The sequence below is a fragment of the Lytechinus pictus genome, chromosome 5 (genome assembly GCF_037042905.1).
Source record: "Lytechinus pictus isolate F3 Inbred chromosome 5, Lp3.0, whole genome shotgun sequence".
In the NCBI taxonomy this organism is placed as follows: domain Eukaryota; kingdom Metazoa; phylum Echinodermata; class Echinoidea; order Temnopleuroida; family Toxopneustidae; genus Lytechinus; species Lytechinus pictus.
Window position 1 is genome coordinate 16,783,761 of NC_087249.1, and position 121,896 is coordinate 16,905,656.

Genomic DNA, 121,896 nt, shown 5'->3' on the forward strand with positions numbered 1-121,896 from the left:
ATATGTTTCAATTGATTTTTCGTTCAAGTGAAACATTTGTTATACTTGAGTACTTGAATGCATAATTGCATGTTACATTAGATGACATTAAAATAATGTACAGCAACAGTTCATCATGGCCATCGTGCAGCATTATTAAAAAAAGTAGACAATAGACATCTGAATTAAAATTTGCATAAAATCTGAACTAAAAGAGAAAAAACAAAGAACAAAATAAATGAAGTTTGTATTATTGTGATGCATGTTCTTCATAAGAACATACATGTGTATGCAGCTCTGCACATTAAAAATAATATATTTCCTGAACTAATTTTAGCAAACTAATTGCTTGTGAACCCACACTGAATTGCAGAATATATTCCGATATAAAACATATCAACAATACTGAACATTTAATTCAATGCATAGAAACAAACCCTTCAAGAGCTCTTGGTATATTTCCAGAGAAGGGAATCTTGTTCTGAACAATGCACCTTGCAGCTAAACACTGCAGCTTGGTGTAGTTGATGGGTGCAAGATCACAAGAAACTTTCAGCAAGTCCAGTGGGGTCTGACCCTCCAAGTTTCGGAAATCACAATGTGCCCCATGATCAAGGAGCAACTTCATGATCTCATTGTTGTCCATCTTGCTACCATTTGTTGTGATGGTTGAAGAACCTGGAGCAACAGTGTTTGTGGCAGCAATGTGAAGAGGCGAGTTGCCGCTGATGTCTAACACATTAGGGTCGGCACCGCATTCCAGCAAGAACTGCACAACTCTCTTGTCCGGAAAAGTACAGACGGGGTAACGCCCAACGGATGAGGTGGCCTTGTCAACGGCAAGATGCAGGACAGTGAATCCCTTGCTGCCACGCAGTCGAAGTTTCACAAGTTGGTACGTTGACCGCTTGACCTCTTCCAACTGTTGAGGTGTCGCGCCTTCTCGCTTTGCTATAAGACACATGAGGTGCATGAGAATAAGGAGGGTACGATTGAAGTTTGTGGTCTCCTTTTCTGGTTGTGGACCAAGAGGAAGTTGTTCAGCACCACGCTTCATCTCGGTGATTCCTTTCATGTATACGACTGCGACATCACTGAAGGGGACAAGCTGGTACACGCGTTCACTGTTTCTTTCTGATAACATATATGCAAAGAGTTCTGCAAACGACAATAAACTGCTTTGCGTCATAGGATTCAGAGGTTCCAATGCCTCCTGTTGCATTTCTAGCGCATACATCCATAGCATAATACACCTTTCAAAGTTGCCTGAATCTGCGTACACTGCACCACGGTATCGGATGTAGTAGGTCGTGTCAGGATGTGCTGGTCCGAGGATTCTCTCTCGTATCAGTAAAGCTTGCATCCGCATTTCATCTGGATCTCCAACCATATTCTCAAGGTCCTGCCTGTTTTGAGCCTCCACGGTGTACTCGTATGCGGCAACTGGTTTTGCACATTTGTGTTTATGAACCAAATGAACTTTATAAGTGTAACGCAGCTCCATTGCACGTTCCCAGAAACCAATCGCTTGATGCATATCCCTTTTCTTGTCCACAAATGTTGCTCCTACAAGCTCAAGAGCATCAACCTTTTCTGTCCTTGGTAGGTCTTCTGCAGCGAGGTAGTCGACAATGTTCACGTGGCCTGCCACTGCGGCGGCTTTGATCGGTGTAATCCCGTATGCATCAGTGTCCATCTTCGCCCTGTGCTTTAACAAGAGTCGCATGATATCCAGACTTCCTGATTCTGCACAGTCATGCAATGCTGTGTTTCCTCTCACACTCTTTCTATTAACATCTGCGCCTAGATGAAGCAAATACTCAGCAATTTTGTAGTGTCCCTTGTAACAGGAAATCATTAGACAAGTGTGTCCGTGTCTGTTGGCCAACTCGATATCTGCTCCATGTTGTATAAGATATTTGACAATGTCATAATGACCATCAAAGCAAGCCGCACGAAGAGGGGTTGAGTTTGAGAAGGTGGTGTGATTTACTTTGGCACCATGTTTGACGAGTGTTGAAACAGTTTGATAATGGCCTGCGGCAGCGGCGCACCAGAGTGGCGGTGCCCCGTCAATTGTTTCTCCATCAAACGTTACAGAACCAACTTGTTCTACATCTGCCTTACATTGTTCAATGAAATATGTTACCACATCTATGTGACCGTGTCTGCAAGCAACAATAAGCGGTGTCGTGCTGTCCACAATTTGTGACACAATCCATTTGATCTCTTCCTTGTTGAAGTTCTGAAACCATTTTTTGATGCGGCACAACTTCCCATCCCGAGCAGCGGTAAAGACACTCACTAAATAGAATTTAGGATCACGCGAAGTCGGCGTTTGTTTCTTTGACATTTCTACTCACTCTCAAGAATGCCTCACATCAAAGTTTACTGCAAAAAAACGAGTGGAACATGATATTTATATGGTTCATACTTGCGGTTTTCGAGTCAAGATTTGTGTGATAGCAATGACATGGCTGCCGGTGTCAAAATAAAGAGCGCCATCCCACGTCTTCGATCGAATTAATCCACAATCCAAACTCGAACTGTCATCGCCAGCTCGGATTTGGCACTCATACTCCGAACTGTCACCCGGGATAAAAATGAGGGGGGGGGGGGCTGAAGTGCCGGGATGATATGCGGGTGTGCCTCATTAATTTCTTCGCTTTTTACTCACGTTTCTTACTTTTATTTTCTTAATTTTTCTTTCAGTGAAATTAAATAAGGCCCCCGGAGTAGGTCTACTGGAAAAAAAAGAAAAAAAAAATGATGGGCCCTATTTATCATTCCGTCACTATTTTGTGGAGAGTTTGAATATTCCATTGACAATTTCATCAAAGAAATTGACTTATCTTGCCAAGAGTGAAGAGATCATAGCCCATCCCTCACTTCTTAAAAAAAAAACTCACAGCAACGCGGATCCAGGGGAGCCAAGGCCCCCCCCCCCCCGGCCCCCCCCCCCCCCCCCCCCTATTGAGGAGGGGAAAAAGAAAAAAGAGGGAAAGAAAGAAAAAGAAGGGAAAGAGAGAAATAAAAGGAAGAGGAAAAATAAGAGGAGAAAGACGAGTGAAAAAATAAGACGAGGGGAAGACTTGGAAAAAAAATTATGTCAATATAAAATTTTCGCGCTCGCATTGCCTATTAGGTGATTAACATATCTTGCTCAATATGGAGCTTAAAATATCAAGTTTTGAAGTCAATATATACAAAACATGTTTCAGCTCGATAATAGAACTTTCATTATATTTTGTTTGATTTACAAACTGATTTTTAAAAAGTGCTTTATTTGTAAAAATGTAAGTAGTATATGGTCTGAATATTGATATTTTCTGCTATCGCTGCGCACTCGGAAAATTTGTATGTCAGATACCTATTATTTTCGTGTATTCCATAAAGTTCTCGAAATATCCCTATTCAGGTATGATAGTCAAAAAGTGTCAGCTATAGCGCTGCAAGCTCGCATTTTTATTGGTGAGTTATGTATATCTCAATATTAATTCTTTAGCAAACCTAAAATTCCCATTTCATGACAGTTATTAAAAATTTCGGCTCGAGATTTGTGCTCGCATTAATTGTTAAAAACATACACTGCAAAAACTCCGGTGTTGATTTAACACCAGCCCGGAATCTAATTATGTCCACACCAGAGAAACGTTAAACAACACCGATTTTGGTATTAGTCTAACACCAGATAGGTGTTTATACAACACCAATTAATATTAAAACAGCATCGGTTTGATTCCAAACTGGTGTTGTTTCAATACATCTCTGGTGTGGACATAAATTCCGAGCTGGTGTTAAATCAACACCGGAGTTTTTGCAGTCTATCAATTCATGCATCCTATTCATAATTACAAAAGTGCTTAAAATGTCAAGTTTTCAGGCCATAAAAAACAGATTTTGCGCTCTCATAGGTTTATTAAATAATTGAATAATATATTAATGCAATAATTAAATTGTCCTTTCTTCAGAATGGAATATCAACAAGTTTCATCTTAGGAAGAGGAATAGGAAGATAATAATCATTTCCATATATGATGATGTCCTTACACTGCAAAATCTCCGGTTTTGATTTAACACCAGCCCGGACTTTATATATGTCCACACCAGTTTAGAATCAAACCGATGCTGTTTTAATACTAATTGGTGTTGTATATAAACACCTATCTGGTGTTAGACCATAACGAAACTGGTGTTGTTTAACACTTCTCTGGTGTGGACATGTATAGATTCCGGGCTGGTGTTAAATCGACACCAGAGTTTTTGCAGTGTAGAATGTCCCGGTCCTATGTAAAAACACAAAGCAATAATAATGAAAAATATCAGCTCTTTGTTATAAAAAAAATTAGTGCGATCCATATCCCCTCATAATTTTCCTATAAAGTGCTTGAAATATAGAGCTTAAATTAACCCCTTTTCAGATCGGAATATCAAATATTTTAAGCTCGCTCTTCGCACTCGCTTTATTTATTTTCATGATAAAAAAAATGCATTCAGAATGCCCAGATTCTAAGTCCGAAATCTGAAACACACGCGCGCATGTTTATTAAGATAAGCAGCTTGTTCTCTATTTTAATCATTATACAGTTTCAAATCAGAATATCAAAAATTTTCGGCTCGCGCTTTGCGCTCGCATTAATAATGTAGAAAGATCTCCAACTACTCACCCTTTTCATGATTTACAAAACATGAATAGGATTTGTAAGTCTAAATCTCGGATTCTTATTTATATACCTATGTCCTGTTCACGATAACAAAAAGTGCTTGGAATTTCCATTCTTTTGGTAGAAATGTCAAAAATTTTCAGCTCGCGCTTTGCGCTCGCATTATTTGATTGTTGAAATATGTAACGTCTTCATGTCTAACTGCAAACAGTTATAACAAAGTCACTTTTAGATCAGATCAAAGCGTACATTAAATTAACGATTTCTGCTCAAATACATGAAATTAAAAAAAAAATATTCTAGCACGCGCTTCGTGCACGCACTATACTTAAATAATGCTTATGAGATTATAATATATTTATGTTGATTTTAAATATTAAAGCTAAGAAGTGACTACCCCTTCAAAGAAACAAACAAAATCAACTTCGAGTGGCCGACTGGGGAAAATATGGCTGAAAAAATTCCGCCCCCCCCTATTGGCGAAGGCTGGATCCGCCCCTGCATAGCTCATCATTTCATCAACTTGAACAATTATTATCTTACTATTAAATTCGCCGTTTCATGCATATTTAATTTATTTTCATTTTCCAGCATTGAAGTCCTGCTCTTATATATTGTCTTTCTTTATTTCTTGTCCTCTTTGTTTTTATATCCCTCGTATGTATTTCAGTCCCTGTTTATTTTTGTTTTCTTCTTGTTCTTTATGCTGTTGTATGTTCTGCCCCGTTGCCTCTGTGTCCGTCTTCTTAGGCAATTCTATTTTACAATGATAATTAGAGGGGTCCACACAGAGACACACTTATAGCATGAAGCATGTGGTTTTTTTTAGTGGATCCTCCATTTTCTCTGGTCTTTATAATGTTAATAATTAAATTTACTTGGATATTACTTTGATTTACTCATGAAAAATACCGTACTACCTCAATTTATGTGTATAATTTACATTTCAAAGTCATCGTTATTATAAATTATACAACCATTATGATATTAAATTTTTTTTCTGTTGAAAATGAAATAAAATAATTTGAATTTGAATTATATGGGGCCCAATTATTATTGGTAGGATAATTATGTTCAAGTCCATGCATATTGGACCCATGCATGTGCCGGCCCATGTGGGATAATTGGGCATGGGTGTCGATCGCTTTTCATGGTGGGGGGGGGGGGGTTATGACACAAATATTGTTCTCTGTGATGATTTATTTTTTCTTTCAGTTTAAGGGGGTCAGTGGATTTATGAGCGAGCAAAAATTTTGGCAGTTTTGATATAAAATCTAATTTTGTGATAGATTTTGAAATGATATTTTTGTTTCAGAATATAATTTATTATACCCCTTTTCTTTTCCTAAATTTCTTTTCTTTTCTCCTTTCTTGACCGTGAAACCTTTTTTGGGGCCCAGGCCCCACGTCTGTCACAAGTGGGGAGGGGGGGGGGGGGTGTAGTCCATAATACCGAAGTTTTAGTGTAGGCCTAACTTATTATACATGCACTCTTTTAGATTTTATTCTGATTTATTTTGTATGTTTTCTATTTATTTTTCATACTGAACCTGAATGAAGAAAACTAACAAAAATAAAGTGATATCCAAAAGGCTGGACAGTAAGGGTAAAATAAACGGGATACAATCCATGCGCTTGACTGTGGGGAGGGGTTAATTTCCAAAAGATAACGTCATATATTTACAAACATATAACATGGACATGTTCTTCTCATACAGGGGACCGTTTCACCGACAAGTTGTCTGGGGGGCTTTTCATGAAAGGACTTGTCGGACGTTTTATCCGACAAGTCCCATTTTATCCGACAGTTACCATAGGAACAGTGCCTCTCAGCCAATCAAAATCATGGAAAGATGTCAGATCTGACAACTTGTCGGATGAAAATATTGATGAAACGCTCCCCAGGTCTGATATCTTTCCTTGATTCTGATTGGCTGAGAGGCACTGTTACTATGGTAACTGTCGGATAAAACGTCCGACAAGTCCTTTCATGAAACACTCCCCAGGATTTGTTTTCCAGTGGCGCGTATCTAGGGGGGGGGGGGGGCAACCGGGGCACGTGCCCATGTCACGTTCAGGTGGCGCAAAAAGGGGAAAGGGCCCAGGGGACCAAAATAAAGAAAAAGAAAACGAAAAATGAAGAGAAAGGGCATCAGAATAGAGACGCAGAAAAGGAGTACCTCTGAAGGTGATTAATACCCCCGTCCTATTAACACATTTACATGATTTATAAAATGAATATTGCATGTCTTTAGGGACAAATATTCGTGCCAATTTTTGACTAATGATATTCTTATTCTCTTTAAGAATTCCAGCAAACAGTCCTTGAAATATTCATTTTTCAAACGCAAATATCATATCTTTTCATCTCTAGCTGATTTTATAAGGGAGATACAAATCCTCTTCATTAATTTCTTACAAACAATCACCAAAATGTCCCTTTTTAGGTGAGGATAATTTTTTTAAAAGTTAGCTCCCGCTTCGCGCATGCATAACGCCGATGAGAACCTCCTTTTCATGATAGTCCTTCAAATTTTCCCCTTTCAGATCAGTATATAGTCAGCTCATGCACCCTTAGTGATTGCATTATTGCTTATAGTAGATACGAATCGTGTGATTATACTTCTCCTGTCCCAATTTCAGGTCTTTTTCAGCTCGCGCTTCGCTCTCGCATCAATGGTTTAGATATGCATAATTTAGTCCTTAGAATATTTAGTCATAAGATTTTAATACTGAAAAAATTTGCCATTGAATTTTGCATGCGCATTGAGTGGTAGGCCTATACATGCAAAATTCAATGGCATGCATGCGAAAGTTATAGCAGTAGTATAAATTATCTGTACCGTAACCATTGTCATTATTGATCATGAAGAATTATTATTTGTATAATTTGTTTATCACAATATATTAGGCCTATTCTGTTTTTATATTGAATCATTTTGCATCTTGTAATAACATTGTGTAATAAAAGATGATGTATGTCAAACAGATTAATGATAATGTATCGAACACTGCATGAGGAAGTTATAGACCATTTGTGATAAGCGTGTGTTTTGTCGGTGCCCCTTTAAAGTGCCCTGTTTTCCTTTGCCCCCCCCCCCAATTAAAACAGGTTCCACCGCCCCTGGTATGGATAGTTTCTATATAATTGACAAACCCGTTCTCCAGTAAGCTATATATTAAGCCCTTCTTTTAATGCTTTAGTTTTGAAGACCCACGTACATTTCTAGCATCCTTATATTTTGCAGATAAGGGCCATCATTATTTTAATAAACTCTCAGATTGTCACACAGCCTCCGGGGCACAGATGCCGGTATACCCCCGCCCCCGGGCCTCCCGTTTTAGAACCAATCAATGCGTTTAATAAATTACAATATAGTAATTTTCCCCTTTCATTCATTAACCATTGATTTTTTTTTCTTTAAAAGTCAGCTTAAATAAAACCGAAGAGCATGCTCAGAAAAGATACCACAAAAAGTCCCGTCGGTGCAGAATTGCATATACGGGGATGTGCCGCTCCAGTGGGTCGTTTTTTGCAAAAAAAAGTCCTATATACATGGGTCTTGCTATTGCAAAAAATCCTTAGCAACGGGTCCTATTTTTCAAATGCATAATCCTTAGACATGGGTTCGTTTCTGAAAAAAAAAGAATCCTCAGGAAAAGCCCCCTGAAATCCGGGCCTGAAACGTCAAGTTCAAGTTCAACTTTTTATTTTCATTTTCATCAATAACATTACAAATACAAATCAGATATACAGTACATCATAATGAACAAATACAAATGAAATATGGTTACAGTGATTACAAATCAACTACAAATTCCAAAACATTTGCAAAATAACTTTAACAAAATCTTGTATGGAAATGAGGGGATCCACTAAAAAGCATTGCTAATAGAGCGAGGATCCCCTAAGATAACTGAGGACTCATTCGCATGTGTACGTAGGCGCAAAGAAGAGAGAGACTGACACAACCGCGTAGCCAGGATTTAATTTTGGAGGGGGCGGTAAGTGCACGCGAAGCGCGCTCCCTTTAGGGGAAGTTTTCGATATCTCATCAAATTCAAATCAAAAGAAGGCATTTCTTGCGTCTCTAGTACCCTTATCAACTCGAATATTGACTTGCTATGATTAAAACAAAATTGTTTTTGAAAGAAATTATGAGCGCCCCAAAAATGTGAAAAGATTGAAGAATTTGAAATAATTCCTTTTACCGCGCGAAGCGTGGAAGCAGTAGCGGACCGTGACCCGGAGAAGACAAAGCGTTGGAGGGGCACAGCATTGTTCACAAACAATACAGTGCCCCTCCAATGCTTTGTCTCCTCCGGGTTACGGTCCGCCACTGCGTGGAAGCTTAAAAAGTTTTATAAAAATAGAGAACATAATGATTATGCCTACCTTGGTCACATCAGATTTGATTGTAAAAAGTGTATCCCGTTAGATTTCTTTAACTCAAGTCGCAAAACAGAGTAGAAGACGGGTATATACAGGAAGGAAACAGGCGCTTTATTCCTTCCTGTTAATATTAAAAAAATTATCTGAAACTTAATTTAACCTGTTCTAAATTTGATATTTTTTAGATTATATATACTCGATTAGAAGAAAAACGAGCTCAAAATGTGAAATGGATGATGCAAGCTAGAAGAGGGGGTTTTAATTCCTTTCCCATGCTCGCGAAGCGCGGAAACCTCTGTGATTTATTTTGGGAAAAAAATTGTGTAATTTCGCTCACATTAAGCGCTTTAAAAAAAAAAGAAACTTCAGTGATATTCAAAATTTCAAATCAATGGCGCAAAACAACATGGATGTGCAGCGATATAGAATAAAGTGTAATATCGTACATACCTTTGCATAGGGTACGGAACGAATTTAATGCCTCCCCCTTTTAACAGATACTTTGCCAAAAATTACTTGCTGAAAAGCGGAAGAAATAGCATTTGGGGACTCGGGGAGTGACGGTAATGTTTACCCGCTCCGAACAGAAGAGCCAAACTTTTGTACGTGTCAATGCAATATTCGAAAAAATACTAGTCATTCTCTTTACACCCATGTATACTTTATAATTTCTGGCAAGAATATATACGATTCCCATGGCCGGCCGGCGAGGGGAAAAACTTAGTAAAAATAAGGTGTGGGAAACACAAGGGAATGGCTATATTGATATTTTTTCCCGCGCGGAGCGCGGAAGCAAAATTTTGTATGAAGAGAGAAGAACATCTCGTTTAGGTTTTTATTCTTTTAACCCCCAAAAGAAGGGAAAAGACAACAAAGCTATACCTTTCTTCCCTTTCCTCCTTTCGCTTTTTCTTTTTCTCCTTCTTTTTGGGAGCGTTTTTTTTTTTTTTTTTTGGGGGGGGGGGGCGACCGCCCCCTGGCTACGCGCCTGGACTGACAGAGGGGGGGGGGAGAAGACACACACACAGATGGATGTGTAGAGAGAGAGGGAGAGAGAAGGGGAGAACACGGAGAGTGCAAACGTGGATCAAAGAGAGTGTGCTTACATAGGCAAGTCTTAAAATATACAAACTAATTAATTACTTTAATTGGTAAGACATTAACAGAAGTATTTTTTAGCTTTCTCTTAAAGGAGTGGATGGAGGGGGCCTGTTGAATATCTTTATGGAGGGAATTCCAAAATTTTAGGCCGGTGAAAATAAAAGTATTTTGATCAAAACAATTTCTTAGCATAGGTAGATGAAAGTTATCGGCGTGCCTGGTAGGATAAATTGTTATTTTGAGAAATATGTTGGAATACAAAAGGAGCCATACACATGTACATAAACTGTCCTAGCTAAGATAAATTTTGGTGGGTATTATACCCCCACTGACAATGATCGCATATAGTTGATATATGGTAATAAGAGAAGAATATAAGTAGAGAAGTATAACAGGAATAAATGTTTTTAACCTATTTATGATGCCTATATTACGAGATATTGTTTTACAAATATCATCAATAAGGCATTTCCAGGAGAGTTTGTTATCTACATGAACACCCAAAAATTGACGAGACACTTTCCAACTGAAAATCTTCAATCCCGGTCTTGCATGAATACAATTTTTTTTGTATTAAGTAGTTTTTATTGACAACTTCAATTTATATACCGTACATAATAAAATACATATAACAAATAGAAGTTTGGTGTCTTTACAAATTGATAAATACCTTGACAACTCATAAATTTAACAAATGTTAATAGGCAACGATATGTTACAGTATTACTAAATAAAATGTATTTAGTTTTTTTTAAAGGTTAATTGATAATTATTTCGTTAGCTCGATCTGATCCAATTCAAAAGTTTAGTTAATTCAGAGTTTATTATTAAAAAAAAAATAAGTGTAAGCGGATCATTGTAAGAGAAAAATAGATTTGAGTCTTCAGCAAAAATAATGAAAGATAAAATATGAGATGCTCTCAGTGCTTCCACTTTTCAAAACGGAACTTCCTGGAATTTACTCTGAAAGTTCTTAGAATTTTACAAAATATCCTGGAATTTTCTGAACGGTTCTCCGGTTTTCCATTAGTTATAATTCTCTTCTATACACACACACAAAAAGAAACATATGGCCATGTGCCGTAATTGAGCCAAAAATTTTGTGGAGGCGAATCATATGGCGTAACGGGCAAATTTATAAAGAGTTGCGAGCGAGCGAAGCGAGCGAGCAAAAATTTGACATTTTAATCAAAATGATCAAATTTTGTGATAGATTTTGACATAATATTCGGATAATATAATATATCTTTCTCGAAAATGATATACTTCCTGGAAAACTTCCTGGAATTTCTCACTTCCTGGAATGATCCTGGAAAATAGCAAAACTTCCTGGAATTTCCTGGATTCCAGGAAGAGTGGAAGCACTGGATGCTCTGATAAAATCATTTGTATAAAATAAGCAACCGGTTGCTCAAAATGTTCTGCTCGCACGACGGTTGAAGCGCAAGCGCAAGCGCAGCTAGCTAGCTCGCATGATCGATCATATCGACGACAGTTAGTTCAATTCGGACTACTACGGTACTAGCGCCCGGTAAATACAAAATCGAAAAATAAACATGAAAAGTCAACCTGTTGCTGAGTGAACTTAGGTATTTGAGGTAAGTTGGTGAAATGAAACGGTTTATGTAATTAATCAGTCGTATTTTTGATGTAGACCTATTACGTATAAGTAAATAACAGATTGAATTTATGTTATGGGTTTGTGAAATTCGTATTTTATTTGCCTAGTCCCACACGTTAATAATGATGTCATCCGATTCGGGCTACTTCAATCATAGACCAAAATCTTCGGTCTCTGTTATGTTGGTTGTTCTGCTGAACTACTAGTACGTTGGCTCCACTCACCAAATACAGAGACCGAAGGACTCAATGGCCATATGTTTATGTACTTAAGCTTGGATAAAAAGGGGAAGTGAAGTTGCGCGACGGCCGAAGTAAGTCACTGTTTTTCCCCTTTTAACTTAATTTAAGTTTATTTTTCGCCGTTTTTGGTGCATTTCGGGCCAAAACGGAATAATTATCTCTATTTTGGTTCAATTCTTTTTCAATATTTTTATGAAATAAAGAAAAAAATCGATGTGCCCTGTCGGGGGGATTTTGCATTGTTCACCCCCTAATGGTGGCTGCACGATAGCGAGCCGTCTGTGTACGAGGAGAAATAAAAAAAAAAAAATGTTGAAAAACTCCTCGAAACAGACGGCTGCCAGCTGTCTACTTCAATCATAGACAGCTGGCAGCTGTCACTCACACTAATACGAGGTTAGTATATATAGTAAATACTAACCTCATACAAGGGACCGTGTTTGACCCTGGATTTCGAAGTAGTCGGCAAACATCGCTTCATTGCTGAAGTAATATTTGCCGAAACTCCTTCTCGCTACGCACCGGGGCTCTTTCCGGTAAGTACTAAGTAGCAATAGGCCCTACATAAAAAAATTATATACATATGATTATGAAGTAAATTCATTACAAAAAGAGCAAATTTCGCTTACCTCGGCCTAGCAAGTGACTTCGTTTGTCTATTCTACGGAAATACAAAGAAGCCCGTTGGTGGCGCTAATAAATTTCACAACCTTGATTCAGCTCCTCGGTAATTTTATAACTGTGTCTAAATTCTTTGAATGCGCAATTCTTATGATTAATTTACTAATTATGGGCACCAATAAATGAAATACCTTCAAAAACATAATTCAAGATTACTATTGGCGATGATAACACTTTTTTGCAATTAATTTAAAACGATGACTAATAAAAAAAAAAGAAAAAAAAAATACACATGCCTGGAACGAAACCAGCAGTACAAGCTTCAACGAACGTCAAATAATACGGCACTATACCAAAGTCTATACATTAAAAAGATTGGACACTTCACGAACTTCACGTAATGCCTTGCGTCGATTTGCGTGTAAAATAGTGTAGGTGCCTAGTCTTTCCCTTGTCGTGTCTTTGATATGAATATAAATCGCGCGCCCTCTTCAGGCGAAAATTGATATCCACGCTGACCAATTTTTATCTCCGTGAAATCTTCACTAAAGATCAAGAAAATATACATATTTTTTAAAAGAAACTTCAAGGAGAAGTCACGGAAGGATCTAAATGATTCGGTAAGTGTCATAGCAGAATGTGAAATACCAGATTATGCGTGATATTTTATGTGGGCAAAAGCCCAGTATATTTTGGATGTGTCGTGTGTGTCGCGTGCATATGACTGATATTCCTTCGCACACGAGACGATATGAACCCATGGGTGGGCAGCCGTCTGTTTCGAGGAGTTTTTTAACTTTTTTTTTTTTTATTTCTCCTCATACACAGACGGCTCGCTATCGTGCAGCCACCATTAGGGGGCTTACAATGCAAAATCCCCCCGTCGGGGCTCTTCAATTTTTGTTTTTAAATTAAAGACAAAAATTTAATGTTGTAGGTATGTGACAAAAAAAATGAAAATCATCAAATATGAATAAATTTGGTATCACTTGAAAGCTCTTAAAAAGACCTTTAAAATGATACCAAGAACTTTAATTTTCATCAAGAAATTATAAAGTTATTCCAGTTTAAGTCGCGCATATTCATCCAAATTTGTGGTCATTGTCTTAATGTAAAGTCAATGGAGTACAGAACCCATTTTTGTGACCATTTTGTGACCATTTTGAACCCAAGTCTTCAACAGGTTCTAACTTCTTTGTTTTTGAGCCCTATGAAGTAATTTAGGTATCAATGGAAAGGTGAGAGAAGGCTCAATTGATGTGTATCAATTCATATTGTGATTTTTCTTATTATGTGTAAAATAATTTCTTCTGATTAATTATGCAAATAACACAAAATCACAATTACTCGCCTCTTTTTTTGCCAAATGAAGGTGATTATGATAGATAATTCATATAATTTAGTTGGCATCAAGACAGCATCATGTAGATAATTTCCTAAATGAATTTGTCTAAAGTATTGTTTTTGTAATTTCTAATGTATTTCTTTGTTTTTCTGATATAAATTACAAGCTCTTTTTCAACTTAGTATTGTAATTTTGTATATGTGTATGTACGGGGGCCCTTTTTTACATATAAAACATTTTCTTTTGTACTTTGTATGACCAAATAAAATGTGTGCTTTTTCTGATGTATTTGATTGTTTCACCAATTCCTTATGTATTCTATTGTTTCAACAATTTGTTATACATGTATAATATGTAGCTTTTGATTTGAGAGACAATGGACATGTGATTACATTTTTTTAGAAGGAATGAGCAGCTGAGTGTAAAATATGTATGTAGAATTGTATGCAATTTATTTCAAGTATCAAGAAGGACGAAAATTAAGTTTTAATATATTCTATCAGTTGTAAATTTCTTATATTTGTATACATACATTGTATTACAAAGGCCCTGTTTGAGCTCTCTTTTTAAAGAAAAATGAATAAATTCAAATTATTAGTCGAAGCCAAAAGAAAAGGAAAAGAGTAGTCTACTTCTTTCAAAACAAAACAAAAAACAACCAGGAAAAATATATAACAAAGCTCTAAACAACAACAAAACAGACATCAAAGCTCCAAACAAGCACTAAAAACAAGAGAAACAAAAGTGACACAAAAACTTGTACCAATCCCATCCCCATTTTCCAATTCAAAACACAACCCCCACCTGCACCCCTAAAAAAAAGAAAAGTGAATAAAAAAATAAATAGTACAAGTAGTAATAAAGAAAACATAAATACATGACTTAGACCCATCTGGAAATGAAATATTCTTTCCTCTGAGTTTTCATGTATTTTCTTACAATAGTGAAAAAAATTACAACAACAAAAAAATAAACAACATCTAGTTCGTGCATTTTAATAAAAAAATCAACATTTAAGATATTCTCCTTTCAAAAGCAAATCCAGTCTCCAAATAATGAAATATGACCAAAAAATGAAAAAATAAACAATACAATAATTAAAAAAAGAAACTTAAGAAAATATATAAAAAAAGAAACTAAAAAATAAACATAGATTTTGCATTTTAATTAAAAAGTCAACATTTATGATATTCCCCTTTCAAAAGCAAATCCAGTCTCAAAATAATGAAACATGATTGAAAAGTTTCAAAATATATTTTTTTTCTACAAAAGAAAAAAAAGAAACACTATACTGACTATAGATCTTGCATTTTAATTGAATAAGTCAACATTAATATTCCACTTCCAAAAGAATCCAGTTTCCAAGTGATAAAACATGATTGAACAATCAAAGTAAAACATGTTGACTCTTTAACCTTAGGAGGAAAGAATGTTTTTGTGACAAAATGTATATATTTAAATCAATATCAGAATAACAATCTACGGTATAATGACAGACATTTTCAGAAAAAGGCACAATATTATCAAGTAAACAATTTAGATCCAGTTTAATCCAGCATGAACGACTCACTATCGACCGCTCCCGTCACCAAGCCCTCCGCATCGGGTACCGGTAGCTCGACTGCCGAAAGACCGACGGGAGCCCACCGCATCGGGCAGCTCGACTGCCGAGAGACCGGCTGTGACAAGGGTAGCTCGCTCTTATATCTGGACTGCTCCACGAGAGAATCTTTTAATTTTACTTTTTTTGTCAATTTGAATATATTCTATAATAACAATTCATATACATAATTGGATTGTACTTTTACTTACCATAAAAAAATTTCGATCATTTGCGCATCCAAAAATTTGATGAACTTTCAAGCTCCGATATCCACACTTTACAGGCGAGTATCCACATTGAAACTTATGTGTACAGAAAGAGCACATTTTCAACTGTCTGGATAAAGGCACGAGATTGCATTAACTATGTGCGCATGCGCATGAAACCCCATTTTCGATGAGCCGCCCAGACAGAGGCGATGCCACTTGCAGCAAAACCCATGCGAAAACCGTGCAGCCAAAACCAGCGCTCGCGATGCGCCCGTATTCGCACATACCTATTTAATGAATCAAACTTTTGAAAATTAACGCGACCGAAATGCAAATTAATATTCCCTCTTGGCATTAATTGCCAAAAGACGGGGAAAATCAAGTTAAAAGGAACAAAAACAGTGACTTACCTCGGCTGTCGCGCAACTTCACTGCCCTGTTTTATCCGAACTTAATACACATAAACGTATCTTTTCAAGCATCATTTCAAAGACACTATTAGTGAAGAAAAGTCTCATGAAATACTTCCTGATTGTACAGGAATAACGTTAAGGTGTCATACTCAGTAAACATATAAATTTTCTTCATTTTTATGTCAACGTTTGGGGTTAATTTACCTAGAAATATTGGTGAAATCAACGCCGCGGAAATAAAATAGCCCCTGCCCTCTTTTAAGTTTATTTTATTTTTTCTTCAAAGTAACACGGGCGCAAGCACATCATCCGCGTTGCAATGGTCAGATACGCGATAGATATGTCTACGCAAGCATTGTTCTGTTGCGTAACATCTATAGATACGCAAGATAAAATTTATACGCAAGATGAAATTTAAAATTTTATCTGAGAGATAAAATGTCATCTCAGAATACCAATCTCATTTTAAGAGATAAAATAAAATATTTTAAAGATAAAATGGCCTCAGAATACCGCCCATGGCCATTGAGTCCCCTGTACAGATCGCGCTAGAACTTCGGTCTCTGTATTTGGTGAGTGAAGCCAACGGAGTTAGGCTGAACAACCAACATAACAGAGACCGAAGCTTTTGGTCTACTTCAATCATAGACCAAAACAAAACTAACTTTAGTCTTGAGGACGCAATGATGATGACTTTTAAAATAATGAAATATACTTCTTCATCATTGACGTCTTGACACTCTTCCCTTAGTCGCAGAAGAGAAGAGCCAAAACAAAGATGGATATCCCTCAGAAATCCATCTTTTGAAACAAAAATCACTTGAATTTTATGAATTTCAATTGATTTTTACACCTTCCTACGCCTAATGCGTAGGAAGGTTAAAAAAATTATAATGTAAAAATGTGAAAAAATTAAGGTTTCTTACCTAACTGATGCCGAGTAGACCCCTCGATCCACATGTAAACAACGTAAGTACAATAGCGTCGACCCTTGAACCGCTTATGTATGAGGTACTTCCGGCTAGCGATGCCGTTCTGATGAATAATTTATAGAAAAAAAATATTATTTCGCAAATGTTAAAATTTATCACGTAATTATAAATAATAAGTATAATACTAATAATTAATAATAGTCTATGTCCTGAGGGGTAAGTGAAAAAAAAAAACTATCCCATAAACAAGGACAATCTCAATTTATCAAGACATGATTTGTCTTGGTTTATGACTGAGGATATCGGAAAGAGTTCCTCTTGCGACAGCCACCCAAAACAAAGCCAAAATAACAAAAGATTGTGAAAATGTTGAGATTTCCGGTTCATTCGTATCCTGTCTCTTTCGTTTTTTTTTTAGTGTTTCTTACCTTAGTTGGGACTTGAACTCACGTCGTTGTAATTGCAGTTAAGATTCTTCCCGTTATGCTAGGGAGAAGAGCTGATACTGGAAAGGGTTTTCTAGCGATCATAAGCCGATACTTCAACTACAAGTCTAGGCTTCCAGACCCTTTACTGACTAAATAAACTGATGTCTATGGACAATTACGGGCACTCGATTCTGCTCGAAAATTTGACGGAAAAAGCCATATTTTGGGATGTATTTCCACTCTCCTCTCTATGTTCTATATTAGGGCTAGATATATTATAACTCTATTTTGAACCTTCTCCATATTTCTATTTTCAATTTTGGGTGGCTGTTGCAAAATGAACTCTTGCCAGGATATCCTTATTTTCTGGGACAATCCCAATTTTTTGACCAGCTCCTCTACTGTCTTTTCTGTATTGATTGTATTAAGCCTAAGCCCTGGCATGTGTGCCTTGACTTGAGTAAAAAAACTCATCAAAATTAGAAATTCTACATTTGCTGAAATATCAAGATTTGACTGCTTAACTCATTTTCACTAGCCAGCAGCAGTAGCACATTCCTTTACCACAACACAAACCAAAAACATTTTCACACAAAGGAACTATCACTCACCACAAGAAAGTCCAGATTTCCACATCAAATTTCCCTTTGAATTTGATATTAAAGTCAAATTTTGCCTTTAAAAGTGTGGAAACTGTGCCACCTGGTAGTAAATTTTTCCCTCTGATATTTTACCAATCGAGTTAGAGATGGGAATGTGTGTTATATATATAGCTAAGCTTAGTTATAGCATCAGGGGCCCGTAACACAAAGCTTAGCAATGATCGTAGAACATTTTTCTATGATTTATTGCATTGACTACAATGTACAATCAATCGTGAAAATCAAGTGTATGATCAATCGCTAACCTTTGTGTTACGGGACCCTGGTCTTAAATTTTTATATTTTGAAGCATGTCCACTTCTTACAGATACAGGGCACGTCTTTATAAACAACGAATTGGCAAAAAAAAAATGGAATATCCAAGACAAGGCCATTGAAAGGTATGGGCATCAAGGCCAATCTAAAGAGCATTCAATTACATTTGTGTGTGTGTGTGTGTGTGTGTAATTGTGTTTTTTTCAGATGTAACTATCAATCAACCATGGCCTTGATGGCCTTAGATTGATTTTAAGATGGAGACCACAATTTATCATTTTGTAAATTGCCTATTCAATGATTTTTGGTGTTTGAAACGTCACATCCCTTGTTCTTTGTTCCTTGTTCTTGTACAAAATACATTAAAAATAGAGAAAATCTTAGACAAATGTAAATTTCCATGCAGATAAAACTTGGGCAAACACATGCATAACAGTAATGTATTAACACTATGAACGTATGTGATGGGCGGATTTTTCACACTTGATATGCTTTTGATTTTCATGACTTTGTATTTTTTGTGATTTATTTTTTTTGGCATTAAAAATTGCATTTTGCATGAAATCATGTGGTTTCCTAAATTCTGGCCCCCCCCCCATTTTCCATATTGTAGAAAACTGTGGACTGACTTGACTCTAATTTAAGCCCTGTAGCATTAGGTTCAGCCAGCATCAAATGGGTTAAACAATTTTAACCTGTCACTGTGATTCTAGTAAAGATTATTATTTTTTTCATGCAGCTGAAGAATCGAGTCATTGACACCTTGACTGGGCGCAATGGCATCCCCTTCATCCTCCATCAACTTCTTGCCGTCTGAGGTATCACCGACACTGGAGCCAAGACGAAGCTCCTCCCCCTTCAGCAGGGCTAGGAGCCCACTCAGGTATAGAGAGTCTGGTTATGGCCACCTGTCCTCTCTTGGCGCACTGCCCCTCTCTACCAGTGATCCCGCCCAGCTGCAGCAGGTGGTGGTACAGCTCAGCGCTCAGGTTAAGGGTCTTCAGCAGGAACGTGATGAGGAGATGGGTAAGCAGAAAGATATTCATTAACATTTCAAAGGTCTTTTTTTTTATCCAGATCTTTGATGTGTATTGTATATTATGTTTATATGGATGAGAAAAAAACAAGAACCAGGGAGAGCAAAAAGTCAGTACTGTATGTGCAGACATTTTTAAGATATCATTATCATATCTGTGACTGAAAAATCATTTAATTCACAATTCATAGATACTATTGCATCAGTGATTAAACTTATGATTGATGGAAAGTTTGCCATCAAATGAAACCAAGGAACCTTGTGTTTGATTGGTTGTCATGCTGTGTTAACTTGGTAATTTCCATTGATAACAGAATCATTACAATAGGTTTTGTGCTACTGCTTCCTTGTGCAAAATTAGACAAGTTTTTGAGAATCGTCGGTGACTACCTTTAGGAGCAACCTAAAAACATACCTGTTTAAGAGTGCTTTTTGACAGACATCGATTTATCATTTTCATTGTTAAATTTGAACATGTATTAAATTTTTTTTTTCTCTCTCTCTCTAATTCTTTGAAGTGACTCGTGCATCTTATTAAGAAAGAAAGTGCACTATACAATTTTTATGGATTATTATTATTTGGTTTTTTGTTTGAATATCTTTCAGATAATATTGCACAGCTCAGAAGAAGGCTGAATGATTCGGAGAGAGAAAAATTGGAACTTACCACAGCTTTCAATTCAGAGGTATGGTATCCTATAGATGAAAAAAATCAGTATTTCATGCCATTGCCTGTTTAGCAATTAAAGTGTGCACATGATCACTGAAGTTGCGATACATGATAGAACTGGAATTCTAAGAAGAGTAAACATAAAAATAGATTATTTTCTAAATGAAATGAATGCAAATTGGCCTATATAATTGTTAGTGGCTTGATCATGGTCTACCTCACACTGTTGTCATGTATGACAGAATTATCATATATTAATGTGGGTATTAAGCTTTCTCTATGTCTCAATAATAATAATAATAATGATAATAATAACCAGCATTTAGTACAATCTCCATAGTAAAACTATATCACAGCATTTACAAACATTAAATATCATTATACATAATTACAATACAAATGCATGTACAAAGGAGATGGAAGGAAATGACTACTTGGAAAAGAGGTACTAGTATGTTTTTAATGATTTCTGAAATTTCTAGATGTCTTGTCTGATTTCTTCCAATCTTTCTTCATCCCATTTTCTTATTTTTTTGCTGTCATCCAAATTATTCCATTACCAACTTTAGATTGTACTTGAATTTAGAACAATTTTGCATTGAAATCTGTTCATGCGTAGTCCAATCTCCCTTTTGCTGTAGAAAGAGTGATCTTGCCTTATTTAAGAAATCAGGATTACCTGTTTTCTGCCACTTTTAGAACTCTGACCTGCAGGCCCAAATAGCCAAACTGAGAGCCCAGCTTGAGAAAGGAGAAGCTGATAAGCAGAATGTTGAATACGAGCTTGCAGTGGCTCGGCAGTCCGTTAGTAGAGAGAAGATGGGGGCATCTGAGAAAGAACAACAGTTAAAAGGGATCATCTCTTCACAAAGTGGTAATGTTAATTTCATCAGTATTCCCCTTTTTATATAGCACTTATGATACTGGAACAACGTATTTAAGTGCTTAACAGACATTATTAGGGAGTTTTTGCAATTGCGACGGGGGCGGATTCTACAACATAAAAAAATCTATTGTCAAAAGGCTTTTGACAATAAAGCCCTTCATGACAAAGCAGTTTTTGCCAGAAATTGGTGAATCAAAACAGCAGTTTTGTCCTGGATTCTGGACAAACAACTTACATGTATTTGCAATTTTTTGTCAGCTCAGATTCTTACTATGATAAGGTGTCCTGGGTTCACTTATGTAGATCTTGATGGAAGTAACGAATATAATGGAACTAACAGTAACTGTTAGGGGGTCAAAATATGTAACTGTTCTGAATTTGAGGATGGAAAAATGTGTATAGGTTACACATCAATAATGCTACTGATTTATTATGTTCTTTCAGAGAAACTATCCACATTGAGTGCTCAGGTGCAGGAGCTTCAGATCCAGGCTAGTCAATATGAAAGGGAGATGGTTAACATTAAGAGTAAACATCACAGAGAACTGGATGAGCAGGTATGTGTATATGGGGGGCACATTGACACCTTTGATATGAAAGGGTGATGGTTGACGTTAAGAGTGAACATCACAGAGAACTGGATGAGCAGGTATGTGTTTATGGGGGGGGGGGGGCACATTGACACCTTTGATATGAAAGGGTGATGGTTGACGTTGAGAGTGAACATCACAGAGAACTGGATGAGCAGGTATGTGTTTATGGGGGGGGGGGGGGCACATTGACACCTTTGATATGAAAGGGTGATGGTTGACGTTGAGAGTGAACATCACAGAGAACTGGATGAGCAGGTATGTGTTTATGGGGGGGGGGGCACATTGACACCTTTGATATGAAAGGGAGATGGTTGACGTTGAGAGTGAACATCACAGAGAACTGGATGAACAGGTATGTGTATATGGAGGGGGGGGGGGTGGGCACATTGACACCTTTGATATGAAAGGGTGATGGTTGACGTTAAGAGTAAACATCACAGAGAACTGGATGAGCAGGTATGTGTATGGGTGGGGGGGCACATTGACACCTTTGATATGAAAGGGAGATGGTTGAAATTAAGAGTGAACATCACAGAGAACTGGATGATCAGGTATGTGTATGGGGGGGGGGGGGCACATTGACTACTTTGATATGAAAGGGAGATGGTTGACGTTTAGAGTGAACATCACAGGGGGGGGGGAGGGGCACATTGACACCTTTGATATGAAAGGGAGATGGTTGACGTTAAGAGTGAACATCACAGAGAACTGGATGAACAGGTATGTGTATATGGAGGGGGGGGGGTGGGCACATTGACACCTTTGATATGAAAGGGTGATGGTTGACGTTAAGAGTAAACATCACAGAGAACTGGATGAGCAGGTATGTGTATGGGTGGGGGGGCACATTGACACCTTTGACATGAAAGGGAGATGGTTGAAATTAAGAGTGAACATCACAGAGAACTGGATGAGCAGGTATGTGTTTATGGGGGGGGGGGGCACATTGACACCTTTGATATGAAAGGGTGATGGTTGACGTTGAGAGTGAACATCACAGAGAACTGGATGAGCAGGTATGTGTTTATGGGGGGGGGGGGCACATTGACACCTTTGATATGAAAGGGTGATGGTTGACGTTGAGAGTGAACATCACAGAGAACTGGATGAGCAGGTATGTGTTTATGGGGGGGGGGCACATTGACACCTTTGATATGAAAGGGAGATGGTTGACGTTGAGAGTGAACATCACAGAGAACTGGATGAACAGGTATGTGTATATGGAGGGGGGGGGGGGTGGTGGGCACATTGACACCTTTGATATGAAAGGGTGATGGTTGACGTTAAGAGTAAACATCACAGAGAACTGGATGAGCAGGTATGTGTATGGGTGGGGGGGCACATTGACACCTTTGATATGAAAGGGAGATGGTTGAAATTAAGAGTGAACATCACAGAGAACTGGATGATCAGGTATGTGTATGGGAGCGTTGAGCGTGGAGCGTTGTGGCCCAGTGGATTAGTCTTCGGACTTTGAAACAGAGGGTCGTGGGTTCGAATCCCAGCCATGGCGTAATTTCCTTCAGCAAGAAATTTATCCACACTGTGCTGCACTCAACCCAGGTGAGATGAATGGGTACCCGGTAGGAAGAAATTCCTTCAATGCTTTGAGCGCCTAGGTAGCCCAGCTAAAGCCGGGGTAATAATAATAGCAGGGCCCGCTGGGAGAACAGTTTTCGGAACTGAAGCGGCTTCCCTGGGTAAATATACCTGTATTATTATTATTATTATTATTATGGGGGGGGGCACATTGACTACTTTGATATGAAAGGGAGATGGTTGACGTTTAGAGTGAACATCACGGGGGGGAGGGGCACATTGACACCTTTGATATGAAAGGGAGATGGTTGACGTTAAGAGTAAACATCACAGAGAACTGGATGAGCAGGTATGTGTATATGGGGGGGGGGCACATTGACACCTTTGATATGAAAGGGAGATGTTTGACATTAAGAGTAAACATCACAGAGAACTGGATGAGCAGGTATGTGTATATGGGGGAGGGGCACATTGACACCTTTGATATGAAAGGGTGATGGTTGACGTTGAGAGTGAACATCACAGAGAACTGGATGAACAGGTATGTGTTTATGGGGGGGGGGGGCACATTGACACTCTCCATATGGAAGGGAGATGGTTAACACTTAAAGAGTATTGGTAAACATCACAGAGAACTGGATGAGCAGGTACGTGTATGAAGGAGGGAGGGGTCAGTCGGCTTTAAACAGGCTTAAAGGTGCACGTTCCCGGGATTCAAGAAGACACTGTTGGAATATATGCAGCTGCCCATTGACACCAACATTATACAACACTTACACAATGCCATGTTCTCAATGCCAAAACTCTGACGATTCTCAGTTTACGTATGTTTTGACTGCAGGTCTTGGCAGGTTGGCTCCACCCCCTTCTGCTGTGTAAAGTGACATCAGCAGACGCTTGGGCCAGCGTTGATGTAGCCAAAAGCAGCGCAGCGTATATGTACCTTGCGTGACTGGCTGATGATTGACATGCTGCGTGCAAATCAAGCCAACGATCTTGGTAATGAAGATGGCGGCGAGTACAGCAGCGTCCAACAGCGCCCTCTTGAATCCATGGAACATACACCTTTTTAGGATAATTGGGGTGGAGCCTAAGACTAATATCTAAACCAGATAAAATTCATGCTCCTCATACTTAACCACTATGTACTACATTTATTCCTCTATGTTTTCTATTATAGTATGAAATTTAAGAGCACATGAATGATAGATAAACAACTGATGTTATTAACTCCACAAACACAATGTCACGGTATTGCAGGTATATAATGCAAATAGAGCAAGCAAGAGATATGAAGGGAGGATGAGAGCCCTATCACACCGCCTGTTGAAAATCATAATGTCATTTCAGCTCAAACATTACTAATAACGACAACTTGCACACCTAAACATACTAAAATTGAACCTGAAGTTAAACATTAAATTTCTTTATTATTTTACAAGTTTCAGCTGACTCAATCCTTCACTTTACATATGATTCCAGGGTTTTAATGAGAAAGGTTGCATTTTCAGGTTTTTGCGTGATATTATCAATTAGTCACCTATTTGAGTCAAATTGTCTCTGAATTTCAGATGTAAATTTCTTCGTCATTGCATGTCTTCTTTGATTAGAATAGTTCAAATATATTATGTATATTCCCAGAGAAAAGGGCACTGTGCAGACACCGGACACTACCCCATACATTACAGAAATAAACAGGGAGATCCATAAAAACTGAACATTATTAGGTTTTCACTTTTTAGATAATTGCAGTTTATATGCTCTCTTCATGCTCAAAGAGAAGGCAGGGTTGGAATTTCACCTTTTTTGCATGTAACTTTGTAAAAGTGAATGCTACATTTTATGTTACATGTAAAATACCCCAATTTAGAGCCAAAAGCTAATGAAGCAGAAATTTACAAGTGTTCAAACAAGCTTGAAACAATGCCAATTATTCTCCCCTGAATGCCTGAGTGACTGAAAACAACATGGATTTATGTTTGTAAAACTGTCATTGTGCCAAAATTTCTTTGGCACAAATTAGTGTTTATAACACAGGTAAGTTTTACCTAAAATGTACAAAAAGATTTTTTTTTTAAATTAGTTTATTATAGATTTTATTTTATGTTGTTTGCTCTTTATTTAATTTGTTTTTTCTTTTGCCATGTTTTTGTTGATGTTTGAAAGCTATCTAAAGTTTTTATCAGCTAGTCATATCCCCAGGACCTGTGGTGCATTATTCATTCCAAATATAGAAATCAATCCAATAACATGTTCATGAAATGCCTCTTCTTCGGTAGAGATATGTCTATTTAGGCCCATGTTTGCATAGAGTTCATGGTTGCTCTATCAGGAAAGTCTGAATTTTTTTTTACACATCTCGAAAATGACAAAAATTCACACCTATAAGAAGAGACTTAAGATTTCCAGGTTCTGCAATCTGCACTGATAGTTATGATAATGGACAATATCTCAATTCTGCTGATTATTTATTTATGTATGAAATGTTTTCTATTTATTTGAATGATTTCATCATCATCCATGAAAGTACAATCCAACAGGTCGGTGTTAAGTAAGATTTGTATTAAGTAATATTATATTTTAATTTATATTTGTAATTCTTTTTTCTTATGTAATTTCTAAAATTGCATAAATAGTGTTTTGAACCATAAGTCTAAAGCACTAGAAATAGTGATACTACTATAATTATGAATAATTTGAAAAAACCTTGAAAATTCAGAATTGTTTTCACTATTCCCTCAACATGAGTTCCTGTTAACTGTAATCTCTGTACTGTAGCCAAGTTTTTAGTGTATGCACAAAGGCAATATGCCATGTGACATCAAACAAGAAAACAATGTGCATTAAAATGGCAGTTTAAAATGAAAGTTCAGAATGTGATGACAACGACTTGTCAAAAAGATAAAATACTTGGCAGGGAATACTGTTTATGATTATCTTGTCAACAGTGGGGGGAAATTGTTCATGTAGCTGTAGAGTTCATAGTCTTGACCCAGTTGTGGTTGAACTCTTTCCCAGATTAATCATTGTCAAAGTCAAAGTTCTTAGATGTCAATATTGACGATGATCCGTTCTCATGGTGAAACATGAATAATTTGAACTCAAAACTTGGCTCATGTGTGCACCTGGTTTCAAATTAATGATGATCTGTCCAGGACCCTGTCTTACAAAGAATTACGATTGGTCCGATCAACCACAACTATGGAAAGCCAGCAACGTCAAAATCTAAACTACATGTTTGTTTCTAATTATTTTCTAAATATGTATAAATTCATATTTTTCTTGAAAATTCAGTGTGCTTTCCTTTGTTTACAAAGGACATTGTACAAAATTCCTGAAGAAAAAAATTATAACATTGATGGGATCAATCGTAACTCTTTGTAAGATGGGGCACAGGTTTGGGTCACATGGTAATGTACTGTCATTAAGGGCAATCAAAGAAATGGCTTGGTCATGTAGTAACTTCATAGATTGAATTAAAATATTGAATTCAATTTGAGTTTATACCTGGGAATGACAGACTAATTAGGTTATGAAGTATTTGACAAGTTCAAAGTTCAATGTTTATGTCACAAAGAGTTACGATTGATCCAATCAATCGTAACTCTATGGAAATCCATCAGTGTCATAATTTTTTCTGCAGGATATTTGCAAAATGTCCTTGTAAACAAAGGAGAACACACCAAATTGTCAAGAAATTAATAAATTTATGGATCACATCTAGAAATCTTTTTTGAACAATCATGCGTTTTATGTTGACTTTGCTGGCTTTCCATAGTTGCGATTGATCAGATCAATTGCAACTCTTTGTAAGACGGGCCCCAGGAGATGGCGAAGGCATACATTAAATGTTGACTGTGTTTAGCTGAGAATCTATCTAGTTTGTCACGAACTTGATTCACTACAGTGGATTATGGACAATATATTGTAAATTAAAAATAGTATATATCCTCATGTATCATTGATATGATTTGATATGTTATCAATCAGGAGAAGCGTCTGGCCAGTGTCATTGCTGAGAGGGATGTCCTACAGACGGCCAAAGATGAAATCGAACAGGTCTTCCATGAGCAAGAAAGGTATGAGAACTGCATCTTGTTTGCATTCTTGGTGTAATTTTACAGTAAAGACTGTTTGGACCTGATGATGATGACGAGGAGGAAGGGGGGGGGGGTGTCATAAAGATTCAACATTTATTTTTATTTCTTAAGTTCTCGGGGGGGGGGGGATGATGAGTGGTAAGAAAAAGGGGAGGTTGATGAGTGATGGGAGTATCCCAGAATTATCCTATGTAATTTACATTATGTTGATTCTGTTCTTAATATCCTACTAATAAAAGCCCATTTTGATTTCCTCCTGTTTCTTAGTCTATACTCAGATGCTCAGGAGAAGATCACAGAACTGCGAATTGAGAGGAATACCCAGAGCCAGACAGTGAGGCAGCAGCTTCATGATCTTCAGCTTGCGGCTGAGAGAGATGAATCTACTAAGAGTGAATTAATGGTCAGTATAAATACGATGATGGTGATGGTCCTGGTGATGATGATGATAATGATGATGATGGTGATGAGGATGAGGATGATGATGATAATGATGACAATGATGGTGATGATGATGGTGATGATGATGATTGATGATGATGATTGATGATGAAGATGGTGATGATGATGGTGATGATGATGGTGATGATGATGATGATGATGATAATTGATGATGAAGATGGTGGTGGTGATGATGATTATGATGATGATGGTGATGTGGGGATGAGAAGGATGATGATGATGACGATGATGTTGATTGATGATGATGATGTGATGATGATAGTGTTGATGTTGATTGATAATGATGACAATTATGATGATGACGATGATGTGGTGATGATGATAATGGGGATGATGATGGAGATGATAATATTTAGTTCAGGTCTTTGAAGGAGAAAGAATCAGTGAATTAAATGCTAAGATATTCATGTTTAATTTCTTGTTTTCAATGTAGGCTGCAAAAGAAGAACTGAAAGAAATGCAGGAGAGAATAGAAAAGGAGAGAGCAGCACACACAGAATCCAAGTTTAATTTTGAAATAGTCCAGGTAATTCCTTAGATGAATGTCAATCTGCAATTACTTGAATGCTTGATTATTCCGCTGAGATTATGATGAAAAATAATTTTCAGTAGAATTGAGTTTTTAGTTCAGGGAACATGTGTTACGATCTCTTCATGAATATGTTTAAAGTTACCAAAGTGTATCGCTTCTGGTTGATATATTTTATTCGGCACCGAACAACACATGATATCAATCACATGTACATGTATATTTTGCACATTTCCTTAAATGAATCATTCATTAGTTACCCCAGATCTGTTGAAGTCCCATATACTGCAATCTGTGATGTTTTGTTTTTGGTTATCAGTTCTCTTGCCTCGCTTGCATTTGTAGTGTCAGAAACGGGATCTGGAGGGAGCCCTCAGTGTTGAGAAGTCTGCCAGGGAACAAGCTATTTACAACATGGATGCCATGAGCAAACAAATCAGGTCAGAAATCAATCCAGAGAATTAAACCTGTTTCTTTTCAGTTTCCTTGAGCAGCCCTGGATATTGTGTGCGCTCAATGGCCCATATTCTACGAGGTTTTAATTCCGGGGGTGGGGGGGGGGTACTCACATATATTGGGGGTACGGGCCGCTTTGATGACCCCTTTTTTCAAACCTAATTTTCAGTTCTCTAGATACTCCGAATGACAAAAGTTCAGAAGCCGCCCAGCCCCACTCGCAAGACCCCCGTTACGAGACATCTCAGTTCCCCAGCCCTGCCAAAATTGTAAAGCACGAGCATTGCATGTGAGAGATGCACGTACGGCTTTTTAACTCCCTACATATAACGAGTAGCCGCTCCATGCATGGCTAGCGCATGCACAGCGCTATGGTGCAACGTACCTAGAGTGCCGCGATCCCGTTCCGTAGACCCTGTTTTTCACATCGCGCTGTATATATTTAGTTCCCAAGACCCTGTACTTTACCCTTTTAGTCAGTTCCTTAGACCCCCATTTCAGATTTTCGTGAGGCACATCCCCATCAAAAAATAATTTGAGTGCCCCCCCCCCTTGGTTTTAATTGTACCGTGATTATGGTACGAAACCATGGACAGGGCAGATTTGTTATATTATTGCGCTTCAGTAAGGCACCCTTTGCCAAAACTGCGCATTTGTAATGTGACTTTTTGCGTAATTATACTCACAAATCTACATAGGACAAGATTTTGTTCCATGGTACAATTCAAACCTCTTCTGAGAAAACAGGCCGATAAGTCTGCACTATTATTGTCATTGCATATGTTCTTTGCTTATGCCATTGCACAAGTCATGTACTTGGTAATCTTTGCAATGTGTTTAGATCACTGAAATTTTTTTTTCTAATCGGTGTGATGACATGAGAAAATATTCTTTTTCCATAATCATGAAATTTGTCCGGGGGGGGGGGGGGGGGGGCTTGTTTCACAAAGAGTGTAACTTAGAAAATGTAACTTAGAGTCGCACTTAAATTTCAGATGCGTGCGGTATATAACGCACCACCCCATTGGTCAAATCATGTAGAGGGGACGCGCATTACAACGTATCCATCAATCAGATTACGTGTTGAATAACATGTGTGCACGCTTATAGCATTATAGCATGACTCTTAAGTCACATTCAACTCTTTATGAAACAACACCCCCCCCCCCTTGTTTGTGAAGCTTTTACTTGCATGGCTGCAAGCTTCATCAGACCTATAGCTGTGCATTCAAGAAATCAATCCTGCTTGGTATCACCTTACCTGGGTTGAGTGCAGCACAATGTGGGTAAATTTCTCGTTGGGGGAAACAAGCCATGGCTGGGATTCAAACCCATGGCCCTCTGATTGCGTGACAGTCAGAACCACTAGACCAAGACACCTTCACTTTCTTTTATTTGCGTGTATTTATTGAATAGTACATGTTTCGTATGTTAATACTTTTGAAAACAGAGAACTCGAAGCAGCTTACCAGGAAGAAAGAAGGGAATGTGCATACAACAAAGAACAGGTTCAAAGGTGAGTAATACACTGGGCTGGAGGTATCCATAAACAAAGGCCAGACATCACAAAGAAGGATTTAAAAACCATTGGTTGAACCCATGTTTAGCACAGATTTCCTGTATAAATTACGTTTAATTTACCACATATATTAAAATATCCAATATAAATTACGCTTAATTTACCACATACATTAAAATATCCAATGCTGGTGCACGCTTTTGCGACAGTGCATTATATTGATGTCAGTTACTGTGGTTGAGCACACAATTTTATTCATGAGACCATTGTTTTTTATTTGTGGATTCATTCATTCAAAAAAATGTTTTATGTTATCTCTCCTCAGCATATGAGGTAAATAATTTGTAATTCAGTTTGGGAATTGTGAGTCAGTGAATAACTGTATTAAGGTGTATTTAACCCCAGAGCATGCACATTATATATGTGTTCCTGCATGTGACCTGTCACCACAAAACCATCAATAAGTGGCCCAAAAGATTCTGAAATACTTTAAAAGATATTTACCATTTTATCATTGATCGACAATAATCCTCACATTGGCAAGAACTTGATTGAATGTAGAAGGAATTCATTGAGAGCTTCATAGAATAAAGGAGAATACAATATTTGAAATTCAGGGTTCGCTCAAGCATGAGATGTGGACACTGTACAATCTCAGAGAAAACTTTCAAGCATGTGGGAAAAATGATGTCAAAGAAATTCTTAGACTTTGTCTTTGAAAATGGTAATTTACAGAGAACCTTCACTATTGACTTATTGGATTTTTCTTTTGGCTGGTCACAAATAATACTACCCATGATGATTTTTTTTGATGAATAATCTTTTGATAGACTCACTGCTGAGTACGAAACGACTAAGTACGCTCTTACAGCTGAGGTAGATCAGAAGAGAGAGGTGTTATCGGGAACATCAAAACAGATCGACCTCTATCAGAAGAACTTCAATGGTTTGAAAGATGAACTCACAAGGGTAAGTATTTAGTCCGAAAGATACCAATGCAATTGCAAATCTTTTGATCCAAAACATGCAGATTTGGGCTTAAATCCTCATCTTAAAACTACCACCCTTCTATCCAGACACCAATTGCCATCATTTGTTATCAGTTTTTACTATCAAATTCATAGTGAAAATGTTTTCATAATTTATGATTTTCCAATATTTTGTAAAATTTTAAGATTGCCAACTTTGAACCCATTTGACATGACATGATAAGTACCCTCTCCAAAATCGTGTCCAAGTATTTGAATATTACATGATCTTGTTTTTGCCAGGCCAAGAAGAGGCAGATCTATTTGGAGGAGACCTATGGGGGATGCATGCGAGAGCTGGAGCTACTCCTTACAAACTTCCATGTGATGGGGGAGGGCAACCTCCGACCCAAGAGGAAGACGGTGAAAGGGAAGGGGAAGAAGAGTGGGGGTGAGGGGACTGGGGTGGGGTCACAGCAGGAGCTTTCCCCCTCCCTGGTGCTAGAGACCCTCAGACACACCCTGACAAACTACCAGCAGAGGTTGGATGAGACGACGCAAGAGGTAGGTGTGGATTTTGAAAAAAAATGTAAAAAAAATTATGTGTCTTCTGTTATTATTTTACTGTGAGCAGTGCGGCCAACCCTCTTGCTTATTTTGAGACCCTGAGTTAGACCTACATTAGTAAAATGTGAAATATTGACAAACGTTTGGTAATTGACCATTGTTTTGGTACATTCTGGTACATCTCAATGGCGCTTGCACTAGCAAACTACCATCTGTAATGGGGATGGTAGACAAATGTCAGAAATTAGTTAATGAATACCCAGAAAAGATAGTTATTCATGTCTAGTAAATATATTACTATACCTACAAAATGTCATGCTAAATTACAAAATTTTCTGCAGGAGGGGAAACACCCATCTCATACACCTTACCCCCGGAGGTTCGTTTACTGTAATTTCTTCACAAGCAGCAGTTTGCCACTTGAAAATTTTTCTCTGAAGAAGAAGTAGATAAGACTGACAAGTGTAAGATTGATTACATGCTGTTTGTAAGAGGGATAGTGGTTATGAGGATAGTGTGATGTTTAACTGATGATGATGATGATGATGATGATGATGATGATGGTGATGATGATGATGATGATGATGATGGTGGTGATGATGATGGTGGTGGTGGTGATGGTGGTGATGATGATGATGATGATGATGGTGATGTTGATGGTGATGATAATGATGGTGGTGATAGTGATGGTGATGATGATGATGGTGGAGGTGGTGGTGGTGGTGATGATGATGATGATGGTGGTGGTGGTGATGTTGATGATGGTGGTGATGATGATGATGGTAGTGGTGGTGGTGGTGGTGGTGTTGATGATGATGATGGTGGTGATGCTGATCATAATGATAGTATAGAGAGGAATGTAGAAACAAAGTTGAAATATTCAACTTTGCACCATGATAGAGATCGATTCTCATTTATGCATATTGAACCAGATATATACTCAACTGAATTTATAAACTCAAACACTTCCTCTGATAATAATATTTCTTCTACCCTCTTGCAGTTAAAACGTATGAAGGTTATCCATGAAAAACTTGCCAATGAGTGTGAACACTATAAGGAAGTCACATACTCGAGAGACCACATGGTCAAGGTGAGTTCATTTGCAATTTTTAACCATTTTGCTGGGCTACTGGTTTACCTTGATTATGAATTAATATATTTCAAGGTATGATAAAATAATAACACTGAGATGCTGGTCTTCAGGCTTTTATCTTGCTTCAGGCTTTGACATCTTCCCCTTCAAGCTTTTAAGTGTTTATAATGTACAGCACATCTGGGGCTTTAAGATTAAAACTAACTGGCATCCCTGATAATGACATGCAACGTTTTATAGCACTCAGTGCAATGTTTCATACTATTATCCTGGCTTTAGCATGGCTCCTCTGATCGAGCTCTCGAGCATTCAAGGAATATTCCTTTCAGCGATTATTTCCTACACTTAGTATTAAGCGAGTAGCAGTTGTAGATGAGTGCCTTTACTGCACGTCGTTGGAGAGTGGGAATTAAAGATAAAAGCCTTGTGATACATCTGGGTGGAGAGTGGCAAATGTACAAGATAAATGCCTTGCCAGAGGATGTGAGTGCTGCAGTGGGATTTGAATGAGAAAAGAAATGACAAAAATAATAGTCTTTTACCCTTTCCCCTCTCAGGACCTGCAAACCAAGCTATCATCAACCGTCAAAGAACTGGAGAAGGTCAAAGGTCAGTACAGCGAGCAGGAAACGACCTTGTCTCGCCTGAAGGTCAAGCTACAGAGGGCACAGCAGGGTCATGAGAATGAACAGACAAAGGCATACAACATGGCTGACGAATTTGTTAGGCAACTGACTAATTTGGAGAATGAGCAGGAGGTACATGAATTCAGATTATTTTTATAATAAATAGATAATAAAAGATGCCTGTAATTTGTGCATAAATTATATTGCACGATTTCTGTGATTTATGCTCAAATGCACATTGGTAAAAATGATGATGATGATGATAGTGATAGTAATAATAATATGGAGGTTATTTACGTGGCGCACATATCCACCTTGTTAGGGCGCTCCTATATTACCCCAGCTACTAAAGCTATAATAATAATAATAATAATAATGGTAATGCTCAATATTCATAAAGTGCTTTCTCCACATGGCCCAAAGCTCTCCCAATTTCAGTTTAATTAATTTATACAAACAAAAAGATCAGAATGACATATTAAATGAAGGCAGTTTTCCTAGAACAAAAAAGTTTTAAGGGACTTCTTAAATGACTGAATTGTTGGGGATTGTCTTAATGTGAGAGGGAGTTATGTTCCATTCCATTGAGGATGCAACAGTGAATGTTCTATCTCTGTACTGTTTTTGTTTAGTTTGATATGTTAATTTCTTCTCAGATGTGCTTGTTATTGAACTTCATACATTATTGTGTCTATCCTCTCCTCTATTTTCTCTTTCTTTCCTGTCTGCTTATCCGCCTTCCTACGGGTTATTTGTCCACGGCATCAATCACATTTTTCGTGCTTTCCAGGTTATTTTTTATATTTTTTCTCCTTTTATACACATCATTGAATCCAGTTTGCTTGAGTCCACGATGGCATATGTTCTACCTACGTTCAGCAGCACCCATCCATCTTCTCAGGGCATTCTCCCCTTTTTCTTCTCTTTTTCTGGGGGGGGGGGGTGTGGGGTGGGGAAGGGTGGATATATTTTAGGACGGGTTGTTATGTCCTATATCAAACTATATTTTTTGATAACTTCGTATTTATTTTGTGAGTATTATTTCTCTCATTTTTTTTTTCTCATTTGATTACATATATCTGTATTTGTACTTTGTTATTTGTTGTGTTATCTATTTTTTGAGGGGCCCACACTGTACAAGCATTGCTTTTTAGTGGGTCCCTCCATTTCCATCTTAATAGTATACATATTTTAGACCTACAATGTGTTGCCCAAATTGTTTAAGTGTTTTTTTCACAACATATGTATTATTAATTATTATTATTTTTTTTTGCAACGGATACAAATATTTATGTTTATATATGGTATACAATTTGTTTTTGTTTGATGGAAGTGAAATAAATAAATTTGAATTTGAATTTGAATTTAGTGGGTCCTCAGAGGATCTAGTTCTTCTATCTGGGACATAAATTTCTAAACAATCAGACAAGTATTTTGGGGCTAGCTTATAGAGTGATTTGTATACAAAAAGAAGTAACTTAAAAATAATCCGTTGTCTAATAGGGAGCCAGTGTAAATTATGTACCAGGGGTTCAGGAGGTGTGTCAAAGCTATGCTACATACAGTATATGGTGCTTACAGCTTTTTAAGTAATTCTTGTTCATGCCGACACCCATTTACCTCACCTTGGGTGAGTGCAGCACAGTGTATAGTTAAATAGTTAAATGCTCCCACTATTACGTAATGAAGGGTGTGATGTTTGATTTAGACTGATTTGACTGATTTAAAGGTGTTAACGAATGGAATAATCAAGATTCATGGGCCCTGTCTTACAAAGAAATGCAATAGATTCAAACCAAACTAAAATTGCAATCTTAATTTGAATTTGATGTGAATCTATAAAAAATCTTTGTAAGTTGGGGCCTTGTAAAGCACTTAGATATGTTTCTCCAATGTGATAAGTGCCATTTAAAAGCAGATTCGTATTTGCATTATTAAATTCTGACAATTTTAGAATAGGAAGCTGTACCTTCACAGTATCTACCAGCGCCTCCTGGCTGGTCGGGTGGTGATGCAGGAAGATTTGGCCAAGAATGGCGCCCAAGGCCTGGGCTGGCCTGAGCTTAGTGCAGGGGTGCAGGAAGAGGTTGTACAACTCATGTCCAATGTCAGCAAGGCTAATGAAAAAGTGAGTTGGTCTCATTTGTATAAAATGGCAGTCACACCAGATGGGTGTTTCATAAAGCAGTTTGTAAAGTTACCTGTGACTTTATGAATGACTGGAACATGTTCTTGGGAGCTACGTCAGCTACTTAAGGATATAACAGTTGTCACAAGAAAGGGATCACCACTCCTGTGTAAGGTCATTCGTAACTTACAAACAGCTTTATGAAACATCCACCTGGGCCCCGTCCTACAGAGTTACGATTAATCCAATCAACTACATGTATGGAAAGCCAGAAACGTCAACATCTCAAATACATGTTCAAAATATTATCTAAATATGATGTATAATCATACATTCACTTATTTCTTGGCAGTTCAGTATGCTTATCTTTGTTTTCGAAGAACATTGTGCAAAATTTAAGAAGAAAAAGTTATGACCTTGATGGATTTCCATATACTTGATTTTGATCAGATCAATCGTAACTCTTAGTAAGACGGGGCCCTGGATATTTTACTCAGCCTATACCGATATACTGCATGTGTGGCAAGTCAATGTCTCCATTATTCTTATTTCTTGATATCAAGTATTCAATTATTAATATCAAGAATTGCATTTTGTCAACAATACAAAATATCAAGAACTCAATTCTTTTCATGAAGAATCATTTGTGTTGCAAATAATAGTATTAAAGGGGAATCCAACCCAAATGAAAACTTGTTTTTATAAGGAAAAGAAAAATCGGACAAGTTGATAGGTGAAAGTTTGATCAATATTGGACAAACAACAAGAAAGTTGTGAATTTTTAAAAGTTGTAAATATTGGTAATCACTATACCCATGGAGACTTCAAATGGGCTGCATTTGGGATGTCACAGTGATGTAAGGCAAGGACTACTCTTTCATGTACTCCAATACATATTATGGCTAAAATGTCATTTTTCCTGAAAGTTTTATTTCAAATTATATTTTTCTTTCATGAGGACATAACACAATATACTACCTGGGTTATATTTAGATTACTGCCCCAGGGGAATGGGTACTTAGGAGAAAACCACAAATCCCTGATAATAAAGTACATGGCCTATGGGAAAGTTGTCCTTGCCTGTTGTCATAATTTACTTCCCCAGTTGCCAATTTGAAATCTACATAATATTAGTGATCTCAATTTTAGAACAGCTGTAACTTTCTTATTGCTTGTCCGATTTCTTTCAAACTTTCACCTTTCCCTTTAATTTATTTTTCTCCTTCCCAACACAACATTTTATGGCCAAAGCTGGATTCTCCTTTAAGAAATAGGATTATGAAATGGCTTGCCATAGCCTACATGTATGGAATCTGAAGGCTTGAAGGAATCTGAAGTTTGATATTGAAAATTTCTAATTTCTGGCTGGCACCCAGTAGATAAGATCATATACTATATTTATGTTTGTCGGCATATGTTGACTATTAAAATCATGGAGATGTGACAGCCCTTTGACATAATCTTGAATTTTTAATATATTTCAAGTAAAATATACTATGATGCTGCCTTCAGAATGAGCCAGTGATAGAGTCCCTTTTTCTTGAATCCTCTTACAGTATTATTATTATGATTTGCTAGAGATCTAGTACCATTTGCTCTTTGCCAAATGAATATCACTAATACAGTACCTTTTAACACATTTTATGGGATATGTCCCAGGGGTCTGTATATGAAAGAAAGTGATTTTATTTAAATAAAAAAATGTACAAATGCGATTTTCCAATTATGATTGCTATATAATTGGGATTATATCAATGATCTTCAATTATATTCTTTTCTTTACATAAATTTTCATGTATTTTGATCTGAGTTGAACTGATTTCAGTGGTCCCCATTGATATGACTTTGGCAGCTACCTGTATACAGTCAATGTTATACTACATGTATTTTGATAAACGTTGTACTATTTCAATTGTTATTTATTAATCGATAGGTTGTTCTTCTAGAGAGTGAGTTACGGACCAAAAAAGAGCAGTTCATGCGCCTTGAAGACAATCATAAGGATGCACTGGATAGACTGGCACAATCGGCTCAACAAAGGGAGACAAACTGGGTCAGAGAGAAAGAAGAACTGGAGCATAGATACCAGAAGAAAATAGAAGAATTGAAGATCAAAACACAGGTACAGAGAGTTTCTTATCAATTTCTTGGACAAGAAAACATGCAGAATGCTAATACAAAATATCACAGAAATGGTTCTCTCTGATTGGTGTAATGACAGAAAGTAGAAGAGGTGTGGTTTAGTACTTCTGACTATTACCTTGTAATCAGAGGGTGGTGTGTTCAAATCCTACGGTTGCCTCGTTTCCTTTGTCAAGGCATCAATCCACACTTAGTCACTCTCCACCCAGGTGACCTACTGGTAGGATGGTACCTGGTAAGATGATAAAATAATTATAGCTTTTCCAGTATTGTGTGCACCTCAATGTGGACTGGTTTGACTACTTCCAAGGGAGTGGAGGCGTTGCATTCATACGTGCAGCAATAACTGATTGAATCCAATGACAGGGTAATGATAAATCTGTAAGCACTTAGATATGTACAATGTATGTCTGAGCATATTATAAATAGCTAGATTATTATGAATATTCTTTTCAAACTCATGAAATATGACTATTTTTGGTAAGCTGTAAATTCACTTTCAAGGCTGCAAGCTTCATCTGACCTTTGTCTATATGCTATATACGCTGATGCAGCAAGACAAGGCATTAGATGGGATCGTATTTAGAGGACAGAACGTATTTTCCTGTTAGTGATCGTGTTGCATTAATTGGAAGGGAAGTTCTGTACTCTCTTGAGAAAATCTGAAGTCTACCAAATAGACTAGGGAGGCTAATCACATTTTTTTGCAGAATGGAGCCCCCTACATAGGGACCTAGGAAAATATGTTATACAAATAATAAATGTTTATGAGTGCAATGGACAGAATACTTCATGAGGTGAAAGATGAAATGATCCATTCAACGAAGCATAGCAGAGTTTAATGGATCATACATTTAGTATTTCACAGAATGAAGTATTCTGTCCATTGCACAATGATAAGAACATTCATTATTTGGTTTATATGACACCTAAAAATATATTATTTTTCATATGAAAATTTATTAATTTCGATGCAAAATATGCTCCGTCAAGTTGATTGTTGCGTACATACAAAATGCGCGCTGCAAACACCTTACTTGTAAGTTGTAGTGCCTGCAGCGATGCTCGCGTGCAATGGACAAAATCGTATGGATCCAAAATTGCATGATGAATGGATAAAAAATTGCACGGTAGATGACGTCATTGTAAAATGGTCCGAATGATCGATAGCAAACAACCAATCAAATGACAAGGTTCTAACTAGGTGTCATATAATATCTTTGAGCACTCTGAGTGGATTTGGTGCATTACAAATCCCATCTGTTGTTGTTATTATTATTATTATTATTATCATACAATCCCATTTTAATGCCTCGTAATGCTGCATCAGCAACTATGCCATATACAACAAAGGTGACTCAATGCAGCCGCGCAAGTGAAAGCTTCCCAAAATTATTTAACATTATATGGTTCTGAACTAGATTATTTTTTCTCATCTTCAAAATATCATGTGAAAGAGATATTGAATATTAGGAAATGAAAATAAAAGGACCTAAGCCAATCCAATCCTATCCTGGGATTTTTTTTATTATTTCATATTTAAAATTTTGATATAGCAAATATCTATTTGCTAAATGAATTATGCTCAGGAAGTTGGAAAATAAAAAGAAACCACTATACCTGGTCATGATTCTAACTAGGATCGATGAAGATAATTACAAAAAAGGCAATCTAATAAAAGATGTGTCAAGTTTTGAGGTGTGTAAGATATATGTGATCGGATGTTTTCAGATAACTAGCAGTTGTATTTTCTATGGGGTCCTCAAATAGAAATCAAAGAACCTTGCAAGTGATGCCCTCAGCAAAGCAAGGCACGACGGCTCAGCCAAGCAGGAGCTTGAATCCCAGATGTCACAACTCAGCGCCACACTCGCCACCCTTCGAACCGAGAATTCCTCCCTTCTGGCCGCCTGCGCCCTTCTCGGGGGCGCCCTCCTCCCAGTGTACACCCGGCTCGGACAGCTAGCGGCTCAGAGACGCATCCTTGAGCAGCAAATTGGCAATGTTGATGCGTTCAAGCGCCAGGCGAGGGAGCTCGCACAGATGCTGGCAATGGAGCCTGGGAAGGGGGAATCGTTACCAGGAGCCAACAGAGATCCATCTCGTACTAAGAGGAGGAGAAGCAGTCGATGTTTGCTGATGAGGTTTAGGGTTGCTGCCATAGCTGTCATGGCTGCACATAGGTGAGTGGAGTCTAACTTTTCCAATTCAAACAGACATACATGTATAAATTGATTGATGAAAACAAATAATAAAAAAATGATGATGATGATAATGTATAGTATACAGACCATCCCAAGGGGGAACATTGAAATTGGTTCCTTCAATACATGTTTCAATGGGGAAAACTATCCAAGGAAAACCAAACTTGTAGTATTTCTCGATAGGTGGTCCTTATATATTAACTAGGTTTGACTGCATTGCTTCTCTTATGACACTCCATTAAAAAAAGAAGCTAACTTAACTTGATTCTTGGAATCGTGTTGTCTTTTTCCTCAGATTATTGTATTTGGCTGGTCAAACTGATCTACTGTTCACCACAAGTGAGAACACCAGTGGATCTTATGCAGTACCGCTATGCCTTGGCAATGCACATATGCCTCAAAGAAGCTTTTCAGGTACATTTTTTGTCCTTCAAATATCATATTCTTATTTATTCTGTGCCCCCCCCCTTCCCCCTAAAAATGAAACGTCCACCAGTATTTTAAAAAATATTTTATAATATTAAAAACAAATTTATTTATAAATGTAAATTCCCCTGAAAGCAGTTTTACATTAGTGTCAACAGGCAAGGGATGGGGGAGGGGATGATATATCATTTGTCCCCCATGGATGCCAACCTCCCCCCCCCCCAAAAAAAAAAAAAATAATAATAATAATAAATAAATAAATAAAATAAAATAATAATGATAATAATATTATGTCAAAATCTATCACAAAAGCAATGGATCAAGACAATAGACCCTGTAATATGCACCAAATTGCAATATTTTTAACAAGATATGTAAAAAAATACCTACCTTGGGAGGGAGACACACCCCTTCCACTCCCCCTGGCTCATCTCTTGATCTCAGGCTTTGTTTCACTAACCCCCCCCTCCCCGCCCACTTTTAGAACTGGTTGACACCCTTGGCTTGGTACTCTAATAATATTTCAGTTTTACTTGTTAAATTTCACCCTGTCTGGGCAAAACAATTTATTAGCAGGTGATTATGCAACTTACAGGAATTTTGTTTTGTTTCTCATTAAGAAATTGTGTTGGTGTTGATTTATCCATGCTATTAGGTATGAACAGTATCGCAAGCACGAGGTCTCTTCTAGAGGCTCAGACAGCTGGTTGGTTGACTAGTCCTGATCTTCAGGCCAGGGTTATAGCTTCTGTAGCTGATCTGCAACAGCTGATAGGACAATCTGGTAAGATATTCCTTTACTTGATACTTTATTAAATAATCTCTCCTTGAAGCTCAGAAAGCTAGTTTGTTGACAAGTCCTGATCTTCAGGCCAGGGTTATAGCTTCTGTATCTGACCTTCAATAGCTGATAGGACAATCTGGTAAGATATTCCTTTACTTGGTACTTGATTAGATAATCTCTCCTTGAAGCTCAGAAAGCTAGTTTGTTGACCAGTCCTGATCTTCAGGCCAGGGTTATAGCTTCTGTAGCTGACCTTCAATAGCTGATAGGACAATCTGGTAAGATATTCCTTTACTTGGTACTTTATTAGATAATCTATTCTTGAAGCTCAGAAAACTAGTTGGTTGACTGTTTTCCCGATTTTCAGTCCAGAGTGATAATCTGTTACTTTTAAAGTTTGTGCAAGGGAGGCGGTATATGAAACTATTAAGTTATTTATTAATCAAACAGTACCCTTTAATGCAGGCTTCTGATGGCTGTAAAACCTGTTTTGGTATTTGATATTTTAAAGTGATATTAAAGAAAAAAATTGTTTTCTTTATTTAGTTTTCTTTTCTTTACTCAGGTCCATTTTAAAATATCTTCATATATGTAGATAAAATTATTTTGAATGTTTGTACCATAATAAACACTAAAAAATTGCAACATAGGCTATTTTCAGAATTGCATTTGAATGCAAATAAGAAATTGAATTTGACATTTATGATGTTGACTTTATAAGTATGATATCTCCTAAAGGTACCGGCAATGGCCCAAGCAATCACTCCATCATCCAAGCTTCCATGTCAGCTTTCGAGAGCCTGGTATCCCGGCTGGCCCCCTGCTTCACCACCGTCTCAACCCTTGCTCCCACTGCACCCACTTCTTACCCCCCTTACCGTCAGCCAACCTACATGGTGAGGGGACCCCTGGTGCGGTGCCTGGGGCATGGTCTGAATAGACTCCTAGCGCATACATCGCTGGCAGGGGTCAAGAACCAGTATGTCACTATTGAGGTATGTAGGTTTGTGTGCTTATTTGTCCTCTCTTTCTCTATCCAAGTATTTCAACATCATTTAGAGAGTTGCATGGTTTACTGCCTAGCTATTCATTTTATTATATTCAAATAATCTTTTTGAGTGCAATGGACAGAATATTTCACGTGTGAGATGAGATGCATTCATCTCGGCTACGCCTCGTTAAATTGGATCTTTTCATCTTTCACCGAATGATATATCACACGATTCCATTCTTGATTATATAGTGCACATCATCTAATATCTTGATGGGCCTTCAAAGGGCTTTGGGCATTTTCACCCTGGTAGGGATCCTTGAAGAAGTTATTTGTCCTTTTCTTGTTGCTTACTGGAAGAAGAGTGGTGTAGATAGATCTGAATTTCTTTAGAGTCAGCATTCAACATTTTCATCTTCTTTTCCTTATGTAGCAAACTATGATCACCTTGCAGAACCAGATGGTAGACTTCTTAGACAGGCTCCACCAAGCAGAGGTAGATAGAAGGTCACTCAAGAAAGAGAACGGCAGATTAAGGCAAGAGACTGGCCAGCTAAGACTATCATCAGACATAGCTTCCGACCTTCAACAGGAAGTGGCTAAGCTTCAAGAAAAAGTGAGCAATAGTTGTCTTAGATTTCTCACCTGATAGGAAAAATCAATTTGCTCAGAGATAATTTACCAAATACATATAGTTTACATGTTATAATCATCCCCACCATCACCACCACCACCATCATCATCATCACCACCATTGTCATTCTCCTCCTTTTTATCTTCATCATTTGCATCTCTCTTCCTTATTATCTCCAGTCCCATTTTCATCACTGTCTACAAACACATGGGTTACTATTAATTTGGACTATCACCATGTTGTAACACTCTGCTTGGTCTTATACTCAATTATTCTAATTCTCATTTAGTCTAATGTTCAGTTGGTCTAATTTCCACTTCGTCAAAATGGGTTTAACCCAATCAGAAATTAGATAAAATATAAATGGACTAAATGGCAATTAGACGTTGTGGGACGTGAGACCAAATAAGAATTTGATTTAGCGAGTGCTGACCAAGTAGCAATTTACCTTATGAGAAGTAGTAAAGACCAATTCATGAATGCTTATCATCTGTATTTCAGATTCAGGATACTGTAGAAAGGGGTAAATTTGAGAAAGTTTTCCAGGAGCTCCAGCAAGCGTTAGGGAGAGAGCAGGAGGCCCAGAGGATCCTTACGGAGCAGAGCAACAGACTGGAGGAGATGGGAATACAACTCAACGTCAAAACAACGGAAGAGCTGGAGAAAGATCATAATATTACAGAAGCCATCAAGGCAAGAGGATGGGAGGATGTGATAGAAGGATGTTGATAGTGATGGGGGTGATCAAATTGATAGTGGTGCTGATGATAAGGGCCCCGTTGCATAAAACTTTTGCCAGACTTATTTTTGCCATAGTTTTTCTATGGCAAAAACCTTAGTTTTTTGCCAGAGTTTCAAATTCGGTCAAAATTTCATGGCAAAAAAACTCTGGCAAACTTTTGCCAGAGTTTTTTAAGTTGCCAGAGTTTTTTAAGACTGAATAAACTTGAACGAGGATGAACGCCGATATCAGCCGATATCGCGATCGGTATCTGCGGCTGCTGAAAAAATCATGGAGACTCCATAGAACGGTAAGCTTGATATTTTTTAAATGAAATGTGTTGATATTTGCTATTTTTATCATTATAGGTCGATTAATTAGTTGCAAAAATATATGTGTATTGTTTTGAATCCGTGCTCGCACCGTGAAAGTGAGATTCACGATTTTTTTACACGTTTGAATCGTTCCATTTTTGTGTCGCAAGCGTCTGCGGGGTCTGCGTCTCGGCCATGTCTATTGCCGCCGGAGCTTCGGCATGGTGATGTGACCGCGCTGGTCGCACTTGGTGCGCCAACAGCTGAAACCACCAACTGCATCGACACGTTTGGAAAGCTTATTTATCGATTTATCGTATTTCTCTTGCTATGATCACACATTCTACATTATGATTAGTATCAGTAAATAAAAATTTCATGTTGTTCAAATCAATTTTTCATGTTAGAATTGAATTGAATGCAAAGCCAAAGTTGCAAACTTTGGACCACCGTCACTGTCGGTCGTTACCAAGTCAGACAAGTTGAATTGAAGTTGGTTAGATTCTAGACCTACAACAACAGTTAGATCGAATTTTCAGATCTAACTTTAGGCATAGAATCAACATTCTTGATCTAAGTTAACTTTTTCTGAAGAAGTTGAGACTTCAGTCAGTCAGTTTGAGGTCTCCACCGTGAAGCCCCTGAGAGGCTGAGGCTGAGTGAGGTACATGTTCTATTATTAGTATTACGTAGGCCCTTAAAAAAGGTGCGTAGCTGTAGAGCTAGAGCTAGATTAATGGTTGGCGCATAGACTCTCTTGTACCAGGTGCAGATCTAGAGCCTGTGTCTTTACTTAGTACAGTACTACAGGGCGCGAATTGGCACTAGGGCCTACAGTGCAGTGCTGCGATCCAAAAATTTTGACAACTCTGAATGGTGGCTTTAATTTCTCCCTTAAAAATTTGAAATAAAATAGGAGGGGGGGGGGGGGGAGGCAGTCGTACCAATTGACCCCCTTTCCCAGGATCTGCTATAGGTGACCCCACATGAAATTGCGACATCATGATCATGAACAGTACTTAGCGTAATGTGCCAAAAATTTTGAGGGGGCCTGACACTGACAATGGCGTAGGGGGCAAATCTTTTTAATAAAAACTGAGCAATCCACAATTTTTACATTTTTGTTAAATACAAAAAAAAAAAAAAAAAAAAAAAAAAAATTTGTTATCCCCTTTATTTTGTTTTTGAAAATTTTAGAGGGTCCATAGTCTCTCCCCCCCCCCAAAAAAAAATGTACGCCAGTGAACGTGAATCTATACAGTGGCTAGAGATTAAAAATTGGTCTCAATTTAAAGCTTGTTATAATCCAACACTCTGCAATTTATTTCAATTAATTGAAATTAATGATCTGATGACCACTAAAGTAAAAATCTTGAAAATCCTTCATAAAAAAATTCTTGCAGAGAAACAAATCATATATATAATGTTATTTTGGGGCTGAATGGAGACTATGGGATTGTTGTATTGTTAGTATTTAACATGCATTACTATGTTTTTTAAGGGGCTAGAATTTTGATTTTGGTCTCAATTGCATATAACATCATTGATTATTTGTTTAAGATAGAAAATAAAAAATGATTAAAAAATTGCAGTTTTGGAATTTGGATATTCTAAGTTCATATAAATTTGCATATCTAAATTATGTTGAAGAAATGAACAAATCCCTTAAGGTTATTTATCATCTGAAAGGGAATTTCAATGATCAATCCAAATATTTTTTTCCAGTTTGTACTGAGCTAATTTTTTTCTGTTAAGTTTGAATCACTGTAATAAGTCCAACAATTGGAATCAACCGTCAAAATGTCCTATCCTAGTAATGGTTTAATTCACCGGCACAAACATATTAGTATATATTCATTTGATAATTCATACTGAAAGTAATCTCAATGCAAATATTTGTCTGACTTTATCTAGTCTTAATTTGTGACTCTCTAATAGGATTATTTATTTTCTCATTCAATATCTAACAGCTTAAATAGTTGAGGTATATACACTGGAGCAACTCAAGTGCATGTGTGACTTTTTGAGAAGAAACCACACAAGGCTGTTGGTTAGCAATCACCATGTAAAAGGGTAAGATATACAGCTTAATTTCAAATTAGCCAAAATTCTAATTGCTACCATTTTAAGTATTTATAGACAGGCTTATATTTTATGTTGGTAATCTCTATCCAAAGTTTCTCAAAGTGAAAAGAATATTTATGAAGAAGAAGTCATTACTGCCTGATAATGTCGAACATAAAGTAGTTATAAAATACAATTTTTAAAAAAGGTTTCGTCTTCTTGAATAGAAAGAAAAAAAATTGTTTCAGGCATATTTGAAATGAGTAAGAATCCTCATGTTGATTATTAAATTTATACAACCCCCCCTCCCCCCCCCCCCAAAAAAAAAAATTAGAAAATGTACCTAATCTCACCTGGCTATGCTAGTGATTGTGTAGACCTGAATCAATAATAGTTAAGTTCATTTAATTACCTCTTGCAATTCTTTGAAAATTATTATTGATTTTGATTTTTTTTTCTTTGATATGTCCATTGGAAATGATGAAATCTTATTTTCTTACAATTACAAGTTTTGATTTAGATTTTCATGGAATAAAACTGAAAGAGTACAACACATCTTTCTTATAAATTCCTGATTTGAACTCTAGTTACATTAATAGATTGCAATTTTAAATTTTGATAACTTACAAAGTAGATAAATAATATTAACTATATGCCATGAAATGAGATTTTTGTCAAATAAATTTAGACATTCTTGACAGAGTGCAGAGTGTCTTTTCAATTAATATATAGCATATACCTATTTTATGATTTGTTTGTGTTTGCATTTTAAATAAAGGTTTGCAGAAACCAGACAGAGAGCCTGTGTGGAGATGCTATTGGCTGCCCAGGTCGGACTGCCTCCAACCTGAGGCGGTCTTGGAGTGATCTAACAAAAGAGTGAATGATTATGCTAGGAATCAGACAAAGACTGGTATGTATTTTTATTTATAAGAGTTAAGAATATATTTTATATGCATCAAGAAGAATTAAAGATCACTATCTCTTAAATTTTATTTTGTTGTAATTGTCATGCAACTAATCCAAAATATCTATAATTTTTTTACATCCACCCATCGGAGGTGGTTCCGAGGACAGGTTTTGGGGTTGTCTGGCCATCCTGTCTTTCTTAAATTATTCTGATAAGTAAAGAACTGTTTGATTTCAAACTTTGTCCAAGAATGCATGTAGGATTGATTATACTTTAATTATTTTGAGGGTATCAAGGTCAAAGGTGGCATGCCTTGTTCACCTGAATATACATCGTTCCTGTGATAAATAAAAAACCCTTTGATGGTTCAACTTCAACTTGGCAAATATATATTTGGGAGTGACAATGATCAGGTTAGGTCAAATGTAAAAATTCACCAGAGATCGTTGGCAAATTTGTGTGTTTAATATTTTTATCTTTTGATGTTGCAATGGCGGATGCATAAATTTCGAAACTTACAAATGTACCCCCATGATCCTCGACGGGTTAAGGATGGATTGGTGTCACGGCTAAATACTAATTAAAAAACAAGTATTATTCTTTGTCTATTTCAGTCATTCAGTAATTAAATTGTTGCATTTGTGGAAAACTTCATAACTGAACAGTTCTGTGTGTAGTGACTTCAAAATTTGTTATTGACAGATTCTTCTTTGGCCTAGATCCCCTGTGTTTGTGGGGGGGGGTAGGCACATATCTGGGGGGGGGGTACACCCCCCAAAAAATTGTTGAAAGTACTGTGTATATATGCAAGTGATGACCAGTTTTTTTTGGGGTTGTCAACATTGCCCCTCCTTTTGGAAATTCCTGGATCTGCGCCTGGGGTGAGGCGAGTCAAAATCACCCTTCATAGTTTTTTTTTAAGATCCTTCTGCTGTGATCCCTGTTTGCATGGAGAACATTTATAATTGTGGCATTACTGCACTTTGTTAAATCTTTAGGTGGTAAAGTGAAGCCAAATATGGAGATTGTGCTGGCAGCCATGAGGGACAAGGCCAAGCATTGGGTCCATGGCCAGGAGACAGAGACTGGGGCATCTGAGCAACTGGTTAGTTTTACATAAAAGATTTATCACACAAAGGCATAACAAAGTTGAAAATATATATACCTAAGGATCATTGTATTAATTTTGCTATATTCTTTCATTCATTTTCTCGAGAAAGGAGCATAATTTCGATTGAAATTTGTACAAGATGGTTCTCCCTATAGAAATAGGTAAACTGGTTTACAATGAAAAATTCAGATTTTTTAAAAGCTAGAATAATTATCCCTAACCCATAGAATTCCTATCATTCATTTTGAATTAATTAAATCTGAATTTTAACGGGGATAGTTCTTCTTTCCTCATGAAAATTTCTGCAAGGAATAGTAAGTAGCTTCAACTACTATTGCCAGATTGAGGGATTTTCGTTAAGAGTTGGTAAATGATTTAAGATTTCCAAAATGAAATAAAAATGTTGAATCAGAGTAAGTCAATTTAAAAAAAATCAATGCGGAATGGTTTGAAGATGTAATTAAAGTTAAGTCAAAAATTATTTTCTTGATGTGCAGCTTTCACATAAGGCAGCCTGCTTCTGGACATGGGGAAGCCAGAGGAGGAAAAGGAGGTTGAGGCGGAACCTCAAGCAGTTCCCGGGGCACCATTGACATCCAGGGTAGATGGGGTCTAGTTGATTTTTAGGACACCAAGATGACACCCAGCATAAGAGAAGAGAAGGTGCTCTTCCTGTTATGACCAGCACACCAAGTACCAGGAGCATGGATCTGCAGCAAGTTCAGCAGGAGACGCTCAGAATGCAGCAAGCTATGCTGCAAACATTTAAAATCATCCATGTTGATTTTTGTAATTATCCACAATTGTTTGCAGCAGTTTGTTAATGGAAATCAGTAGTAACATTGAACAATGCAACTTCCTCTCCATTTTTTTAAAACTGGAAACCTGTTGAATATTGTTTTTAGAAAATGAAGTAAATCACCTTGAACTTTGGAAATTTCCAAAAGCATATATTTTAGCAAGTAATATGAAAATGAGTTATACCTTGGTCACATTTGGTGGCCTTACGGCGAGTCGAAATCAGTCGTTTTATGTATTACTATACGAACCACCTACATGAAGCTGGTACAAGGATGAGTAAAATGGTTGATTTCGACTCGCCATAATGCCACCGGCGAATGTGACCTAGGCATAAGTTGTTGATGTCATTGCCTCATAATTTTGAACAAAAAGTGACAAAGACTACATTCTTCAGGATTGAGAAAGTTAAACTTGAACTTTATTCTCATCTCAATAGATAGAAGATAATGTTATTCATTCAATACTGCGGTAGAATTTGAACAAATGCCTTGCAATGCAACATAAAAATTTAGGTTCTGAAATCTTGATGGGAATCCCTGTGCAAGAACAGTTTTAAAGTTTATTTATACATGTTCATATTGCAAGTCTGTTATATGATCTGTCAGCATTGTTTGTGGATCTCACACTGGTGTCATTAGCCATAGTTCCAATCTTACGCCATCTGCAAAACGTTTTCCAATGGTACTGTTATGTTGATTTAAAAGAAAGGGGACCTTGTCAACATTCAATCACATCTTTCAATACGCATATAAGGGTATGGGATACTGTTAGCATTGAAATTAAAATATGACTTGATAAAAATTATTTTCAATTAAATTAAAAGTATTATAATGGTTCATAACAAGTTCTTTTGACTGTCACTCTGACTGTTCTTAATAAGTGATTGCGAATAAAATTATTTGAAATGTATAATTTAATGAGAAATGAATTGTTTAAAAGAGGATAAATTGCGAGAGAAGAGATAAAAAAGAAAGAAAGTATTAAGAAAGAGACGTCTGAGTTGCGTGACTGTAATTTAATTGAAAAAAGAAAACTGTTCTTAATAAGTGATAAGTTTTTCCCTATTCTCGCTTGCAAATAAAATTGTTTTAAATGTATAATTCTATGAGAAATAAATTGTTTAAAAGAGGATAAATTGCGAGAGAAAAGATAGAAAAAAGAAAGTATTAAGAAAGAGACATCCGAGTTGTGTGACCGTAATTTAATTGAGAGAAGAAAACTGTTCTTAATAAGTGATAAGTGTTCCCCATTCTCAATTGGAAATTAAATTATTTTAAATATATAATTCAGAATTAAATTGTTTAAAAAGGAGAAAGGGAGAGAGAAGGGGAAGAAAAAGAAAGAAAGGAGAATTATTAAGAAAGAGATGTCTGATTTGTGTGACTGATATTTTAATTGACAGTAGAAATAAAATGATTTAACCCTTAGGTTGGCGTCCGACTATAAAAATACAATTGCACCATCCCTCTTGGCCCATAAAGGAAAATATTCTTGATTGTTACATAAAATATTACCAAGAAAACATTAAGTCTTATTCGCCCCCCCCCCCCCCCCCATATAATTGCCACACCTTCAACACTATGGATCTATGTTTTATGAAATTGCTAATTTTGATATTTTGGAAATATTTTTAACATTGCCAAGAAAGCAACAACAACAAAAAAGAACCTTTTTGAAATATTATGGACAAATGTGATACAAAATGTTTTCCTCCACTTTTTCTAACAATATTATAATGTTTTGAATAATGGCATTGAGGAGGGGGTGGTGTGATTGAATTGCATGAATTTAATTATTTGTTCCTTGTCAAATAATTTGGATATACATACTTTCATCCAATGTAAATACAATGTGTAGACCTAGGCTATTTACCCCCCCCCCCTCTTCCAGAATAATCCCCCTCTTGCTATCTCTATTTCTCTCTCATTGTATGTTAGATGTTTGGGGACAGTTTCATCCCATCATGGAGGTTATCATTAATTGAGTTTTATTCCTGGGTTTTATAAAGCAACCACAAAGAAAAAATAAAACATCTCTCAGTTGTCCCCGTTCAGGAACTTTCGATGATGGCTAGTTTTTCTTACTTTATTACATTTTGTTCCCAGCCTTCTATCATATACATGTAGACACAAGTGTGAAATTAAAAAGGAATCCACACAAATTTCGGGTCACTGTATTATATAGTGTTAAGTTTTGATAAATATATCAGTCGGATATTTCATTTCCCCTTTTCATTTGTTTACGTGCTCGATCGTCGTCTGTCTTGGACTGGAGCAAGCCGAGCGACGGGAAAGAAAAATATAAGTTAGGTCTGTTTTGAGTGAAAGATAGACCTCCTCCGGCATGCCCCTCCTTCTCAATCATCACCCAGTTTTTATGACCTGTTAAAGAAAAAGGAGACTGGCAAAGGTGAGAAATTAAGATGTCCAATGAGCGCGTCCTAATCTTACTTTGAAGTTCCAACTTATTTTTGCAAGTGTGGGACTAGGCCGTATCGACTGCTATTCAAGTTTTCCTCGTAAAATTGAACTTGCAGTACAAGTCTGTTCAATCGTTAAAATAAAGTTAGCTCATACTTCTGAGTATTTCAGTTGATTTAGGGTAGTATTTCTTGGTATGTCTCGTAGAACTTGTACATATTTGGATTTACAAAGATGGTTAAATGGTAAAAAACAGCAAAAATTGAGGCGGCTTAGGAGGTACTCCAACAACACATCGTTGCATATCGCATAGAGGTTGAACCAGCGGCCAACTCGCCAGCCGGAGGCTCTGGCGATATTCACGGTAGCAAAGAAAAAGAGCAGACTGCCTAAGTTCAAGTTCAACTTTAAAGCCTTATGTTTTGAGTAATTAAAAGTGTTTAGTCCAACTGCATCGCTCTATTCACAGCATAACTTTTCAAAAACACTATAATCATATAGATTTACTTAAACTAGAACTAGATTCTATCTTAGAAGATTTTTATTATTGAGCTGTCACAGGGTTGATAAATTAAAAAAAATTAAACCACCAACTATTATTCCCCCCACTTCACTTAAAATCTAGATCTTCCTAGGCCCTATTTTTACTAAATTATATGAAATTTTCTGTAATTACCTTATTGCGTAGCCTATACAAGGCTTATGTCACCCTTCTAATTATTCTTGAAGCCGTAGACGGGTGAATACTGTCTGTATATGGTACTTGGGACAGATCCTGAGCAGCTGCCTTGAAATAGTTTTGCCGGAGTTTTTAGGACTTTGCCGTTGGTACAGGAGCTACGGCAAAAACCCACTTGATTTGCCGGAGTTTTTTTAAAGTTTTGCCGTAAAAAACTCCGGCAAAGTTTTATGCAATGGAAAACTCCGGCAATTTTTTTTTTTGCCGTAGTTTCCTGATTTTTTGCCGTAAAAAACTCCGGCAAAAGTTTTATGCAACGGGGCCCTGGATGATGATGATTAAAGTGATGGTGGTGGTGATGATGGTGGTGATAATGATTAAAATGATGGTGATGATCAAAGTGATGGTGGTGGTGATGATGATGATGATGATGTTGGTGTTGATGATGATGATGGTGACTAATAGTACTGATGATGGTGTTTAATAGTACTGATGATGGTGATAATGATGATGATGTTGATTGATAGTAGTGATTATGGTAGTGTTGGTGGTGATGGTGATGATGGTGACTAATAGTACTGATGATGGTGACTGATGGTGATGATGGTGATGAATGTGAAGATGATGATGATGATGTTGATGATGTTGATTGATAGTAGTGATGATGGTAGTGTTGGTGGTGATGGTGATGATGATGGTATTGGCAATGGTGATGATGATGATGGTGATGATGATGATTAAAGTGATGGTGGCGGTGATGATGGTGTTGATGATAATGATGTTGATGATGATGATGGTGACTAATAGTAGTTATAATGATGATGATGGTGATGAGGGTGGTAATGATGATAATGTTGATGATAATGTCGATGATGATGTTGATGATGTTGATTGATAGTAGTGATGATGGTAGTGTTGGTGGTGATGGTGATGATAATTGTAGTTACAATGACAATGAGGAGGAGGTTGACGAATGGATGATCAACAAACTGTCTGTTTGTAGGGCCTTTCAGAAGCAAAGATGGAGCTGAGACGAAAAGAGCAATCAGTGCGACAATTGAGCAGGCAACTCTCACAGATGGAGAATGAGAGACGATCTCTACAGGATAGTCTAAACGCCGCAGAGAGCGCACTCAAGGCCAATACAAGGTACGCTTTCTCTCACTGTAATATGTAAAAGTACAAGATCGTTATAGAAATAAAATAATGGTAACAATAGGTATTCTTTTCTTGTGCAGCACCCATCCTGGGTATAGAGCAGAGAGTCTCATCTGGTCCTTCCATATTTAGCTGGCCCCTGACCAGTTTAAATAGGCCATGACAGGCCATGTTGCTGTAATTGTTATATGACGTAAGAATGAACTTCAGTGAAGAGTCCAATTTCAATTCATTCATCTAGTTATAGCTATATAGTGTTGCAACAGCGGTGGCGTGGTGTCCTGCATGGTGTAGCAAGTCCATGACAGTTAAAATTGCTTCTCATCATATGTTAGAAATAAAGCATACCTTGAAAAGACTCATGTTTATGATGTCAATTTTGATACAGTTTAGAAAAACTTAAAGCATTCATTGGTTTCACATTATTTATTGTTTGTTTTCAGAGATCGCGAGAGCGTAGTTACGCAGCTGAGGTCTCTCCAAACAGCTGTATCTAACACAAAGCACCACCTCCTTGCCAGAGCAGACAGCCAAACCATTGATAGTTCATTAGCAAAGGTACAAGATAATTGAAGGTTGTGGAGCTTAAGGAGGTGATGGCGGTGGTGGTGGTGATGATGGTGATGATGGTTGTTGATAATGATGATGATTGTGATGATGATGATGACGATGATAGTGATGATGGTGATAATGATGGCGATGAAATTGATGATGATGAAGATGATGATGATAGTGATGATGATGATGATCATGATGATGTTGAAGATGATGGTGATAGTTATGATGATGAGGATGATGGTGATGATAATGATAATGATGATGGTAATGATTATGATGATGCTGATGATGGTGAATCATTCATACTTCTGACTTTTGGCTGCTTGTGTATAGAACATATTTGATAATATATTGTATATTTATTTCAGATTGAGGCTCAGCTTCTTGTTACTGCCATTTCATCTCCTGACGTGATAGCTCTCCAGGTAAGTGAAGAAAAGAATATTAAATTTGCATTCATTAAATAAGAAAACCCAAACATTCCTTGCTATCAGTCTTTGAGAGTCTAGGAAAAATTTAATGATTTTGATTAAAGATTAAACCCCAAATTTTTCTTTTTAAAAAAGGTAAATGGCAGATTGGTCTACAACTCCTTGGTGTACTTTCCATTAGGTCTCATCCAAAATGGTCTAAATGCAATGTAGCTCATATACCATTTTTTTAAATATAATTTCCAGTTAGGCTATACCCATTTTATCTATATCCACTTGGTCTAAAAGTAGTCTATATGATTAGATGAAGTCTTTGTGAACCAAATTTACATTTGACAAAGTAAAAAAATATAAATAAGTAGATTCCACAAAGTAAAAAATATAAATAAGTTGATGAAATTGAATTAGAATATCTGGGCATTAGACTAGATGAGAGTTAGGCCAAGTGATGCTTGGACCAAATGGTAATTAGACCAAATTGACAGATCTGGGGGGTGTTTCACAACAAATTAAGTATGACTTAAACTTGTGCTTACATGCTGACGTACACATGGACCCCGTCTTACGAAGAGTGACGATTGATCCGATCAACCACAACTATGGAAAGCCAGCAGGATCAACATCCAAAGCGCATGCTTGTTCAAAATATTTTCTAGATATGCTGTATACTCATACAATCTTCTCTTTCTTAAAACTTTATTGTGCTTCTCTTTGTGTACAGGGACATTGTGCAAGTTTCCTGTAGAAAAAAAATTATGATGACATAGATGGAGTCAAAATTGATCAGATCAATCGTAAGTCTTTGTAAGATGGGGCCCAGATATGTAATGCACAATATTATTGATGTGCAGTAGCACTCATTCTCTTAGCAAGATTTGACCAATGATGCCGTCTGTATGGCACGCAACTGAGAATTTAAGTATGACTTTGTGAAACACCAACAAAGTGGATTTAGCGATGTTAGACAATCAGCGAATTAGACCATCCGGTATCAGACCCAATGGAAACAAACCTATTTGAATTTTAATCGTCTATCTTGTTTTGCCTTCATTATTCTTCATGTATTCTCTCAGAGTCTTGTGAGTACCTTTGTGGAAACCCAGAAGACGGCCATCTCGCGACTCACTACTCTGGAGCTAGAGATCACATCTCACAAACAGCATATAACCAGGCTGAAGGAGGAACTCGCTGATGCTTGCAGTAGGCAAATGGCGGAAGGAGAGGTAATACACCCCAAAAAATACTTGTCACATTTTGCTTGTAACCAATTTCTCTTGATTTGTATTTTATTTGCTAGAGTCCCTTCTTACACCAGTGCAGTCTGCACAAATTTCAATGTTCTGCAGATGCAATAAGCCAATGGGTCTAGACTGTAAATTTGATGATATAATGCCTTACCAAGTTTACACACAATGTGGATGTCTCGTGCCCGTGATTAAGAGATGATAGTTGAAGGTCCATTGCGACTGAGATAGGCCATGACTGGCTTGGGGCAGCCCAGGTGATCCTTCAAACCGATGCACCAAATACACTTTTCTAGTGCTGCCCCTCTCACACATGCTTATGGGACTATTTGCAACCTCTGCACTCGGGTGTTACCAAGTGGATATGAACATGTGCTTGACTTTGTAAAGTGTCATACGCTGTAAAAAGTAGGTCATGACATACTGTTCACTGCTCAGTACATCACATGCTGACTCCCAATGCGATTTCAATCATTTGCATGAAACTTGACATATTTGTATTTAAGAATATGCTCGTAAATGTTGGATTTCCATGTTTTTTTTTTTTTTACCTTGATCAGGTAACGCCTTGTGTGAATGGATATATGACCTCTACCGGTGACAGGTCTATAGGTAGACCATACAAGCCTTTCTATGAAACAGATAGGAGCAATAATGATGTCTTTCTGCCACTAAGGTTTGTAAGTGATTGCGATTGATTGAATGTAATAACTGAAATAAGCGACAGATGAGAGAGAAAAAGAGGTACAGAGAAATGGAAGGAAAGAGAGAAAAAAAGAGGGAGAGTGTGAAACAGAGAGAGGTAGAGAGGAGACAATAGGGAAGGGGTGGGTTCGAGAGGATATAGATAATTGAAGCAAATAAAAGTATATATAGACAAATTAAAACCACAAAATTTAGGTGATTTTTTTCTGTCCGTGTTGCAGTTTTGATGCTGGTGATGATTTTTCTATGGACATTAAACATAATAGCATGTCTGTCAAAATTGTATGCTTTTTGTAATGTGCAAACAATATAGATTTCACACTAATCATGGACATTAACAAATTCTGAGTTGGAATCTGTATTTTATTTTAAGTCCTGTCCTCTCCAGCCATCGCATTATTTTGTTATTGATATATAATAAAGACAAGGTTATCACATATTATTTGTGCGCCACAGAACAGATTCATTTTAGATTGATGGCACTAAATATGTTCCTATCATTGCTATCAAGGGCATAGGCTGGGGGGGGGGGGGTGCACTGGGTGCACGTGCACCCACCCACTGAGGCAGATGAGTTCCGACACTGGCAAGCAAAATAAAATTTGTACCCCTTCTTCTGCTTTCAATAGCTGATTTTCCAAACTTTAGTTCCAACTCCCCATGCTCAAACCAGCCTACGCCCTTGACTATTATTGTTGTTGTTGTTATATTCACCATTCATATCTTTTATTTTCATTCCATTTGACAGGGAAGTGAGTGATCACAGTATGCAGGTCATGTCTACTCCAGCCATCGCAAGACAGGATTATCTTGCAGGTGTTGGGTGAGTAGACTCATAAACCAGTCAAAATCATCAAATCAAACAGGGGAACATTTCATGAAACAATTGGTCTGTGATTTTCACTGACTACTGTTATAAACTACTGCAAATCCTTGCATCTGATCTGTCCTCCAAGACAAGCTGTGTTTAAAATTTTGATACATGGACGTGAATCAGGATCATGTTTGTGTTTTTGCAACATCTTTTCTACAAAATATTGTTTGTGCAGTATTTCCTTGATGTGATTATAGCATTCATGTGGCACATTGCAGTTTGATCATGTTGATATACAGTAAGTTAACCAGGGTCAAATTGGTTGCACTCCTGGGTACCCTTTTGTAAAGATTTCTTATAATAACAAATGAAGAGTTTCCATAACAACTTTGCTATCAGCCAATCAGATTGAAGGATTACAGTAGCTTTTAACTGTTATTGCAGATCCGTTATTTCAACAAGTTTTATAATACAGGCCCCTGGAAGCTATTAGCAACTGGGACACAGTGTGTTGTCATCAGGCGCGTATCCAGCATCAGATCCTACAAAGCATTTCATCGGCCCAATTGTCTGGGGAAAATAGTGATTATACTATGAATGTGCATTTCTTTGTCATAGTTTATGCTGGATATGCTATTGGTCATTATAAACATGATAAAGAACTTGGTGGTTTGCAAATGATTCCAGAAATTAGAATTCTGGTAGAACTCTGTTTCTAAGCCGTTCTTTTTTGTACATTTGTACACTACACATACAAAGGGAGGATATGAACTATGCTTGAAACAAAAAATCCCCAACTTGACTATCATGAAACATAATGAATTATATTGCCTTGCACCTAGTTTCAAAGTGTGATCAGTCATCCATGAATAACTATGATTCATCATATGCCATAATGCATTTTTCAGACCTTGCTGTGATCATTCAAGCATAGCACGCATGCTTCGATGATTATAACTTATTTCATATTTTAGTGATGAGATGAGATGACATGCTTTCATTTTATATGCGATTCTTAGTGTTTCGGTTGGTATTATGCATTTCTCAAATTTTAAACAAATGAGGGGGGGGGGGTGGAGTGGGGAGATGACGTGATTCTTTTGCATTGAATAACAGTTATACTGGTAATATATGGACTATTAGTACCCTCCTTTCTTTTTCCTTTTACTTCTTGAAAAGAAAATCTCCGTGTGTACTGCATGAAGAATCATGGGGGGGGGGGGGTGGCTGTTACCCCCTGCTGCCCCAGTCCCCTTGAGTATGATACACATTCTCCATAAACCATTGTTTGAGTATCTTAGGCATTGGGCTCAATGGATTAATTGCTAATCTTTAGATGATTTCTTTACAAAAGACAACCTGCAGCTGACCTAGCAATAGCCATGAGCCAAGCATCTCTTTGTCTCAAAGTTATGCATGACATCTGAAGTTATCTAGCTTACCTGTAGGTCATTGTCTTACCTAGCAACAATCATGAATTCATTGAGGTTTCATGTCCCATCATTATTTTACAAATTCCTTAGGGTGATGCATATATTTACTATTCTATTTTAAGTCCTTTAAGTGTAGATAGAATCATGGATGGAAGAATACCCAACCATTGAAATTCAAAGGATAGCTTGCTTGCATTTTTTTCATCGTTGGCTTAATGTTTGAATGGCTTTGTGATCTGGTCTTAATGAATTCAAGTCTACTTGAAGAGATTTGTGTAATGAATTCCTAATTTGTATGAATGCATGATAAAAGATTCTCACCTCCTCTCTGCTTATTGGCTGATAGCACTGAAGTCTATTGTCAAACATCATGTTTATGCACGAGGTTTCGGAAGTCAAACCGTGACGTGGTGGTTTCTTGACTAACCATCAAAAAGTTTGCTTATCATATGCTGAGGTATATAAGACAGGCCTTGCTTGCTCATAAGTCGGAGGCAGTGAGCAAGCAAGGCCAGAGTACAGTGACACATATAACAGAACATATGACCAGTCATGTGATGATGATGATGTCATCACATCAACATAACAATAAACATGCACAACACAAGACTCTACAACATACCATTATAACCCCAGCTAACCTTTATGCTGTATGCTGGCCTTGTTTATTATCTATTTATGTCAGCCTTTTTTCGGCTGGCATGAATTGGTGATGTGCTAGTGGGCTGCGTTTTCAACTCAAAAGCAATTTATGCTAATTAGATTTGGGCGCAGTTAGCAGGATTGTTTTGTATTTTTGGTCTTTGTTGGCCAAGAATTTGCTTTTGAAATGTCATTGAAATTTAGATAGACCTTTTCAAGAATCTAGACATAGCAGGGATGCAAACTATTCATTATTTGCGCTATGAATAGACAAAATAGAATTCAAGAGACAGAGCTGCAGTGCCCATGCTTTGGTTCAGGGCCTGCACATTTTGAAGATGAGTCTGATAGTCTATTTGATGGTTATGAATGGATTTCAGGTCATGGTCACTTGATAAGAATTAGCATGGTTTTTATTGTGGATTACTAGGCCAAGATAAGAAATGAGATGGTTATTGGATATCACAAATAAAGAAACTTGAATATTATTTTAATAGTCAGAGCTAGGGAATTATTATAGAATTAATGTGTTGGTTTTTTTGTTGAAAAATTATTAATCTTGGTTGTCATCACAATAGCACACAAGACTGGTAGAAACATTCCACTTGTTCATATTTCATTTGTCAAAATAAACATTGTAATTTACGCTTTAATCACAGAAAGGTATATCAATGACTGATCACAACTGCAACTAGGTGAAAACAAAGGCTATACTTTTCTCGTTCATGAGATTAATATTTTACAGTGTTGTAAATTGTACAAATTAATCCTGTAAATACTGTATATCATCTCAATGATCGATTTATAATCATCATGCGAATTGTGCTTAATTACAGGATGAGTACCCCAGCAGGCATCAGTTCTTCCCCAATCAAACTACCAAGAGTTTGAGCAAGCAGTCGGCCTTATCTGGTGGGAGCATATGGAGGACGTACCCTGTGATGTTGGTTGTGAAGCGGGCAGCGAGTTATACTTCCAATGCAAATATGAATAAACAACATGTGATTGGGTCAGGAAGATGGTGGACCCTGATCAGCTACAATGTTGAATTTTAAAAGGGCATTTAACTGCGAAACTTCCGAAATTAATATGAAGGAAAAAGATACCGAACATGGAGAGGGATCGTGAGCAGCTTAAATTTCATGTATGAAACTGGCATTTGACTCCACTACTTCCAGTAACAGAATTGGTAAGGGAGAGAGGGGGGTCATCATTAGCTAGTGTTGAGTGTGAAACGGGCTGTTAGCTACACTTCTTCCAGTGAGAGAGGAGCTCTGATTAGCTTCAATGTCAGATGTGAAAGGGGTTGTTTGCTACACTTGTTGGAATGCTAGTTTATATATAAGCTACACTAGTTTGAATGGTAGTATACATATATAAACAGCCTTGTGATGGGGAAGACCATGGACCTATTACGAATGGACATTCAACGAACCCCCGCCTTTGGGACAAAGACCGTCACCGCTAATCCTTTTATAAACAGAGCGCTGGCAGCTGACGCCCATCAAGCCTGTCGTAAAACACGCTCTCGCTGATGGACAGCGGAAATCAATTGTACGCTGCTCCTACCCGTTGCGATGTTGTTCGTTCACTTTATCAAAAGCAACGCACAGCAGCGAACGTTAACGCTATGAAAATGATAGCAGAAACAAGAAAACAGGCGTGCATAAACGTATTTTTTACGTACATCGCAAACAACCGCAAATGAAATGCATTGACATCACCTTGCAGATCCGTATATCTACGGCAAAAAAGCAGTTGAAATTTGACGGAGAAATGTGTGAAAAAACGTTAAAAATGCATCTTTTTCGGACAGTATTGATGTCGATAGTAGCGCTTACCTTTGGTCAGAAGTTGATTTTCATTTGGGCATAAAATTCCACAGGATTGATGAAATTTAACGGGATTTTTTTTGATGGTCAGACGACAATCGCACATTATAGACAGCCTAAATTAATGTACTGAAAAACCGGATATGAATCGCGCATTGCATTCTAGGTAATGTAGGGACTTTCCCTATTGGCAATCGGGGCTAAAACATGACCGTCTTTGGTCGAAAGAGGGCCAGTGATCGATCGGTGACGATCATTGGCCGAAAGGAGCTTGTGTAAACAATCGCCCCGGGCGGTCGTCGTAAAAACCGCGTAAAGAGAAAGTTAAGGGTTAGACAGCGATTTTGACAGCTGGAAACAGGTGGTGGTCATAAAGAGCTCTCGTTGAATGTCCATTCGTAATAGGTCCATGGGAAGACATAGACCGTATCAGGTGAAATGGACAATGTACCGCACTTTGTCTAATGTGCCGAAATAGGTGTGTACATAATGGAACAAGGAAGAAGAACCATGAGTGAATATGATTTAGAATACTGTGATACTGGATGGTTAACTGAAGTGTGAGCTAATAACCTCCTCCTTCGTTGCCAGTATAAACCACCTTGATTTTGTTACAATTACCTCAGTTGTATGTACAGACCAATCATTGCTGGCTTCTTAAAGAAAATGCTCCCCAGGGAGTGGAGAAACTGTAAACTATGTGTGAAGGCTTACCAGAATCGAAGGTCTGGGTATTAATCTATGTATATACATGTATGATATATGTAAATGTATTTAATTCCTATATAAGCTGAAATATTTTTAGTTCCCAGGTACTTTTTTACTTCATGCCCACCATTTTATAATACACATTTTCCTCTACCAAAGCCAAGTTCTCTCTTGAGATTAGAATTACTCTGAGAAGGGTGAATTGTAATGTCCCCATTTTAGCCTCTGGAAAGTGTGAATTGCCACCAATAGGCACAGACCTGATTTTGGGTGGAAGAAAGAGTAATTTCAAACTTTGTATTATACATTGATGATAGGAAACTATGCAGTGTCCCTAGCTTATTCTTAGCCTCTACAAGTCTACTATTTTGTCTTATTTTCCAAGTTGGCAGGTATGTCCACCAACTTTGTTTCATGTTTGTTTGGTCTAAATGTGACTGGTTTGCGGTATGAATTAGAAACAGCATGTTTATTATGATAAAATATTAAAAAGATGCAATGGCCAATTTAGCTCAAAATTAGTTATATAAGAATGGATAATACCACCCAGGTACATATAATATTTTGGCACTTTGGTCTATACAATGCCTTATGGTTTATTCTTCACATCAGATATGATAATATGGACCAATCAAGTATTTGGCAATTGTTTGGTGAGATCAATTCCACCCCAGAAAAAAGTTGATTTGAATCAATATAGAAAAATCAAACAAGCATAATGCTGACAATTTCATCAAATCGGATTTAGTGTCGCTTAGTTTTCACAAAACAATTATATGCAAATGAGAGATTTTGTTAAAATATTTCATGAAATACATAACTTTTTTTTCAATCAGTTCTTGATTAATTTTCCAGTGCTATGCTTGTTGGATTTTTCTCTTAAAAATGGGGTGGACTTATCCTTCAAAAATAGGCAAGACAAAGATATATATTGTTCATCATTACTTTAATTACAATTCAATATATACAAGAAACTATACATTCATCATTCCTGTAATTCCAATTTATACAAATACTAAAAAATAACAAACTCTGGACACAGGTTTCCATTTCAAGACCTTAAACATTCAAACAAGTTAGGATTAACATTTGAGAATGATTGTAGATGCCAGTTTATATTTCTACTTTATACAATGTAAAAGATATTTCAGAATTGTAGATGTCAGCTGCAATAAAATTATACCTTCATCCTGTTTTCCCCCCTCACTCCATTCAAGAAATGCAAGTACTTCTATATATAAATTCACAAAACGTAATTGTAAATAATGTATATAAATAGAATTTCATTATATTGAAATACATGTGTGTGTATTCATTTCCTAAATACACTGTATTGTGCTAAAGTCCTTTCTTATTAAAGCTGAAACTAATTTTAAAAATTCCCTTGTTTCTTCTAGTTACATGGATTTAGAAGTGAATTTCCTACCAACCTTTCAAAGAAAAAATTCCAGCTTCAACTCTAGGGTGTTTCAGAAATAGATTTCATTGGTGTTAAGTTCCGATAGAAGAGTCACCAAGTTATGAACTGCTTTATGGAAACCCCTTCCAGTGGGTTAAAAATAATTGATAATCTAATTTAGCAAGCAAGAACAGGGGGTAGGGGTGTTTGACTTAGATTCAAACTTCTAAATTTTCAGTGTAAAGCTTTTCAGATTTTTCTATTTAAAATTCTTTAAATTTCCCAGAGCATGCTATATAAGATGCGGATGCATTACTGCATTGGTCAAATAATCCTCAAGAGACTAAATAAAGGCCACCGCACCTTTTGGTCTGCGACCTAATTTGGAATGTAGAAGGGTTTGATGCTAATAAAGAGACATGGAATATCTTACTGTGTAATGTTCTTAGTCATCGCACAAATAGTTGTTCAAATCTGGGACTGAGCCATCATCCTTATAAGAATATCTTTAATGTGACGTCATAGCAATTATACGATTGGCTACGATTTGAAACTAATTTATCCTTTACTCCACAATAAAGACTTGCAATCATCCAAAAAAAAATTGTTATATTTTTAAAAAGATACTTTTCATTCATATTTGCAGAAAATTAGCAAAATGCGATTTGTTCCAAAATAGGATGTTAGGATCGTGGAACAGTCCTAAGGTGTGCGGTGGCCTTAAGATTGAGCATGCGTGTCAGCACTTAAGCACAATGATTCAATACTATGATACACCCCCAGGTAGGTGTTTCATAAAGCTGTTCGTAAGTTAAGAATGACTGGTGATCCTTTCTGGTGGTAAATGGTATATTCATTTAGCGCGCAAGAAAGGATCACCAGTCGTTCTGAACTTACAAACAACTTTATGAAATGGCCCTAATTCTTCCAGGGGGGGGGGGGGGCCAAATGGCCCCCCCCCCCCCTTGACAATTTTCGCGATATATCTGCTGCGCAAAATTTTTTGACCTCGGCGCTCACTGACTTTAAGTCTCGCAACATTATGTAAATGCATGTCAGACCCCAAATTGCTCATAAACGTGATTTCATGTACAAATCCAATGCAGATTGTGTATTATCCAAAATTCATAAATGTATCATTTCTACTTTTACTGATTAAACTTATGATCAGAATTAAGTCTGGAAAGATTTCCATCGAAAAAACAATAAAAAAAACAAAAAGCAAAAAAACAAAAATACATAAGAAATCGGTCTTGGTACCACAATTTTTTTCATTCACAATTGTTAGGAATGCTATAAAGAATATTTTCACCCAAAAATAGTATTCTAGGAGCTTTATTTAGTGAATCAGAGCAAAAAGTATGATTTCATTAATAAATTAGCATAATTAATTCATATGAATTCAGTGAAATTTACCAATGCAACTGCGTAGATTACGTCATTCTCTACCATCATGCAAATTTTTGTTGTGATCGCGCAATCCGTGGCTGAGATCTTGAGGGAGGCCATAATGCCCCCCCCCCCCCCCCCCCCGGAATGACATGAATCAAAATACCCCGGGAGATTTAGGGTTAAAGGAATAAACCTTCATTTTTCTCTACATTACAAAGATTCAAATGGATATTTTACGGATCTCTTTTGTCACCTTGATCCTCTGGCCAAAGCAAGTGCTTCATCTCGCGAGTGTAACTTCTCCATCAGCATACCTTTCAACTTCTTCCTTTGAAATTTCTGAAAAAAAAATCAAAGGAAATAAGTGTAACCGTTTGCTTACATACATAAAAATCGATGGGAGGGGGGGCTGAAACATATACAAATTGTAAAAATGACCATCTGGGTTTTTGTGCATGATCAGCACCCCCCCCCCCTTACTTTCAAAACCATTCGGCACCCCCTGTAATGTACCGGGGACCTTCTAATATGAATCGTCAAGGTGAAACATTTTTTTTTTTAACAGATTATACAAAACGTGTATGATATACAGACACTTCTCAACCAAAAAATTAATTTCTTATTTTTAAGGGCTACTTTACACAACCTAATGACTAAATCAGCCACCTTGCAGTGAATGGGAATTTTCCGGGGCTCTTTTTAAAAATTCTTCCACACCAGTTTGAGCATTGTAGGGGATGGAATCACCCCAAAAGCCCCCGTGTAATTTTTTTCTGAATTGATCAGATTTGTGTAGTCCTTGACTACAGCAAAGTTAGCCATACCATCATTCATTTTAAGCAAATACAAATTTTTTTAAATGATATGGAGTGCAAAATTTACCTTTGAATTGAGAAGTGACTTTATCTGTTGATGCCACTCAGTGTCCTGGTCATGAGAAGGCTGCTTTATCTATGTGTGAGAAGATCAAGAAATAAATCATTAAAACGTCGCTGCTGTGTCCAACATACAACATGTATATCTTATTGTATTTATATTGATTGTACCTGTTTTCACTCATTGTATGAAACTAGCTTTATAAATTCATATCTAATGTCTACATACTTCACTATGATTCATTGGATATTAACCCTTTCAATTGTGGGCCATTCATGTGGAATAAGACATCCATGTTTCCTCTCTTAGCACTTTCAAAATGTCATTAAAATTCTGGTTATTCAGGCAAGCTGTATAGTAAATGTAACTCTCACCCCCTCTTTCCATAGTGGTTATACAATGCGACTTGTCTTCTCCAGACAAGCTGAGACCATCACAAATCCAGAGAAGGCATTTGGCCAGATAAAGCAGATATGGGAGACCCAATGGTAGCTACATGTACATGGCGTAAATTATAGATGTGTTTTTCTTTAACAGAAATTAAATCACTTTGTTCCCAAACTCTTGGAATAAATTATCGAGGAATGTAACGAGCGGGTCTTGGAAAGAAAGGGAATGAGTCAATAAAACTAAGTTTTATAATATGATCATCGGGGCTTCACAAAGTCATCCATTGTTTTACTGTAGGTTCAAACATAAGAGATGGCGCTGTTCATAAATTGCTCAACAACAAGTATTAAGTTCTCCCCCCAAATAAAAAATACAAAACTCTCTCTTCATTCTTGTCTTAACTCAGTGTTTTTGTGTGGTTGAGCTTGTTTACAGAAAATCCACAAAAGTTGGAATATATGACATTTCATCTAGAAAGTTGTCAGTGATTATTTCGTTTGATTTTGTTCTGATCAGTCAAATGAACTACGGTAACTATGATGGATTGACCGCACATGAGGGTGATGGTTCCATGACATTTGCTCTGCTGTAAATTCAACGCACTAATGGAATGACCAACTTCAACGGTAACCTCACACAAAACCCTATTGCAACCCTAACCCTACATCTTAGACAAAATAAAGCCCAGAGCAAATGTTGTGTCACCAAGACAGAGCTGCCAAGTTGTATTTTGCATTTTCAGTATTCTTATCCCCCAAAATCAGTATTTTGACAAAAAAAATCAGTATTTTTACCGTGTGAGATAAATATTTTGTATTTTTCCCCCCAAAAGTGTATTTCATAATAAAATGCTTGGCGCACTCACCCATCATGGCGCTCAAGCTGCATGCAAGCTAAAATGTGCACTGCTCTTGCAGATGAAAAAAAAAAAACATTGAAACTTGTGTATATCTCACCCTGGTTTTTACAAAATTTCCTGAAATTACATTGATCTAATAACCATATTTGTGTACGTTTTATGAAATAGAGACATAAAGAGATGATTTTTCTCAATAAATTTCAATTTTGTAAATTAAATTTTTTTTTTTAAAACTACAAAAAACGTATTTTTTAAAGAAAAAACGTACCGCTGTATTTTGGTTGCAAAAACGTACTAAATACGGAAAAATCGTACTACTTGGCAGCTCTGCCAAGAGTGATATGTGCAAAAGTGTAGATGTATTAACATATTCTGACAGGCACATTAAATTAATAACTAGCATAACAGGTAGATACATCTTATCATTGACGTTAAACTGTTCACAGGGAAAAATTGAAATTACCGCTTGAATCTCCTCCCGTTCCTTCTCTTCTTCCATGAACTGTTCAAGATCTTTGGTGCTCATGTTCAGGATGGACGACGCGATGGACCGGGCTCTTATCATGGACTGGTCCCTCTCAGGCTCTGGTCCAGGGGTTGGGGTCCTGGAACTCTTCGCTAAGGCCTGGTCTAGGGCATTCTGAGCTTGTGATGAGAATTCAGTTGCTAAGTCCTGAAAAAATGAAAATGGGGAAAATACTGGTCAATCGTATATGCCCAAAATACTGCTATACTGCATTCTTTTTATCCTGTTTTAAAGCATAAATTTTTCAAAAACATACCCAAAATCACCATTCTTACAAGTTTTAAAAATCCTTTTTCTAGGAAATAACTGTTTGACTGGAATAATTCATAACTTTGTAAGTTCTTTTCCGATTTTTATCAAATTTTCAGTATTTTTTTTTCTTATCTGTTCAAATCATATCTTCAGCCTGGAGTACCCCTTTAAAATGCTACACATTGGCAGCTCTGCTGTACCATCAACCTCAAAAGCTGATTTTCCAGGCAAGATACTGCCTAATGATTTTCCACCAAATCCTAACCTTCCAGAGATATGCCTTAACAGTGGGATATATACATCTCAAATATATCATTATTTGGTTGTTAAGACCTTGTATATCAAACTTTACAATTTTTGTGTACAGTTCAAAGCTATAATACAGAATTATGGCAATAGTGGCACACTCTCATTGACTGAAAACAGTCTCCACATTCCTGTAGAAAACGCCTCCTATTGCAAGGATACCAATTACAATTGATAAAAAATTCTGAAAAACCATCTAGAATGACACCTTTTCTACATGAGGACAATGTTCAAATGGCCAAAAAAAATATGTCCGAGTTTAGATTTTTGTCTAAAAAGTGGCATTCCTGCTGAGTGCACAAGACAAATTTTCAATTTATCTGTCAAATGATTCATAAATTATCGCTAAAAATAAATTTGATGATCACAAAACATGTAGATAATTACAGCAAAAATACACCTGCAGCCCATTTTAAAGAGTTATGATTGATCCGATCAATCCCATCTATGGATGGCCAGCAACATCAACATCTATTATTCATGTTTGTTCAAAATATTTTCTAACTATGATGTATATTCGTGCATTCACTGTTTTCTTGAAAATTCACTGTGCTTCTCTTTGTCCTACAAAGGACAATGTGCCAATTCCTATAGAAAAAATTTAGGACACTGATGGATTTCCATAGAGTTACGATTGATTGGATCAAATCAATCATAACTCTTTGTAAGACGGAGCCCATTTCATAACAAATTTGTAATAACAATACTGAAATCATTCAATTTGATTGGCTAATCATAAATTTGTTATATTAACTGCATTTGTTATTATAACAAGTCTCTATGAAACTGGCTCCTGTACCTCAATGAAGGCTTCCAGCTCGCGGACTCTAGATTGGAGCTGCTTGAATTTAACATGAGCGGCATCTAATGCTGTCTCTGATTGGCTTGCTAGCATTTGAAGCTGCTGGGATGCTGTCGTCTCCATCTCTGTGAGGGCGCTCTCCGCTTCACTCAGTTTGGACAGTGTGTCCCGGAGTACCTTGGCCTAAATCAACAGAATCATTAAAGAGTTTTCAGAAAGATATACTTTCAATATACAATGACTGTAATGTAGAGGGAAAGTATTATAGATCTAAATTTGCAAATTTTTTTACACCTCTTCTACATAAGATGTGAGAAGTAATAATATTCATGGAAAAAGTTTAAAGCATCATAAAGAATACTGAAGTGTGACATCATCAATTTTGAGCATGATGAAATACCTCTACACGAGGGCCTTAGATATGACCTCATGAATACATAATTAGCCCCATTTAAGTTAATGTAATATTGGCCTGGTTCTAAAAGTTAGGAACCAGGGGTGGTATTCTGAAAACGTTCTTATATTTGTTCTTATCTTTTATCTTATCTATTATCTATTATAGATAAGAAGACGCTAAAATCCTTGCAAATCGGTATTCTGAAACTCTTCTGAACGCGTTCTTATCTCTGTAAGGACTGCCCCCTTCTTATCTTCAACACGCCCATTTTTAAGATATTACCAATCAAAATGCGCTTTATATTGGCAGTTTAACCAATAGAAGCGATCCTTATGTCAAGAGAATATCCTGGGCGCTGCGCGTACACTGTTTTTGGCGCATTGTACGAAAATAGGCTTTTTATACGCAATGACTGATTATTACTTTGAGACACGTGCACAAAATAAAGAAAGAAATTAAAGAAAAAAGTAAAAAAGCAGGTACGAATAAAGAATAAAACAGGAAGAAAAAAGTAAGTAGGTAAGAAAGGAGACAGAAAATGGTCAGAATGAAGCAGAAATTAAAAAATAAGATGACAGGAACAAAGCAGAAAATAATGAAAGAAAGAGTAAATGAAAGAAAGCAAGCAAAAAGAACTTAAGAGAAAATTAAAAGAAAGAAAAAGAATGAATAAAATAAATAAAAAGGAGAAAGAGAACGAATATCAATCATAATGAAGGAATAAAGAACCGAAAAAAGAAAACAGTTAGAAAAAACGAGCGAAAGAAAGTACAAATTAAAGAAAGAGAAACGGAAGGAATAAAAAAATGTAAAAAGTGAAGGAAGAGAGAAAAAGGAAAATGAAACAAAGAAATAAAGAGAGAGAGAGAGAAATAAAGGAAATATAAGAGAAAAGATGAAAGAGTAATTGAAACAAAAATAAAGACTAAGAAAAGATTAATCCAAAGGTAAATTCAAAGACAGAAAAAAAGGGAAAATAAAAAGGCAGGAAAAAGGAAGAATGAATGAAAAAAAAAAAAAAAACATTAATGGAAAGAATAAAGAAATTTTTTTTTACAAATTAATAGAAGAAAAAAAAGAGAGAAAAAAAGAAAATAAAGAGAGTAAATTAAGAACGAACGGAAAAAGAATGAGCGAAAGAAACAAAAAGAAAGTAAAAAGACACAAAAGTGTCAGAAAGCAGAAATTGATAAAAAAATGAGAGCGAACGAACGAACGAAAAAAAGAACAAAAAAATAAATATAAAAGATATAAAACAAAAAAAAACAAAGAAAAATAAGGGGGGAAATTTGAAATTTAAGGGAAGGAAGAAAGGAAGAAGAAAAAAGGAAAAAAATTAAATAAATAAGAAAGAAGGAATGAAAGAAAAATAAGGAAGAAATAAAAAGATTACAAAAAATAAAGTGAAGGTAGACAGAACAAGAAAAAAAAGGAAAGAAAGAGAGAGAAAGAAAAAAGGGAAATAAAAAAGCAGAAGGACTTAGTAAAGGAAAAAAAGGAAAATGGAAAATAAAAAAGGAAGAAACATCAAGAATAAATGAAACAAAGGAAAAGAAAAATAAAGAAGAAATTAAAAGATTCAAAAGAATAAAACAAAAGAAAAGAAAACAAACTTGAGAATGAAAGGAAGGAAGAAAGACAGACAGAAAAGAAGAAAAAGATAACATAAATATATATAAAAAAATGATAGAAAAAGAGACGGGCAAAATAAAGGGTGAATGAAAGAAAGGGTGGGAGAAATACCTGTTACTCCCAGTGCCCATCGATTTTTGAGCAAGAATGAACGCGGACATCATGAGATGTGATAACCCTCTCGCTATCTTAAATATTATCATAAATATCGTAAGAAGATAAGAAAGATAAAAGATAAGAATGTTTTCAGAATACCACTTATCTTGATTTTGTTCTTATCTTTTTAGCGCGCTTTTGTATTATATGCGCGAGTAATACATTTACGCGCTCAGCATAGGATGGAAAACAAGATAAGAAAAAGATAAGAACAAAAGATAAGAACGTTTTCAGAATACCAATTTGAGAACGTGACGTAGATAAGAACAAAATTAAGATAAGAACGTTTTCAGAATACCGCCCCAGGCCAATAATACAATGACTTCAGTGGGGCTAATTATGTATTCATGAGGTCATATCTAAAGCCCCCCATGGACCGATTCCCACCACGTTTGATTTGTGGATGTATTTCATCATGCTCAACCAAAATATGGTATAAAAAATTGCTAAAACAAAAAATTGTGACATCACCACATTGGCACTCTATAGGCTACATAAAACATTTATATCAGATGTATTTAATTGACTTTTAAAAAATTCAAATATGGGATGAAGCAGAACAAAATGCTGAAAAAGTGAAAACAGTTGGACTAAAACACAACTGTGAAATTACTATAATTTCTAACACGAGAGTCTTTATAGGGTACTATATGCTGACAAATAACATGATTTGAAGAGATTAAGCAAAATAAAAATAACTAAAAACAAGAAGCCACACAGTCTCATACCTTTTTTTCTAGTTCACTCTGAAGATCTAATGCCTGCAGTTCAAAATGATGTTTTTCCTTGGTTACCACGGCAACTCGCTTTCTTAGGGAATCTATCTCTACCTTTTTCTTGTCCAGAGTCTCTGTCAATCCCAAGATTTTGTTCTCTAGCATATCCTGTGACAAAGAAATAAATGAGGAAAACATAGAACTATGACAAAGTGTCTCACACATGATACAAATACTGAAATAACAAAAGCAGGACAAAATTTGACACTTTCACCCTCTAAACCTTTGCCACATTGCTCTGGCGTTCAGAGGTGCAAAAGATATTTTAATCTTAGAATTTAATAAAGTTTGTAATTTGTTGCTAACAAATATTGCTGAATCCAAAGCAGGCCAAAAAAAAGGACACAAATAAATGTGTGTTGTTCCCCTGGTACCAATGCTAGAAAATGAAGGAAAGAGAACAGCGTTTGTTATGCAATTAAAGTGTGGTAAAGAGAATTATAATTTGAAACAAAGAGAGGGAGAGAGAAAATGTGGGGGTGAGAGGAAACGGATAAATCATGAAAAGAAAAATTTAAATATTTTGTCTTTTTTTTCTTTCCTATTTTCCTTTTCATCATTTATCTAACAATGGCACAGAGATGTGCAAAAAAAAGAAGAGATACAAAAGAATGAGAGTAAAGTTGACACACAGCCATAGAGTAGAGAAAGAAAATGACTGAAAGCAAAGAAGGTAAGAGGAAGGAGATTGAAGACAAGAATAGCTAAACTGAAAGGGGTAAAAGTGTAAAGAAGATAAAGGAAAAGAGAAAGTGTAAAGAGAGACAGAAAAGAATAGAAGACCAGCAGGTGGAAAGCATAAAAGAGAAGGAAAAATGAGAGATGAATGAAAAGTGGAAAATCGCAAGGAAAATCAGAGAAAATGAGATAGCAGGAATGAAAGATTTGATAGAATATAAATATTGGAAGAAAAAGGCAAGTTGAGAAGAGAAAAGAGAAGACATAATGTAATACATAAAGAAAGAACAAAACTGAATAACAGGGAAAAGGGAAGAGAAACTTGAAGGGGAAAGAGTGAAAAGGAAGAAAAGGCAAGAGGAAGAAATAAAATGAAAATAGGAAGATTGAAGGGAAGAGAAGATCGGGAGAAAGTTAGGACACTGAGAGTAAAAGATTTAAAAGAATAATCATGAATGGTGGAACAATAGGGAAAAGAAACATCGATTGTAAAAGACAGAAAGGAGACAACATGAAAGAGTACATGAATAAGGTAAGAAAGAAGAAAAAGAGCAAAGAAAGAATTTGAAAAATGAGACAACGGAACACAGAGTGTAAGATATAGAGAATGAAACATTATAGACAGAAGAAAGAAAAGATGAAAGGAAGAAGGGAATGTGAAAACAAAGATAGCAATGAGAAAAAAATAGGATTATGGCAGGGCCCTGGGAATGATATTTTGCAGGGGGTGCTGATGTAGATTTGACAAGGAAAAAAAAAAGAAAAAAAGGTTTCACTACAAAAGGAAGGTCATTTTCATTTTGCCTTTTCTGGTTCCGAGAAATTTGACAAGCAAAAAAAAGGGATTCTGTTTAAACAAAAAGTAAGTCATTTTGGTTACACCAGGGGTGCTGCCTATGGAGAATAATACATGCAGCACCCCGCTTCCCAGGGCCATGGATTATGAAAGTATAGAGAAGACTGAAATCAAGAAAAGATGAAAAGAAAGAGAGAGTGATGTCAAGAATAAAGGATAGAAATATAAAAACGGAAACATAGAATGGAAAAAAGTAGAACGGTAGAAGATAAGAAATGAAAAATATATCACAAAGGAAATGAGAGAAAAAAAGACAAAAGAAAAGGATTTTGAATAAGAAAATAAATGGAGGAAGTGAGACAAGACAAGAGGAAGCCAGAGACTTGCATAGAAAGTAGACATGGAAGTTAAAAGGAAGAAAATGAGAACAGTATAATTGTAAGGAAACAGGTTGGGGAAAGACTGTGAGACAATGAGTAAAAGATACCTATGAGAAAAGTGGATAGTGGGGGGGGGGGGGGTAGAAGAGAGGAAGGGAGAAGGAAGATTGTAAGGGGATAAGAATGTAAGGGAATAAGAATGGCAGAAAACAAGACAGAAATAGTAAAAGATAGAAAGGAAAACAAAATGGGGGAAGGCAGAAGGGAAGCACGGAAAACAGAAGGAAGAAGAAATAAGAAGAAATAAGAAATAAGAAATAGGAAATTAAATGAGATAAGCGAAGAATTGGAGGCAAGGATAGAATCAGAGAAAAGGAGACAAGAGGAAAAAAAAAAGGAAATGAATGGCAGAAGAGAGAAAGACATGATAAGAATAAAAAGGGCAGCAAGAGTAGAGGATAAAACATGAAATATAGAAGGGAGGAAGAAGATATAGAAGATAGGAAAATGAGAAGAGGGAGATTGCAAGGAAAAAATTCGGAGAAAAGGGGATAGCAAGAGTAATGGGTAAAAAGAAAAGGTGGAGAGAAAAGAGAAGAGGAAGAAGAAAAAAGGTGTGTAATTGGTAGAAAGAAGAAAACATAATATAGGACAAAAAATTCACACAAATCACTCTAATTTCCTATAACCCACTATCACTTATACTGTTAAGACCCAAACGCAGTTTTCAACAATGTCCATATATCTCACAAAGTAATGATCTGATCTTTGCAACACACAGATTATCTCACTTATTTTGCCCATTTTCAATGCCGAGATAATTTTTCATACATATACATGTAAAATCACTATAATGCTCTTTTAAATACAGAGATCAAATCTCTGTATTTGCCCTTTCAAAACATAGAGATCACATCTCTCATAAAATATATATCTGCTCACTTAAGTTACCATCTTAAAGCTCAATATTATTAAACAAGACAAAAGATAAGACAAATAACACAAGACTCTAATTTAACAAGGTTTATTCCCTATTGAGGGAAATATTGCAATTAATATTGATACATGAATTATCTTATTTACAATATTTACAAAAATAATTGCACAAAAAGCATAATGCAATATATCAAGGGTGTGAATTGGAAAGTTCATATCTCGAAAGGTCACATTACTCTTCAGTAGCGGTGTGCATCGTCCTCGTAGCCACAGTCAAGAAGATGGCCAAGTTGTCACGAAGAGCCTCCAGCCTCCTGGTAGTCTTGGTCAGATTGATGATGCACCGAAGACAAGGCACTTCATCCTCCAGCATGAAGGTGGTCACCGAAGCCACCCTAGGCATCAGCTCCTCATCGATGCGCTTGATGTTCTGGCTGAGGAAGATGTGGAACCGTTGAACCGTCGACAGGGTGGAGTCCTCGTGGTCGGGAGACGCCTCAGCGCTTCGGACGATGCCCTCTAGGAGTTCGTCCTCGATGCACTCGTGGTAGTTGACAGATGAGGTCGGGTCAGTGGTCGAAGAACGTAGTCTGATGTGGTTATCGATCATCCGCTGGGCATGCTCCCGGACGACATCATCCGACTCCTGGTTGGGAATGAAGTTGGGCACATCCACAGAGTCATCAGAGTAGTAAGAGTCCATATCGCTGTCGTAGGAATCAACGTCGCTGTCGACGACATCAGCATCGAGCTCAGCCCCAGGTACAGAGTCTGTGATGGAGTACTCGAAAGCAGGCGTGGTCAGTTCCCATGGCGACTGCTCTGGAAACGGGACCTCAGCGGAGTCAAGTAGCGAGTCTCGTGGAAGCTGGAACTGAGGTACAGGATCGAAGACCAAGGTACCGTCTAGAGCAGACTCATCGACATCGATGTGGTGACGTGGCAGGGTGGGTGGCACAACGGGCGTTGATGCGAAAGGATCGAAGTACAGCAGCTGGGGTGGGGCCCCTGTTGCGATGGGTCTAGGAGGGCTGTCCGGGGACGATAACACCACCGGGTCTTGCAGACGAAGAGGAGAGGCGGGAGGAGAAGCAGGTCTGCCAGTTTGGTTGGTGAGGTCGCTGGAAGGAACTTCTGAAAATAGATGAAAAGAAAACAAAACAAAAATTAGAACAGTTTGAATTTCACCTTAAAAAACCACAATTCTATAATTCCATGTAACACTTAATGAACAGAAGTTGGATAAACTTGATCAGATTTTTTCATATAATTTCTTGATGTGGAGTTTGATGAAGAATTATTCTGCTATTCAAAATGTGCAATTTTAATGGGAAATATCTTTTTCTTAAAAAAAAAATCTTTTTAATCCTTCGAAATTCTCACAAGTATTTCAGTCTTTGGTCAAACTTGAATATATTTTCCAATTTAGTGATATCTTATATGGCATAATTACTACGGTCATTTAAAATGATATAATTATAATCATAGTACTTAGAAGTATTTCAGTCAAAGTAAGATTAATCTGGGAAGATTTCATTTTATTAATTGACGTTGTTTTCAAAACATGATTGAATTTCTTTACTCACCACCATTATCAATGATCTCTGCCTTGTAGTAACTGCGTTTGTAGCGAACTCGAACCTCTTCGCCAACACTGAGATGACCTCGTTGTCGAACTCGACTACGAGAGACCGTCTCTTCCATGCCGCGGTAGCGGGGTGGTTGAAGCCAGCGGACCGTAACAACAGCGGTAGGCATTCTTGGACTTGAGTTAAGATAATATTGATGACGAATAAAGCTGAAGTTGAATAACTTTGCGAGGAAGTGCGAAGAAGTGATGTTTGCTCGACCGAAGCTATTTCTGATATGAAACCCTTCAGTCAGGTCAGAGATAATTAAAGAAGATGATTGGATTTGCGCTCAACGGTAATTGGACGAAAGCTTGGACCAATCACGGACCTCTATTATATAATAGGAGCCCATTCATCGCGCGATGCGGAACGCCTCCTCCAGCCCCACACAAGCCCTGGACGAGCGGTGACCGGATTAGCGAACAGACAATACGCGGCTGGCTTTGCGCTTTTGTTATAGGCTCAAAACAGTGATCATTGCCTAGCTATTTATTGTTAATTTCAAGATATCCCCTTTAAAGCATGCTTTATTTTCGAAGCTTTCGTTCGTGAAAGGTATAATTATTACCCATAAGATAAGTTCAAAATTGTTAATTCCTTGTCCTCTGCAGTGTAATCCAATTCGGCATACATGTGGTGGATGAGATTGAGAAAGCCAAAATGGTAATACAAAAAAAATCATACGATCAAACTAATGAACATAGAAAAGAAAGGGGTTTGATCTGTCGAAACTTTTCATTTATAATAAGTCGCCTCTATGAAAATGTTGGAAATTGTACATATACTTTGAAGAAACAACAGCTGGTGATTGTTTACTCATTTCATTTATATTTTTTTAATGCCTTTTCTCTTTTTGGGGGAGGGCATTCGCTTATGTGAAAGTTTGAAGAGTTTTAATTTGCACATCAATTTCTTTATAATAATCTTTGAGTACTATAGTTAACCAAAAGTTCGCACTTAGCAGTCATGAAATGGATAAGTTCTACATAGACCAATTCACAAAACATTTGCAATATTTGAATAAACTTTAAATTCAAAGGAGGACCTACATGCATAGACCTACACCCGCTACAAATTTATCATGATTATAGCCATCGTCAATTTTGATTCGCAAATCAATATAGCTATAACAATCTATACTAAGTTAACGACAAATTCGCCTTCATGATGGGAAATGCTCTAGGCCTATTCACAAAACATTGCAATCTGAATGTTAAAAGGATATTTTATGATGATTATACGTCAGTGGGCCCATTCTCGCAATTCATGATGGGGTTTCAAAAACTACGCATGGATTGCCACACTGTAAAAAAATATTGGGTAAAATTTTAACCAGCACGAGCTAGGCGAATTGTGTCCAGCCAATTTGGGACAGAATTTTACCCAATGCGGGAAGCATATTGTCCAGTAAGGTTAAAAAAAATAAGCAGCAATTACTTTAGAATGGGCAAAATTTTCATCACACTGGATAAATAAAAATGCCAAATAGAAATGCCCATGCAATGTTGGTTGGACAAAATTACCCTTAACCTCACGGATCATTTTTTTAGAGTGCAACTGTTTCTATTTCGATATATTAACACAGAAACAGAAACGTAATTCTATAAATCTACTGGTAATCAATTATTTATTAACTATTGCGCATAAATATCCATTATTTACATACAATTAAGTTTGATAATTAAATATCAAGAGCAAAAACAAAACAAAAACACGAAGATATGATAATGGATATTGTAACGATAATTTTAATAATACACCTTAAAATGGATTACTCAAAGTAACCAATGCGTTAGTGAATATTGTGTCCGACCGATAGAAAAAAAAGATTAATAGTCAAAATCAACTCTCCCATACTTCGTGCTATAATACATTGATAATGATATCAAGCAGTTTAGGAGTCCCATAAAGCGCAATAGAATATATACTTTACGGAAAAGTTTCTGCGCTCTATAAATTTATATTGTTATTATCTACAATATTAATATACGTGATCATGATACCTATATACTGCATGGTAACTTCAACAAACGATGATTTTTCAACGCAAAAAAAGGTAAGAAAGAAAGGGAAATGAGAGGAAAGGAAAGAGAATATCCTATATCCCAAGATGCACTATTAAGACTACTAGTAATTGAATTGCGAGTAAAGAAAATGATTCAATTCAAAATGCTATATAGTAGAAAGATTAATAAAAGTTATAGAAGAAAAGAAAAAGTCATCTTCGATCGAGAAATATACTTTAAAACCATGCAACCTAAATATTTCATAAAATTTGTTAATGATAAATTAAAATCATATCAACAAGGTTTTCGTGGGCGAAAAGGGGGAAAGAACAAAACAGACTTAATCAAATGTTAAGAGGTAAATTTGATTTGATTTTATGGCATCGAGTTAACATTATGGGCAATATACAAAGAAAGGTCCATTGTGATAGAGCTATGAGTATCGTTATTATTTTGCATGATTTTCGGATTATGTCTCTGTTCTGATACAATATTTGTCTGCTAAGTTTATTACAGTGTAAATTGATTTGTGCAATTATCATTTTTTGTATATATTTTCTTGATCATGTATGTATGAATGTTATTTGAATGAATAATAAAGATTACTATACCGTACAAAACAAGATTAAGACAATTCATTTAATAATCACCCCCATTCGCCAAAGGATTAGTCAAAATCTTTCAATTTTATTTGTCAATCAATGTCAACATAGTACAAACTATACATCCTAGTATGCTTTCTTTTCCTTTAATAAATTATTATGTATAAGTATCTTTGAATAGTTATCATTATGCCAACATATTTCATACGTAATCATTTTCTGTGTGCGTGTGTGTGTGGGGGGGGGGGGGGGGTCCGCATCCAACTTTTAGCCTTTTTTACACCTTGTACCAAACGCTAACTTGGCTTGGTTTATGAGCGGCATATGATGAATGGTTTTCACGCTGATTGGCCGGGCGATGATTAAAGCCACGCACCGCTGTCCAATCACAGCGCTCCAACTCGGTAAGTGGCCGAAAAGAATAGGTCAAAGGGCACCGCGCATGAACAATGGACGGAATGATTCGGCCTACGTCGACCTGTCAATCAACAATAGAAACACCATGAGGAACTTCAGCGGTCTGTATACAGTCAGAAAAGGAAACGATTCATTCATACATTAATTGAATATTGCATAAGCACATGCATCACAACAATCCACTTTTTCACCAAAAAATTATTTTAGAAATATCTTGAGAAATTTAGAATTATGCTGATTTTTCGACCATCTTTGAAGAACTCGGTGAAGAACCTCCCCCTATCACAATAACTTATCATTTACATGACCAGTCTCTGTATGTCAATGAATCGAACACAATCGAGCATAAATTAAAATATTTTGTCTAAATACGTTGCCATTTGAAGAATGTTAAATGATATTATCATGGAGAAACACCGGTTGCAGATGAGCTGCCATAGTCAATGCAATTGAAGTGAATAAATAAATAATATAAATAGTAATAATAATTATTATAGTTCAATACCACTATTACACACTCTAAAAAAGGGATTGTTGAAATAGCCGACGCATTGGTATGTCACACCGACAGAAATTGTCAAATCAATACTATTAAATCTTGTTTAATTAATTAGACTATTTTCAATGGTCGGACACAATTTCACCTACAGATAATCAATCCTTTCAAGAGCACTATGTCTACAATACAATAATATTGATACCCATAATAATATTATGATCAGAATTTTAACGAAAAACTTTTAGAGCAAGAAAAGAAAGAGACAAAAAAAGAAAGGGGAAGACGAGAGGAAAAGAAAGAGAATATCAGAAAGATCAAGATAGTACATAAAAATAAAAATGTCTGAAGACAAAATTATATTATAAACAATAATAAAAGCTAAATACAAGAACGGAGGCATATTCGGCTAAGTACAATAGATTAAATAAGGTGAAATTATTAATCAACAAGGTATTTGCCGGGGGCCGGGGGGGGGGGATGAAAGAACAAATAACTGTAATCAAATTTTGAGATGTATATTTGATGAGTGTATTATTAATAGGTGATATAGGAAGGCCTATGATTCGTCAATCAAAAATAGTCGAAAGTCTTTTTATTTAATGTGACGATGTGACCTGGTGTTGACATTACATGTAACTACAACGTAGTATATTTCTTTTCCTTGAATAACAATGTTACGGGCCCGAAGTGTACAAGTTTTGATTAATTATAATTATGTCATTCTTGGCAGTTATAGTTCCATCTCTATCTATCGTGGCGGGGGAGGGGGGGGGGGGTCCCGCATCCCGCTTTTTCTATAACGCTTAACTTGGTTTGGTTTCTGAGCGGCATATGATAAAAGGCAACCATGCTGATTGGCGGGGCGATGATTAAAGCCACGCACCGCCGTCCAATCACAGCGCTCCAACCCGGTAAGTGGTCGAAAATAATAGGTCAAAGGGTACCGCGCACGATCAGTGTATATAAAAAATCGGCCTACGTTGGCCCGTCAATCATCAACAATAGAAACGCCGTAATAGGGGAATTTCAGGAACAAACCCAATCAGTCCATATTGGTGAATGATACAATAATTAAAAAAAAGGAAACGTTTCATTCATACAATAATTGAATAATTACATAAGCACATCGCAACAATTCAATTTTCTCGCACAGAAAAATGTATTTTTTCTCTTTATACTCACAAGAGGGACTTCATTTTGTTCATATATTTACAATCGTTTTATACAAAAGTCACATAAGTCTCTTCTGATTACACTTCTTCTTAAATAACTTCGAATTTCTACCTTTAGATCTTTCATAAAATATAAAGCATGAGTCATATGCTTGTCGTTTCCAAATCATTTTCTGATATAATTCCTATAGATTACAAATTGTGAAAAAAAATAAAATAAGGTTAACCACATTAATTTCTGTTTTTTTTTCATGACCTATCAGGATATTTTTTTTTCGTTCAAAACAATCTTTACATCGAACAAGGCATCTATTAATTTAGAAACAATTTTCCAAAATACTGTTACCACTTGACAGGTAAAAAGGATATGAATACTGGTTTCTGGAACTTTACAAAGAATACATAAAATATCATTTTCATTTTTCCATTTGCAAAGATTGCCTTACTTGGTAGCATTCTATGGATTGATTTAAAATTATATTGTTTAATCCTATTGTCGTTTATAAAATCAAGTTTAAACTCTAATAATGGTTTCCAATAAAATCAAAGAGGCAAACTAAAGAAAGCGTTTAAAAAACGAATACAAGAGAGGTGGTCTCTTTTCTCCTTTCCTAACATCAAATGCAAAGAAAAATATAATTAGGAATTATACTAATATTTGACCATCTTTGAAGAACTCGGTGAAAGAACCTCATATTCCCCTATCACCATTACGTATCATTTATATGACCACTCTCTGTACGTCAATGAATCTAACATATCGAGCATAAAATTACTATTTACGATTGATATAATTTTGGTTATTTGTTATATACTGTGTGTGTGCATGCTTTTTTTTGCTCTCTCAATGATTTAAACCTTACTTTTCGCTTAAAAATGCAGTACGCTTGTCAACAGTTTGTGTGTTTGAATTATCATTATTTTTTTTATTGAACTGTATTATTTCATATGACACTTAAAATACGATTTGGTGATTCTGTATGCGCTATATGATTATCTTTTATATGAAAACAAAATAACTCCGAATTTCTGTTAATTAATCGGAGATGCCCCCTCCTTCCATAATAATATTTTTTTATAAGCGATTTGGAATTCCCAGTTAATAGAAATTAACATAATATACAATTGCATTTGATTGAAATATCATTCTTAAACGGCCATCCCATTGTAAGACTCTATCTTTGAAAACATCAACCGAAAGCATTTGTTTTGTTATACTTTTATGGCTACCGAAGGCTATTTTGTTTTGAGACATGAACACGTTGATGAAAATCATGAAATCCAATTACAATCAAATCCATCCCGGACGCTATTATGTCGAGAATGTTCACTATGAAGTTAGTGACAAATATTGACATATTATAAAAAAAATCTAAAAACATATCTTTTCCGTCAACGCCCCTTGTCGGCATTAATCTCTACAATTTTCATTCGGAATAACATTTTTTTTTTTGGGGGGGGCAGAGCCCCCAAGCCCTAAGCTGCACGCCAGTGGACTGAGCTATTGTAATTTAAGTAAATCGGCCATTCGTCTTTTATACTTATCATTCTTTTGTTGAAAGCTATATAATTCATCGTAAGATGACAGATTATCATATTGTTAGAAAATGTCTTAATATGTTTACAGCAAAATTAAAACAAAACCTTCTTTTACTAATATGCTTTTCTATTTTCTTGTTGAAATTAATTGTTTTACGAAGGATACCAGGCAGAGACCTGTTGCATAAAACTTTTGCCATAAAAATAGTTTTTGTTTATTTACCAGAGTATTTCTATGGCAAAAGTTTTATCAATGGGTCCCAGGTGAAAAATGGAAGAAGCGGATAAGGGGATAGTCTGAAGAAAAATAAACAAAACAATACGACAGTTAGAGACTTTTATAGGTTTTTATCTCTACGTCTTTTGGAATGTGAAATTGGCTGCAGTCATTGATGATGTAGGATAATGACAATGATCAATAAATGAATCGTGAACAGATTGATGAGCAAACAAGCAGCAAAAATATCACTTATTTCCAATTTTAATCTATTTATTTAAAAATTATCATTTTATTACTACCTTTTTAGTACTTCCTCTACAATAAGAGAAAACCAAGCATTATTGATGATCCACAGAAAAAACCCAAACATTATCAATGTGTCGTGCAATTTACACTGCTATGTCAGTCCATGAATTACTATTTTTTTGTAATACTTGAAGCCCCTGTTTCGAGATTACCAAGACAAAGTATCCAAACCAAATTGGTCTACAGAAATGCTATTGAAAGGAATATCAACGATGTGCGAGAATACTAAATACATTTTTGAGGGGGGGGGGCATTATATCGCAAAAATACCTATACCCCCACCGCCAGAACATGGGGGTGAATATCATCCAGGCAAACCGAATTAAAATTCCAGAAAATGAGCAAAGGAAGAGAAAAATAGGGGTTAAGAGGGTGGATAGCATTCAAGAGAAAGGATTGGCGTAAAAAGGGATATTTTAGATAAAGGGGAAGAAAAGTTAGAGAGAATCGACATATTGTAAATAGGCTATATACAGTTTGCGGAAGAAAAGGAAGAAAACGAAGAGAAGGGGAGCTAGTGGAGGGGTAGAGGACCCCCCCAAAAATAAAGATAAATAGGAAGAAACGATTATCATGAAAGCAGGGGAAATATATCGATAACAAAGATATGAAAGGGGGAAGGGAAAGAGAGAATGGGTTGGGAGAAAGAACGGAGAGAATAAGAATGTTCAAGAAAAACTATATATGTATATTTACGAAAAACAGATAAAACAAATGGATACTTGAGAGCAGAGGAAAGCAAATGATATTCAGATATATAATTTAGAAAATTGAGAGAAAGTGCGAATATTGTAAGGAAGAATGATAAATATTCGTTAAAAAAAAAGAATCATTCAATCAAATATTAAGTTGGTAGAAATAGCACTTAAAATTATTAAGCTTTTTTATAATATCATCCATCTAATTGAGGTAACGGGGAATTTTTTTTAAACGGGAAATACATTGTAGAAGAAAAAAAAAGGAAAATGGTACAGAAAAATGAATGATAAAGAAAGAGAGGGGGTGGAGACGAGGGGTTTAGAAACAAGGGAAATGCTTTATAGGCACCTAAAGAATCCAACGGTATATTCTCGGGATTATTCAAAGTACAGTAAGAATAAATGAACTTTGAATGACCACAATGATTGAAAATCCCTTAAAGGTCAAGTCCATCTCAGAAAAATGTTGATTTTAATTGATAGAGAAAAAAACAGACAAGCACAATGCTGAACATTTCATCAAAATCGGATGCAAAATAAGAAAGTAATGACATTTCAAAGTTTCGCTATTCGTCACAAAATAGTTACATGCACAATTTAGTCACATGCAAATGAAAGAATCGATGAGGTCACTCATTCACTATTTCTTTTGTTTTTATTGTTTGAATTATACAATATTTCAATTTTTACAGATTTGACAATAAGGACCAACTTGACTGAACCATAAAATGTTAATTCCACATGTCCAGGGAGAAATAAAACTTTGTTCCACAGGACAATGCGGAGAAAATTAGAATATTTCGTATTTCATATAATGAAATACAAAAGAAATAGTGAGTGAGTGATGTCACCAGTTCCCTCATTTGCATACCAACCGGTATGTGCATATAACTGTTTTGTGAAATTAAGCAACATTTTAAAATATCATAACTTTATTTTTACATCCGATTTGGGTGAAATTTTCAGCATTATGCTAGTTGGATTTTTCTCTTTTTATTCAAATTAACTTTTTTGTTGGGGTGGACTTGTCCTTTAAACATCTCAAGCCTAAACACCAATCAGATTTGAGGGCAAGTTTTTCATTAACTGAAATTAAATCAGTCATCTGTGGTCCGTTGCAGAAAGAGTTGCGTTTAAATGCAAGTCAAAATATTCAATCGCAAGTCCAAAATGCGCGCTGTTGATTGGTTGAATATCAAGTTGCGCATGATTTTTAGAGTTTCGATTGATTGCAACCCTTTCTGCAACGGGCCGCAGAAACATACATCCAATAGAATTTCTCACAACTCCGACTTCATCAATACACCTATTTTAAAAAGATTTTTGGAAGCACAACAACCATTCACCACCAGAGCATTCAAAACACATGGTCAACTAAAACAACCCACAACCGTGCAAACACACTTTTACCCAAAGTTCAAACTTCATTGACTTATCTAACTCAATTCCTCTTTGAAGAAAGTCATGTCTCTTATGTTAAAAATAATTTAAACAACGCTGTTTACTATGAGAGTCGCACAGTATTCGTTTAACAAGTTTAAACAAGTGTTAAAAATCTTTAAACAACTGATGCGCGATTCATAGTAAACAGCATTGTTTAAAATTATTTTTAAGTGTATAGTTCACGGACAGAAACTACATCAACATCATCATATTCAACCCTCTCGACTTGATAACTCTAAAAATATAAAATCCTTAAAAGGAATAAGATTTCACAATTTAGAACTATTTGTGACACACAAAAGATAATGGAAAAAATCCACACAATTACGATATTTTTCAACCAACTTTATTTCATTTCATACACAGGAAAAAAAAAATATTTACAAAACAATGGCATCATTAACATACACAACTAAATGGCACAAGCATAAGTACATGCATGTTACATGATTTCATTTCTGGAAAAAAAAATTATTTTCCATTATATTGTTCAGAAGACTTCTTGACAAACTTAGTCCGTTATTTCTAAGAAACATTTCAAAGAAACATAGTCCATTATTCATATGAGGGTATATTCTATCCAGAGATAACAGGAAAATTTTCAATCTCAACAGTTCACTCTTCACAGCAGCGAATCTGTCCTGAAGCCACACACTTGAAGACAATCAGGTCATCTCTGACATAGTGACACCTCCGGGCCGTCTTGCCCAAGTCGACAAGGCACCGAAGACAAGGCATGTCCTCGCGCAGAAGGATGGCAGTAAACGACTCAACCATGGGCAAGAGTTCGTCATCGATGCACCTCATAGAGAAGGTAATGCTAGCATGCAACCGCTGTAGGGCAGTCATCGGCAGGTCCGACAGGTACAGAAAACAGGCCTCGGTGCTTCTGACGGCGTCCTCAGCGCTCTTGATGACACCCTCGATCCTTGACGTGACATAATCAATCCTGTCACGTGATGAGCACGTGTGGACATCGGGGGACGGTCTCGGGTTGGTCGGGTCGATGGCTCCGGGACGCGATCCGATGCGACGGTCAATCAACCGCTGGGCGTGCCTCAAGATGGCCGCGTCTGATTCCTCGAGAGTCATGAAGGTGGGCATGGCCTCGAAGTCATCGCCGTCGCTTAGGGATATGTCGCTGTCGTATGCGTCGAAATCAGCGTCGAGGTCAATCATCTCCACAGCGTCTGCGACGGAAAAGTCGGAGACAGGCGAGACCAGGTGAATCGCATCTCGCTCTAGAAACAGGACGTCATCGGCGTCGAGCAGTGATGGTGATGACGGAGATATCGCTGGAGCAGGAGAATGTAGAGAGGAGCCGGTAGAGGATGCAGGGCTGTGAGTCTCGACGGGAAGACTGTGGTCGGCTGGCTCGGTGGAGGACACTTCTGAAAAACAGTGAAAAGAAAAAAAAACTTATGAGAGACATCGTCTAAATATTTCAATATCTTCAGATTGAGACTAATAAATACAAGAATCAAACACAATTAGAAACATCATCTTCCTATATAATCTTTTGAAATCTTCTATAAAGTAGTTTAATTAAAATTATAATATATCATATCACAGTGGATCGAATTGGTGAAGTATTATAGCAGAAGATCTCATAGTATATCACCATCACGTAATACTTGAAATAGAGTATAAATTTTTGAATTAGAATAAATTCTGAAAAGTTGTCAAAAGATATCAAATTGCATGTATTAATATGGAGCCTAAACTCTGACAAGATTTGACCTTTTTCCATTGCTTTTTCTTTAAATGTAATTTCAGTTTTAGTGTTCGAACTCACCACCATTATCAATGATCTCTGCCTTGTAGTAGCTACGTTTGTAGCGAACTCGAACCTCTTCACCCACACTGAGATGACCTCGTTGTCGAACTCGACTACGAGAGACCGTCTCTTCCATGCCGCGGTAGCGGGGTGGTTGAAGCCAGCGGACCGTAACAACAGCGGCAGGCATCTTTATTTAGATTTTGACGAAATGAAGCGGGACAAATAACTTTGCGAGGAAGCGCGAATCAATCAGCAGTGATGTTAACTCGACCAAAACGGAATGTGATAATGCGGAGCGGTCGCTGCGAACGGTCAAAGCTGCTTGATGGCCAGCCTTAATTCTAATTGGCCGAGGGTCCGGGTCTATTGAAAACTTTTGGACCAATCGCGGGCCATTTCAACTGAACAATGGAGTAACACCATGATAGCAGCCATCCCATAATACGGCTTAACCATGTTTCCGCTCTCAAAGACAGGAAAGTCATGCACTTAAAATCTATTCCCCTAACCTCTCAAGCTATTTTGTAAGAAGAGTACTAATGACACCCCACAGATGAATAAGAATAAAAATCCGATTGTAATTTGTAATTTTATTCAATAACTTCATCACTCATATAGGCTACGAACATTTTGTTTACAAAAGAAAAAAAAATCAACATGCCATCATTACAATATTCAATCATGGATAATAATGATACCGAATGTATGATATATAAATTTGTCATTCTGAGTGTTATCACATTAATATGAATAAAATAATCAAAACAACGGTCTTTTGTATTTATTGATATCGAGTTAAAAAAAAATATATATATATATATAATTTAAATATTCAACTTCCCCTATTATAGTCGTGAGTTGTAGGCTGGTCAATATTGTTTATCAAGTAGAAAGTATATAATTCAATTCACGGTTTTGCTTGTTCCGTATATCAAAACCATTTAATATCACTATGATGTCATGCAGAAGAGGAATTTATTATTTTTATAGTCACACGAATTATATTTGTATGTTTGATTGAGAAAAGATTGCAGGTTCCCGATACTAAATGAACGCTTCGGAAATAATATAGGCAACATCTAAGGAAATTCAGTCTTCACTCTATCATAAAAACGTTTAGTATGAGTGTTTTGATATTGTTTATAAGTTTAGGGACAGGTATGTAATTATTATAGCACAGATAATTTTACTAACATCTGTTTTGTTCGATTACTATTTAAGAATTCTATGTCAATACTGAAGAAAGTATTTGCCGAAAACAACTTTTATCAGGGGCGATGCCGCGTTTATGATTGTGTATGTGTGATGAACATGATGAAAGAAAATATTGAAAGAGAAAGGGAGTGAAAGCGAAGAAAGAACATTTTTGAAAATGGAAATATAAAATGTTTAACCTTTCAAAATATTCCGGTGCCGAACCCTTCGGGTAAACAGAGAAAGAAAGGAAGAGAGAGAGAGAGAGAGAGAGAGAGAGAGAGAGGGGGGGGGGGGTCGCCTATATTAAAAACAAACCCATTCCTTTTTTTTTCGATGATCGAGAGACAATGCTTTTACATGGCTACATTGCAAATTTACTTTTCAGCATGTTAATAATTTGTATAGAGTCTCAAAATGTTATGACAATGATAACAGAAATTGATTCTAATTTGACTCTGATAAGATTAAATTTTACTTCGCTATACTGTATCCTCAATGAATAACCATGAGATTAACGCCTAACGGGCCCGATTATGACTGTGTCCATAACTGCCCAACTCGGTGCAGGAAGGAGTATTGATAACGGTGTCACATGCAGCGCTCCAAAGAACATGATTCAAGCTCTGTTCTATTCCGTTCCTTGGTATTTACACGAGCATACACGAAAGCCGTACCGTTATTCCAATGCAAGCCAACATATTTTAATCGATGAGAATGCAAACAAACACCAATATTTAATTTTGTTTATTGTGTACTTGACTTGTCTATGAATATTGCTTTACTTACTTTACTGATATTGTTAATAAATTGGGGATCTAAAATGTTGAAATAAAGATATTTCAACATTTCTTTATTGCCTCCGAATATTTTTACCAAAAGTACCACCAGGGGAGTGTTTCATCAACATTTTCATCCGACAAGTTGTCAGATCTGACATCTTTCTCTGATGTTGATTGACTGAGAGGTACTGTTACTATGGTAACTGTCGGATAAAATGGGACTTGTCGGATAAAACGTCCGACAAGTCCTTTCATGAAACGCTCCCCAGGTGACACCAATTAAAAATATATTTCAAATGTATCTCTATTATTGTTGTTAAAGAAATTGTTTCATTCAGGTTCTAAACATTTTTTTTCTGCAGCTAATGCTCTAATCATAATGGCCGATTTTAGGTCAGACAGGAATCACCCGAGATTTTGAAACATCGATCGCTTATAGTTAACATGGTTAAACGAATAATGCAATTTGACACATTTTACTACAATAGTTATTTCCATTAATTTTGTTTTACTTGTATAGATAATTAAATGAACTCATTAAAATCGGATTCTCTTAGTATAATAATGCATATTATACCCTCAAAAAAATATTGGGTAAAAATGATCCATGAGGGTAATTATGTGTCCAACCAACATTGGGCATTTTTATTTATCTAGTGTGATATAATTTTTTTCCATTCTGAAGTATAATTGCTGCTTATTTTTTAACCTCAATGGTCAATATGCTTCGCACAATGGGTAAAATACTGCCCAAAATTGGCTGGACACATGATTACCCTCGTGCTTGTTAAAATTCTACCTAATATTTTTTACAGTGTACTTTCTGATAAATAAATGTACAAAATGTACAAAAGTACAAACTTGAGGGCACTTTCCTTGCTGGGGGCTGTGACTGAATGAGATGGCTCACTCTTAATCTAGAGTAATCAATAAAGTGATTTATGGAATTGTCTAAATCAGGAAATGAAGTACTAGTATTATGTACCAATATCATTATGCACATTAATTCAAGCTACTTTTATAATACAATATTATAATATTGTGCACACGCGGGATATCTTCCTACAGCGCCATACTTTGGTCAAGACAACAGCCTTTACTATTTATTGTTCACTATTTTTCACTTCCTTTTTTTTTTTTTTTTTTTTTTTTGTTTTTTTTTTTTGTTTTTTTTTTTTCCTTTGTTCGCTCGCTGGCGATTTCCATTGACAGCGGCGAGAGCTTTAATCATTGCCCAGCCAATCAGCGCAAAGACATCTTCGCGGCACGAGCTTTAATCATCGACCAGCCAATCAGAACGAAGCCTGGAACCGACTGCGGCGATAAGGCTTTAATCATCAGCCGGCCAATCAAGACGGGGGCTTTAAAAATCTTTATCGCTTTCAATTTCAACGATTTGAATATCCATTCAAAGTCTATTATATGTCCATGAGATATCAAAACAAAAGAGTTTACGCCTCAAAGAAAATTGTTGTGAAGATATATAGTTTGATGAAAATTTAGAAAACAGTAATTATAATCCTTAATATGTATTGGATGTTTACGACGCTAAAACAATTTCAACACAATGAAGTCAGGTTTAACTAGACCACGGTCTAACTCTATGCTAAAGTTATGGGGAGCCAAAAAAAAAACCAACTCTGTTTATATTGTATATTTCTTATGTTTGCTATATTTAATTTCATTTTGCTCTCATAACGAAGAAAAATATTTCAAAATACTTCAGTTATCATTCCCAGACAATCTGGGTGTCATAATTATGAGTTAATATTATTGGATGTGAACTGTTATGGATTTGTGCCCTATATTGGCTTTCCATAGTTCAAACCAGGGTTTAATTTAAACCCGAGGTCAGAATACGGGCCTGCGACTGAATAATCGTAGTGCATTATGCATGACACTGATGATATATATGTTATTATTTTAATATGCAAAGAGGAAATTATAATGGAAATCAAAATAATAATTCGTAATTGTTAGAAGATACAAAGGTCTCAAACACTCAAGTGTTTCAAATTTTTAATCAAGCAATTCTCACTAGGACGCCCAATGTCGGATTTAGCTGATTTCGAGAAATATAAATGATAATCCTTTATGAAGTTAAAATAACTCAACTTTGCAGGGTTTTATCTTTAGAGTACCAGGTGGAATTAATTATGCACATATTGTTAATATATGCCGATAAACATTTTTTAAATAAAAACATTCAGAAAGGATTTTTATATTGTTCATAATTTCAAAAAAACTTAATGCACTTAATGCATTTAGGTTATCTTAATCGATGGAGATACATCCAGCTTATTCGAATATATTTTTTCTTGTTTTGTTCTAGTATTACAATAAAGCACTTTGTATCATTATTTTTCATTTTATGAAAATACTGTTTATGGGTAAATCACGAAGAAAGTTCACACAGATGTTTTAGAGCTTTGCAATTTAAAGGGAATTAAACCTAACAACAGAAAGAAGAAGTCCAACAAGCTTAACGCCGAAATCTCCTATCAAAGTGAAGACAGTTATGGCATTTTAGAATTTCACTTTATACATCCGATTTTTATGACATTTTCGGCGTTGGGCTTGTTGACCCCCCCCCCCTTTTTTTTTTTCATTCAAATGAAATTTGGTTGGGGTGGACTTCCCATTTAAAGACACAAACTTAAAAAAAGGGGGTTGAACCCTTATTGATTTTCGTACTTGATGTTATCGTACTCGATAATGTTTTGGGTATAATGATCAATAAAAGTAACAGTGCTTTCGACAAAATTAATGTCACTTTTCATTAGATAGTCTGACACGCTTTCCCGCTATCGGATCCCTACACATTGGCGCGCCTAACGGGACCGGTAGGAATGGATTACAGGTCCGCATGCATTCTTATATAGCTATTCAAACGGGGATTTTGGGCTACATAATCGCAGATCCATTGGGCGTTATATCCCATTCCACATTTCCGTTTTTAATGGCTAACATTAAGATTGTAAACAAGATCTCCCGTTATATTCAAGTCATGAATTCATTATATACATTCCTGAAATAAGAATATCTTTTAAAATTCAAACGGCCCTAATATTACCAGTAGTATTAACTCTTTGTTCCCATTTTTGCTCTTCCAACTTGTTGATTTTGTAATCAATAAAGGAAATGAATGTATTGAAGAAAATTTTGCACATAATCAGTTATGAAAACAAGTTCTGAAAAATATTCTGAACAGATAACGGTACGATATCTATGTTGTTTCTTTTATTCAGTTTATATCATTTTCTATAATAAACATATTATTCTGAAGTCGGGTTTAATTTAAACTCTGGTTTGAATGGTTTAACTATATATGGATAGCCAATAGTGGCATAAATCTCTACATACTTAAAATGTTGGGAAACATAGTCCTGTCCACTGTGTTGGGTAATGTATGTTGGTAAAACATATATACATTCTGGGCTATTATTATCCAATTTAGCAAATTTATTACCCAATTGTAAACAGATCATAAATGTGCCAGTACAGTTAATTCTATTATTTTATGGTGCACGAGGTGAAAATGGAGAAGGAGATGGGGACAGAGAAAGGGGGGGGGTAGAGTAAATAAGATGTAAAGAAACTCGATAAAAGGCAAATGTGGATTTAAAAGGGGAACATTAGTAATAAAACAAAATAAACTATGTTTCACCGATCATCATTCTTGGTCGAATCGGGTCACCTTATCATTTTCATTCTGAAGTGTAATTTGAATGGATAATGTATAATTTTTTGGTATTATTATGATTATCTGCCTTTATTATTGCAAAACAAAATAAAGGAGGGCTTCGTGCGCCGAAAATTTTCTTGTTTTTTTTTAACCATCTTTGGCGGAAACGCACCCCTACCACAGTCAAAAGGCAAATCCCTTCCTCCTTGAACCCATTGTTCTCTTCCTTTGTTCCCTCACCTACAGCAAGAACATAAATGACCGCGGTATTTGCTTTAATCATTGTTTGGCAAATCAGAGCGAAAGAAACTCTGCGGCAAGAGCTTTGATCATTTTCCAGCCACTCAGCGCGAAGGAAGCCTCGCGGTATAGCTTTAATCACGAGCCGTCCAATCAGCGAGAAGGGAACGTCGCGGCATATAAGCTTTAATCATCAACTAGCCAATCAGAACGAAGGCTCGCAATAGGTAATCATTCAGGTTTTTATCACAATTTAATGCCAATTTTAATAACCAAAAAGCTTATCTTCTATTAATAATGAGTTTGTTAAGCAGCTATTTTCTTTATGTAAAAGTATAAATTTGTTATGAAAGAATAATGATGATTGTCCTTACGGTGCAGCGATGCTTAATATAAACTCATCATAAGCGTACGGCTGATCAAAGCAAAATAAATATAAAGATTCATAATTGCAGTATTTTCAGGAAAACATATTTATACAAAATTAACAATAGTAATCATGCTGCTGATAAACACAGATTATGGTGACTGGCCCCTGTTTTGAGATCCCTTAGTCAGCGATTTGATAATGAATACCCAAAATAATGTGACCATAATCTTGAACTGTCTGTAGATGTTCAATGATTTAACTCACTTGGACATCTTGATTACAACGTATACACACGTTAACAATGGCAATATAGTTGTATTCACCGTTTAAGAATTAGAATGACCACCGTAAAAGTAATAATTAGAAAAGCAATATACACTGTAGGTATAAATAAAGTTGTGATAATAAGCAAAGAACGTATACATAATAAAGATTTAAAAGAATGTATAAAAGGTAAAATAGACAAGTTAAAAAAAAAAAAAATACTGTTTAAAAAAAGGTGGTTCTTTTTTGGGGGAAGGGGGCGAGGGTGCGTGGTTGTGTGAGTGATTGATACTTTTATAATTACGAGCAGTTTTACAATATTGGTGTAATCATCAACTATGTAATATAAGTTTACTTTTGCAACTTAAAGGAAAACCGACCTCATATAACCTGCATGCCAACCGAAGGTTGTACTAAATAAAATGAGACAAAATCAAACAAGTTTAAAGTCGATATTTTCAATCAAAACGACGAAAGTTATGGCATTCGTTATCTTCCGTCCGATTTTGATGAAATTTTCAGCGTTGAACTTTTTGATATTTCCCTTTTTATTCCATTCAAATTAATGTTGGGGTGGACTTTCCCTTTAAGAACGCAAACTTAAAAAAACAACACTTAATTTATTTCGTACTCGATAAAATAAATGTTAAGTGTACTGTGAAATAAAAGAAGAACGGTATTTTTTTGACAAATGTCACTTTTAATTTGATAGTCTGGCAGACTGGCACGCTTCTAGATTTATGAATAGCTAACGGATCCCTACGCATCAGCGCGCCTAACGGGTCCGGTATAGGAATGGATGACTGGTCCGTATTCTTTCCTTTTCAAACGGAGACAATATTGGGGCTCCATGCGAATAATCGCAGTCCATTTGGGTGTTAGTTTTCTTTGATATCATTCCTCGTTTCCGTTAGCTATCATTAAGATTGGAAATAAGATCTACCGTTATATATTCAAGTCGTTCAATATAAACATTTCTGAAATAAGATTTTCTTCTATGATTCAAACGACAAACGGCTCTAATATGATATGTAAACGGAATTGACTCTTTATTTCCATTCCATTTCTTCACATTTTGTTAACGAAATAGGTCATCTACCAACTTGTTGATTTTGATATCAAAAGTTATCATTGAGGGAAATCAATGAATTGAAGAGAATTTTGCACATACTCAATCATAAAATATTTTTTAACAGATCTTTTATGATAATGATACGATTTCTACGTTTTTCTTTTATTCAGTTTATATCATATTCTTTAATTGAACGCGATCATTTTTATATAATTATTGTAAGCAAAATCTATATTGTTTAAAAATTGATCATGATATAACTCATTTCAAACTATCAGACTCAGATAAACATTATCAAATTATTTTCATGTATAATATACATTGTCAAAAGTTCATTTTTTAAGTAATTTTATTTAAATGCCAAGAGGTGAAAAGCGAGAGGGAAAGAGAGAGATAAGTCAGAGTAATTAATATGTAAAGAAGCTGGATGAAAAGATAGAGTGGAGCTAATGCTAAGGGGGGACAAAAAATAAAACAAAATAAATTATACTTTATCGAACATCATTCTTGGTCGAATCGGGTCATCATATAATTTTCATCCTGTGCAGTTTTATTTCATGAGTTGTGATTGGTTAATGTATAACTGTTTGGTTCTATTATGAATAATTATGAATCTGTTTGTCAATTCATATTGTTTCACTTTATTATATAATCTAAAGTGAATGAAAATATTACTTCAAAACAATTAGACAGAGGGCGGTCTCCTATATAGTGGCAAAGGTTTTCTGTTTTTACCAAAAAGTTGCTTAAACGCAAAAGGCAACCTATTGTTCTCTTTCTTTGTTCCCTCACCTAAAGCGCGAACCCAAATGACCGCGGTACTTGCTTTAATCATTGTTTGGCCAATCAGAGCGAGAGAAACTCGGCGGCAGGAGCTTTAATCATTAGCCGACCATTCAGCGAGAAGGTATAACGTCGCGGCATAAGCTTTAATCATCGACTAGCCAATCAGAATGAATGATCCAAATAGTTCATCATTCAGATTTCTATTGCCATTCAACGCCAATTTTAATGACCAAAAAGCTTATCCTCTATTAATAGTTTGTTAAGCAGCTATTTTCTGTATGTAAAGGTAACAAATTTGTTATGAAAGAATAATGATGATTAATGCATCGATGCTTAATACAAACTCGATATAATGTGTACGGCTGATCAATGTCAAATAAAACAAAAATAAAAAGAATGAAAGAATATCAATTTCAGTATTTTCAGGAATACATAATAATGATGATTACCCTTACGATGCTTCGATGCTTATACAAAAGTATGGCTGATCAATGTCAAATAAAAAAAAGAATCTAAATTTCAGTATTTTAAGGAATACATATCTATAAATTTAATTATGCTGCTGATGAAAACAGATTATGGTGACTGGACCCTATATTTTGAGCTCATTTAACTTAGTCAGCGGTTTGACTATGAATAACCAAAATAATGTGACACCAATCTTTAACTGGATAATGTTAAATGATTTAACTCATTGGACATTCCGAATATTGTATTCACCGTTTAAGAATTAGAAATGACCACCATAAAAGTAATAATATTGGGTATAACAAAAGTTGTGATATTTGGGCTTCCCATAGACATACCCTTTAAACTTGAACCAATAATAAACAAAGCACGCACACAATTAAAATCTAAAATAATATATAGGTAAATAGACGAATTAAAAAAAAAGAATAAATACTGTTTAAAGGGATGCTCCAGGCTGAAATCATTTATACCTCAATAAATAGAGGAAAATTAATTGAGCAAAATGCTTAAAATTTCATCAAAATCTGATTATAAATAGCGAAGTTATTGAATTTCAAAGTTTAGCAATATAATTGTGAAAACGGTTATATGAATATTCATTAGATGGACAGATGTCATTATCCCCACTTTCCTTTTTCTCATGTTATTTATTACGTGAAAATAGTTTCATTTTTCATACAATGTGTGACTGACATGTCTCCCTTGTAATGGAATAAGTTGTAGCAATGAATATCTAATGCACTTAATCAGTTGTTATTCCAATATTTTTGGTTCTTAAAGGAAAAAAAAAAAATAAACCTAATTTCATACAATTAAATACAAAAGATCAAGTGAGGATATGACATCATCAGTTTGCTCATTGAATATTCATGAAGACATGTCTAGAACTTCACCGGAATGATGCAAATCTTTAAAATTCAATAACTTTGTTATTCCTTATCCGATTTTGGTGAACTTATCAGCATTTTGCTTTGTGAGTTTTACTGTATTTTTATTTAAATACAAATATCTTCAGACCGGAGTATACCTTTAAGATAGGTGGTTCTTTTTCTTTTCCGATTTTGATGAAATTTTCAGAGTTGAGCTTGCTGATTTCCCCCTTTTATTCCATTCAAATTTTTGTTGGGGTGGACTTTCTCTTTAAACTTTAATTAAAGACGCCAAACTTATAAACAAAAATCATAACCGACCCTTATTTCTTTTCGTACTCGATAAATGTTAAGTGTACTGTGAAATAAAGAAGAACGGTATTTTTTTGACAAATGTCACTTTTAATTTGATAGTCTGGCAGACTGGCACGCTTCTAGATTTGTGAATAGCTATCGGATCCTTACACATCAGCGCGCCTAACGGGTCCGGTAGGAATGGATTACTGGTCCGTATTCTTTCCTTTTCAAACGGAGACAATATTGGGGCTCCATGCGTATAATCGCAGTCCATTGGGTGTTAGTTTTCTTCTATCCCATTCCACGTTTCCGTTTGCCATCATTATAAGACTGTAAGATCTACCGTTATGTATTCAAGTCTTATATACTTACTGAAATAAGTTCTCCTTAAAAAATCCAAATACAATTTAAAGTAAAGGAATACATTCTATCATTGTATTATCTTCACAATGACATCAATCTTTCACGACATATTGCAAAGTTGATTCCAGTTTAGCTTTTTGGAGCTGCAAGACGGATTATCTCATCAAGTATCTCTTTATTTCACTCAATTTCTTCCCATTTATTAACGAAATAGGTCAGGGGTGTGAGTGGTCACAAATAAAAAGATCTGAAAAAAAAACTGAAGAGTGTTGAAAAAGTCTGAAATAGAAAGAGCTCCCATACTTTTTGTACAGAGGAAGGCCAAAAATAAGCTGAAATTAAGATGAAAATCAAAACAAAACAAAATCTGAAATCAGATAAAAATCTGAACTCTCACACCCCTGATAGGTCTACACTAGCTTGTTTGATTTTGTTATCAATTAAAGAAATCAATGTATATTTAAGAGAATTTCGCAAAGAATTGATTATGAAATGAATTTTTCTTAATTGTTTGGGTTTTTTGCATGATAATGACACGATGTCTTCGATTTTACTTTCCAAAGTTTATATTATTTGCTCTCACGAACATTTACAATTCTCATAAGAAAATAGATCTTCTTTTCACATTACATGTTTAAACACACTTCAACCTAGCATTCGTCACTATTAGGGTTGGGACAAGGGCTATCGTTTACACTTTTCAAATGACAGTAAAATGCATGAAGATAAATATGTCTGTGACGAAATTCACATCAAATATTTAAATTGTTCCAATGCAATGACAGCGACCGTTTACAAAAAGATTTGAATAGAGTCATTTCATTTAATCGTCTCCATAATTGAGAAGTTAAGTAACTTAAGTTAACTTCATCTGTTTCCATAAATAAAGATGTCTATTAAATGCCTATAATGGATAAATGATGGATATTGTATCACTGTTTTTTTTTTAAATAATCGCGAAAGATAGCAAAAACATATTATGAAGACATAATTGCTGATAAATCTAATTCCACCATTCTAGGCAATTATGATACTGAAATGAATTATTTTAAAGACATAATTATAAGTATTATAAGACCATTACTGATAAAGGCTGATTTCTCTTTTGGGTGTCTTCCTATATAACTTTGATTGACATCCTCCACCGCCCACCTTCCTATTGAGAGAAAAAAAGAATGCCCATTCTCCCTGAACGTATTGTTCGCTCGCTTGACTGCGGCAAAAACTTTCATCATTGTCCGGCCATTCAACGCCAAGACCTCGCGGCGGCATTCACTTTAATCATTGGCCGGTAAATCAGCGTGAAGAACGAAACAATGCGGCAAGAGCTTTAATCATCGCCCATCCAATCAGAGCGAAGGAACAGCGCGTCTTAAGAGTAATTGTTAGTCCATTCAACGTCTTGATACTGAAAGATTGAAGAAAATAATTTAACTCTCAATAAAGATGCAAAAGTAGAAATGTGGTAGTAAAATATAAGAATAACCATAATCCATTATGAAAATGATGCATACATTATTTTTTTTTCTTCAATATACTGGCTGAAAACAAACTGACTTATATATCAATCATGTTAATATTGCATTATCATATCAACGAGTAATATACAAAGGAACGGATCATTAAAGGTCAAGTCTACCCTCAGATAAATGTAGATTTTAATCAATAAATCAAACAGGCATAATGCTGAAAATTTCATCGAAATCGGATATAAATACGAAAGTTGTGCCATTTTAAAGTTTCGCTTATTTTTCACAAAACATTTACATGCACAACTCAGTGACATGCAATGAGAGAGTCGATGATGTCCATCACTCACTATTCATTTTTTTTTAATTGTTTTAATTATACAATAATCAATTTTACCAATTTGACATAAAGGACCAACTTAACTGAACCATAAATTGTTATAACAATGGTAATTCCACATGCTCAGGAAGGAAAAAAAGTTCGTTTCACAAGACAATGAAGAGAAAATTAGAATATTTCACATTTCATTTAATACATAAGAAATAGTGAGTGATGTCATCAGTCCCCTCATTTGAATACCGACCAGGATGTGCATATAACTGTTGTGAAATTAAGCGAAACTTAAGTGTCATAACTTTCTTATTTTACATTCGATTTTGATATAATTTTCAGTGGTATGCGAGTTAGATTTTCCCCTTTTATTCAAATCAAGGTTTTGTTGTGGTGAACTTGCCCTTTAAAGTTAAACTCACAGGCCCGTATTCTGAAGTCAGGTTTAACTTAAACTCAGGTTTAAAGTTGTGGTTTAAAAATGGAAAGCCAAAAGTATCAACATTTTTTTTATTAAGTTGTATGTTTCCTATGTTTACTGTGCTCTTTCCTGATTCATTGATGGTGAAGACAATAATCTTTTCATACTTCCTAGACAATATTATGAATGATTTGAGAGTCAAATGAGCTTAAGTATGATATCTCTACTGTTAGTGATTTATGCAACAATTGGCTCTCCATACTTAAACCCAACTTTAAACCTGAGTTTAAGTTAAACCCGACTTCAGAATATGGGCCACAGTGTTTTGAGATATCATCCAATCAGAGCGAAGGAACAGCGCGTCTTGAAAGTACTTGTTCATCCATTTAACGTTAACATCTTGATCTTAAAAGATTGAAGAAAATAACTTAACTCTCAATAAAGATTTTGTCTTAAAGTCATTTTCATTACGCACAAGTAGAAATTTTGTAGTAAGATAATAAGAATAATGATAATCCATCATGAATATTATGCATACATTTTTGTTTTGCCCCTGACATTCAGATTTTTATGTCGAAATTTGATGACAGGACAGACCTATTGACACTTAACTGCAATAGTTTGACCATCATTCTTTGTGACAAATGTCACTTTGGATTTGACAGCCTCTGCTGTCCCGAGTCAATGAATGACAAGCCAGTCCCTCTCTCTAATCACCGCATCCTAACGGGACCGGTTGGAAAGGAATACAGGTCCGCATTCTATTTTGCTCAATGAGCATGATATGATGAGGGGAATACAACGCACCACGCTGGCCCGCGAATAATCTCTTTTCGCCGCTGTGTTACCCCATTCTCTTCGATCCTCTTCCACGTTTCCGTTCGCCATCATACGCTTCCGTTATGTTTTTCCAATGTTTCTATAATCAGATTTACGGGGTTAAAAGATATGCATGTACATAGAAGGGGAGTATCTAAGAAAAAAAATCAGGGGCCTGATGGGAGGGGGGGGGGGTAACTATGTAAAAAAAAAAGAAACACAAATAATTTTCCGTTTTTTTGGGGGGGGGGGGGGGTGACTAGGGAGGGAAAGGGAGGGGCTCAAGCCTTCAACATCTGATTCCATTTACCCATGTAAATTGTTGTAATGTACAGGAATATTGATCCACAATCGTCTGCGAGTCCTTAAATTTTATTGATTGAAAGTTCAACTTCGGCGGTATTTACATTAATTTTGATAAATATGTTCATGAATTAAAAAAACCTAACATTATCAATGATCCCCGAAATGAGATAGAGCGATATATTCAAAAAGTTATGTATATAGAGCCTACATGAAATACCTACATATGGAAATATAGGACAATACGAGAACAGGAAAAGAGTCAAATTGGAATTATATCAGATGGCCTGTATAGAGACCCCAATGTTTTCTTTCGTTATTAAACGGATTCTACCCAAGACCTATCGATATACCTTTCAATAAAATATTGAAAACATTAAAAAAGGTATAAAGATGCGTCTGTGACAAACTTCACTTCGAAGTTTCAAATGATTTGAATGAAATGAATAATGACCTTTCACAATAAAGCCCAAAACAGCTTATTCTATTTTTTCGTAAAACATAACCAAACAACCCCCCCTCCCCCGCAAAAACCCAACTCATTAGAAGAATACAGGAAAGGAAATCGTTTTGGTGTCACAATATATTGTTAAGTGATAGAGCTAGATATGTGCTTTCTGATGTCATCTTATGTTATGATTGTGATCCCGTCAACATTTTTACTGACATGTATATAGGCAAATAAAGTATGACATTGAATTGATCTACATGTAAAACTGTTTTTAATGTTAAAATATAAATCAAATATGAAATTAAATCTTTTTAATACATTCATCCCCATCATAGGCTAATATCTTTCTCGCCCGTTACCTAACTTTAACTGACAGCACCACCCCCCCCCCCGCCTCCGATCCCCAATCTCTCCCCGTTTTTAAAAGAACGTCTTTCTCTTCAGAATATTGTTCGCTTTCTTTGTTCGCTCATCTACAAGTGACTGCGGCAACAGCTTTCATCGTCTGGCCATTCAACGCCAAGACCTCTTAGCGGCAATCGCTTTAATCATTGGCCGACCAATCAGCGTGAAGGAAAAAGCGCGACAAAAGCCTTAATCATCGGTCGACCAATCAGCGTGAAGGAAAGAAGCGTCGCGGCAATCGCTCTAATCATAGTCCAGCCAATCAGCGTCAAGTACGTAACACAAGCTGTCATTGTGGCAATAAAAGCTTTAATCATCGGCTGACCAATCGGGACGAAGAATTCGTATTAGTAATTGTTGAGATTCAAAGTCTCTTCAACGTCTAATGATAATGAAAGATTGAAAAAAAAGCCAAACTCCAAAGAGTTACTTGTAAAGCTACTAAATGAAGGTAGAAATTGAGTGATTAATATAATAATCCATATCAATCAAGCATATTTTTCTCCAAACTAAAAAGTATAAATAAAATAATAAAAAGAAATATAACTATCAAGTCCTGATATTGCTTATAATTTCCGCAAATAACAATTTGAAAATTTGTAAGTATCAGTACTGTTATGTAGAGACTAAAGTTATGTAAATCATTATGATATACGAGCAATGAGCTTAAAGGTAGATTAATAAATGATTAATCAAGTAACATGCACTTAATATTTCTTCAGGTTTCGAATGATATGTTAAAAACAGTGTAAAATCCCTTTATAAAATAACGACAATGTATTAATGTACATGGTAACTGTCTCTTTACAAACAATTCGCTCGACTTAGTCGATATGTTAACCAATAAATACTTATAATATACTGAAGCAGTTTACTGGTTTCTCAAAACATTCCATGTCATTATGTGCTATAACAGTAGGATAAATGAATACATTTTCGCAGACACCCCTACAAAAGATATATAACGTACGAAAAATATGATATTTTAGTGAGTAAACTATGAAATGCGCGTTGGCATCGTGATTGGGAATGTCCATTTCTCTAGATGAGAACGCATTGTTTTGGATCCGACTGTTAATCGAAATAAAATTCAGAGTCTGATTTAAATACATACCGATTATTTCAATACAAAATGAAAGAGTTTTTTTTAGGGGGCGTGGGTGAAAGACTGTTGGTATTCCATTTGACCAAGCAGTAAGTGCGGATAAACTTTGTTTGCCGAAACGCCTCTTTAATTGCCGATTCTACTTGCCCCCCTAAAAATTCTTTTGAGTTAACTCTTACTATTAACGGCTCATCTTTGGCAACAGATGGGAATCATATATATTTTTTATATTGTTCTTTTATATAATTCGATTTGATGTCTAGGACTGCGAATCGTGTTGACTGAGAGAGTTTTAAAAATGAGATAGAAAAAAAGTCATGAATAAGCAAAAAGATAACAAATTGATAGATGGCAAAGTCATCCAGGTTATCTATTCTGAAACGGCCATTCGAATTTTAATTTGCATTAAGTTGTTTAGGTCGAAATTTGAATTTATTTGAAAAAGATCAGTGTATTGCATTTTAAAAGCATACAGGACAGACCTAATACCGATATTTGGCATAAAATTAACCTGACTATTTATGCATTCTCTGTGACAAATGTCACTTCCAATGTGATAGCTTCTGCTGTCCCCAGATTATGGTTGGCAAGCCAGTCCCCTCGAATCACCGCGCCTAACGGGACCGGTAGGAAAGGATTACAATGTCCGTATTCTCCGCTGCTCAATGAGCAGGATAGGGGATATAATATAACGCGCCACGCGGGCCCGCGCATAATCTCTTTGCCTCCTATATTATATACCAATTCACTTCGACCCCTCTTCACGTTTCCGTTTGCCATCATTTGAGTTGCATTACATACATAATTCTACCATTATATCTCTCGAAGCTTCCACATCCAGATTTAATGGAGTTAAAAAGAGCTAATTGACTCAATATAACAAATTGTACAGGTCTTATTGTAAGGAATCTCCATTTCAAGTGTATCCAATTAATACATTATTTGCATATTAATTTAAAATTTTGAAAAATTGCATAAAATCCAACTAACATGTTAATCAGCTCATAACATCACAGTCAACAGTCCTCGAATCGGTAGGGTGGTGTATAATGATTATAATGTATGCTTAAAGATACCAGAGCAAGCGAAAAAGAGCCAAAGTGGAATTAAAACAAAGCCCAAGTAGGCCTATGTACAGACCAACTGGGGTCTACATTATAATAATACTTTCAATCATCGATTCTTTAAAAAAATAATGCAAAGTTGCAAAATTCGCATGAAAATATGATAACATAAAATGATATAAGATTATGAGACATATCATAGTGAACAGAGTATATAAACGATCGTTTCATTCTATTCAATTACTTAACCCTGTGTAGAGTATATGTTGAGGTCCTGTTCTCATGTTCAGAAAATGAGTCAATTGACTTGGATTTACTGCATTAATGTCAACAATATTTTTATTCTCTTTTTTTATTCATTATGTTTTATTGTTTCAAATCAAGTCAAATCAAATCAATAAGATACTTGGTTCTTGCCACGTTTTTCTTTTATTATCTAAATCTTCGCGTCTCCTTCAGGACAATGAAACAAATGATTACAATTTACAAACGAGATTTTAAATGACCGGTTCATATTAATTCTAAATTGAAAATACACTCTGAATTCAAGAATGAAAAACCTGATGACAAGAGTGACATAATTGTGGCCATCATAATGAAAATATCGCAATTGTAAATCATCAATCACTGGCTAAAAGGGTAAAAATAATAACCATATCTAGGAGCCTTGCAAAATTTATCACAGCAGATTACAGAGTTCGGAGTTTGACTATACTTTCAACTTTATAACGCCTTAGCACTTACACCAGAAAATTAATTACAGTTTTCGTAGTTCGGCAAAATGCAAAACAGGGTAATCGTTTGTCTCATAATTCTAAGACATAATTATCCACACATGACATCGCACATAAATAACTCTTCATTTACTTTAAAAAGAATCGAGTAATGCTATATACAATTTTAGACCAAGTTTGAATACTGATAAGAGTGGGATTTTTATTTTCATTACAGGCGATGAATTTTGATGACAATCCGAAGTATTTTCATAATTGTTATGAGAATGAATGTTCTGTATTATGGAATGATTTAAACAATTTTGTATAGTGTTTTATGCAGAAGATTCCTCTCAGGATAAATAAGGAATGGCTTTCCTATTCACTACATTCTACGTGATAGGATTTCTGATCGTCAATTTTTCCCCCTAAACTCAATAGATAGATCCATTGGATGATCGTAATTATTCAGGTCTTCCCAGAGACCCCCAAAGCCATCGTCGTATCCGGTCACCGAGTGGCTTTCTGACGGATGCTATTGTTCGAGGGTATTAACCGGGTAGGCGCTCCCTGATTGGACGGCGGTACTTGAGCTTTAATCATCGCACAGCCAATAAGGACAAAGCCTTTCATCTGACCGCGGGTGCGCTGGTGGCTGACCGAAGCCAATAAATGGGCGCGCTCTGCTGGTGGAAATCATATCGAAAATCAGCTGCTATTCATCTCGTTTACAATCCGCTTCGCTTGCTTCGTCGCTTCTACTTCGTCGGCTACACAGCGCTTCCTGCTCATCTACAATCATCATCATGGCCCCGTCCGTCACCGCAGTCTCTGCCGTCAAGGATGCCGCTACTCAGCCTCACTTCGTCTCCGTTCTGATGTGCTCCGGTCCAGGCTCGGGGAAGGTCTTCGCTGTACTCATTCAAGACCTCGTCCACCGTCGTAAGAAGCTGGACATCGGTACACACGTCCTCGTCAAGCGTCACGATGGCAGTAAGAGGGTCAAAGGCGTCGTAGTTCACATGAATCGTAAGTATAGAACCTTACTTCAATCTATACCACCCGTTTCATTGCACAACCCCCCAAAACATTAAGGATTCCATAACATTCAATTACTTTTTTTTTTCTACTATATGGACTAATTTTTCAAAATCCCCGATTGTTCAAACATCATATTTCAGTCCAGATAATGATACTTATATAATTATATAATTATCCCCGCCCTTTACCCCCGCTTAATAATAAATATATCACGTCAAAATCTAGATTATTTTGTTTGTATTTCTGTACTTATTGAACATGTTACTTATTATCCATTTTATCTGCTTTCTTTTTCTTTCTGCAGCATTCCTCAACGCCAGGCTACCTCCTCCAGCTAAGGCCAGAGCAGTACCAGTTCCTAATCTGCCTCGACAGCAACCAGCCAAGCGAACAAGTATGCCAGAGCAGCCAAGCCTAGCCGACGACGTAGCGGTCCGTGCAGCGAAGCGGTCGAAGCCTGGTCCTTCTCAGCCGAACGGTGTCTCGGCCCTCCAACCAGCCTTGCTCCGGAAAGGTCCACGTGGCGAGGTCTTCATCCGCTGCTTCAACCAAGAGCATGAGCCTCACCGTCGACGCATCTTCGGTCCTCAGTCTACCCGCTACCCAACCCGACACCGCGTCCGCCGAGAGCTGGTCTATGGCAAGACGTCGATGAAGCTCAAGTGTTCATCGCAGCCCGTCAGCGTGGAGGAGCTCGACGGCATCGTTCCTCTCGACTGCCTCGACGACATCGTCTCCGTCGACGAACTCTGTGACGCCTTGACTCAAGCCGGGGGTCCGCTCCACTCAACCCCTATCTCCGCGCCGCCCCGTAGCCGGTCTGACGCTCCCTCTGACTCCATCACGCCGTACTTCAAGGAAGAGTTTCAACCGCTCCGACCAGCACCCTACATACGCAACCTCTTTGCCGCCGAGCCTCGAGTCGAAAGCCACGCCGACCACCGACTAGATGATGGACTGTTCCCCATCAGCTTTCCGGGTATGCTGATGTCTTCGCCTCGTATGGCTTGAACTCTTAATGTATTTTGGACACTTATCCCAGTTGATAATTCAACTCTCTTGAACTTTCACCTAATGTAATAATGTTTATCATTGTCAGTTGAATTTGAACTCTACAAATGAGGGAGTCATCCACATTTTCACCTTTCAATTCTTGGCTTAATCTTAATTGATTTCAATTATCAAGTCAAATCATCAAATTTTGGCATTCAAGAGCTATGCAATTATTCTTGCCTTGACAATGTTCAATAACAATTGGAACCAGTATTTTTCTACTCAAAACTCCTTTGTGAAAATGGAATTGCAATTCTTCATTTGCATGATTTTTACATATCCAGATAGCATATGTACATTTTGTACATTCATTTAAATTGTAAATATGCATTTGTAATTATGTTTATTATCAGAGAGTAGCAATGTAATTATGGACATATGGATGTATCAGTTTGTAAATATTGAATTGCTATTGCACTGTGGTGCAAATTTGTAAATAAAGTACATTGACATTATATATTGGTTTCTTAATTTTCTACTTGTTAAGTTTCAGATGTCACTTGATTGTGTTGTGAATGATTGATTGTTGATGTTGCTTGGTTGTGAATGATTGCTTGTTGATGTTGCTTGGTTGTGTTGTTAATGAATGATTGACTGTGTTGTGAATGATTGCTTGTTGATGTTGCTTGGTTGTGTTGTAAATGATTGATTGTTGATTGGTTGTGTTGTGAATGATTGCTTGTTGATGTTGCTTGATTGTGCTGTGAATGATTGCTTGACTGTGTTGTGAATAATTGCTTGACTGTGTTATGAATGATTGCTTGTTGATGTTGTTTGGTTGTGAATGATTGCTTGTTGATGTTGCTTGGTTGTGTTGTGAATGATTGCTTGTTGATGTTGCTTGATTGTGTTGTGAATGATTGCTTGCTCCACACACAATTTTGATATCGTATGTTCATGGTTGAGTGAGCACAATAATGCAAGGGCCGCGGGGAGGGGGGGGGGGGGCTTAGCTCCCCACTTTTTTCCAAAAGCATGTACAAAAATGTAAAAATGACCATGCGATTGTGATTTTTTGCATGGTCAGTCCCCCCCCCCACCCCACTTTGAAAACCTTGACGTATCATCAAAGGGGTTTATGGTAGTATCCTCTACAACTTGTTAGATCATGTTAAAATTTGAAAATGTTGGTGGCTCCCCCGATTATAGGCCCCTCCCCCATTTTAAAATTCTGGATCCACCACTGATTTGTCCATAAATTCAACTGATCATGAGAATTTGTAAGAAAAAATACATTTATGCAGTATAATGAGTATTCATTCCTAAGTTTTCAATGTGCTCGCTCAACCATGAAAATTTTAAAACTTCGGAAAGTGTGTGGTGATAGAAATGATGGATGATAAAAACAACAGCAATTAAAGTCACATTTGAAACCGAATTTGCCCCCAATATTCACTTTATTACCATTTAAAATGGGTATGTGACATTGAAAATACCAAATTTCCCACTTTGATGTGTGATCACTCATCCATAAATACACAAATCGATTTCATTTTTGCACAGAATTCTGCCCATAGGTTGATAAACATTACTGCCAAATGACATTGCTAAAGACAGCCTTGAAAAAAAGTTCCACCACATTGAATAGGGGGTTACTTATTCTTAAACATATGCACCCATAATGTAAACAAGTCTATGAGAGAGGAAGTCAACATTTTAACAAATATGAAATGAGGGTTTGTTTCATGGACGGGTTTTGTTACTTCTGCCAACAGTTATTTCATGAAACTTCGCACATGGCTTCAGTGTAACACTATCCAAAATGTGCGCACACCAAAATAACCATTTGATACGGCACCGAGTGGGGCCAGGGCCTTGAACTTTCTTCTCATTTGCATAATTTTCTAATATTGTGTGCTCACTGCATACCTGCCAACCTTTGATAATAAAAAATCAGTATCAAAACTACGAAGGCGCCGAGCGGGTGTCTGGCCCACTCCAACGGTAGGGACTCTTTGCATTTTCAGCATGTAAAAGTAGCATTTCCCTACACTTTTAAAAGCAAATTTACCCTCATTACCACACCAGAGGATGACCTACATGTAGAGTAGACTTTAATTTATCAATTAAAAATTTTAAAAGGGTCTTTAAAATATCACTTTTGTGACAAAAACCCACCCAGTTTCATTCAGGTGTGATTTGTTTTCATTTAAATCTGTAAGGAATAACTTTTTTTGTTCACCAGAGCTCTCAACATTTTTAATTTGAGCATATTTTTGTGAGGCCCTCTATTGGTGGAAAGTGAGATTGATGCAGATACAGATTCTCTTTTTAATTACAAAAAAAATTATTTCAAGAATTCAATTGAATTTTGGGCCAGGGCATATTTTTTATGATGAATTTAGATTTAAGTTAGCCCTACTTTATTAAAAACTGACGTGCCAAAAAATCAAACATCTATTTATTTAGCCTACAATACATCATCATAATGCAATCATGCATCAAGGACAAGGGGAAATAAGCCAAACATTGACAATCTTATTCATGTTATTTCACCACACAGGGGTTACTGACAAGGTTATATCATGGAGGTATTAACCCGAGAATAGCTCTATGGTTATATCATAACCTACAATGGATACGAAAAAATAAAGTACAGATCAATGTTAAAATTCATAGATCTAGTAAAAGTTAGAGTAACTGCGTCGGTGTGCAGCCGTTAAATCAGCGCAGCCCGACGACTCGGCAATATACCACTGAAATCGAATCACCACCACACTCTAGACATGTACACTACACATTCTCTTACTCTCCCACACTACAAAATCATACGGCGACATGGGCAATACCTCAAATAAAAAGTGATTTTTTCTTACCTAAATCACCATATTTCGCATCAAAAATATCACCATCGGTGATTCTTAACATCGTAGTTAGGAAACAAGGGGTCTAAAAAAGTGAAATTTTAACGGGTTTTTCCGATGTTCGTGGATTGTAAAAACATGTCCTCACTAAAAACTGGCACTTTCGCTAGCCGATGTCAGCCGCCATTTTTTTTCCGGAAGTCAACGCTAACATCGGCTCTAAGTGCGGCCGTTGCGTGTACGCTCGTTATTTTCACATGCATTTGCAATGGAACTGCACACTTAACAGTGTTTGTGCGCCGTTTACTGTGTATTTGCGTAGCCGTGCGCTCCTGTCGTTTATGCGTTAGTCGCATCTTACAGCCGTGCATGCGTTAGTTGCATCATACAGCCGTTTCAATAATTTCAGCACTAAATTGATTAACCCAAAAATCGGAATTTTGGTTTTAAAATTCGGAATTCGGAATGGAGGTCGAAAAATCGGTATAATTCCGCCAAAATCGGAATGGTTGGCAGGTATGTGACACTGATGCATTAAACATCGGGATTTTCATAAAAATCAAATCAAATGAACCATGCAAGGATGTTTGTGATAGATATCCATAGTTACAAATTGCATTTTTTCCAATAACGTAAAAAAGAGCTAATCACATTCCACATGTTCATTCAAGCGTGAATGTTTAATCAAACGCCTTTGAATCATTGAAGCATGTTAATTGGTCATGAACCTAACGAAAAAGTTGAGAAAAGATCATTTTCAGTTACCAAAATGAAACAATACTTGCCTATGATATTTGAAAATCGTATCTTTTGTTTTCAATAAATGTTCATTGAACCGTGAAACAATGAATATTGTTGAAGATACTCTTCCCAAAAATAACTGTCATCATATTCCATCATTTTTATTGATAGAAATGTGTAAAAAATCCAATTATAGCAAATTTGGACTTGTGTTCATTCAACCGTGAAATTTAGCCAGAAAAGTTGTATCGTCTTTTAGAAAGTACCTTTTACAAGCCTTCTGACTATTTTTCATGATGAGAATGTGGAATTAGTTCCAATAAAAATGGAATCAAAGTCATGATATTTGGCTTGTGACTTTTAAAAAGTGACATTTTTGCCTTCTGACGGTGCTCACTGAAGCATGACGTAAAATACGTCCATAACATTTACCCAGAGGGTAGCCTATAAAATTACCTACACGCTCATGTAAAAATATATTAAAAACTCGCATTGGTTCGGAAATTATTGATGTTTGTTAAAGGGGGACTTACTTTTTTTGTTGTGTATATTTCATCTCAGCTCATCCGACATCTCGCAACGAAATTTAAGACAATTTTAATTTCAGCCCAGTTGACACTGTAGTAAATTACATTGGTGACATAAATTGAGGATATAAAATTGATGACGAATTTTTTTGTGATAAATTAAGCATAAATAATTTTTAGTCAAAATTTCTAAACTCTGTGTAGAACCTTGGTGAACCTCATGTAGCTCTCAGATGGAACAAAAATAAAGAAGTGGCATTTTCTGTGATTTATGAATACATTTGGCATAAATTGGTATAAATAATTTTCTACTGAAAATTTCAAAATTCTATGCAGAAGTTTGGTGAACCTCATGAAGTTCTACCAGATGGAAGGAAAAAAAATCAAAATCGGTCGACAATTAAAGAAGAAGCATTTTATCTGAATTTTTAAAAATACGCATAAATTAGCATATTTTATGAGTTTCAAAATTCTGTGTAGAAGTTTTGAATCCCCCACCTAATGCTATCATATAAAGCAAACATAATTGAAATCAGACTTGAAATGATGAAGAAGAAGCATTTTGAAATTCAGTCAACAAATGAAGAAGAAGCATTTTCTGTGATTTATGAATTTTGCATAAATTAGCATAAATAATTTTCTACTCTAAATTTAAAAATTATGCGTAGAAGTGTGGTGAACCTCATGAAGCTCTACCAGATGGAAAAAAAAAATCAAAATCGGTCAATAAATAAAGAAGGATTTTTTGTGAATTTTGAAAAATGCGCATAAATTAGCATATTTAATGAGTTTCAAAATTCTGTGTAGAAGTTTTGAATCCCCCACCTAGTGCTATCATATAAAGCAAACAGAATAGAAATTGGACTTGAAATGGCGAAGAACATTTTGAAATTGAGGACGGACGACGGACGCCACGCCACGGCATAAGCTCAACTGGCCCTTCGGGCCGGATGAGCTAAAAATCAAAATCGTCAACAAATAAAGACGAAGAGACATTTTCAGTGATTTATGAATAAATTTCACATAAGTTAGCATAAATAATTTTCTACTGGAAATGTCAAAATTCTGTGTAAAAGTTTGGTGAACCTCATGATGTTCTACCAGATGGAAGAAAAAAAAATCAAAATCGGTCAACAATTAAAGAAGAAGCATTTTATGTGAATTTTTAAAAATACGCATAAATTAGCATATTTAATGAGTTTCAAAATTCTGTGTAGAAGTTTTGAATCCCCCACCTAATGCTATCATACTTGAAGTGACGAAGAAGAAGCATTTTGCAATTCAGTCAACAAATAAAGAAGAGGCATTTTCTGTGATTTATGAATTTTGCATAAATTAGCATAAATAATTTTCTACTCCAAATTTAAAAATTATGTGTAGAAGTTTGGTGAACCTCATGAAGCTCTACCAGATGGAAGAAAACAAATAAAAATCGGTCAACAAATAAAGAAGAAGCATTTTCTGTGAATTTTTTAAAATATGCATAAATTAATTTTGCATAAATTAGCATAAAAATTGTTCTAGTCAAAATTTCAAAATCCTGTGTAGAAGACTGGTGAACCTCATGAAGCTCTACCAGATGGAAGCAAAAAATTCAAAATTGGTCAACAAATAAAGAAGGATTTTTTGTGAATTTTGAAAAATGCGCATAAATTAGCATATTTAATGAGTTTCAAAATTCTGTGTAGAAGTTTTGAATCCCCCACCTAGTGCTATCATAAATTATAAAGCAAACAGAATTGAAATCGGACTTGAAATGGCGAAGAAGAAGAAAAGAAGTTGGTAGCTTTTTAAGTATCGTCACCCATTGGGTGAAAAGCTTCAATCCATTTTCCTCTTTAATCGAATTAAAAAAAAATTAACAGCGTTTTTAGCTTAACTACTTATAATGGCTCATCTTTCGCATACCAAATGAAATTATCTACCACTATTACTTTTACATGCAAAATATCTTTTTTCGACTGTAGATGGCCAAAAGGCTATGAAATGTGTCCAGGATTAAAATAATGAAACTCAATATAATTATATTATAATATTATGCAACAAGATAATATGTGAGGGCCATCCACCAAATTGAAATGCAACACATAGTGTTAACATTAATCATTATGCTACAAGTTGTGTCCCTGACATTCAGATTTTTATATCGAAATTTGATTTAATTTGACAGGACAGACCTATTGACACCAAACTGCAAGAATTTGACCATCATTCTTTGTGACAAATGTCACTTAGGATTTGAAAGCCTCTGCTGCCCAGGGTCAATGAATGACAGGCCAGTCCCCTCTAATCACCGCGCCTAACGGCGCCGGTTTGAAAGGAATACGGGTCCGCATTCTATTTTGCTCATGAGGGAATACAACGCGCCACGCTGGCCCGCGGATAATCTCTTTGGCCGCTTTTACCTCCATAATAATGCATTCTCCTCGACCCTCTTCCACGTTTCCGTTTGCCATCATACGCTACCGTTATGTTTTTCCAAGTTTTCTATAAGTAACCACATTGACATTTTATATCGAAGGAGAGAGTATATAAAAAAAGAAATCAAGGGCCTGATTGGGGGGGGGGGGGGGTGACTGTGCAAGAAAATCACAATTAGATGGTAATTTTCAGTTTTTTGTACACATTTTTTAAGGGGTGGGAGGGGAGGGGGCTTACGCCCTCCACCTCTGATTCCATTTAACTATGTAAATGATTGCTATGCAGAGGAATATACTTTGATGCGCATAAAACTACAATCGTCTACGAGTCCTTAAAGTTTATTGATTGAAAGTTCAACTTCGGCAATATTTACATTAATTTGAATTTCTTATGTTCAGTAATAAAAAACCTAACATCAGTGATCCTCGAAATAAGAAAGGGCGATATATTCAACAAGTTATGTAGGGCCTACATCAAATACCTACATAAGGACAATACTAGAACAGAAAAAGAAGGGTCAAATTGGAATTATATCAGGTGGCTGTACAGACATGCTTTCTTTCGTCACTAAACGGATTCTTACCAAGACCGATCGATATGCCGTTCATATAATAATATATATATGAACTAAAATATGTATAAAAAAGGTTTAAAGATAAGTCTGTGACATACTTCACTTCGTAATTTCAAATGATTTGAATGAAATAAATAATGACCTTTCACAATAAAACCCAATGCAGTTTATTCTATTTTTTCGTGGAACTTAACCAAACAGCCCCCCTCGCAAAAACCCAACTCACTAGCAGAATGCAGGAAAGGAAATCGTTATGGTATCACAATATTGTTCAGTGATAGAGATGTGCTTTTTGATAATTTATTCTTATGTTATGTGATCCCGTTAGCATTTTTACTGGCATGTTTATAGGCAAATAAAGTATGTCATTGAATTGATCTAAAACTGTTTTTAATGTTAAAATAAAAATCAAATATGGAATTGAATCTTTTTTAATACATCCATCACCATCACTCATATGGGCTAATATTTTTATCAGATGTAACCTAACTTTGATTGAGAGCACCCCCCCCCCTCGATCCCCAATCTCTCTCCGTTAATAAGAGAGCGCCTTTCTCTTCAACTTATTGTTCGCTTTCTTTGTTCGCTCACCAACAAGTGACTGCGGCAGTAGCTTTCATCGTTGTCTGGCCATTCAAAGCCAAGACCTCTCAGCGGCAATCGCTTTAATCATCGGCCGACGAATCAGAGTGAAGGAAAGAAGCGTTACGGCAATCGCTTTAATCAGAGTCCAGCCAATCAGCGTCAAGTACGTAACACAAGCTGCCATCGCGGCAATAAAAGCTTTAATCATCGGCTGGCCAATCGGGACGAAGAATTCGTATTAGTAATTGTTGAGATTCAAAGTCTATTCGACGTCTAATGATAATGAAAGATTGAAAAAAAAAGCCAAACTCCAAACAAAGAGTTTGTTGTAAAGCTACTTTAACAAGGTGGAAATTGAGTGATTAATAAAATAATCCATAACAATCAAGCATATTTTTTCTCTGAACTAAAAATCATAAACAAAATAATAAAAAGAAATATAACTATCTAGTACTGATATTGCTCATAATTTCTGCAAATAACAACTAAAAATTTTGTATCAATTATGTATAGAGACTTAAGTCATATAAATCATGATATACGAGCATTAAGGTTAAGGTAGAGTAATCAATGAGGTAAAATGTACTTATATCATAATTTCTTCAGGTTTCGAATGATGTGTTAAAAACAGTGTATGATCCCTTTATAAAATAATGACAATGTATTAATGTACAAGGTTGCTGTCTCTTTACAAACCATTCGATCGACTTAGTCGATATGGTAACCAATAAATACTGAAGCAGTTCACTGGTTTCTCAAAACATTCCGTGTCATATGTGCCTATATCAGTAGGATGAGAGAACAAGTTTTCGCATGCACATATCCCTACAAAGATATATAGATTATAGAGTACGAAAAATAAATTATTTCAGTGAGTAAACTATGAAATGCGTGTTGGCATCATGATTAGAAATTTACATTTCTATAGATGAGAAAGCATTGTTTTGGATCCGACTGTTAATCAAAATGAAATTCAGAGTTTTAAATACATGACGAGTATTTCAATACAGAATGATAGAGTTAAAGTTTTTTTTTTTTTTTGGGGGGGGGTGGGTTGAAAGACTTGGTATCCCATTTGACCAAGCAGTATGTGCAGATAAACTTTGTTCGCCGAAACGCCTCTTTAATTGTCGATTCTACTTGCCCCCCCCCCTAAAAATATTTTTTTTAGTTAACTCCCAATAATGGTTTATCTTTGGCAATCAGACGGGAATCATAGTACATTTTATATTGCTCTTTAACATAATTCGAATTGATCTCAAGACCGCGGATCGTGTTCACTGATTAAAAAAAAAAGAAATAAAAATAAACATGAGATGGTAGAATCCATGAATATGCAACAAGATAATGATCATTAAACGGCCATTTGAATTTTCATTTGCATGAAGTTGTTTAGGTCGAAATTTTGAATTTATTTGAAAAAGTTCAGGGCATTGCATTTTAAAAGCATACGGGACAGACCTAATACCAATATTTGGCATAAAATTAGCCTGTTTATGTATGCATTCTTTGTGACAAATGTCACTTTCAATTTGATAGCTTCTGCTGTCCACTGATTATGAATGGCAAGCCAGTCCCCTCGAATCACCGCGCCTAACGGGACCGGTAGGAAAGGATTACAATGCCCGTATTCTCCGCTGCTCAATAGCAGAATAGGGGATATATCCGCTATACAACGCGCCACGCGGGCCCGCGCATAATCCCTTTGCCTCCTATACCAATTCACTTCGACCCCTCTTCACAGTTGCAAATAACAACTAAAAAATTTGTATCAATTATGTATAGAGACTAAAGTTATATAAATCATTATGATATACGAGCATTTAGGTTAAGGTAGAGTAATCAATGAAGTAAAATGTACTTATATTATAATATCTTCAGGTTTCGAATGATGTGTTAAAAACAGTGTATGATCCCTTTATAAAATAATGACAATGTATTAATGTACAAGGTTGCTGTCTCTTTACAAACCATTCGATCGACTTAGTCGATATATATGGTAACAAATAAATACTGAAGCAGTTCACTGGTTTCTCAAAACATTCCGTGTCATATGCCAATATCAGTAGGATGATAGAACAAGTTTTCGCATGCACACACCCCTACAAAGATATATAGAGTACGAAAAATAAATTATTTTAGTGACTAAACTATGAAATGCGTGTTGGCATCATGATTAGAAATTTGCATTTCTATAGATGAGAAAGCATTGTTTTGGATCCGACTGTTAATCAAAATGAAATTCAGAGTTTTAAATACATGACGAGTATTTCAATACAGAATGATAGAGTTAAAGTTTTTTTTTTTTTTTTTTTTTTTTTGGGGGGGGGTTGAAAGACTTGGTATCCCATTTGACCAAGCAGTATGTGCAGATAAACTTTGTTCGCCGAAACGCCTCTTTAATTGTCGATTCTACTTGCCCCCCCCTAAAAAATATATATTTTTAGTTAACTCCCAATAATGGTTTATCTTTGGCAATCAGACGGGAATCATAGTACATTTTATATTGCTCTTTAACATAATTCGAATTGATCTCAAGACCGCGGATCGTGTTCACTGATTTAAAAAAAAAAGAAATAAAAAAAAACATGAGATGGAAGTATCCATGAATATGCAACAAGATAATGATTATAAAAAGGCCATTTGAATTTTCATTTTCATAAAGTTGTTTAGGTCGAAATTTTGAATTTATTTGAAAAAGTTCAGGGCATTGCATTTGAAATGCATACGGGACAGACCTAATACCGATATTTGGCATAAAATTATCCTGACTATTTATGCATTCTTTGTGACAAATGTCACTTTCAATTTGATAGCTTCTGCTGTCCCCTGATTATGAATGGCAAGCCAGTCCCCTCGAATCACCGCGCCTAACGGGACCGGTAGGAAAGGATTACAATGCCCGTATTCTCCGCTGCTCAATAGCAGAATAGGGGATATATCCGCTATACAACGCGCCACGCGGGCCCGCGCATAATCCCTTTGCCTCCTATACCAATTCACTTCGACCCCTCTTCACGTTTCCGTTTGCCATCAGTAGAGTTGCATTACATACATAATTCTACCGTTATATCTCTCGAAGCTTCCACAGCTAGATTTAACGGAGTTAAAAAGAGCTAATTGACTCAATATAACAAATTGTACAGGTCTTATTGTAAGGAATATCCATTTCAAGTGTATCAAATTACTACATTATTTGCATATTAATTCAAAACTTTGAAAATTTCATAAAATCCAACTAACGTGTTAATCAGCTCATAACATCACAACCAACAACTCTCGAATCGGTAGGGTGGTGTATAATTATAATGTATTTTTAAAGATACCAGAGCAAGCGAAAAAAAAGTCAAAGTGGAATTAAAACAAATCCAAAGTAGGCCTATGTATAGACCAACTGCGGTCTACATTATTACTTGATACTTTCAATCGATTCTTTAAGAAAAATAATGCTATGCAAAGTTGCAAAATTCGCATGAAAATATGATAACATAAAATGATATAAGATTATGAGACATATCATAGTGAACAGAGTATATAAACGATCGTTTTATACTATTTAATTACTTAACCATGTGTAGAGTATATTTGGAGGTCCTGTTCTCATGTTCAGAAAATGAGTCAATGTCAACAATATTTTTATTCTCTTTTCTTTAAATCATGTTTTATTGTTTCAGATCAAATCAATAATCGACTTGGTTCTTGCCACTTTTTCTTTTATTATCTAAATCTTCGCGTCTCCCTCAGGACAATGAAACAAATGATTACAAACGAGATTTTAAATGACCGGTTCATATGAATTCTAATTGAAATTACTCTCTGAATTCAAGAATTAAAAATGTGATGACAAGAGTGACATAATTGTGGCCATCATAATGAAAATATTGCAATTTAAATCATCAATCACTGGCTAAAAGGGTAAAATAATAACCATATCTAGGAGCCTTGCAAAATATATCACAGCAGATTACAGAGTTCGGAGTTTGACTACTTTCAACTTTATAACGCCTTAGCACTTACACCAGAAAATTAATTACAGTTTTCATAGTTCTGCAAAATGTAAAACAGGGTAATCGTTTGTCTCATAATTCTAAGACATAATTATCCACACATTACATCGAACATAAATAACTCTTCATTAACATTGAAAAGAATTGAGTAATGCTATATAGAGTTTTAGACCAAGTTTGAATACTGATAAGAGTGGGATTTTTATTTTCATTACAGGCGATGAATTTTGATGACAATCCGAAGTATGTTCATAACTGTTATAATGAGAATTAATGTTCTGTATTATGGAGTGATTTAAACAATTTTGAATAATGTTTTATGCCGAAGTTTCCTCTCAAGGTAAATAAGGAATGGCTTTCCTATTCTCTACATTCTACGTGATACGATTTCTGATCGTCAATTATTTTTCCCTAAACGCGATAGATAGATCCATTGGATGATTCAGATCTTCCCAGAGACCCCAAAAGCCATCGTCGTATCCGGTCACCGAGTGGCTTTCTGACGGATGCTATTGTTCGAGGGGATTAACCGGGTAGGCGCTCCCTGATTGGACGGCGGTACTTGAGCTTTAATCATCGCACAGCCAATCAGGACAAAGCCTTTCATCTGACCGCGGGTGCGCTGGTGGCTGACCGAAGCCAATAAATGGGCGCGCTCTGCTGGTGGAAAATCATATCGATAATCAGCTGCTATTCATCTCGTTTACAATCCGCTTCGCTTGCTTCGTCGCTTCAACTTCGTCGGCTATTCAGCGCTTCCTGCTCATCTACAATCATCATCATGGCCCCGTCCGTCACCGCAGTCCCTGTCGTCAAGGCTACCGCTACTCAGCCTCACTTCGTCTCCGTTCTGATGTGCTCCGGTCCAGACTCGGGGAAGGTCTTCGCTGTACTCATTCAAGACCTCGTCCACCGTCGCAAGAAGCTGGACATCGGTACACACGTCCTCGTCAAGCGTCACGATGGCAGTAAGAGGGTCAAAGGCGTCGTAGTTCACATGAATCGTAAGTATAGAACCTTACTTCAGTCTATACCACCCGTTTCATTGCACAATCCCCCCAAAACTTTCAGGATTCCATAACCTTCCATTACATTTTTTCTGCTATATGGACTCATTTTTCAAATCCCCCAATTGTTCAAACAACAGATTTCAGTCCAGATAATGATCAAAGTTATCCCCGCCCTTTACCCCCTATGAATATATCATGTCAAAATCTAGATATTTTGTTTGTATTGTATTTCTGTACTTGAACATGTTACTTATTATCCATTTTCTCTGCTTTCTTTTTCTTTCTGCAGCATTCCTCAACGCCAGGCTACCTCCTCCAGCTAAGGCCAAAGCAGTACCAGTTCCTAATCTGCCTCGACAGCAACCAGTCAAGCGACCATGTATGCCAGAGCAGCCAAGCCTAGCCAACGACGTAGCGGTCCATGCAGCGAAGCGGTCGAAGCCTGGTACTTCTCAGCCGAACGGTGTCTCGGCCCTCCAACCAGCCTTGCTCCGGAAAGGTCCACGTGGCGAGGTCTTCATCCGCTGCTTCAACAAAGAGCCTGGGCCTCCCCGTCGACGCATCTTCGGTCCTCAGTCTACCCGCTACCCAACCCGACACCGCGTCCGCCGAGAGCTGGTCTATGGCAAGACGTCGATGAAGCTCAAGGGTTCATCGCAGCCCGTCAGTGTGGAGGAGCTCGACGGCATCGTTCCTCTCGACTGCCTCGACGACATCGTCTCCGTAGACGAACTCTGTGACGCCTTGACTCAAGCCGGGGGTCCGCTCCACTCAACTCCGATATCCGCGCCGCCTCCTAGCCGATCCGACGCTCCGTCCATCACGCCATACTTCAAGGGAGAGTTTCAACCGCTCCGACCAGCACCCTACACACGCAACGCCATGTCTCGAGTTGAATGCCACGCCGACCACCGACTGGATGATGGACTGTACCCAACCAGCTTTCTTGGTATGCTGATGTCTTCGCCTCGTATGGCTTGAACTATGGACACATAGCCCAGTTGATAATTCAGTGTGGCAATTTTGGAAATCACTTGAACTCTACAAATGAGGGAGCCATCCACATTTTCACCTTTCAATTCTTGGCTTAATCTTTATTGATTTCAATTATCAAATCATCAAATTTTGGCATTCAAGAGCTATGCAATTATTCAGAGCGTGGCAATGTAATTATGGACATATGGATGTATCAGTTTGTGAATATTGAATTGCTATTGCACAGTGGTGCAAATTTGTAAATAAAGTACATTGACATTGTATTTTGGTTTCTTAATTTTCTATTTGTTTCAGAAAATGTCACTTGATTGTGTTGTGAATGATTGATTGTTGATGTCACTTGGAAGGGAGGGTGAACGAAAGAATGAAGGAGAGAAAGAAAAGAAATAAAATGAGAAAGAAGAAAGAAAAAATGAAGGGGAAAATGAAGGGGAAAAATGAAAGAAAGTTAGAATAATAAAAGGGACGATGAAAGAAAGAATAAAAGAGAAAAAAGGGTTTCCGTCATTCTTTGAATTCATCGAATATAGAAAGAAAGAAAAAGAAAGAAAGGGAAGATGTGTGAAAGACAAAATAAAGGTGAGAAAGAAAAAGTAAGAAAAAGGATGAGGAAACAAAGAATGAAGGAAAGAAAAATGTTTTCATTCTTTGAAAGAAAGAAACAAAGAAAGAAGAAAACAGGAAGGGGGAAGGAAGGAAGAGAGGGGGGAGAAAGGAAGAATAAGGGGAAAGAATTAGAAGGAAAAATAAAATAAAGAATGAAAGAGAGGGAGGAAAGATTGGAGGGAGGAGAAAATGAAAAAAAAAATAATGGAAGGAGAGAAAAAACGAAAAGAAAAAGGTGAGAAATGGAGAAGGAAGTAAATAAAAGTATAAGGAAAGAACGAATGAAGAAAATAAAAAGGGCAGATAAGAGAAAGGAGAGAACGAAAATTAACACACAGAAAGGATCAGGAATGAAAGGTAGGAAATATTAAAAGATAGATGGAACAAAAAAAGCAAGCAGGAAGGATAGAAGGATGAAGGATAAAAATGAAAGAGGAAAAGTTCAAACTTCAAGCAAACAAAAGCAATCCAATCATCTAACAAAAATGCATGATATTTGGTGTTTTTTAGACATATCTTTAAACTTTTGAAAAAACTAAGTGGTCTAGAACTGAATAAAATTTCAAAGTGAAACATTTGCAACTTACAAATTAGAGGAAACAGCGACGGCATCCTACACAACAAGACTGAAAACGAAAGCTTAAACAACTACATGTAGATCCAGTTATGAAAATTAAAAAAACTTGTTCCTCCTATTAAATCAGTAATATGAGAATCTATGATAATTATGATCACAAAAAATTCCTGCCGATTTTGTGATTATTTTGGTGGAAATACTGTTCATGATTGTGAGATTGTTTGCACCATTGAGAATCTGCTCCGATCCTACATGCATAGAGCCTGCCACACACAGGCAGGAAGCCAGCTCGTTTGCAATGTATTGGGTTAGGATAGAAATCACCCGCAGAACTTGCAAAAGTTTAGTTATCGATTTATTGTTGTCTCTGCTTCGTCATCTGTTTGGTTATTTGATGAAAATTTGTCACTTTTAAATGTATCAACTACATTTTGTTCAATATTCTAAAAATACGGGACAGATAGGTGTCCCGGGAAGGGTTTGTCGGGACAAAGGAGCAAAATACGGGATGTCTGGTCACCCTGGAAATATTTGACAAGAGGTAGTGGACTTTTCGTGCAATTTTTGACATGTGGAATATTTCATACTGACCAGGATATGCATATAACTGGTATGTGAAAATAAGCGAAATTTAGTGCCACAACTTTTTAAATGGAATTACCATTGCTATGCTTTTCTGATTTGTGCTCTAATTAGTAAACTTGTTAGAGTTGACTTGGTTTTGTTTATCCATCACCCATTCCTTTATGTAAAGGTGTATTGATGTATAAGCACATGTCGTGCAACATCCATGCTCTTCCAAATTAAATTTCATAAGAATTCAAATTCTATTGTGCCCATTTTTATATACACTGTACTTAGTAGATATTTCATGGCTGAGCACACGAAGGTCCAACTTTGAAGGATCATTAAATGTAACAACCTTCTTGTCCTCAACTTCTATTCAATTTTTCACCCTGAATGTGTGATTGAACAGTATGAGAGGGAGGGAAGGGAATATTTACTCAAAATTTATATAGAGAAAGTTGAAATGAGAAAGGCAAAATGGTAAAGATGGAGAGAGAAAAAAGAAACAGACGATCAACGAGAAGAGATGGAAAGAAGAGGAAGATCAAAGAGAAAGAGAGGGAGAGAAAGGGAGAGAAAGGGGGAAATGACGAGGAATGAGAAAGAGGTGAGGAGAGAAAGGCGAGACGAGAGGGAGATAAAAGAGGGCTCGATATAAGGGAGATGGGGAAATAAAAG

At 36.3% G+C, this 121,896-nt stretch overlaps 7 protein-coding genes across 12 annotated transcripts in view; 3 read left to right on the forward strand and 4 right to left on the reverse strand.

The window, feature by feature from the left end:
* LOC129262351 (protein fem-1 homolog C-like) overlaps positions 1-2,483 on the reverse strand; it is a 7,078-nt gene extending 4,595 nt beyond the window's left edge. Inside the window, exon 1 of the mRNA XM_054900461.2 lies at positions 1-2,483. This exon is cut by the window's left edge and continues 4,595 nt beyond it. Coding sequence (XP_054756436.2) covers positions 398-2,332 — 1,935 coding nt within the window. The 5' untranslated portion in view covers positions 2,333-2,483 and the 3' untranslated portion in view covers positions 1-397.
* A 9,124-nt stretch (positions 2,484-11,607) lies between these two features.
* LOC129261722 (coiled-coil domain-containing protein 171-like) lies at positions 11,608-62,162 on the forward strand. Of its 4 annotated transcripts, XR_010293666.1 has the most exons (30): positions 11,608-11,735; positions 19,208-19,494; positions 20,111-20,190; positions 20,874-21,048; positions 21,505-21,617; positions 27,183-27,271; positions 27,560-27,695; positions 28,188-28,280; positions 28,629-28,723; positions 30,190-30,255; positions 31,089-31,227; positions 31,530-31,790; positions 32,797-32,886; positions 33,447-33,647; positions 35,470-35,643; positions 37,577-37,765; positions 39,556-39,968; positions 40,285-40,403; positions 41,071-41,199; positions 41,938-42,194; positions 42,624-42,806; positions 43,326-43,517; positions 52,848-52,993; positions 53,446-53,560; positions 53,929-53,985; positions 55,065-55,214; positions 55,796-55,911; positions 56,689-56,763; positions 59,666-60,217; positions 61,067-62,162. XR_010293666.1 is itself a non-coding variant. In XM_064099906.1 (29 exons), exons 2-29 carry the CDS (start codon positions 19,245-19,247, stop codon positions 59,718-59,720), a joined length of 4,158 nt encoding a protein of 1,385 aa, XP_063955976.1. In that variant the 5' UTR covers positions 11,608-11,735; positions 19,208-19,244; the 3' UTR covers positions 59,721-62,162. The 4 variants fall into 4 exon arrangements, 2 of the variants coding, with proteins under 2 accessions (XP_063955976.1, XP_063955977.1); XM_064099906.1 differs by having other exon boundaries at positions 59,666-62,162; XR_010293667.1 differs by lacking the exons at positions 52,848-52,993; positions 53,446-53,560; positions 53,929-53,985; ... (3 more) ...; positions 59,666-60,217; positions 61,067-62,162 and adding exons at positions 45,830-45,932; positions 46,702-46,836; positions 47,832-47,938; positions 48,442-49,589 and having other exon boundaries at positions 43,326-43,855.
* Positions 62,163-64,312: 2,150 nt separating this feature from the next.
* LOC129260453 (centlein-like) lies at positions 64,313-71,297 on the reverse strand. Its single transcript, XM_054898430.2, has 5 exons — positions 71,085-71,297; positions 68,169-68,354; positions 66,749-66,958; positions 65,043-65,111; positions 64,313-64,499 (listed from the first exon to the last, which is right to left on the reverse strand). The coding sequence occupies exons 1-5, from the start codon at positions 71,295-71,297 to the stop codon at positions 64,410-64,412; spliced, it is 768 nt and encodes a 255-aa protein (XP_054754405.2). The 3' UTR covers positions 64,313-64,409.
* A 2,825-nt stretch (positions 71,298-74,122) lies between these two features.
* On the reverse strand, positions 74,123-75,771 carry LOC129260452 (uncharacterized). Of its 2 annotated transcripts, none has more exons than XM_064099387.1 (2): positions 75,509-75,771; positions 74,123-75,053 (listed from the first exon to the last, which is right to left on the reverse strand). In XM_064099387.1, exons 1-2 carry the CDS (start codon positions 75,678-75,680, stop codon positions 74,155-74,157), a joined length of 1,071 nt encoding a protein of 356 aa, XP_063955457.1. In that variant the 5' UTR covers positions 75,681-75,771; the 3' UTR covers positions 74,123-74,154. The 2 variants fall into 2 exon arrangements, with proteins under 2 accessions (XP_063955457.1, XP_054754404.2); XM_054898429.2 differs by having other exon boundaries at positions 74,123-75,056.
* A 9,065-nt stretch (positions 75,772-84,836) lies between these two features.
* LOC129260451 (uncharacterized) lies at positions 84,837-86,532 on the reverse strand. Of its 2 annotated transcripts, none has more exons than XM_064099388.1 (2): positions 86,251-86,532; positions 84,837-85,843 (listed from the first exon to the last, which is right to left on the reverse strand). In XM_064099388.1, exons 1-2 carry the CDS (start codon positions 86,420-86,422, stop codon positions 85,071-85,073), a joined length of 945 nt encoding a protein of 314 aa, XP_063955458.1. In that variant the 5' UTR covers positions 86,423-86,532; the 3' UTR covers positions 84,837-85,070. The 2 variants fall into 2 exon arrangements, with proteins under 2 accessions (XP_063955458.1, XP_054754403.2); XM_054898428.2 differs by having other exon boundaries at positions 84,840-85,846.
* Positions 86,533-103,377: 16,845 nt separating this feature from the next.
* LOC129260450 (uncharacterized) lies at positions 103,378-106,258 on the forward strand. Its single transcript, XM_054898427.2, has 2 exons — positions 103,378-104,738; positions 105,055-106,258. The coding sequence occupies exons 1-2, from the start codon at positions 104,516-104,518 to the stop codon at positions 105,759-105,761; spliced, it is 930 nt and encodes a 309-aa protein (XP_054754402.2). The 5' UTR covers positions 103,378-104,515; the 3' UTR covers positions 105,762-106,258.
* Positions 106,259-115,783: 9,525 nt separating this feature from the next.
* LOC129261721 (uncharacterized) lies at positions 115,784-119,731 on the forward strand. The gene is made up of 2 exons (XM_054899765.2): positions 115,784-118,466; positions 118,762-119,731. Exons 1-2 carry the CDS (start codon positions 118,109-118,111, stop codon positions 119,451-119,453), a joined length of 1,050 nt encoding a protein of 349 aa, XP_054755740.2. The 5' UTR covers positions 115,784-118,108; the 3' UTR covers positions 119,454-119,731.
* Positions 119,732-121,896: the final 2,165 nt, after the last annotated feature.

What these genes read in the sequence shown, in the direction of transcription:
- LOC129261722 (XM_064099906.1), top strand. Translation starts at nt 19,245, where the DNA reads ATGGCATCCCCTTCATCCTCCATCAACTTCTTGCCGTCTGAGGTATCA. An exon ending in TTAATTTTGAAATAGTCCAG is followed by an intron (nt 28,281 to 28,628) that starts GTAATTCCTTAG and finishes TTGCATTTGTAG; the next exon opens with TGTCAGAAACGGGATCTGGA. An exon ending in GATGTCTTTCTGCCACTAAG is followed by an intron (nt 55,912 to 56,688) that starts GTTTGTAAGTGA and finishes TCCATTTGACAG; the next exon opens with GGAAGTGAGTGATCACAGTA.
- LOC129260453 (XM_054898430.2), bottom strand. Translation starts at nt 71,297, where the DNA reads ATGTGTGAGACACTTTGTCATAGTTCTATGTTTTCCTCATTTATTTCT. An exon ending in AGCTGGAAGCCTTCATTGAG is followed by an intron (nt 66,959 to 68,168) that starts GTACAGGAGCCA and finishes TCATTTTTTCAG; the next exon opens with GACTTAGCAACTGAATTCTC. An exon ending in AACGGGAGGAGATTCAAGCG is followed by an intron (nt 65,112 to 66,748) that starts GTAATTTCAATT and finishes TCTCACACATAG; the next exon opens with ATAAAGCAGCCTTCTCATGA.
- LOC129260452 (XM_054898429.2), bottom strand. Translation starts at nt 75,680, where the DNA reads ATGCCTACCGCTGTTGTTACGGTCCGCTGGCTTCAACCACCCCGCTAC. An exon ending in AGAGATCATTGATAATGGTG is followed by an intron (nt 75,057 to 75,508) that starts GTGAGTAAAGAA and finishes ATCTATTTTCAG; the next exon opens with AAGTTCCTTCCAGCGACCTC.
- LOC129260451 (XM_054898428.2), bottom strand. Translation starts at nt 86,422, where the DNA reads ATGCCTGCCGCTGTTGTTACGGTCCGCTGGCTTCAACCACCCCGCTAC. An exon ending in AGAGATCATTGATAATGGTG is followed by an intron (nt 85,847 to 86,250) that starts GTGAGTTCGAAC and finishes ACTGTTTTTCAG; the next exon opens with AAGTGTCCTCCACCGAGCCA.
- LOC129260450 (XM_054898427.2), top strand. Translation starts at nt 104,516, where the DNA reads ATGGCCCCGTCCGTCACCGCAGTCTCTGCCGTCAAGGATGCCGCTACT. An exon ending in CGTCGTAGTTCACATGAATC is followed by an intron (nt 104,739 to 105,054) that starts GTAAGTATAGAA and finishes TTCTTTCTGCAG; the next exon opens with CATTCCTCAACGCCAGGCTA.
- LOC129261721 (XM_054899765.2), top strand. Translation starts at nt 118,109, where the DNA reads ATGGGCGCGCTCTGCTGGTGGAAAATCATATCGATAATCAGCTGCTAT. An exon ending in CGTCGTAGTTCACATGAATC is followed by an intron (nt 118,467 to 118,761) that starts GTAAGTATAGAA and finishes TTCTTTCTGCAG; the next exon opens with CATTCCTCAACGCCAGGCTA.